General features: G+C 38.2%; 1 long non-coding RNA gene across 1 annotated transcript; it reads left to right on the forward strand.

Moving 5' to 3' along the window:
- Nucleotides 1-78,145: 78,145 nt before the first annotated feature.
- LOC149199242 (uncharacterized) lies at nucleotides 78,146-79,404 on the forward strand. The gene is made up of 3 exons (XR_016253259.1): nucleotides 78,146-78,858; nucleotides 78,977-79,021; nucleotides 79,186-79,404. It is a non-coding gene; the product is annotated as an uncharacterized LOC149199242 (long non-coding RNA).
- The last annotated feature ends 64,775 nt before the right edge of the window (nucleotides 79,405-144,179 follow it).

Raw genomic sequence — 144,179 nt, forward strand, 5'->3', positions numbered from 1 at the left:
CAGGTGATGCATGCTCATCCGAGGTGTGAGCTGTATGTGCTTGTACAACTCTGTGCTACGACTCATCAAAGGTTATGATGTACATCTTTGTTCCTGGATGGTCCTTAAGGAGGATGATATCCCCTTGTTCACTCAGAACTTGCTTTGCTGTTGGAGCTGGTGAAGCCTGTGGAGTGACCTCGACTGTTGTTGGCATGAGGTCGGTATCCTAATCTTGTTCTGGATGCTCCATGTCCATATCCATCTATTCTATTATATGTTCATATTGTAGAGCAAGTTCCTGTTCCAGTGACTACTCACCCCATTCCTCATCTATTGTTGGTTCAGAGTCTTCAACTTGTATTGGTGCAGTTTGTGATGTCTACTCGCCTTGCACTCCCTCCTGTTCTAGTTCCTATTATTGTTCATGTTCATTCTCATGCTGCACTTCCTTCTCTCTTCTACACAACTCTTGTTCTTCTCTGATCTTCTATTGAACTTCCTGCAACATCGCCTTAGTATCTTCCATCCTTTTCTTTTCTCTCTTTCTTTGCGCAATCCTCCTGTCGTGTTGTTGCCTCTTCGTGTCTATATTCAAATCTACCTTTTGCACAACAGGGTCTTCCTTGAACTTGTAGCTTTTCTCCACCTCTGTGCCTTCGGCAATTTTTCTCTTGCCTTTGTCTTGCATAGGTTTTCTGCTTACTACTTTTGTTGTTGCTGCTCCCTACGGTGTTGTTGCCTTAAGTGCTACTAGCCACTCAACTACAATGATGACCGGTTCATTGAGCCTAGAGGAGTTGTAACAATATCTCCATGGGTCTTCCTCTGGCCAATGACACACCCCGTGGATCCAAGGGTAGTACACTCTCGCATAGTGGTCTCTACATAAACCATGTGGGTCATATGGGTTGAAACTTCGGGAACCGAACTTAAACTTCTTGAAGTCTTCCACTACGACATTTGCTTCTTTCAAACTCCCAACCGCATACAACCCAATTCACACAGGAAATGTGGGCCATGGTGCCTTCTTCTTCCTATGCAATCTAGCTAACAACCCTGTCAAAATGTGGTATGCAACCTCCTGCATGACCAACTTGTTTGTGGCAAACCTTGGCAACACATGCATAGCTTTCTCTGCATTGTACATTCTGATGAATTTTCCCTCTGGTGAAGCCTACCAATATGCAATGTTTATAAACATCTCCATTACTATGTGGGACATACATGGTGGATCCTGTTCAAAGATGATCGTGTATAGAGGGGAAATGAACTGGTCACATATCCTGGCTATGACTCCTCGGTAGCTGCAATCTGAGAGCAGCTTTCAATATATGTTCACAGAACTTTCTGAAGTGGTGTCCATGCCCAACCCATGCTAGGGAATTTTTGACGAGCACAGATTTCATCAAGAAAGTATGCAAACATGAAAAACTCCACTTGTTGATCCTTGGGCAGACTCCGAGCATTAGACAAATGGACTTTGAACTAGAGAGGTAACATGTCGAACTAGTTGAATGGTTTTCCTTCATTTTCCAGTTGATCCAACATAGCAACCCAACTCTGTGGGAAGGTATCTATACTTCCTTGGCCATACAAGCAACATGTGAATATGACCAAGAACTGATATGCCTTCATGAGTGTCTTTGTCTTGTATATCTGGTTGGGTGTTGTCTTGAATTTTGTTGGCTACTTTACCCAACGCTTCAAGATATCCCTTGTGTTCGTGTTGCCATTGGGAGTGTAAAATGGTGCATCCATCCTGCTCAATGGGAACGAAAAATGATATATCTCCTAATAATCCTTCGTCCTAAAGGAAGTAATACTTGTTCCACTAAAAATACTCATTGTCATTGTGTCGCGATCAATATGTGAGACAATCCAATGGATCACATATGTGCAAGGGAACACTGGAAACCTACATGCAACCTTGTATAATCTTACCTTATGGATGTTCACATAGACATGTCTAGCCTCCAGATTCTCCTCAAAGCTACCTGAAAATATAGTGTTGATGTCCTGCCATGTTATCTTGATATCCATCTCAATGCACAAGTGTGTGTCTATGTACATGGGCAAGCTCATTGACCCCTATTCAACCACGTCTGTGGTACTGCTCTAGACTGTGTTTTGATCCTTCTTTCTTGGAAGCCATTGTACTTGTACTGATGAACACTTATGATGCTTGGAGATAGAGAAACACTCATGGCAAGCAAAAATCAATTGAAAACCAAAACCAACTTGAGGACTGACATGCAACACACCTGGTTGACTACTTGGAAAAATTTCGTAGTTTTGTCGCGGAGAGGATGGGAGACTGGTAGCTAAAACTACGCAAAGCACAATCTAGGCTGCCAGTGAGCTCACTGTCTTCTGAAATTGCGCAAAGCACAGTCCCACTTGGCCTACTGAGGAGTGGAACTGCGTAATGTGCAGTTTTAGTCAGCATGACTGCTACTCAGGAAAAATGCATTGACAATCACAGTAGCCAACTTAGCAGTGCCTCCCAAAACAATGCAAAGCATAGCTTGGGTAGCCAGTGGGAGGCAAGCTCTACATAATTTCTGGTAACATGGTAGAGCCTTCCTTCCCATAAATGCGCGGTGCAAGCTAGGAAAGGCAAGGTTCTGGCCAACGCAGCTCAAACCTGCTGACAGATGACTGAAAATCACTAAGGACTAAATGCATGTGAAAAACTAGTATAGATTTGAGTGAAATAAACATGAATGTGATTCAAGAAAGTGCAGAAATTAATCAATCAAAAAAACCAAGAGGCTCAAGAAGCAAGCCGTCTACTGTGAGTGCAAAAACAATGTTATGCATGCGACACTAAGGAAAGGTAGTGAAAAAATTGAAACAACACTTCTACAAGCTAAAATGTATTGAAACACCAATGGTCATTCAGTAAAACCAAGGAAACACCACTCATCCAAGCCTAAAACTAAAAAGAGACAAAAAAAAGCAGCAAAAGGCATGAAAAGCAAAACTTACCTAGAAAAGTTACATCGACCATGCCGAAGGTTCCTAGATGCCTTGGGAATGCCAGAGCTCTAAGATCGAATGGGATCTAAGGCTTCAATTAAATAGATTTCAAAAAATTAGGGTTTATGACGCGCATGCCACAAATATAGGAGAAAGCGGCACTTGGTGAAAAGCTTCTAAAAATGGTTTTGCATGTAACTCTTACTGCTAAAAATAGATCCCTAAAATATAGGGATGCCTTTTCACTTTTTTTTTTCCTTTTGCTCTTTTGGGAAAAGCTTCTCGGCATGGAAGGAAGGATTGCGTAGTTCTGGAGGGAACCGACCAACCTGTCGACACATGTGACGGTCAGTCAATGAGGGAGAGCTTCTAAATTGTTTTTGGACAGAAGGACCTCGGCTGTCTGGCCAACTCTGCGCATTATTCCAAAGTAGTGATGTTGGGATGCACTACGAATTTCCATAGAGCAGAGCAACTGGCAAGTTCTGTGCAATTCCGGGGAACAGTGCAACTGGCCTGGCTACTTTGTGTATTTTTGGAAGGTAGTGAAGCTAGGCTAGTTTCTGTGCAATTCCTGGAGGCAATACAACTGGCTGAAACTGTGCAAATTTCTAGAGCAGTGTCAGATGGCCTGCTCTATTCAATTTCCATAGCAAGGCTTCCTGGTCTACTCTATAAAATTTCTAAGTGCAACGCAGTTCCTGGGATGCTCTGTGAATTTCTAGAGAGGAAGACATGATGCTCTCTAGATTTGCACAATTTTTTCCGAACAACCAGTTGACCTAATGTGGACCAAGTTTTAGGTGTGCTTGTGGTTGACCGACATAACAAGTGATTTTTACACTAATGAAATGACTGATGAACTCTAATAAGTACATGTACCTTATCAATTCAGGATAGCTATGATCATTTCAAGGAGGGAGGCTCTAAAATGAAGTGAAGGGAAAATTTTGGAGGCAGGTTGTAGCCGCTACAACAGAAGGAGAAGGAGACAGTGCACTAGAAAATCCCACTTATGACAAGGAGCTTTCCATTTGGGAAATGAGAACAACAAGGCCTATGCCTTGATTGTAGTGTTAATAAATGAAGAGGTGAGTCATCATATTTCACCATTTTCAAATGCTTTTGAAGCTTTAAAGAAGTTAAAGGAATTATATGACTCTTACTTTGAGCTTGAGGTTGTTCAATTGATGATCACATTGTTCAATATTGAGCTGAAAAATGATGACACTCTTGCCTTAGCATAAAAAATAAGATCTATTATGCATAACATAAAAGCTATTGGTGTTGAAATAGATGTTCCTCTCACAACCTATGTCAAGGAACTATATCCCAGTTATTCACATTATCTTGAGCCATTGCAAGCAAGTGGAAAACTTAAGGAGATTTCCTTTGACTCCCTTGAGAAAAAAAAATTGAAAGAGAGAAGGATTTTGGGAAGAAGATAGCTCCTCAGTCTTCTGAATAAGTTGTGTGCTTTACACAAAAATATAAGAATCATGTACAAGATTCTCCTAGAGGAAGAGGAAGGAACAATTTTAGAGGTAGGGGGGCATAAATATCTAGGTAGAAAGGTTTGATATTTATTTCATATGGTGTAACATAAATGGACATGATGCTTACACATGTAAGTTTCCTTGGGACAAAATTAAGCAGGAAAGAAATGAAGAAAAATGTAAAACACACGATAAAGAGAAAGGAAAATAACATTGGAGTAATTGAAGACTTATTCAATGCTTCACTTGCTTCATGGAAATATGCTTGGTTGGTTGATTCATGAGAAACTTGCCACATGAATTTTAGAAGAGATTTACTTGAATAATTCATTGACAATTTTTGTGGAGCATTATACTTTGCAGATAGGTCAAAACTCAAGCCATCAGGGCTTGGCACCATCAGGCTCATACTACCTAGTCTTCCATACTTTCTTCTACATGATGTTCTATACCGCTCTAAGTTGAGGATAAACTTGTTTCTTTGCTCCACATCCGCCAACAAGGACACTCCATTCACATATTTGATGGCAAGGTTGAGGTCACAAAAGCATTAGATCCGATCATGACTGGGATAGAAGAAGAAAGACTTCTGAAGTTGCAAGAAACCTATGCTTATGTACACAAAATTTCATACAATTATTACTATTATTAAGGCACAATTCCATCGATTCTTTTATGGCATGCTATATTTGGACATATGAACTATGAAAACCTTCGTTTGTTGAATAAAATGGTGTTATTGGTTTGCTAACTATTCCTAGGAAACTTAGTAATGTGATGCTTGTATCTTAGGAAAGCACAGCAAACAATCATTTCATGATTATCATTCCATACCACATAGAAAACTTGAACTCATTCATTCTAATTTATGTGGCCCAATGTGTGTTCCTTCGGCAAATGGTAATAAATAAATGATGACATTTATTGATGACTACACCAGAATGTGTTGGGCTTATTTATTGAAGAACATATCTGAGGATTTTGAAACATTCAATAACTTTTGTGCATGGATTGAAAATGATGCACAATCTCATATTGGCTCTATTCGTACTAATAATGGAAAATAATATACTTCAAATGAATTTAAAAACTATCTTCGCCTCCACCGCAAGCCTGGTATGAGAAATTCACTAAGCATCTTCTAGAACTCAATTTCAAACATTATGATCTTGATGATCTAACTTTGTTTGTTAAGAAAGTTGGGAAACTAGTTGTATATATTGCGGTGTATGTAGATGATCTTCTGATGAGAGGGAACAATGAGAAATACATTGCATCCATAAAGAAAAAACTAAGGAAAGGTTTTGAAATGACATATTTGGGCTATGTTCACTACTATCTTGGTATGTTCACTACTATGTTCACTACTATCTTGGGAACAATGAGAAATACATTGCATCCATAAAGAAAAAACTAAGGAAAGGTTTTGAAATGACATATTTGGGCTATGTTCACTACTATCTTGGTATTGAAGTAACCCAACATCCAAAGTTTATATTCCTCTCTCGAAAGAAGTATATTGGAGATATTTTGAACATGTTTTGCATGGATGAGTGCAATCCTTTGACTAATCCAGTGGAACATAATTGAAAGCTCACATTCACTTAAGGAAAAGAATACGAGGATTCAACAAAGTATAAACAACTCATAAGAAGTCTCAAGTACATGAATACTACTAGACCAGACATTACATTTGATGTTGGAATCCTCTCCAGGTTTATGAAAAAGCCTTGTGAGGGTCATTGTTCTACGACAAAAAGAGAGATAAATTACTTGACCCACTTGTATTTATTTTTTCTTCCCTCATTTTTTAATTTCAACATTAATCGTATATCATTGTTGGGATAGTGCATTATATCGATGATCAATGCATTTCTTTAATTTTAAGGGGATTGATTCAATGAATTTTTCATGGGTTTTTGTGAAAAATGTGACCTGACTTCTAGTATTAATGGCGATTTCTTCGAGCATAGTACTTCAAGTAGTTATTAATTTTTATTTACCACTAATCTTGTATCTTTTCCAAACTCATCATTTAAATATACATATTTGATGCACTTGGTTCCAATAAATGCCAAGAACATAACCAATGTTATAGTCTAGGAGAAAGTATGCATAAGTTACTAGAAGTTTGTACACCAATCAATCTTATAAAATATACATAATGAGAAAATAGGGAAAGAAATAATAGAAGTATTGGAGAACCAACAAAAGCACCTTTATATTATATTATATATCAACAATAAATAACAACCTTTCATTTCAAGTTCATACATATTTATAATTCCACTAGATAGTTACAACATTTATAGTAACTAACTGACTCGATTGATCGACTAGATAAGAAGTCGATCAAATTACAATATAGACCAAGATTCAGTTAGTTGTGTTGAATCAACGAGGCTAGTTGACTAAATCAACTAGCCCCTCCAACAACACCTTTTTAAAATTGTTAATTTTCTTCTATTTATATAGTGATGATTTTTCATTTTTCTACCATGTAATGATGTTGAGAAATGGGATTCCTCATATTTGATATTAGTTGAACCTATAAGTAGAGTAATGGAATGAAATAAAATAGATTTTCTTTTCCTCGTAATAAATAACTATAGGTTGTAGCAAACTACAAAATGACAAGGAAATTATATGTTAGTTGGCACAAGTGTAAGTAATGGCTACCATACCACGCTAGCCCATGTTATCCTTTATCTTAGCACAACACTTCAAGTGATACCTTCCCCTCCTCATGGATTTAATATACCAATCCTTAGATTATAATAGACCCTTTCGATTGGACACCCATGCAACCTTAATTTGAACTCAAATAAACAATATGTACTTTTCCCTACTATCAATAAGAAGTTAATGAACACGTGCAAAGGAAGAGATAGATGAATTAGTTAATAGATTCATATAAATGGAATTCACATTTCACTCCCATCACATTCATGCATCCATTCTTAAGACCTTTTACTTAGAATTGAAATAAGATTTGAAAATTCATTCTTTTACCTGTTTATGAAGGGGAGAGAAGATAAGCTTATGAATTATAAGCCTTAAAACCAGAGCAATATAGTTATATTGATTTAGATTACTTTACAAAGTTTCTGATTCAAATGGAAAATGACATCCACCCATGGAATTTACCCATGGTATTGTAAGTGGCATCCATCCATGGTATTTATCCACCCATGGTATTCATTCACCCATGGTATTTACCCATCCATGGTGTTTACTCACCCATGGTGTTTACCCACCCATGGAATTTACCTGTGGTATTGTAACAAAAAAAGACTATAAGTAACAAGTCACATTTTGTAAAAGGACAGATTTTCTACCACAATGAAGCATTTATAGTTATTATTTGTTTTAATAAGAAAAATTTCTTTGTGGTTTTGTTTATCAGGTGTTCTCCTGTTTTTCTTTTGGCATTTCAATTTTTTTGATCTTGGGGGCCTCCCCCAAAGATCCAGATCAACAGTATCAGATTCAGGTTATGATTCCATGTGAATAAGGGTTTGATGAATATTTCAATTTCAAAATTTTGCAACAATATTCAACAAACTTTAGGCACATGCTATGACCTCCACCCTTTACTTTCTTGGGCAAAGTGAGAATAATTTTCTTTTTTCATTTTTTTGCGGGTTTTTTTTTGGCGGCGAGTTTGGAGATCAAATATGAAGCTTTTGGTGTAAAATTTACAAAAATAAATAATAGATCTGGATTCCTTGTGAAAATATACCCAAATTCAAAAAAACATTCTCCGAATCATAGTTTGGATGAGGGAGATATCGTTAATTTAAAATCAACTATATTGCAGAAATTTTTCTGACAACAATTCGTGGACGGTAGATCTCCTATCATTTTTTGCAGTTTTTGTATATAATTTCAAAAACATTATTATATATCTGAGCTCCTTTCGAAAAATCACCCACTTTGAAAAAAAAATTGGTTGAATCGGAGTTCAAATGAGGGAGATATCACTGATTTAAAATCAACTAATTTTTTCAAAACTTTTGTGATGGAAGAACAACTGCAACGCGAATTTGAGTTTCCAGAGTGTTTAGATAGGGACTTCAAACACATGGGAAGATGCAGAATGGTCATTTTGTTTCAAAAAATAGGTTATAATAAAGGTTCTGAGTTATATTAACCGAGTTATGTCCATTTTAAATCTGGAGCAACATTTAGAGCGGGTTCCCTTTGGAGACGTGCCCTCCCACCCCGCTTTAGTAGGCACCTGCTTCACATTCATCAGTTTCAGCATAGCAACATCTGCTTTGGTTCCTTAGAGATGTGCCCTCCCATCCCAGGCTATGTAAGCACTCGCTACTTTATCAACAATCAACATCATGGTTATGGGTCATCCACACAAAATCCTTGTCATCGAAGTCCATTTGCTAGGTTGCACATTGTTAGTATCACAGTTGGTCAAAAGCATTTCAGGGTATCTCTATACTCAGATATCTGTTTGTCATGGTTATGGGTCATCCACAAAGCCACACTTCATCGAAGTCCATTTGTTAGGCCGCACACTGCTAGTATCACAGTTGGTCACAAGCATTACATGGTATCTCTATCCTTAGAGCTTCGTTCATCAGGGTTATTATGGGTTAACCACATAAAACCCTTCTCTTCAATGGCTCTTCATATTTAGCAAAGGCTTCGCAGGAGGGAACTTCACGCAATGAGTACCATTGCTTCTTAAGGAGAGAGGAATGATCCGAATGGAAAATGGCATCCACCCATGGTATCATCCACCCATGGAATTGTAAGCGACATTCACCCGTGCTATTCATCCACCCATGGTATTGTAAGTGGCATCCACCCATGGTATTCATTCACCCATGGTATTGTGACATCCACCCATGGTATTCATTCACCCATGGTATTTACCCACCCATGGAATTTACATGTGGTATTGTAACCAAAAAAGACTATAAGTAACAAGTTGCATTTTGTAAAAGGACATATTGTTTGCCACAATGTAGTCTTTATAGTAATTATCTATTTTAATAAGAAAATTTCTTTGTGGTTTTGTTTATTGGGTGTTCTCTTCTTTTTCCATTTCAATTTTTCAACCAAGATCCATTTCAATTTTTCAGATCTTGGGGGGCTCCCCCCCAAGATCTGGATCAATTTCATAATATTGTATAAATAAATTTGATAGTAATTTTTTTTATTAAAGTTAGACACTTTATATTACATCAAATGAGGATTACATAGACCAAAAAATTATGTCACTGGTTCACTCAAAGGGAAACCATACCACAAACATAAGTTCAAAGTCTTAACGTTGCTAAGACCTTGTCTAACTAGAGCATCTTGCAAATAGAAAATTATAAAAATACCATGGTTGTGTCTGACCTTGACATACATCGACATGAGAAGCAAAAAAAGACTATTAGTGTTGCAAGTAAAAAACCACTGAGTCATATCAATTATTGCACAAAATCTTTGGGCAACGACGTTGATTGGTCACTACCCTCATCTGAGAAGGAGATGTTGGCTCATGTCTTGGCTAGAATGGTCATGTTGCAGTCAATATTGTCCTCTAGCTTTGCCAACCTGATAGAATTCTCTTGTTGAGTCCTTTTCTACCTCCCCATACCATTTGCAATATTCAAATAATGTTTAAACTTTGTGTCTATTTTGTGTCATAATCAATAAATGTTGAGAGTAAATATAATACACTAAATATTATATAAACCACAATCCCTTTTCGTAGATATTAACATCATAGTTCATAAAAATTAACATCATATACCCATATTTATTAAAATTACATATTCAATCCAAATAAATGTAAATTATATATTAACATAATTAAATAACAATATTAACATAATTAAATAACAAAACTAATATGTAATAACCATCTACTGTTTGCAAATAAAAATACTTATACACCCATTTAAGATACTGTAACTATTATAATTATTATACAATTAATTTAAAGAAATAAAGCATTTTTGTTATTGTTAAGCATCCTAACCGTTGATGTTACAGCAACGTGGACGTAAAATATGCTTCTGAATTAACCAATCACGTGAAACACTCGGTCTGAGATGAAATGATTACACTTGGGTACGGTGGCTGATGAAGTGAAGGGAATTTATTGGTAATTGGATCGTGAGGGAAGGTGAAAGTTGAGTGTCAACCACTCTATCCACCTGGAAGTTAAAGGATAACTCCTTGGGATCTCACTTTGACTTAGAGGAATTAGTGGTGTTTTTTGTTTTAAATTTCAGAAGTTTAGTGGTTGATTGTTACTGGTCAAAGTTTTCCACTTGCCCAACCATTTGTACCTTAGGTTCCCTCTTGTAATCATACAACCATGTTAAATTCAATTCCAATAAAATAATTTTAAATTTATTAATAAATAAATGTATAAATAATGGATTTATTTAAATAGATAATGATTTTGTTTTTTAAGAATGGAATGTTTTAATGGTTTATTTTTTATTTTTAAAATGTAAAATTGATAAATTAAATTTTTTTTGGTGGAAATGTATTCAGAATTTTTGGAGTACTTGTAGTTTTGAAAATTTAGTCGGGATTTCCAATAATTTCCGCCGATTTCATGAATTTTTTTATTTTATTTTATTTTTATTTTTATTTTTATTTTTATTATTATTTTTTTTTTCAATTTTTTTTTTTGAAAAATCATTATTTTCTTGATAAATGTCATTTTTTTAAACTATGATATAAAGAATTAAGGTGTAGTGTAACTTAGAGACAAAATAACATTTTTCTTGAGAATTCACCAAAATTTGGCAATACAATTTCAAGATTTTTTGTGGGGCATTTGAAGTATGCAGATTAAACAATTTAAACTCAAATTTTTAATTTGAATAAAAGTAATAAAAAAATGTCGTGAAAAAAAGTCATTTCGTCTATACTACACCAGGGATTAATATATATAATTTTAAAATTATATATGGTAATTTAATTGATAAAATTATGAAATTTAATGTATTTGTTAATTTTATATAATTTGAATGCTTAAAAAATGATGTGAAAAGTTAAATCAATTTATACATTAAAAAAAGTGTAACAAAAAATTTACAATCTCATCAAAATTTTATATATCAATTTTTAATAACAAGAAACTAAAATATTGAAAGTACATTTTAATAAATATAATTTGGATAACATACAATGGAATCTCTGCGCTTGGGCGCACTGCTCACGTGGTCGGGATGGATGACTTTCCCTCTCCCCACCCGTGTTCGAATCTTATTGTATGATGGCGCTGCTCGACAGCGATTGTGACTCATGTTTGTGCTGCACGGCAGCCTATTGAGACCATTACGCTTCTGTATATATTGTAAATATTGTGAAATTGTGAATCTCGGCTATATATAACATATATATGTTATATAATGAGGGACTCGCCCCCCACTTCTAAAAAGAAAAAAACATACAATGAAATTTGTCCATAAATAATTTAATTAGCAATTATCTTGTTATAAAATATTATGTAAATTATAAGATTCAAGGTTCAACTCTCTAGTAAATGTTTACCCAAAAATACATACAATAAAATCCATAATATTTACAAAATAAAAACAACAACAAAATAAAACAAAATAACTTTATTTTATTATAAATATACAAAATAACTTTATTTTTATTACGAATATATAAATTTAAATTTTATTCACATAATCAAATCATAACCTATTAAAAATAAATGTTATAAACTCCTCTTTCTTTATAATTTTTTATTTTTTATTTTTAATTATGCCACATAATAAGCAACGGGGAAGCTTGATTGTGGCTAGTAACGTAAGTTACTTATAAAATTTACAATATTGTCTTAGCTTCCAGTTTTCCATCATTTCCGTTTTTCATCATTATATATAACTTTTTGTATATTTTTTTTTAAATTCTTTTTTATTTATTATAATTTTCAAAATTTTCACTTTTAGAAAATATTACTAAAATGTTAATCATTATAATGATTCAATATAGTTCATTATCTTATTTTTAGTCCTTGTTATCTGGCAATGCCCAGGGACTATAGTAATCAAAAACCACGATGTTAATATTAATTGAATTGTTTGTGAGTTTCTTGTTACCATCAGTTCATGGATTATAATGAAATTTTTTAGATACATAATCATTTACTATCTTATTTGACCTCTTCCCGAGGCGGGGAGGCAAAAACTTAGGTTATATATATTTATGTTTTTCTTATCATTGATAGATCAACTATAGATCAGCGTAATGCTAGCATTAATGCTAGGCATTTAATGCTTTGGATTGGGATGTTCTCTGATATCATGCATGCCTAATGCTTGGGATGTTCAATTGTCTTATTTTAGACAGACAGGTGGTCTGTGTGGCTTGCATGAAGATGAGCGTGGCGAGAGGAAGATGCACGTGGCGAGAGGGGAGTTTCTTTGCAACATCTATGGGTACCGAAACTGCTACCATTACCTTTCTCTTTGCAACAACTATGGATACAGAATTCAAATGTCTCTTCGACAGCTATGGATACTGATTTGTTGTGCAACAACTATGGATACTGAATTGTTGTGGATATAGAATTCAAATGTAAGGATAAATATAATTACCTTTCTTTGTGTCTTCTGTAGCATACTACAGTCACACCAGCAGCATAGGCAGTTGACCAAAATGGTGACCCGACAAACTTGTAGAAGCACAGATGCACCTAAAGGCTTAGTTCGGTTGGTATGTATCCGAAGGTAAGCTTCTTGTTGTCTACCCTTTCCTCTTCTTCATTCTTATTATGTGCTTTTGATATGGGTTGTCCTTACTACTGCCCTTTCCTCTTCTTCATTCTTATTATGTGCTTCTGATATGGGTTGTCGTTGCTCAACAGTAGGAGTGGTAAAGAAACCCTATCGAAGATGAGATACAATGGATAGAGTCGACTGTGTTTCTGCGGTGAGATACAATGAACAAGGTGAGATAAAACTGGAACGATTACTAGCTATGGATACAAAATCAAGGCGGTGGAAGCTAGCCTCACCTCTTCGAAGAAGTTTACTGCCGGTGGTCGATCTAACTTTGAATGTCGTTGGTATTTCTCTTTCTCGTATCGAACTCCACCGCAACTAATCTGTTATTCGAATCCCCAACTCCATTGCAACCAATCTATTATTTGAATCCCCATTCGTGGTAGAGTTGACACCAATCTGTTTTTTGAATTCCCATTCATAGTAGAGTTCAACAGTCCCAAGTACAGCCCATAACTCTTCTCAGGGAAATCATTTTTCTCATTTGTTACAATGAACGCCTGAAATTTTTCTCTTTACATCTTTGATACCTTACGCTTTCCCTAAGAATGTAAAGTCATTTGGAGTGCATTCCAGAAGTGAATTGGCCTCCTAATTAGAATCAACTTGCGGCTTCCAAGCTTTGCAGATGAGGTAATAATATAATGTGAAATATGTATGGAAGTTAGGCCGTATTTAGCTCCAAAACTACCCTCTGAATCGCAAAATACCGATGCAACTAAGAATAAGCGAAGCACTTAGTTTCAGGCAATGCATTTTTTCATCAATTTGCATGCGAATTCGACAGAATTCCAAGTTCCCCTGCTCTGCTGCACCCTGAAGAAGGTGAACATGGCCATGAAAAACCCTCTGATGAGAGTAATAGAAGGAGCTGAGTCGACTAAGCTACTGCGATAGAGCACCTTTCACTGCATACACAGAAGAAAGAAAATGCTCTAAAGGGGAGCTCGAATTTCCAGTGTTCGGGTGGGAGTCACAAACCGCCATGTATAAATGTAAAACTGACCTCAATCCCATGCTAGAAACCAGCCCTAAAAGCTTGTTAATCAAAATAGAGATGCCATTGAAAATTCAGGCACACTCTTAGCTTAACACAACCTACTTGACCTTTTTGAACTGAAGCTCTTACTCTTAATTAACCATAAATTGTTCACCCAAATTCAATCTGTAGAACCCAAAACTCAGAAAAACACCAGTCTACTTCCCGCACAATGCCCCAAAATCTATCTTGGCTTTGAACAACTCCAACTCCTGTCTGCGAGTATCATTGAAGAAAGGGAACTTGTATGCATGTTCATTTTCGTCTCTTCGTCTATCCATTGCCTCTTTTTCCCATTTGTTTCGTCTCTTCATTTACCCATTGTCTCTGTTTTCCCACCCTGTTGGGAAAGGGATCATAATACCAGTCACATTGTCGTGTGCTTCTGCATGTGTCATTGTGGGCATATGTCGGTGTTCTTCTGCGTGTGTCAATATGTTCTTCATTTTGTTAGAATTATGGCATTTGTAATTAAAAGTGAGATGAATAATTAACTTGTGACTATAAAGCTTGATTACAGCTTATTGGTGTTCCTCTAGAGCATATGGGTCCACAATAGGCTTAATCGGGACTTTTTTATTCTCTTGTATAATATTTATATTGTTTCCAATTCGTGGTAATGGAGCAAATAGATTGAGATGACCGTCCACATACAATTTAAGTGAGATGCCCAAAAAAAGGCATTAAGCTTAAACGCCAATAAGTAAGTTTTCTGTGTAGCTAAGGTAATGGATGCAAGGAGAGCAAGCTAAAAAAGTATGTACTTGCATGCATGATTCCCTACATTGAACTTACTTAGCATATATGCCTTAGTTTACCAGTATCAGATTTTTGTATGACCACTATATGGGAATAAAAGCAAGCAGGTATTCAATCTCTGTGAATAGACTGTACACTGTGTGGAGTAAGCACGTATTCAATGTATCCAATCTCTAAATAGTTAGTAGCTCCTCATTACCTTGCTTAGGACTACTACTTTCTCTGTCTAAATGTGGCTTCCTTCCAGAACACTTCTAATTCGCTTCAAGGCCCGCGAACATACTCAGAGAACCTCAATCTGGCTGGATCAGAGCTTTGCATGGCCAAAAATGTTGTACAACAACACGATTTGATCACCCTTGTCCTCAAAGTTTACCAGCATATAAAACCTCAGAAAACCATCCGTCTCAACTTGTCATGAATTGAATGACTTGCTCAGAGAACCTCGATCTGGCTAGATCAGAACTTCGCATGGGCACAAACTCTGTATTGGAGCACAATTGGACTTCAAAGTTTACCAGCGAATAAAACCTCAAAAAGCCATCAGTCTCAACTTGTCATGAATTGAATGATTCTATGGGTAATTGTGGATCTAGATGTGAGTCAAAGGTAGCCACCCAAATGATTTCAGAACGGAGGAAAGGGATGACGTCCAACTTCAGAAAGGGCTACCTTTGACTCAGAGTTATTAGTTTGATACAAAGTCCTCCCAGAACTTCGGCTTTTCCCATGATTTAACAACATTACCAACGCTATGAACTTGAGACGCTTCCTAAATTTTCTAACAAAATCCCCAAGGTAGGGACTAGCTGCCATGCAACCTCCCTTGTTTTAATTATACTGAACTTTTACATTATACATCTAAACGAGTGCGCAATTAAATACCCATTTCATCTTCAACAAATTCATTCCAAAAATATCTAAAAAACTTTTAAATAAGTCATTATTTCAATCTATTGGAGAAAGATACCTTTATATATTAAATAAAAGAAGATATTAGTAACTATGATGGGGAAGGTGTTATCGTTAATTTCACCATATCTCTATTAATTATTAATAATTTCTTTCTCTTTATCATCCTCTAACATTAATAATGTTAATTGATGAGTCCCATAAATGGATAACTATATGGGTTCATTTTTCCTCCTAACTAAGTTTAATCCACCATTCTCATTAGTTTATTGCATGTTTTTTATTATATTTGTGCTAATAGAGTGAGTTGGGTTGATCATTATGTCTTGAATTCTAATGTGTGCTTAATCCATATTTTTGGTCAATTTTGGAGACAAAGTCAAAGATTTAATGAAAATTTGGCAGCAACTATTTGAAGAAGACAAGGGAGAGGATTTATAGGAGGGTGTCCCCCTCATTTATGACTCCCTACTTCAAATTATCCTTCAGAAAGCTCGGAGCACAAGTAGCCACATCAATGCACTAAAGAGGCAGCCGAGAAAGTGAAGGATAATTGTTGCCTATCTCAAGTTTTGGGAGCCAAGCCTCCCTGATTTTAAGGGAGTTGTTGGGAGCTCCAATTGTATAATTAGATAGGCCTATGGCTTCATTAGGTTGTTGGATGTTAGTCAAATTTTTGCACTTCTGTTGCAACTTTGCTATGCTCAACTTCGAGCTTACTTTTGTAGACAGTTTCATGTAATCTTACTATTATTTTGATAATGAATATGAGATTGTTTCTGAGCTAGCACTGAGTTACCTCAAAGGGCTGAAGCTCTTGGGTTAGGGTCCAATCCAAGCAGCCAAGCACCTCTTGTTTTGTATTTATATGCTTTGTTTCAGTTTATGAATGAGTTGCTGATAGATAGATTTCTTTCTTAGTTAAGAATAGGTTTCTTTTGGTAATTTAAAAGGTTGTTTCCATTTCAGTTTGCTATAGCAGGTTGAATAGTGATAGAAGAAGATACAAAAATGCCATCAACAGAGCCTTGGCCTCCTTTCTCCCCTTTGGGACCATGAACTGAGGCCAAGACCCTCTTGCTGCCACAAAAAACACAGATTTGCCTTTGCCATAGGGTTTCTAGTGTTGCAACTTGTTAGAAGGTTAATGCTTTGCTGTAGATTTATTTCATCGTGCTCATTTCTATCTATAAAATAAATTTCTTTCCATGTAGCATCTTTCAACATTTACTTTCCTAGATCATAATTTAGACTAGCTTGATGAACAGTTTTATCTTTTAGTGTAGCTAGTTTCTTTGCTTACTTAGTCTCGGTGTTTGATTTTCAGTTCTCTTGCAATACATCTCTGCTCATAATAAGTCAACCAATCAACCATCACCATCTCTCTTTGATCCATGTTCCACAGGTCATCCAAAGTCCCTCACAAATCTGCCTTAATTTTCTGCACTTTTCTCATGAACCTTCGTCTCTTTCCTTAAACAATTCCAACCATCTTTCTCTCCCCTAATCCTCCTTGATGAAACTTAGACACCTTAACACATCCTCCTAGCTATCAGCTACCCTTTCCACCCGTTTTACCACCTTCAAAACCTCTAAAACAGCTCTTGGCATCCTCCTGTAGACCTCTTGTAGATCCCCTACAGCCTCCTGTAGATTTTCTTGTAGGTGTCTTTTTGAAGTCCAATTACATGGAAAGCCTCTAGAAGGCCAACTAGGACCTCCCAAGACCCCTCAACACCTTCCTACACCTCTACAAACTCCAAAGTCACCCTCCATCGCCACCTAATCGCTGCCACATTCACAAATAAATAAATTACATGCATGGCAATTTCACCTAAAAATACATAAAAATCCAAAAAGATGTGTTTTTCTCATTTCCTTCTAGAAATCACTTGAGTAGATGTTTTTTACTTCCTAAGTAGGTAATGTCATTCATTTTATGGTTTTTCATCTCTCTTTCTGCAAAAGTAGGATTAGCTGGTTAATTAGGGTTTGTTAGGTTTACTTCACATTTCAGTCTTCTTTCTCTTTCTGCAAGTAGAGTAACCTCTGTAGAGTAAGATTTCATTTCTCTCATCAAATATAAAGCTTCTTCTGGAATTCATAGAAGTTGGCTTAAGCTCCTAGCGATCTTGCGCCAGCTGACCAAGTGACAGCTTGCAGTAAGAACTAGTACTTTTGCATACAACACCGTCGCTTCCAAGTTTGTTGCGAGCTACCAGGTTGATAAAAGTAAAGTAGGAAGCCCAGGAGTTGCAGCATTATTGTTGCAATACTAGTGCTCACCAATCTTTTGCACCGTTGCCAAGGAAGCGTCAGAGTGTTTTGTGATTACTGCTTTTCTTTTATTTCCTACTGCAACATTCTGCTAAGTATTTTATTTTAGCAAAAGTAGAGTAGTCGTTTCTTTCAATTTCTGCATTTCCTTGCTTTCATTTCAATTTTGCAATTTCCATTCTGGAAAAAGTAGATTAGCCATTTCCTTGCTTTCATTTCAATTCTGCAATTTCCATTCCAGCAAAAGTAGATTAGTCATTTCCTTGCCTTCACTTCAATTCTGCAATTTCCCATTTCAGCAAAAGTAGATTAGTCATTTCCTTTCTGCATTTCATTTTCTTTCCTTTTTTAGTTTTGCAATTTCATTTCAGCAAGTTCATTTCAATTAGTTGCAATTTGTTTGTTCAATCAATTTCAGTTTTGTAGGTACAAGCAGTGAAAAAAAACAAAAACCAAAAAAAAAAAGACTTCCTTTCATGCCTCGTATGAACAGAGCTAATTCAGGAAAATTCTTACTCAACACCCCCACCACATCACATACCCACCCCTCTCTTCTTCGGTGGAAGTGATCAAGAAGAACCTTTAGGTGAACAACCAGAGATATTTAAAGAACCTATAGGGGAAGAAGAAGAAGAAAACATCCCTCCTGAGACAATGGCTGAAAACAAAAATGCTAGGGTGAATGGAGAAAGAGTAGAGGGTACCTTTCCCATCCGAGAGACCAATGGAGACACTAAAATGAAAGACATAAGCCCTTCAACCCTACCTCACTTCCATGGATTGACTACAGAAGATCCTTGATGAGCCACAGAAATGGGTAATTATATGGGCTCATTTAGTCTCCTAATTCGACTTAATCCACCATTCTCATTAGTTTATTGCATGTTTTTTATTATATTTATGCTAATAGAGTGAATTGGGTTGGTCATTATGCCAAAAAGTCTAATGTGTGCTTTATGCAGATTTTTTGTCAATTATTGGGACAAAATCAAAGGTTTAATGTGCACTTGGCAGCCAAATTCATGGAGGAACAAGGGAGAGGATTTGTAGGAAGGTGTCCCCTTCATTTATGAGCCCTTACCTCGAATTCTCCACCAGCAACTCAGAGTTCAAAGGCCACCACATCGATGATCACAAGGGCAGCCGAGCAGGGCTAGTAAAGTTGTTGTTAACTGCAAGTTTTGGCAGCCAAGTTCCTAAAGTTTAGGAGGACTCTTGGGGTTCTCAATTTGTATAAATAAGAAGGATTAGGGCCTCAATTTGGTTAGTCAGATGTTAGTTATATTTTAGTCATTTTTTAGTCTATTTTTGCACTCTAGTGCAGCCCTGTATCAGCACATTATCGAGCTTTTTCTTGTAGACAGTTTTTGGGATGTAACTATTATTTCTTGATCAATAAAGATGAATCCAGCTTTGCACCAGCTCTAATCTTTCCTAGGAGGCTGTAGCTCTTGGGGTTGGGCCCAAGCCATGTGCCCAGTACCTCCTTTGTGTACTTTTATGTGTCTTCGCTGCATTCATAGAATAATTTCTGTTATTTAGGTTAAGATTTTGCTTTGTTACTTAGGTTGTTTTTGATGATTAAGATAGTTTTTCATGCTTCAGGTTGATTTGAAAGTTTGGTAACAAAAAAGAGCTGCAAAAAGGCCATCAAACAATCCTTGATCTCATCTCTCCCTCCTTGGGACCATGAGCTGAGACTAAGGCATACTTTCTACCACAAAAAACATTGTTTTTGCCTCTCCATGCAATTGCTAGAGTTGGATTTTTTTAGTTAGAAAAGTTGATACCAGTTGTACGTGCATGTTTAGATCTATTCTTGCTTAGTTTCTGTAGTTATCCTGCATGATTTCCTATCTATAAACTTCTGTTCATCATGTTTCTGGTTTGTAGGTCAGATTAGGTCAAAATAGATAGATCTCTGGTTTTTCTAGTTTTTGTTCAATCAGTTTTGGAAAATAGTGTGTAGAGCACCTGTAATACATCCCTCCCTATCCTTCCTCCATCATACAACCTGCTCCAAATCCTAATCCAAGATCCCTTCCCTTCATTTGCCACACTTTTCCAATTTTCCCTATTTTCTACATTCTTGTGCAACATTGCTCCCTCCATCCTTGAACAAATCCAACCACCTTCATCACTCCTTAGCTTCATTTACCAGGTCCTAGACCCCTTCACATCCTCATCCATCCTCCATTTCCACTTTCCCACCATCTTTCCTCCATCAACCCTCTAAAATTCTCTTTCAGCTCTTCCTATAGAACTTCCTATAAAACATCCTGTAGAACCCCTGCAGACTTCCTGTAGAAGCTCAAGTGGGTAGTTTTTCGAGATCTGATCACTGTGAAACTCTCTGGAAGGGTGTTAGGGACCCCTTAAGCCCTCTTCTCACCTTCCCAGCCTCCTGCAAGCTCTCACTCCATTTCCTTTTGCCAATCAACCTCTGCACAATAAAAAACATTTAAAGCACATGTATAATAATTCTGCAAGATTACTCAAAAATACAAAAAGATGTTTTTTCCATATTTTCCTTCAGAAGTAGCTTAGTCACATGCATTTTACCTTTCCAAGAGTCAATGGCATCCATTTCAATAGATTTCATCTCTTTTTTTGCACCAATAAGGTTAGTCGGTAACACTAGGGTTTGCATTTCCTTTTAGCTTTCAGCTTCTTTCTGCAAGTAGATTAGCCTCTTTTGAGTTAGCTTTCGTCCATCACAGTTAAAAGATTCTTCTAAAAAATCATATAAGTTGGCTTAAGCTCCTAGTGAACTTGTGCCAGCTAATCAAGTGACAGCCTGCAGTAAGAGCTACTACTTCTGCATATAACACCATTTCTTCCAAGTTTGTTACGAACTATCGGGTTGATAAAAGTAAAGAAGGGAGTCCCAGGAGTTGCAGCATCATTGCTACAATACTGGAGCCCACCATACTTTTGGCATCGTTGCCAGGGAAGCGTCAGAGTATTAGTGATTACTGCTTTTCTTCTATTTTCTACTACAACCTTCTGCTAAGTAGTTTATTTCAGCAAGAGTAGAGTAATTGTTTCATTTCCATTATGCAATTTCATTTCCACAAAAGTAGATTAGACATTTCATGCTTTCATTTCATTTCAGTAAGCGTAGATTAGATATTTCCCACTTTCAGAGATTAGCATTTCAATTCTGCAAGCGTAGCTTAGCATTTCATTTCTGCAATTTCAATTCTTCAAGCGTAGATTAGCATTTCAATTCTACAATTTCATTTCAGCAACATAGATTAATCATTTCCTGCTTTCATTTCAATTCTGCATTTTCATTTCAGCAAGGTTTATTTTAGTTAGTTGCAATTTGTTATTCAATCTATTTTAGTTTTGCAGGTACAAGTAGAAAAAAACAAAAATCAACCAAAAATATTTCCTTTCATGCCTTGTAGGAATAGAGATAAGTCAGAAAAATGTTTGCACAACACCCCCACTACTTCACACATCCAACCTTCTCTCTTCTTCGATCGCTTGATTAAGAAGAACCCTTAGGTGGAAAAAAAGACATATTTGAAGAAACTTTAGGGGAGAAGAAGAAGAAAACATTCCTCTTGAGAAAATGGTTGAAAACAAAAATGTTGGGAGCAACACCTTTTCTTCCAACTCATCCCTTTATGTTGGAAAAGGTGAAGGTGAAAATATGCTGGAAGATTTCAAGAGCCAGATGAGGTAGTTTCTTGCCATGCAACTGGATACCTTGCAGATCCAAAGAAAGCAAGAAGAAGTTGAGAGGGCTTTGGCCATCTTTTGTCCCAGGTGCACTAGAAAGCGTCCTAGGAATGAATGTCCATTGCACTCCATAGAAGTGTGTTTTGTCTGTGAAAAAGACCATCCTACGAACTAGTGCCCTTGCTTGCTCGGAATTAAAGTTGCATATCAGAGGGCCAAAGGAGCCATTAAACCACTCTATTTCATGAACCAAAGGAGGCAACATGGATCTAGACCTTACTAGCAGGGACTGCAAGGGACATCCCAGACCTATTACAACCCCTATCAAGCCACTTCCATGCCTTCTTGGGGTCCCCCTGCTCATCCTTCTTGGTCCACACCTCCTCCTTGGTCCTTCACATCTCCATATTATGCTCCACCAGCTACTCATCTATTTCACCCCTATGCTCAGCCACAGCCTCAGTGGAATGCACCTCATCAGGGGTGGAGGCCCCAGTACAACTCTCCTCCCACTCCTTTGCCTCCACCACTTGCGCAACCGCAAGCATCGCCTCCTGCTCCACCAAGGCAGCCCCAAATGCCTACTAAATGAAACCTGAACCCAAATAACAGGCAGGCTCAACAAGTATATAGTGGGAAACCACCTGCCCAACCACAACCCCATTCACATCCATCTCAAATATACACCCCCACTCAACTTCCCTTCCCACCATTTCCAAACCCGCACATTGGGGTAGCTCAACCCAATTACAATGCTGAGGCACAACATGTCCAAACAACTCCTCTTGAGCTCAATGATATTCACCATAGCTCAGGGAGAGTATTGCAAGAAAGAGATTATATTGATATCATTGAAGGGCCACTTCCAGCAAAAGAAGATGTAAAAAAGAAGAGTAAAGAACCCTGGGCTGCACTTGACAAAGAGAAGACATTAGAATCAGAGATCAAGAGAGCTCCCTCATGGTTACCATCAAATCCTCCATGTATTCAAGAGAAAAATCAGCAAAAAGAGGAAGATGAGAAGGTAATGGTAGAAGGTGACATGAAGAATGATCCATATCAGCAAAAGGACCAAGGATATCAGAGCTATATTGAGATATGGTTCCAAACGGTCACTAAGTTGCAGCAGTACTCTCTTCCTTAGCTATGTTGAATCCCTTCAAAGTCAAATCATTTGGTCTCTGAAATTTGGATACCTATCAAAGCATGCATTTCAAGCCTCCACATCATTTTGTCTATCATCTAGATGTGCACATGGCTCCATTGGAAGTATTCTTGTACTTGAAAATGATTTTGTTTTTCAAGTAGGGTAGGGTAGAAAAAAAAGAAAAAAGGAAAAGAAAAAAATGAAAAATAAGGGAAAAAAATAAAAATTTAAGGTGAAAACCTCCTTAGAGGCGCCTCAGATTGGCTCATTGATTGAAAACCTCCATGAGGCGGCCACTGGGTTAGAAAGAAGAGAAAATAAAAAGGGAATAAGATCCCTGGGTGAAAACCTCCCTTGAAGGTGCCTAGGGCAGGAAATTAGGGTAAAAACCTCCTTGAGGTGCCCTAGTTGTTTAAAAAAAAAACAAAGAGAAATAGAAAAATAGACCTAATTTCTGGTGAATAAATTGCAGGTTGCAGGAAGGACATTGCAGGTTAGGAGGATCGCAACAGAGGTCAGCACCAGGCTGCAAGCATCCCTCATAATCCATTCCTCCATGACCACTACCCTTTCCTAAGATTTGGTTTCATTCGGGCTAAGATTTCACCTTCTACAGGAAGTTTTGTGTCTTCTACAGGAAGATCTTGTAGAACCTATAGACAAGACAAAATCAATCTTAGAAGAAGACCTGAAGGTTGAGAATCTGTCTATGAGGCCTGTAAACATCTCTGTTTCCATCCATCACCATATGTCACCCTTCTCCATCATTCTTGACATTCTTTCCACCTCACTATGCTTCTTTTCTGAAAACTGTGTTTTCTACAGGAAGTTCCTGTAGAAATTACAGAGAGCTAGAAATGGACTTCAAAAGCAATTTGAGGAACAGGGAAGCTTCATGAAGCGTTTATAAATCCTCCTACAGTCTTCAAACCCCTCTTCCATCGATTCCAAGTCTGCATTACAGCCCAAGTTCACTTTTTCAAAAACTGCAGAATGCTCTGATACAAAAATACATAGAGCAAAAATTTGTTTTTCCCTAACTTGAAAATCGTGCATTCATTTAAAAAACTGTTATATGGGGAGTTGTATAGGGATGATAGCAACGTCCATCACCTTCAGCCATTTTTGCATTTTCTCCATATCCGTCCATCCATTTAAAAACCTGTTTCACGGGGTGATGCATATAGGTGATAGTAACCTGCCCAAGTAGTTTCAGCCAATTCCAGTGCACGGTTTCCGAGAAATTGACCTCTGTCACCTTCAACCATTTTCAGTTTTTCTTGAAATCCGTGCATCCATTGATCACAATTTCCCTATGGGAGGTGCATAATGATGATAGAAACATGCTCAGAAAGTTTCAGGTCAATCCGGTCTATCGTTTGGGAGCTATGGACAAAACAAGTTGTTGTCTTGCAAAAATCCAACATCAATAGCATGAGGGTGCAAATCTGAACATTGAAACGGACTCCTGCAGCTTAGATCCAACCACAGGATATCTAAACAAGAACAATAGCCACATATTAGCAACCAAGCCAACATGCATCCATAGAAACAAAGGCGTGCAGCAGAAGGAAAGGCCACAACACCTCACAACAAACGCATTCGACTTCCAGGTACGTGACTAAACCCGTTCCTCTGTTGCATGAATGTAATTTAAGAACTGCATGGATAGTGAGATGGTTGTGATTAAACAAGATCGGTGGCCAGCTAATTTGCCACCCTCATCCAATTCAGATAGTGCCTCGTCTAGTTCAAATAACACTCAGTGGGTGCAATCGGCACGTGTGCTCAGCCATCTCGGGAAGAAAACTGAAAACATGTAGTGGTGGCTATTCAAACTCCAACGTAATTGATGGAAGTGATTACGGGCAAGCAACGTGAAGTTTCATAACAGCACTGCAGTCTGCATGGGGCCAACATACATTCGGCCACCTCATCTCCTCACCACGAATCATGTCAGTAGTCAAAATACAGCTTAGTTAACGCATTCACCACTCTTTGTTCACTATGCCTTCACGATGTCCTCGACTAGAGTACGCATCTACCACTTCCAGAGCAGCTAAATAGTCATCCTCCACAAGATTTTTGCTTGTTTTTTTGAAAATCTCCTGCCTATCAGGCTCTACAGGAAGCACAGTTTCATTCTACAGAAGTCGGGTGACTTCTACAGGAAAGCTTCTACGGGAAAGGCAGAAAACAACCTTGCAGAAAGAAAACCCAAGATTTTCATCGAATTTCAAGCTCAAAACGAGGTAGGATCGGGAACACTTCTCTATGCATGATTTGTTGGTGCAAACTAGTGAATTGAAAATGACATTAAATTGAAAAATGAGAGTAAAAATTCTGCCTGTGCATTGAGAAAAGTGGAAGTCTGCCTGCATATTTCACTAAGTTTACCCAGTCTTTTCCTCTGCATTCGAAATCTCCTCATCATCATTTTTAAAATTCTCCTGTAAGGAATATATGCAGTAGTAGAGGCTAACCTGTGTGTGTGAAAAAACCCCAATTTACATATCTATCTATGTGCTGAGAAAAAAACTTGTGTCCTTATGCTCTATTCTGTAAAAAAAAAAAAAAAAATTCCTTTCATAAACAGACAGACCAAATTCTGGGTGAGCAGTTTTCAAACAGGGGAATTATTTCCATTTGATGTTGTAAGGAGCACACGAGAAATTCCTTCTTTGATCTTAGAAAAAAATCGAATTCAACTATCCTCTGTTTCAGTGATTGATTATTTTTTTTTCCACCTGAGCAATTTATTTTCTGGTTAAAACACAAAAAGAAGCACTCAACATCATGCCAGGAGGATTTAGGAGGAGCAAACTGAAGAAATTGAGAAGAACATTGATGAGGGAGCACAAGACATTCAAACAGAGGGCAAAACAGAGGAAGAATAGAAGGAAAAAGAGGAATTTGACAAGACTACTGAGCCTAAGACAGAAAAGGAGAAAATAGCAAAAACAGAGAAGGTGAAAAAGACAAAGATTGGAAAAAAAAGGCCAAGAAAGCCCAAAAGAAGGCTGCCACAGCCAAGGCAAGCACCCAGCAAGAGAAAAAACAGACACACCCTGAGATATCAGTGACACAAGCAGAAACAATGGGCATAGAGATTTCTACAGGAAGTGAAGAAAAAGAACAACAGAAAGAGAAATCCCCTGAAATGTTGGCAAGGGAAGCAACAACTATGCTTGCTGCCTTAAGCACACCTACAAAACAAAAAGGAAAAAGAAAAAGGCAAACCTCCATGTATTTCAAGGCCAGGAAAAGCACAAGAATTCAAACAAGCAGAATAAGAGGAACAGTGGAAGGACATGGACAAGAAGGCAGAATTTTATGGTACATATGAGCAGACCACATCAGAAGCTTGGGATGATAAGGAGGCCACCAAGGCCATCAAAGATAAAGAGATAGATTAGTTGCTCAGAGGATGAGCAACACTTTCAGTAGGGGGGTGATTATGAGCACCAGAAATGGGTAATTATATGGGCTCATTTAGCCTCTTAATTTGACTTAATAAACCATTCTCATTAGTTTATTGCATGTTTTTTATTATATTTATGCTAATAGAGTGAATTGGGTTAGTCATTATGCCAAAAAGTCTAATGTGTGCGTTATGTATGTTATAGCTCCAAATCTCACTCCTGAGGTTTGTGATTCTGCACCCATGGCCCAGGGCAACCCCTCCTTCCAGACCTGGTCCAAAATTAAAAAAAAAGTGTTTTATTCCTTATACGCGACATTGCCTTGAGCTAAACACGTGTATACAAGGGGTCTATGTATACCCAACCCACGTATATGTCTTAAAACACTTAAAAAAAATTAAGTCTCCTTAATTTCAAGTGGAGATCATGGGTTTTACCTGCTGATCACCCGTTAGTGCCCATGGCCCAACTGTTCCCAATGAATTCCCAACTAAAAAAATAATTTGGGAGAAGTATAAAAAGGCTTCAATGGGAAGGCCTAAGGGAGGAGAGAAGAGAGGGAAATGTTATTATGCTGAGATTTCCCTGACCAGGTCTGAAGATCCTAGTGCCTCCTGCACTTCCCCCATTTACAAGAAACCCTTGTTTCCTTGTGTGATGATGTCTATCTACCATTTGAGATATCATGGAGTAAGTCATGGAAGGATTTTTTTAAAGGCTTGAGACTGGACGAATCCGGAGGATGGTTCAGCTTGGAGCCTGCGAAAGGATGAATCAGGTGAAATTATTCCTTTCTGTACTTTATTTGTCTATAATAAAAGAAACACTTGTCTTTGTTCCTGACACAAATCTTCTTCATGTTTATGATATCCATGTTATGATTCATATATGAATGGTTGTTTAATTGCATAACTAACTACCTTTCAATGTACTATGAAGATGATTTCTTTATGATGTTTAGTCCATATATTGTTGTACTTTCTTGAATTGATTGTTTTGCAGGTTGAAGGAGCAAAAGGAACTCCAAGAGGGTTTGAACCCTGGAAGGATATTCTCGAACGTAGGACCCCCAGGTACGCCCCTTATCATATAGATTGCTTATCTTAGCATTATGGCTGTATGGAATGTGTGTTTCTCTGTATAGACAACCTCTGATCTGCTAGGGTTTCAACCCAAAGACCCTAGGGGAATTTGTCCTTAATAGAATTGGTGACTCCTCTGGGGACAATAGTATTGTTGTTCCTAGTTTGGGTTTATTCAAGCCAATCAGGGCTCAGCTGTTTGTTTGCTTGCTGTTGTTGTGTAGTCTGTTCCTGTAGGAACTTGAATTGTAAGTTTGGTTAGTTTCTTCAGACTGTTTTTTGTTTTTTCTTGAAATCTTTTATATACGTTGTTTTTATTGTTTACGGAAGCGTATATATCCATGTTTCCTTAAGTAAACCTGCGTATACACAGGTTTCGTTAGGCTCAGTCGTGTATACACGCAGTTGTACATCAATATAGTCGCGTATATCTTGCAATTTTCAAGATTTTTTTAAATCTTTTTGTTTCTGAAGGTTTGTCTACTGGTTTGATTCAGTCCTGAACAGTTACTTTTTTGTGTCATTTTTTAGTTTTACAGCAAGTATCTGATTTCAAATTCTCTCTGATTTTGGAAAGTGTTGGTCTTATTGGTTTTATTGCAAGCATCATCGTTTTTTTAAGCACACAAGATTTCTTGTTAGGAGTCTTGGCTGCTCTGTTGCAAGAGCAGAAAGGCTGATCTCAGTCTTCGTGTCAAATCTTGTTTTGGTGACCTTTTGTGTTTGCTTGTTAAAACTACATTTTTGTGACCATCTACTTTTCTTGCTTTCAAAAGTTGTTGATTGACACTTTCTTGAAAATTGTCTTTTCAATCTTTTGGTCTTTATTGCCAAACTCGTGTTGCTGCTTTTTGATTGTTAAGAGCATTTTGAAACACATTTTGTTGAGTTCTCACTTGTTTTGTGTTGCAAACTCGCAAAGAGTTTCATTGCCTATTCTTCGATCATAAAGTTCCAACCTTGTTGAGAGGACTTTTGAAAAGATGTTTTTTCTCTGGCTTTTGAAGAACACTTTTTAAAAAACCTGGTTTTGCTTTCTTGAACTTTGTTTTGATTTTAGTTTCCTTTTAGTGAATGAAAGTGCATTTTTATTTGTCTTGAAACTTATTTTTTGTGTTTAGACGAAATGAACAGTAGCAACTCATATTCCATCTAAACATTTTAAGTGGCAAAATAAAAATTGATAAACAAGTAACTTTCATTTCTTGATTTAGAGTAGTCTTAAGTCTTGCATTAGCATGTACTTATTGCATTAGGATAGAGCTGCACATCTCTTTAGGCATCTATAGTTTTGTTAACTTTTGTGAGTGTGGAGAGTGAGCAAAAGAAAATAAAAGAAGAATTTGTTGTTTTTTTTTTGAAGTTCCTCTGAACTGAGTAGAAGTTTCTTTCATCGAAAATCGAAAAAAGTGCATTTGCATGTAGTTTTGTTTTTATTAATTTCTTTTGCATCAAAACACCACCAGTTTCACTTTCGCTTATCCCTTGACTTAAAGAACAGCCCATTTAAAAACAAGCACTAATTAAAATATACTATAACTTTTTATAATTGTCAAGTTAGACACACCAACAAGTTTTAGGATATTTTAGGGCCTTGGATTAGGCGAGTGGAGAGATAACTCTCCAAAGCCATTTAAACTGTCAAACATAGGAGTCTGAATAGTGAGTGAAAATCCAATAGCGTTAGGGAGACCAGGAAAGCTCTGGATCTGGGAGTTAGGCACGAGGGTTTTTGAAGACAGGGAAGAGAGATACCCTCTCCTACTTGTCGGATCTAACCTCAAGACTGTTCCGCCTGGCTTTTGATACGAGTTGGTAACCTTAGTTGCTACTCCTAGGGATCTACATAGGTGGCTGCAGAGGGGAATCCCGTGGCACTTGAGGTCGACATTGCATCATTATCAACGGTACTACTAGAGGGTACCCTTGCGAAGCTTGGGGGCTTGCACCGCAGACTGTTGTTAGGTGGTCAGTGTAACTTCCTCTGTTACCTTTGCTGATAGGACTGGGCCGTCATTATCCCAGACTATCTTCGGAAGGCCCCTTACTTCACTTTCTTGTATTGTGGTTTCCGGTCCTCTCAACTGGAGCGGAAATACTCGAAAGTTGTTTGACTGGCTGATATCTTTTAGGGACTTTTTAGTGTGTGCTCTATGCTCCTAGTTGGCTTAGCTTTCAATTTTTTGAGTCTTTAGCTAGATCTTAATAAAAATTCAAAGTGGCTGACCGATCACCTAGACGGTCTCGAAGACTTCATGGTCTTTCACCACCAAATTTAGAGCCTTCTCCTAGAAGGCACAGAGGTAATACTGCCAGTGGGTCTCGTCCCGTGGCAACTGATGCATTGGGGATTGATCCTCCTCACAGAGACATTAGTGTTCCGAATAGGCCTGGTACTTCCAAATAATAAGAGGGGAACACTCCAGTTCTTTCTCGAGTTCTCTTTCAGGCAGAAGATAACATAGAAGTAGAAGAATTTCAAGAGTCGTTAGCGGATCCGAATTCTCCCTCACCTTCTAGCTATCCAGAAGTATTACGATATGTTGGGACTCTGACGCATAGACCGTCAAGTCCAGGTCACACTACGCACTTACCATCGATGACCACTACTGGAAGCATGGCTTCTACTACAAGTACTACAACTATGTAGACTCCAACATCAGTACAAGGGGGAGGAACCATTTCCATCCCCTCTGCATCATTATTTGGGTCTTTTTCTAGCACATCTTTTGTTGGGTCTACCTCCATTCCTTCTACAAGTGGAAATTCCCAAGTCAATTCTTTTAGTACTAGATTCTTCCCATTTGGCACCCATTCACAAGGTATTCCATCAGTTCCGTTTAGTGCCTCCACATCCATGATGGGTGGATCAGCTTCATTCCAGGGTTTTCCTTTCGGAAGTGGTCATATACCATATTCCAACCCGACAGTAGGATCTATGCCTTTTTCTTCTATAGGACAAAGCAACAATCCTTTCCAAGGTTAGACTAACCCTGCAGTTAGTGGCATGGGAACTGGGAATCCGCTTTTCGGCCAACAAGGGAATGGGCTGTACTCCACAGTTGGTTCGTTTCGAAGTATTCCTCCCTTAGCTACTGCTTGGAATCCTTATCAAGGGTTATCCACTCCTTATAATCCTTTAGGAGGAAGCTTCACCGGTCATGGAGGTTTTGCGGCTAGAGTTCGTCAAACTCTGAGTTTTGCTGGATCAGAAGGCTCGCCTTTTGGTTCAACTGGTTCTGCTGGATACTTCGGGTAGCCCGGTGCCTTTCAATATCGAGGCCAATCTTTTCAGAACTTTGGGAGCTCCGCCCAGTTAGGGTGGAACCCCCAAGGTCCTCCTAGGCTTCCTTTTTTGGCAACTTTGAACTTGCCAGATCTCATGAAATTAACAAATGATCCAATCAAATACAACCCGGCCTAGCCTCCGGTCCCAACAAAACTCCCTTCGGACATTCCAAAATTTCAAGGGAAGGGCGGTGAAAGACCCAGGTGACCATGTAACCACATTCCATTTGTGGTGCTCATCAAACTCCCTTATTTATGACTCGATTAGGTTGAGACTTTTTCAACGCACCCTGACTGGTAATGCGGCCAAGTGGTATATAGAGTTTCCAGGGGGAAACTTTACATCTTTCACTGACTTAGCTAATATTTTCATAAATCATTTCCGGTTGCCCGTCCGTTATGATGCCGGAACAGAACTTCTGGCCAATTTCCGTCAGGACACGACAACTCACATTTCTAACCATATTCAGGAATGGAGACAGAGAAAGAGGCTCATTAAAGCCAAAATCCCTCCGGAATACCATCTTGAATGGTTTTTGAAATCTTTACAACCTAAATCTCTAAGGATGTCTCCATGTCTGGAATTTATTCTGAAGAGAAAGCTATTTTTAGGGCCCAACAATTAGAATTGATTTACTCTCAGTTTGGGATCCTTCAAAAAATCTTGCCGGATGCTCTTGGGTCTGAGGTTGATATAGCCAAGTCAAAGCTAGGTCCCCATGTGGATGTTATTGTTAGATTGGTAGACACGAATGTGGTGAACTTGTTGAACCAACTACAGTAGGTGTCTTTACAAACTGCCTCTAGCAACCAAGTCACATTGTCTAACCCTTTGTCCTCCCAACCCTCTTTGATTAATGCCATCTAATATGATAACCCAAAGGAAATAAAAATTCCAATGGGAAGAAGAAAGGACGAGGTAAGAAAAAGAGTCAAGATGGGAAGACTGATGCAAGTAATCCTGGCAATAATGCAGGTGGTGGTAGAAATGAGTTTAAAAAGAAATTCAAGTTTCCATGCAAGTTATGCGGTGGAGACCATTTAACTCACCTCTACCCCAAGATTGAAGATGCTCAGCGCTTGTTAGGGAAGCAAGGGACTTCTAGCTCTCAAGCTATGTTAACCAACCCTTTTCCCCAAGGGCAGCAACTTCTTGTTGGCACGAGTTCAAACCCTGGAACCTCCGCAGGGGGCAACCAGGAAGGGGAAAAGTCATCAAATGTTTTCATGATGGGTTCCAATGTCCATGTGGCCACATGGTCATGCGATTATGGTGAAGTTGAAACTTCCAAGGATAAAATTGTTCCCAAAACTAACAACCCACTTCATATTAAGCGACCCTTTGTCGAGACTATACCACGGGTACCAAAAGGTTCCGCTAAATGCACGATTATCAACCCTAGTATTAGGGCAGCTCAGAATTACTCCATTGTTGAGGATCTGGCGTAGAGTCCATGTGCTATGTCCGCTTTAGAGGTGCTCCAGTCGTGTCCTACTCAAAGAAGTGCCTTGCTGTAGGCAATGGGGCAGTGGATCCAAATAATTCTTTAGCTCTCACTTTTGATATGCATAATGTCAAAAGGAGACTTCCTCATCATATGGCTTTCCAAATAAAGTCTACCTACCAGAAAACTAATATTTTTCGGACGGTTATAGATGAGGGAGCTTCCACATGTGTCATGTCTATATCATGTTGGAAGGCCATTGGATCGCCTTCGCTTGTTTCTTCACCTACCCTCTTGACAACGTTTGATGGTCATTCTCATAGGCCATACGGGATTATCCCGACCTTTCCTATATGTGTTGGGGAGAAGGTCGTTAATATTGAAGTAGAAGTCATCGATGCTAACCTAGACTACAATCTCCTCTTAGGAAGGAACTGGGTATATGAAATGGAGGTCGTTGTTTTGACCATGTTTCGTGTCATTTGATTTCCTCATGAGGGGAAAATTATTAAGGTTGATCAATTGGACTGTTTTCTAGTTGATCCTCAAGAAATGTCGGACTCTACTATTCCCTTAGTGGATAACCCCCGTCCACCTACTGAGAATCTAGGAGACAGGAAGAACTCTTCATTGATGGGTACGTTTGATCTTCCCCCTTCTACGGCTAGAATAGATACAATTTCATCCTCCAAGGACCCCTTACGGAAAGAGTTTGTTCAAGCTCATTGTTTTTCGGATCCTGGAACCTTATCTTCATCTGTGACCACATCAGATGACGACAAGGCAAGTGGAATAGAATCTCTTATGTCTGCAGTAGAGCCTAGATGTGAATCTATCGATAACTTTGCAGATAACCATTCTACTCCTTCCTCTGAGAAAGAGATAGATGGTGATGTGGCTCATTCTCGACCCTTGATTCCACTTCTTCATTGGATTTCTCGGAATTTTTTTTCCATCTAACAAAGCAATATTCGAAGCAATGACGGCTGTAGATCGATCTTCAGAAGATTTACATCGTCAGTCATGTTTTCATTCCCCTTTGAAAGAAGTCGAATCCAGGTTCCCCAGTTTGACTAGCGATGTTTGTACGGTTCCTTTGGCTCCAACATAGTTATTCACCGAAGGAAGTATATTGATTGGTTCAATAATAGTACCGATAAAAATCCCTAGGAGAAAGTGGGCAGAGCCCCCAGACGGGCTCTACCTTAAGAAGTACTTTTCTTAGCGGCTAGGCAATGGCTTCTTTGTACATTGTGTATATTTGTACATATCTCATCGAGAGTTTTTGATATCAACACTTTTTGGTCTGCTGTGGCAGGTGTTGATGGATGACTTGGTCTATTTTGGATTCACCGATGGTGCTAGTCAGCACACTCGGAATCTTGCTTCCGCAGCTTGGGTACTCTACTATCCAACTGGTCAGTTGATGGTATCAAGGGGAGTTTGCATTGGTCCCGCTTCAAATAATATGGCTGAATATACTGCCGTTATTAATTTACTATCCGAGGCAATTTCTCACGGAATTGACTCATTGGTAGTTTATCTTGATTCACAATTGATAGTGTCGCAATTGAATAAAATTTATCGGGTAAGGGATCCATGTTTATATTGCCATTATTTTAAGGTGAGGTTGTTGCAAAGATCATTTACTTATATTAATTATTTTCACATTCCAAGATCTCGTAATTGGTTAGCTGATTCTATCGCTAATCAAGCATTAGACTGGCACATCAATCATTCATCACAATAAAATCAAACATCAAAAAGTCAAACTGTATATATATATATATATATATATATATATATATATATATATATATATATATATATATATATATATATATATCATAAAACATCTCGAGTGTACATAAGTCTGTCCAAAAAAGATACAAAATTGGGTCTCAAATGCCCATAATCATGTCTAGTACATCTAATGCCCCAGCTCAGGATAAGCAGCTAAGTAGGAAGCTATCGCATTGGCCACACGCCTAAAAGTGTGGACCCAGTCACGTGGCATGCCAACAACATGACGCTGCATATCCTCAAGCAGATCCTTTGCCGCCGCCATCGGTACTCCGTGAGTGAGTCTAACTAAGTGCCTTTGGACTGTGTGAAGTAATCGCTATGTATCTGCAGCTGCCTCTTCGGCCCCTCGGCCGTGATGTCTGTGTCGTGGGAAATCATCTGGTCGTACCGGACCAATATTTGGAACTTGATCATCATATTAGTCATTTGAATCCTATCAATTTTTTTTTTAAAATTCATTATTATATTTGAAAAATCCAAAAAAATCATAAAATCAAAAAATACTTACCAATGTCGCCCCATGCTGCGGTCGGTGGTAATACTAGATCGGGATCTCCTCGGAAATCCAACCCAGCATAGGGGTAGTCATCTATGGCGATGATCTACTGATCCCACTAGGAAAAGAAGTCATCATCAAATGCAGTCCATGGGATGTCCCCACCTCCTAGACGTTTCATCAGGTCAGCCCACTTGCCCATGCGTGGATCTCATGGGGTGCTGATGGAAACTGCTACCCTAGGGCGGAGTGCAGGGACCCTCTCAAAAAAGAAAGAACACAAAATAGTCCCATATCCGAAGTTTTTAGTTTGCCCTCTCTTGATGGAAGTGAGCTGGCTTTGCAAGCTGGCCAGAAGAGGAGTACACCAGTCAAACATGGTGGTGAGACAGTCTACTTCCAAGCTCATGGTTAGTTGTGACGCCTGGTGCAGACAAGCTGATCCGTTCACTCTAGCTATGGTGAACAGGATTATCCTCAGAAATAAACTCTCCACATGTGTGATTGAAATCTAACTTCCAACCTTTTTTGGATGTCCCAGGAAATAAATATGTATGTAGTCCTCGATCGAGAGACTACCTCATGTCTTGCCCCTGGAATATACTACCTATCCCCTTCAGGAAAGGCCTGTGATGAAATAAATGTCGTCCACTTCTATCCTGAGTGGCATCTGGTCAATCATAAACGAATCATCATCGATACTCTAGTAATAAATGAGCATCTCAAGCAGAAGTGTGTTTGCTTTCATATTTGGCAATTTGAACTATTTTAGAAAACCACATCCCTGTAAGGCATCCAAAGCATCAGGATCGTTCATGACCTCATCATCCACTACGGTATCCTCTCTTTCTTGCCAAGTGACCGACATCCTAAAGAAAAAATTATTTTAAACTGTTAGTTTTTTTGTTTCAAATGTTCATGGCATATACGCGGGTTCATTTGCACACAGTCACGTGTAGGGCCCGCGTGTACGCGGGTTTCATATACTCAACCCGTGTATACGCCGCGGTGAAATTTTTGACAAAGAATTCAACGGTAAAACATAAATTAAAAATTCTAAAACTAGTCACAATTGATTGCAAGACAAATATAAGAGTTACTTGGTGCTTTTGGAAGAATCTGAACAGTTGAATTTGGCGTATGGAAAAGTTGCTTCTTTTTCTCCTCTTCTCTGCTCTCAAGCTCAAATGGTGAAAATGGTGAGTCCAAAAACTCTTTTATAGATCTTGAAAATGGTTTTTTTTTTCAAAACCTAATTTTGTTTGGTCTCATGTAACTTTTAACTTGGGAGCTTGGAATGTCGAGAATGGTTTGATTTTCAGGACATTTTGGACGCTTTTTCGATGGTTTTGAGACGGTTCCATGACTGTTGACTCGTCATGGCAGGTATCATTTTCTCACTGGCATATAGGTTAGGGAAGCCATTTTTCCGTTGCATTATGGATACTAGCCTCCATTTGTCAATACATTTGCCATAGGGTCGATCCCATCGTGTTATGGTTCATAAACCATTTTCACTCGCCGATTCTTTAAATCATGACACGATGGTAGAAGCCATCCTTTACATGGGCATCGTAGTTAGCACCTCTCTGAAATTTGTTGCCCATGCTGCTCTAATTTGAGTAGGCTCGGGAGTCCTCTGTAGTCTTGCCATGACTTATGCAATGAAGACTCATTCCTCTTTGCTTCTTCACTTTCGTTTTGGCCTTATACCCTAGATGCTCCTTTGTGTTGAGTTGCACTACTCCATTGCATTTTGACTATTTGCGCCTTTTGGCCTGTAGCCAGCTTCACTTGGACTCGTGTTTAAGCCAACTTTGACCATGATGACTGCAAAATCAAACTTGCATACCTTTAACTTCTGCAACTTGAAACACCTTGACCTGTGGAAGGAACACACCTTGGAGTGTCATTAACCAGTTTTCACCTCCCTGCATTGAGCATAGGAGCGTTCCAATCCCAGGAACTAGATCATCCATTTCACCGACACTTGTTTTTTCCACTATACTATAGCATTCTTTTATTCTTTTTCCAGCTTAAAAGAAAAAGATAAAAAAATTACATATTCCAAAAAAGAGCGGGAATGGGACAATATTTCCATTTATTGTTGGTAGCTAGAGTTAGTCGTGTCACCCTTGAACAAAGCAGTCAAAACAAAGTCTCCTCCATTTGGGCGGGATTTAGTTTGACTTAGGGACGCCTTAACCTTGTTATTGAGTCAGTTCTCCCTCGATTGGTTAGCTCTTCCAATCATATGGAGGGTTCGTTCGTGCCTCCTGCATGACGAACTTAAACAGAGTCATCATATGCTGCCACATAGTCACATTGAGTCATGCTTTTGTTCAAGGGAAGTTAGCGTGAGTCGGCCTCTCTCGTTGTCTCTTGACTCATTTTTTAGTCATCCATCCCTGATTGTCAGTCTCATTTCTATCATCGCATCTGCTATATTTGTCCTTTACTCGTGCCGGTTTGAGAAGGTCTCCATTGACTTCTTGCTGGTGGGTCTTGTCCTTATCGACGATGACATCTTGCTTTGAGGACAGGCCTAGAGCTGCACCTTGGCCCTATTTTCATTATTGTTAGGTTAGCTTGTGCTCAACATCGATCAGTATCATGGGTCTTTGACTGAGTGGTTTCCCTTGTGTTCGACATCAGCTTACATTATCACACATTGGGATTCATGCAGTACCTTTGTTTCCATTTGAACCTATTGGTGGACACCTCACCTCTGTGTCAGCTTTCATTATTGGTTGGTTCAGAGGGTTTCTGTTGTGCGCTAGCCACATCTTGTGTACGCCGAAAACGTACTTCGATTGGGTTACTACATCTTTTTTGTCCAATTCCTTCCACATTACTGGCCTACGGGTTACACTCATGCTAGATTGATGAAGTATGCCTTAATGTCTTCCTTCTAGCGGATCTTTCCCTATCGACTCTGATTCATTGCTCTGGGGCAAAGATCTAGAGTCCATTTGGCAGTACCTTGGGGTTTGTAGTCATTAGTGGCAGATCCTTCGTTATCGACAGTGGGAAACCATTATTGTCTCCTGATTGATAAATTCTTATAGGTGTTCGACTCCAGCTCATCTATTCACACTTATTAGATTGTACTGGGTACCTTGATGCTCATTATCATTATCAGTGAATAGTCTCGCGTTTGTTAATGGTATACATCAATGACCGGTAATCAAACGATTTCTTACATGGTTGACTCCAGATCATTTATTCCCATAGTGCAGAAATGTACCATGGTAGTCGGTGAAGACCTCAGGTTGCATCAACATTCATTGGTTCACTTGACAGTTTCTCCTGTTGCTGCTAGTTGATACCATCCCACCTTATAAGTTGCAGTCATTCATGGCGAAATTCTATATGCTGGAACCTGAGTTTATAGTGTAGTACCATCCTATTCCATCATGTTCAGTTGGTACCTTTTGTGATCAGTCTTTGATATCAGTGATCCGGTTTATTCTTCAACATCATTGACATTCTTATATGTGATATTCAGACATGTACTTTTTCGATCATGATCAGATGATCCATTATGCATTTTCTAGTTCTTTATACTTGTATATCTATGACCTAGCTCAGGATGAGCAGCCAAGTATGTGACTATAGTGTTAGCCACACACCTAAGAATCCAAACCCAATCCTGTGGCATTCCAACCACGCGACGCTGCATGTCTATAGGGAGATCCTCTATTGCTGCCATCGGTACTCGGTGAGTTAATCTCACCAAGTTCTGCTAAAGTGTGTATAGGAACCGCTCTATATCAGCAGCCGCCTCTTCGGCACGTCGGCTGCTACATCCATGCTGTGGGAAACCATCTAGTCATACTGGCCCAATATCTGGAATATGATCATTACATTAGTCATCTGAATCCCATCAAGAATATTTTTCATGTTCATTTTCATATTTTAAAAACCATAAAAATCATAAAATCAAAAACATTTGTTACCTATATCTCCCCATGCCGTGCCTGGTGGTAATGGTAGATCAGGATATCCCTGGAAGTCCAAGCTGGCATAGGGGTAATCATCCACTACGATGATTTGTTGCTCCCACCAGGAGAAGAAATCATCATCAAAAGATGTTCGCAATATGTCCCCACCTTCTAGTCATTTCATCAGATTAGCCCACCTGCCCATCCGTGGATCTCACGGGCTATTGATCAGAATTGGTACTCTAGGGCGTAGCGCTAGGACCTTCTAGAAAAAGAAGGAGCACAGAATAGTCCCATACCCAAAGTTTTTGGTCTGGCCCTTTTTTGATAGATGATAGCTGGATTTTCAAGTTGGTGAGAATATGTGTACACCAATCAAATACTATGGTGAGACAGTCTACAGCCAAGCTTATGGCAAGTCGTGAAGCCTAGTGTAAGAACGTTGATCCATTCACTCTAGCTATAGTTAACAGGATGATCCTCAATGACAAACTCTCTACGTGCTTGATTGGAATTTGGCTTCCAATCTTTTCTAGATGGCTCGAGCAGTATATATGCACATAGTCTTTGATAGAAAGGCTACCTTGTGATTGGCCCGTAGAATGTACTACCTCTCCCCTCCGGGAAAGGCCTGTGATAAAATAGATATCCTCAATCTCTATCCTTAGTGGCATTTGATCAATCATGAATGAGTCATCCTCGACGCTCCAGTAGTGAATGAGCATTTCGAGCAAGCAAGTATTTGCCTTCATATTTGGCATTTTGAAAAATTTTAGCAAACCACATCCTCTTAAGGCATCCAAGGCCTGTTGATCATTCATAACCTCATCATCAATAGTGGCATGCTCCCTTTCCCTCCAGGTGATTTTCATCCTGAGAAAAAAACAAGTTTGGACCGTTATTTTTTTGTTTTGAAATCAAAACAGTGTATACGCAAAACTGTTTTATACACAATCGCATCTAGGGCTTGCGTATACGCAGGTTGCATATAGCCAACCCGCCAATACGCAACGACGAAATTTTTGACATAAACTCAACCATGAAACTTTAATTAAAATTCTTAAAAACAATCACAAATTGATGCAAGACAATTTTGGGGGTTACTTGGTGATTTTGGGAAGATTTGAAAGATCGGATTCGGCAAAAGGAAAGCTTGCTTCTTTTTCTCCACTCCTTATGCTCTCAACTCAAACGGTAACAATGGTGAGTAAAAAGTCATTTTATAGACTTTGAAAATGTCAAAAAAAATTCAAAATTTTATTTTTTCCCTCTCATGTATATTTTAACTTGGGAGCTTGAATTGTCGAGAATGGATTGGTTTTCAAGACATTTTGGACGCTTTTTGACAGTTTCGAGTTGGTTCCATGACTGCTGATCTGTCATGGTAAGTATCGTTTTCTTACTAGCATATATGTTAGGGAAGCCATTTTTCCATTGCATTTTGCATACTAGCCTCCATTTGTCGATACACTTGCCATAGGGTCGATCCCATCATGTTATGGTTCGTAAACCGCCCTCACTCACTGATCTTTTAAATCATATCACGATAGGAATCCTCTATAGTCCTGCCATGACTTATGTGTTGAAGACTCATTCCTCTTTGCTTCTTCGCTTCATTCTGGCCTTATACCCAAGAGGCTCCTTTGTGTTGAGTTGTACTACTGCATTACATTTTGACCATTTACACCTTTTAGCCTTGAGCCGGCTTCACTTGGACTCGTGTTTATGCCATTTTTTGACCATTTCTTATGCACAAATAAAACTTGCAATCCCTTAACTTCTGCAGCTTGACACACTATGACCCATGGAAGGAACATACCTTTGAGTGTCTTTGACCAGTTTTCGCCTACCTGCATTGAGCATGGGATTGTTCCAATCACAGGAACTAGATCATCTGCTTCATCGACACTCGTTTTTTCCACTGTACTATAGCATTCTTTTATTCTTTTTCTAGCTTAAAGAAAAAGACAAAAGAATTATATATTCCAAAAAGAGTAGAAACGGGACAATATTTCCATTTATTGTTGGCAGCTAGAGTCAGTCGTGTCGCCCTTGAACAAAGCACTCAAAATAAAGTCTCTCCTCCATTTGGGTGGGATTTAGTTTGACTTAGGTATGCCTTAACCTTGTTATTGAGTCAATTCTCCTCCGATTGGTTATCTCTTCCAATCATATGGAGAGTTAGTTCATGCCTCCTGCGTGATGAACTTATACAGAGTCATCATATGCTGTGACATGGTCATCATTGAGTCATGCTTTTGTTCAAGGGAAGTAAGCCTGAGTCGGCCTCTCTGCAGTGTCTCTTGACTCATTTTTCAGTCGGCCATCTCTTGTCAGTGTCTTGTCTATCATCACATCAGTTATATTGGTCCTTTACTCGTGCTGGTTTGAGAAGGTCTCCATTGACTTCTTTCTAGCGGGTCTTGTCCTTATCGACGACGACATCTTGCTCTAAGGATAGGCCTAGAGCCTCACCCTGGCCCTATTTTCATTATTGATAGGTCACCTTGTGCTCAAAATCGAACAGTATCATGGGTCTTTGACTGAGTGGTTGTTATAGACATATTTGGGCACTTCAACCCCAATCTTATATGTCGATAAAGTAGGTCTCTTTAACCCCTAAAAGAGTTGTTTCATATCCTAAAAGAACATGGTCATCTGATTACATCATTCCCCAAAAGTTCCACCTGAAAAACCATCCAGAATTGGCCTAAACTGGACCATACTGACTGCTCCACTATCATGGTGTGATGCATACTGACTTCTACACTAGTCGAGTGCGATGCTTACTGATGAGGCCTTCTATAGGGTGCGATGAGTGGGTATGGACAAATGTCTAGGATAGTTTGCTAAGTGGATGCTCATAGAAACTTCTAGAAACTTCCCCTTTGACACTTGCCTCTCTAAATTTGCCCCAAAGATGAGTAAGAGATCTAAACTTCAGTTATCTCCCCTCTTGTCGAACCAAATGTAACAAGTGGAATGACACTAATCAAACCCTAGAGATGACTCACACCCTTGCACACATCTATAAATGGATCCCTCATCTAAGAGATCCATAGGCTAGAATATCGTGAATTGAAAGTAAGTGCTGATAGTTTGAGGAAAGAGCATTGTATCGTTGGTGTGATCTTCCTATTTCATGAGGTGAAGAGGGCTTTATGCTAGGAGGATGATGCTGGATTAGACAACTGGGTTGTAATTCTCCCTTCTCTTTAATAAAGTTTTTCGAGTTTCTTCCATATAACTGTGTAATTGTGAATGTAATTATCTATGAATGTCATTATATGTTCATTATATTACTGATTCCATAATGATTATGATATAATAGATCAAGATTCTTTGACGATTCTTTGTTATTGTGTTTCTACAGGTACTCTCCAAGCAACTATGGAGAGAAGTTGCAAGTTCTATCAAGGGGAAGAGAGATTAAGCAAGGAGTCAAGTGGAAGATCCAGGTTGGTTCCTTTGTCTTTCTCTTATCTATTATACATAGAATAAATCACGAATTGCTTTAAACTGTTGTTTCTAGGATAGCTGCCAAACCTAGAGGTCTAGTCGATCGAAAAGACACTAGTTTTCCCAGAAACAAATTGGTGACTCGAGGACATTTACTTTCTGATGGGTTTGTCGAGGCATGGTACCCCTATTTCACTATCAGGATTTGGCTGTGGAGGTGAATCCGTGAAAGACTATATTCATCAATTCTACAGAGATTGATCTTAGCCCATCAGAGATGGCAAGATCAATATCTGGGATGTCACTGATTGGTCCTTAAGGACCATTTTATTTACCTTTGATAAATTGGCTGGCATCACGGCTTTTCATTTGGCAAACAGATCTTACATGCGGTATGCCCTGGAATGCCTGGTCAATTGGATCCCAAGCATCGAGAAAATACTACAACAAACTGATCTATTGCCTCATGCTGGATATGCGGAAGAACTTCAACAAGCCACAGTTTCGTAATGCAGCAACTATGCCCTGATCATGTAAAGCAATCATGTCCTCCTCTTCATGTTCTCGTTCACGCCATGTGACGACCATCTTGATCCAAAAAATGTCTAAAATGAAGACAAAAGATGAGCTAGGATCCAAATTTGAGCAAAAAACAGGCAAAAATTTGATGAAAAATCATTGTGTAAAGTTGCCTTTCTGCGCCCATCACACGCTGCCTTTGAGCAAGGTGGGATGCATACTAACTGGCCTATTGGAAGCTCAGTATGAATCGCACCTTTCGATACAGGCTAGGTGTGATGATTAGGGAACAAGATCTTTGAACCCCAATGGCCCAGAAAAGTGGAAAAACTAGCTTAGAATCAAGAAAAGATGGAATAAAAATGAAGAGCTCAGGGTTAACTCCTACCTAGTCCTAACAGTGTAGAAAATAGTCCACTGGATCTCTTGAAATCGATTGGTGAAATTTGAGGGGGAAAACCACTCCAGAGCTCCAAAATCCCAAATTTGAAATGAAATGATGAAAATGAAAGGTAAAACTACTTTTTGTATTTACTATTCACGTACTTGAAGTAAAATGTTAGTTTTAGTTCAATTTTCCTACATATATGTGTATTTCTATTCAATTTGATGGAGAGATTGAGTAGGTTAAACAATTGTTGAAAGAAACTCATGCGCTAAACAATGAATTGAACATCTTTGACCAACTTAACCAAGTGTATGTTTTTTCGTTTCAAGCTTGTAAAAACAATTAAACCCACACTGAGCATAGTTCCCCTAGGATTCAAGCTCGTTAAAAAATGGATCTTCAAGTAAATAACTTTGTGATTTCCATCAGCCTTTTGAGCCTTGGTTTTGTACCTCTCATCACCTCCATTATTTTGGCCGATCATACACTTCCACTTGGTTGTTTACCCTTTTGAGGAACAACTGCGACGAGTGGTCTTGTTAACCAACATCTTCCGAGAAATCACCATTTTTGAGAAGTTCCAGTTTACCCGGAACTAGTTGCTACCCCAAACACCACTCGTTCCTAAAAAACGAGCCTTCTTTAAACCCTTTTCAGACTCGTCAAATATGAAAATATTGTCGAGCAATTGGCCTTTCCAGCTCGTTAAAGTGATTGGAAGTGTCAACCCTCCTGTATATTTTAATCTTTTTCGGACCTAGGGGATTATCTCATGAAAAAGTTCGAGCGCTTGTCTTTTTCGGCTCGTTAAAGTGATCAAAAACTCATCCCTTTTGTATTATTTTAATCGTTTTTGAACTTAAGGGATTATCCTATGAAAAAGAACTATTGGAGTTTCCTTTTCGTCCCTTTTCAAACTCTCTAAACATGAAAAGGACTGAGTTATCCTTGTTGTTAAACTCGTTAAAACAATAGCGACAAACTCGTCAGACAAGACAAGCTTTCATTTTAGTCCCTTTTCAAACTCTCTAAACATGAAAAGGACTGAGTTATCCTTGTCATTAAACTCATTAAAACAATAGTGAAAAACTTGTCCACCTAGACAAGAACGAGTTTCACTGTCGCTAGACTCGTTAAAACATAGCGACAGGTTTGCCTGAAGGGAAAATTATAAAACAAGCATATGTTATCCTCCTCAAGCTTGACAAAAATAAAGAGGTACTAGTCAGCAATGACTAGGGAAAAAGGGAAGAAAACTTGAAAACTTTATGGTAGTAGGTCGCTCTTCAACATGACACTTTCACCCCATCACCATGATTGAGTCAGGTTGGGTTATTCCGTTCACCAGTCACTTCACCATTGATCTTTCACACCATCCATTTTTAGGTTTAACGCTACCAATCCATCTCAGTGTCGCCGATATGTTCAAGAGAAGTCATTTAGTTGAGAATTCACCATCTAGTTAATGCCTCTCCACTGAATATCTTCAACCTCCATTTTTCATGATCGCCTTTCCTAAACCTTGTGTCGTCAGATCGTTTTCACCTCCAGAAAATCATTTGCTTCATTTCATGTCGTAGATGTGGGATACATCAAGGCCCTCCTACGATGAGTCACTTCTTGTCGACATCAGCTCATTATCCAATAAGTTGACTTAGAAACAACCCTTTCAGTGCTTTGAAGCTTGCATGCCTCAATGGCAAGTTTCTCACTTCTAGCGATAGGTTAACATCAATGGCCTTCGACCAAAAGATTTTGTAGGGTGTTCGACATCAGATCATATATTCACACCATGTGAATTTTACTGTAGTACCTTGAGGGTCATTATCATTATCGGTGATTCCTCTCGCGTCTGTTAACAACTTACATTATTGGCTAGTAATCAGGCGATGTCTTTCCATGTTCGACTTCAGAACATCTTTTCACATGGATCGACTTGTACATCGGGCGAAGATTGAATGAGTTTGAAGACCCCAGATCTAGTTTCATCCATCCGGGATTCGATATATTCAAGGATATAAAGACATCAAATGTACACAGAAGTTGCAGAGATAGTCATCCAAGCCAGGGATGATGACTCTACATATGAAGAATCACCAGTCTGCAACTACAAACGATTATCTGTTCTATGTACATGAAATGAACTTATAAAGCTGAGCATGGGAATTCTTGCCTCAGCTAGATCATGAAAATTATATTATGATGATGTGTTGTATTGTATCTTATACAGGTCACCTTCCAGTTTCGAAACCTCGGATCCTCATGATAAAGCATTTCACCCCACATCAAAGATTTACAACTTCATGCTTTAGGGGGCAACTGTTATAGACATATTTGGGCACTTCAACCCCAATCTTATACGTCGATAAACTAGGGCTCTTTAACCCCTAAAAGAGTTGTTTCATACCCTAAAATAACATGATCATCTGATTACATCATTCCCCAAAAGTTCCACCTGAAAAACCATCCAAAATTGGCCTAAACTGGACCATATTGACTGCTCCACTATCAGGGTGCAATGCATATTGACTTCTACACTAGCCAGGTGTGATGCATACTGATGAGGCCTTCTATAGGGTGCAATGAGCGAGGATGGACAAATGTCCAGGATAGTTTTCTAAGTGGATGCTCATAGAATCTTCTAGAAACTTCCCCTCTGACACTTGCCTCTCTAAATTCACCCCAAAGATGAGTAAGAGATCTAAACTTTAGTTATCTCCCATCTTGTGGAACCAAATGTAACAAGTGGAATGACGCTAATCAAACCCCAAAGATGAATCACACCCTTGCACACATCTATAAATGGATCCCTCATCTAAGAGATCTAGAGGTTGGAATATTGTGAATTGCAAGTAAGTGTTGATAGTTTGAGGAAAGAGCATTGTATCATTGATGTGATCTTGCTATTTCATGAGGTGAAGAGGGCTTGATGCTGGGAGGATGATGTTGGATTAGACAACTGGGTTGTAATTCTTCCTTCTATTTAATAAAGTTCTTCGAGTTTCTTCCATATAACTATGCAATTGTGAATGTTATTATTTGTGAATGCCATTATATGTTCATTATATTTCTGATTCCATAATGATTATGATATAATAGATCAAGATGATTTGACAGTTCTTTGTTACTGTGTTTCTATAGGTACTCTCCAAGCGGGATAAGTATGGAGAGGAGTTGCAAGTTCTATCAAGGGGAAGAGAGATTAAGCAAGGAGTCAAGCGGAAGATCTAGGTTGGTTCCTTTGTCTTTCGACTTGGCCATATCAACCTTAGTCCCAGGAGCATCATGAAAGATTTCTTGTAGAATCCCCGACTGAGAATAAATCAACTCTAATTGCTGGGCTCTAAAAATATCTTGCTCCTTAGAATAGCCTCCGGATAAGGAGACATCCTTAGATATTTCAGGTTGTAAAGATTTCAAAAACCATTCGAGATGGTATTCCGGAGGAATATTGGCTTTAATGAGCCTCTTTCTCTATCTCCATTCCTGAATGTGATCATAAATGTGAGTTGTCGTATCCTGACAGAAATTGGCTAGAAGTTCAATTCCGACATCATAACGGATGGGCAACTAGAAATGATTTAAGAAAATATTAGCTAAGTCGGTGAAAGATGTAAAGCTGCCCTGTGGCAACTCTATATACCACTTGGTTGCATTACCATTCAAGGTGCATTGAAAAAGTCTCAACCTAATTGAGTCATCGATAAAGGAGTTTGATGAGCACCACAAATGGAATGTGGTTACGTGGTCGCCCGGGCCTTCACCGCTCTTTCCCTTGAACTTTGGAATGTCTGAAGGGAGTTTGGTTGGGACCGGAGGCTAGGTCGGATTGTATTTGATTGGATCGCTTGTTAATTTCGTGAGATCTGGCAAATTCAATGTTGCCAGAAAAGGAAGCTTGGGAGGACCTTGGGGATTCCACCCAGACTGGGCGGAGTTCCCAAAGTTCTGAAAAGATTGGCCTAGATTTTGGAAGGCACTAGGCTGCCCGAAGTAACCCGCAGAACTAGCTGAACCAAAAGGTAGACCTTTTGATCCAGCAAAACTCGGAGTTTGACCAACTCTGGCTGAGAAACCTCCATAACCGGCGAAGCTCCCTCCTAAAGGATTATAAGGAGTCGATAACCCCAAATAAGGATTCCAAGAAAAATCTAAGGGAGGAATACTTCGAAGTGAGCTAACTATGGAGTATGGCATATTCTCTTATTGGCCAAAAAGCGGATTCCCAGTTCCCATGCCACTAACCACAGGGTTAGTCCAACCTTGAAAGGGATTACTGCTTTGTCCTGTGGCGGAAAAAGGCATAGATCCTATCATTGGGTTGGAATGTGGTATATGACCACTCCCAAAAGGAAAACCCTGAAATGAAGCTGATCCACCCATCATGGATGTGGAGACACTAAATGGAACTAACGGAATACCCTGTGAATGGGTGCCAAATGGGAAGAATCCAGTACTAAAAGCATTGGCTTGGGAATTTTCACTCATAGAAGGAATGGAGGTAGACACAACTAAAGATGTGCTAGCAAAAGACCCAAATAAAGATGTAGAGAGGATGGAGATAGTTCCTCCCCCTTGTATAGATGTTGGAGTCTGCATAGTTGTAGCACTTGAGGTAGAATCAATGCTTCTAGTAGTAGCCATCGATGGTAAGTGTGTAATATGAACTGGACTTGACGGTCTATGCATTGGAGACCCAACGTATTGTAATACTTCTGGATAGCTAGAAGGTAGGGAAGAATTCGGAGCCACTAACGACTCTTGAAATTCTTCTATTTCTATGTTATCTTTCGATTGAAAGAGTACTCGAGAAAGAATTGGAGTGTTCCTTTCTTGTTCTACGGAAGTTCCAGACTTGTCTTGAACACTAATGTCCTTGTGAGGAGGATCAATCCCCGATGTGTCAGCTGCCGCAGGATGAAACCCACCAGCAGTATTACCTTTGTGCCTTCTAGGCTCTAAACTTGGTGGTGAAATACCACGAAGTCTTCGAGACCGCCTAGGTGATTGGTTAACCACTTTGAATTTTTTATTAAGTTCTAGCTAAAAACTCAAGAAAAAATGAAATCTAGGCCAACTAAGAGCATAGAGCACACACTAGAAGTCCCTAAAATATATTAGTCAGTCAAACAACTTTTGAGTATTTCCACTCCAGGTGATGAGGACCGGACACCAAAATACAAGAAAGTGAAGTAAGGGGCTTTTCGAAGATAGTCTGGGATAATGACGGCCCAGTCCTACCAGCGAAGGTAATAGAGGAAGTTACGCTGACCTCCTAACAATAGCCTGCGCCAGTGCAAGCCCCCAAGCTTCACAAGGGTTCCCTCTAGTAGTACCATTGAGAGTGATAAAACGTCGACCTCAGATGCCACGAGATTCCCCTCCGCAGCCACCTATGTAGATCCCTAGGAGTAGCAACTAAGGTTACCAACTCGTATCAGAATCCAGGAGGAATAGTCTTGAGGTTAGATCCGACAAGTAGGAGAGGGGGTATCTCTCTTCCTTATCTTCAAAAACCCTCGTGCTTAACTCCCAGATCCGGATCTTTCCTGGTCTTCCTAACGCTATTGGATTTTCACTCACTATTCAGAGTCCTATGTTTGACAGTTTAAATGGCCTTGGAGATTTTTCTCTCTACTCGCCTAAACCAAGGCCCGAAAATATCCTAAAACTTGTTGGTGTGCCTAACTTGACAGTTATGAAAAGCTCTAGTATATTTAATTAGTGCTTGTTTTTAAATGGGTTATTCCTAAGTCAAGGGATAAGCAGAAATGAAACTTGTGGTGTTTTGACACAAAAGAAATTAATAAAAACCAAACTATATGCAAATGCACTCGTTTTGTTGAAAAATAATATTCTATGGAAAGTATTTTTTAAGGGTTTTCCCATTAACAGGTAAAGATTCTCTTTTTCCTGCTAAATCCTGCAACATAAAAGTGGATGGGCCTATGATTTCTGCAATTTGGAATGGGCCAAGCCACATTCATTGGAACTTCGTATGTTTTCCTTTTTCTTCATGAGCCTTATCCCATTTTAAAACTAAATCTCCAATTTGAAAGTCCTTTCTGGATACCATGTTTGAATCAAAAGAAGCTTTTACTAATGCTTGATGGTGAGCATGAGTTATTTTAGCCTTTTCTCATTGTTCTTCTAGATGAAGAATTTGCAGTTGTCTTAGTTGTAAGGATGAAGTTGGTGTTTCATCAATAAATTGAACTAAGGCCAAAGAGGGAATTTCTAGATGAGTTGGGAGAACCACTTCTTTCCCATAAACTAAATTAAAGGGAGAAGTGCCAATGGAGGCTTTCTGTGTTATTCAGTCTGCCCATAAAGAATACATCAAAGATTTGTGCCAATTCTTATAATTTTGGTCAATGGTTCGCTTAATGATTCTGATTAAGTTTTTATTTGTTGATTCAGCTAGCATGTTCCCTTGTGGGTAATAATTGGCAGAGTATTTAAGTTTAAAACCTCTTTTGGGCGCAAATTCAGTCATAACATTGCCAAAAATGTACGATGCGTTATCAAACATTAAAGCAGAGGGTAAACCAAACCTGGTAATTATAAATTGATCAATGAAATCAATTATGTGTTCAACATTAGCTGTCTTGAGAGGAACGGCTTCTACCCATATAGTAAAATAATATGTAGTTGTAAGGATATATTTATGCTGTATGGAAGAGTGAGAAATGATCTCAACTATTATATCCAATCCCCATGATCAAAGGGTTGATCAATATTGACTGGTTGCAAAGGCAATGACGGTTTCTTTTGTCTTCCAACAACAATTTGACAAACTTGTCATTTCCTTACATAACTATGTGCATCTTTAAATAGTGTAGGAAAATAGTACCCTATGCGAAAGATCTTATGTGTTGTAGCATCTCTAGCATAATGTCCACCTGCCGGTCCATCATGGAGTTCCTGCAACACTTTTTCAACTTCATATTTCTCAAAACATTGAAGGAGAACGAAATCATAATTCATCCTAAAAAGTACATCATTCACGAGTTGATATTGCTTAGCCTTCAATCTTAGAGCTCTTTTCTTTGTATAATCCAGGTTTGAAGGAGCATTTCCGTTCTTTAGATAAAATATGATATCAGCATATAATGATTCAATATCGTTTAGACTTACCTCATACATTTGTACTTCTAAAGATGGTATTTCGGAAATAAGCGATTCTCCAGCCAACATTTTCAAAAGCCTTGACCTTTTACAATATTTGCTAGTTTAATTTTAGCATCGCATTCTTGTAAGGCAGTAACCCAATTTGCTCTTTTCTCACCCACGTCTTTCTTTACTAACAGATTTCTTACCGCTGGAAATGGTACTATGATCTTTGTATGGGTTTTAAGCAGGAAGGGTCTGAAGTGCTTAATCGCTTTGAAAACAACATAAGCTTGTTTCTCAATGTCAGAATAATTTAATTCGGCCCTTGTAGATTTGAACTGAAAAAGGAAATTGGGGCTTCCGCCTTATCTTGATTTTCTTGAGTGAGTATCACAACATATGATCTATCGGAGGCAAATGTATACAAAATTAAAGGATCGAAAAAATTTGGAGTTGCTAAGGATGGGGCGTTTACAATCGCTTGCTTAATCAGATTGAATGCTTCATATTCCTCTTGGTCCCATTTGAAGATTGAATTCTTTTTTATCATTGCTTGTAACAGAGATACAATCCTTTAGAAGTCTGGAACAAATATCTTAACAAAGTTAATTTGGCCAAGGAAGGATTGCATGGCTTTCTTATTGTGAGGCAAGGGTATTTCAGAAATCTCCTTAATTTTATCGGGATCAATATGGATTCTAGATTTTGACACTAAAAATCCAAGTTTTCCTTCACTTAATGCAAAGAATACTTTTTTGTATTAAGTGAAATCCCATACCTTTGGCAACGTTGAAATATTTGCTTTAAGTCTCTGAGATGATTACCACATTTCTTAGAGTACATAGTTATATCATCCAAATAGATTACTACTGATTTGTTTACTAATCCCTTAAATGCGATGTCCATGACCCTTTGAAATGTGGCGCCAGCATTGATCAAACCAAAAGGCATCTTTTGATATGCATAAGTACCCCATTTGGTTCTGAACGTCGTTTTTAATTGATCGTCAGGATGAACCAAAACTTGGTTGTAACTGGAGAAACCATCCAAAAAGGACATTAATTCTAATCCTGCGACTACTTGCAAAATTTGCTCCATGGGAGGCGGGGGAAAGTTATCCTTTTGGCAGGCTTTGTTCAAGTTTCTAAAGTCAATACAAGTTCTAATGTCTCAGTTTTTCTTTATGACGGGAACTAAGTTAGAAACCCATCTAGAATGTCGAATGGGAAAAATAATTTTGGCTTTCAATAATTTTTTGAGCTCAAACTTAATCTGGTTTTCCAGATTAGGATGGATCTTCCTCAGCTTTCGTTGGATGGGTTTTTCATCGGTTATCATTGGGATAGTATGTTGAATGATAGAAGTGTTGTAGGTCTTTAGATCATCATAGTTCCATGCAAAGACACTTCTATATTGTTTCAGGAGATGAACATAAGCTAATCTTTCTTCTTTGGTTAGGCCAAGACCTAGGTTGATATTTTGCAGCTTGGTATCAGTTCCTAAATTTACTAATTCATAGTTCAGAGTTGAACTCTGAAGTTTTGAATTGGTAGATCTCTTGAATCGGTCTTTCAAATCATATAGGTCTTCCAACTTGACTACCAATTTTGGCATAGCATTATTAGTGCTTTCTTGTTGCAACTATTTGTCATGTTGGTCCTCGTCAATTATCTGATTAGTGTAAGATCCTTCTGATGTGAGGAAGCTTACAATATCAGGATCGTCATTGAAAATTCTCCAGTTTGTAACATTATTAGGAATTGAGGGTCTAAAGATTAATTCGATTGAAAATCTGTCTGGACTATAGTCTTCTGAGGGAATGAGCTTGGAAGCTACGTTTGCCAAGAGGTCAACACTAGCGTTTTGGATCTCGGAATTGATGAAATATTGAATGCTATAAAATGTTCAGTCAGATCTTGCACTAAAGATTTATAATGCTTTAAATGACCTGATAGGCAATGTATAGTATTTCGTACCTATCTAATTACAATTTCAGAATCTCTGAAGACTTGTAGATACTTGATATCTAATCTGATTTCCTTATATAATCCTTGGACTAAAGCCTCGTACTCTGCAGTGTTATTGGTGCAATCGAACTCGAGTCTACAAGTTAGCATAGTTTTGTTTCCCTCTAGACTAACTAATACGCATCCTGCTCCTGCTCCATCATTAGACTTGAGCCGTCAAAAAATAACTTCCAAAATAAAGATTTATTTACAGGACTATCTATAAAATTAATACATTTAGAATTATCTGTTTTGGAAAAAATTTCTATTTGAGATAAAACAGAATGTTCTAAGTAAGGGGAAGTATGAGCATTAAAATTTCCCAAGAAAGAATCAATAGAATAGTTTCCAATTATATTGTTGTTGTATGTGATAGGTTCATTTTCCCCTTCCAGTTCTGTTACTATGTATTTTTGATGTATTTCTCGCTCATTTATCTGATTCATTTTACCATTGTAAGGGAGCCACATATGTGACTAATCGGTAGCAAAGTATACATGAAGCTTTTTAGAACAATCCCTACTAAGAATTAATCCATAAAATTCTAGAATGTCTGCAACTAGAATATCAATAACTTGGCATACCTTTGGATTCGATGACAGCCTTATGGTAACTTGATTTAGTTCGCCGATCACTTCAACCTACGACTGGTCCAGTTGAACTATATGTACTACAAACTTTTGCGGCTAAACATTCAACTTTTCACATATTGATTTAGGCAAGATATTAGATGAAGCTCCTGAATCCACTAAACAATTTTTGTTGAAAACTTCATAAGTAAGAAGAAATGGGAGAGTATGAGATCTGGACCTTCCTCCAATTAAAGCGATATTCTTTGGATCAAGTTTATTAGTCACATTAGTTGGAGGTCTTCCCATATCATGGGAAGCTTGTGAGATTACAGTTGCGGGCAGAGGTGCAACAGGTATCGCGTGTAATTCTTTCAAAAGGAGACTTTGTTGATGTTTTAATTTGCTCAATTCATGAAGGGTAATGTTAGCCCTAGTGTTCTTCATGTCTTCTATGATATTATACTCCATCTCATCAGAAACGATCAATGTTTTGGATGGAGTTGGTGAATCGGATTGGACTGGGCTTGTTTGAGTCATTTTAAGTGACGTTTTCTTACCTGCTACTTTATCTTTAGATATCAAGCTTGCGCTCTTCTGTTTAGGAGTTTTTTTAGAAGGATCGAGTTGATTTCTACTTCTTGTACTGACCGGTGATGCCTCTTGATCCTCCTCGTTAAGGAGAATGAAGTCCCACATTCCCTGCACTTCTCCAAATTCTTCTTCATCAATGGGTTCTTCATTGGAAACTTCCTCTTCTTCTTCTTCTGATCTTGCATTTGTAATAGCATTGGGAGGCTTTGAATCAATTAAAGGATTTCTTCTATAAGGCCTATAAGGATTTTTAGAAGAAGTCTCTGCTACTTGTTTCTTAATATCGACCATCTCATTAGACATGGTTTTCAAAAATTTCTGCAATCCTTCTAACTCAAATGGGTCTTTGGGTTGTTTTTTCTTGGGATGTTCTTTGAACGTGACCTTCTTTGATTTTCGTTCATCAACAATGTTTTTCTTCTCTAAGGCTATGATACATTTTTCTACCGCTATTTCTTCTTTCATATTATCAGCCCAAGTTGTTTTGGCAGCCCTATTGACAAAGATCGCTATGTTTGATGGTAGAGCTGATATGTACCATTTACTTCGAACTTCTTCGCTAAGCTTGGAGGCGGCAAGAATTTTATTCAAAAGTTTGTTGAAACGCGAGTTAAAATCTTTGATAGGTTCTCCTATTTCGGTCTTAAGATTATACAGGTCATTGATCAATGTCGTAGTAGACCTATCTTCACCAAACTTAGTCAAGGATTGTTCTTGGAAAATATCCCAACTAGTAATAGATCCAGATGGTAATGAAAAATACCAGGATCCGGCTGCTCCTTGCAAAGTGTAAGGAAAGATACAGACAACATCATATTCATTAGTAACTCCATTGAGATTTATAGATAACACGTGTTCTTCTGCTAGCATGTCTAATTCAGGATTAAACTTAGGCAACCATTTTTCAGGATGGGCTGGTAATTGACTCAAGGGCACGACATTAAGACTGCCCCTAGGTTATTCCATGGATTTTGGGCCATCATTGAATTACTAATAGAAGAAAGCGCAGAAGATGTTCCTTGCGATTGGGAAGATAAGGATATTACAGTTCCAGACGATTGTGAAGGAGATGTTGAAGTTCCAGTAGTGTGTTGGACAATAATTTGAAGTGGAAGAGTGGATGGTTGACTTCGCAATGGAGAGGTTGAGATGGATGACGATGATGAAAGAGTCTCACCATCAGACCCTTTAGGTGATTTCCTTGCTCTTTTCCTTTTAGGTAGAGGTAATTCAGTTGGTTCAATACCAAACTTTTCACTCTGCAATCTGGTAAGAGGATGAGAAGGGTTATAATGCGATGTCACACTACCTTGAGATATTTCAAATTTCTGGGGTGATATAGAAAATCGCTGGAGTTTATGGATCAAAGATTCAACTTCAGGAGGTTCAATAGTCGATTTCTCTAAAATGTTCAGGTTTGTAGTAGTGGGCGTTGTTTTATCGACTTCTCGCTCAATATTTATAGATTCTAAGTGTGATGGAGAATTTGGGGGAGATGTTGAGGGCGATTTACTCTCAGAATGGTATTTGGATTTAGATTTACTAGCCATTCATAGTTTGGGCCCTCCTTCTAGCGCAAAATATGTTGATGCCCCAAAAATTGGGTCTACAACAAGGGGGATACCCACTCAGTCTAGAACTTGGCTAGCAGCGCTTTTTCCGCTTGGGATGGTGGGTCCGACTAGGGATAATGGGACCTATTTCCCAATTTATGTGTGTGTGTTGAGAATTGTTATTTCCTTTCTAATAATTCCTAAATAAAATGCTTTTATTCTAAATCTAATCTAACAACATGCAATTGTATTCTAATAAATAGAAATATATAATTCTAAAACTAACCCGGGATTTAATCTTTCAATTATGCGATCTAAAATAGTTTCTAACAGCAATTGGTAATAAAGATCATTCAATCGCTATAAGGAAAGAATTCAATAAAGACGAACTGTTTCGTATAAAAATTTAGTTGAATAGTTGTGAAAAACATATCACATAATAAGTCATTAATATATTAAGAATAAATAGAATAGCTATCGCCGTACAAAAGTTCCAAATGATAACTCAAACATTCAAGCATTCATATATAAATAACTGAATATAAATATCACTTAAACACATAGGCAGAAATATTTAAGAGATAAAAGTACCATTGATAACAAGTTCTACTCATGATCTTCAGCAATAATGATCTATCTCTTCTTAGTTCAACATCTACTAAGAGTACAAAAGTGCAATTTCAGTAGCAGATATTAACATAGATATCAATAAACCTTGTTCCATTCATTCATCAAAACCTCCTCTGAGGGTGCAAAAGTGCATGCTCTGAGGAAACGTTTTTGACAAATTTCAGGACCCTTCTCTAAATGCATGAGAAGGGTTAAAATACTACTAGTTAAATCCTAAAAATAGTCTATTACAAAAATATAAGAGGTGTTTTAAATGACCGTACTCATCTAAGGAAAAATGAAATTAAAACTAAAACTAAAACTGAATCTGGAAATTACTATCTATGTATCTGTTATATGTGGTCGCAAGCATTCAGCATCGGCTTCAAGAGAGTTGGTTGGCCGACCTCCGACTTTAGTTGTCCTACAAAAACAAAATCGGCAAGCATTGGCGCTATCTTCTCGGCAAAGTTAGTGAGGCATTTGAGAGTCATGCATTGACTATGTGGTTTAACCAAGTATTGCCAGTAAGAATCCCAATTCAACTTGGTTAACCTCTTGATGGAATCTTCTCTTTCTTCAGCCTTTTGCCTCCAGCTATTCTGTATATGTTGTGCATTTGGGAGAAATTTACATACCATTTTAAGGATATCCTTGATAAATACCACTGTTTTTAGAGCTCGATTTTTTCTTTTAGCCTTTAGCACTTTTTCCTGCAATTTTCCAGACTTTCAGGTAACTAAGCAATCAGAGGCTTTCCTTCTCAAGGGGTTTTTCCTGGCGATGCGTGATTAGCACAACTGCCTCCGTTTCTTGATCTGGGCTTCCCTGGTGCTAGTTTTCGCCTCTTGCTCATTTTTGTTAGATGACTTCGGAAATCGGAATTTCTCCTTCTTTTCCCATTACATTCTGAACATTGCTACGTATATATTTCTGCTTTCTACTCCTGCAATTTACAAAATCAAGAAAAAGTAATGATATGAATAAGGTGACGGGAAAGCTTTAAATGTTAAAATCATATAAAAATATACCACCCTACATGGACTGACTTCTTGATCAGATCGAAACCTTATGTCATTGATGATCATCAACTAACTTATTAAATTAACATTAATGTGCATGACATGACATCGGATTATGAAAAACTTTTTGGAACGATGTGCCCGGTCGATCTACAATAAAGCGATTTTGCGATTTGCTTCGCAATATTGCTAATCCGTTATGTTTTTGCAATCATTCATTACCATGTGTTTCTGCGAAATGCGATTTGTGAGACGTGTTATCGCATATCGCCGGTTTTGAAGTATTTCACCTTAAGTGATATTTGAAGTATATGAAAACTGCAACGCGATGAGTTCCTTCAGTGTGCGATCTCACATCGTGATTTCACATTTGTAGGATTTTGCTTATATGATGTCTTTATTACCTTTTTGCGATGTGATGCTTTTTTAGAGAAATATTTTATTCGAACTCATCATAAACTTAAGTCTTTTTGGATTTTGCGGGTATTCTCCTAATTTCATGATAGTAAGATTTATTCAAAAAGGAAATAAAAATTCTAATTTATTGTTATTTTCTGGATGAAGGGTCCCAACTTATTTAGTATTGATATCAAAACTAAAATAAGAAGGAGGGTTGTTGCTGGCCACAACAAGTTACTGCAGGAAACAAAAATACATAGAGCAGAAAATTATTTTTGTCATATCTTGAAAACCATGCATTCGTTTGCCAAGTTGTTTCAGACGGTCCAAGCAATGTCAGCAAATTCTAGTTGACACTTTTCGAGAAATTGACCTCCATCTCCTACAGTCATTTTTTAATTTTCTTGATATTCATGCATCCATTTGAAAAATTTGTTTCATGAGGAGATGCACATGGATGATGGTAACATGACCAAGCAACTTTAGAAAATTCCAGTGCACAGTTTTCGAGAAATCAACCTCCATGATCTACAACCATTTTTAATTTTTCTTGAGATCCATGCATCCATTGGCCAAGAATTTTTATGGGGAGGTGCATAAGGATGATGGAAACATACTTAGAAAATTTTAGGTCAATCCATTCTACCGGTTGGGAGAAAGATTTTATTCGAACTCAGCATAAACTTAAGTCTTTTTGTATTTTGCGAGTATTCTCTAAGTTTATGATAGTAAGATTTATTCAAAAAGGAAATACAAATTCTAATTTATTGTTACATTCTAGATGAAGGGTCCCCACTTATTTAGTATTGATATCAAAACTAAAATAAGAAGGGGGGTTGTTGCTGGCCACAACAAGTTACTGCAAGAAACAAAAATACATAGAGAAGAAAATTATTTTTGTCATATCTTGAAAACCATGCATTTTTTTGCCAAGTTGTTTCAGAGGGAGATGCATATGGATGATAGTAACATGCCCAAGCAATGTTAGCAAATTCCGATTGACACTTTTCGAGAAATTGACCTCCATCACCTACAGTCAATTTTTAATTTTCTCAATATTCGTGCATCCATTTGAAAATTTGTTTCATGGGGAGATGCATATGGATGATGGTAACATGACCAAGCAATTTCAGAAAATTCCAGTGCACAGTTTTCGAGAAATCAACCTCCATAACCTACAACCATTTTTAATTTTTCTTGAGATCCATGCATCCATTGGACAAGAATTTTTATGGGGAGGTGCATAAGGATCATGGCAACATCCTTAGAAAAGTTTAGGTCAATCCATTCTACCGGTTGGGAGATATGGACAAAAAAATTCTACTATAGGAGGTTGTCCTGAATTACTACAAAAAGATCCTGTAGTATTATAGGATGGTCGAGAAGAAGCTACAAGAGGAAATCTGATTATAGAAAGGTGTCAAAAGGTCATGTATTCTTTAGGGAAGGTTTATATAGATCCCTTAATGCCACTTTAATCACTCATCCACTCCATCTAACCAATATCCATCTTTAAATTCCACCCTGCCTTACATGAAAAAAATCATAAAAAACTTTGTCATCAACTTTTCCACCACCTCTTCATGATTTGAACCATGTCCTTATACCTCCTATGACTTTCCATCAATCCCACTTGCATCAATGAGGTCTCGAAGAGGGATTAAATGACTGCTAAGGGAAGAGGATTCCTCATGTAAGCAGCCTACACAGTTACAACAGAACTTGACATCAATTCATTTTTCACTCACACAAGAGAAGATCTAGCCACCTTGAGTAGCATGAAGCCATTCCTGAAGATTTAAAAGGGGGAACGCCCTCCTTAGCAAGTAGTCCATCCACTCCACCAGCAAAAGATTGAACACTAGAAATAAAATTGCACACAACAACATTATTAGTCAAAGAATCAACAAGCTTTGAAGATTTTTGCAGAAGCAAGCAAAGAAAATTAACACCTCCAGGGAAGCATGGATCAATCATCAACTCAGTAGTAGGATGCATTGCTCTCCAACAACCATTAGATATGTAAAGGTATGCAATATTCTTGACCTCTTCTCTTGAGCATATTATAGTTAGAAATTTGTTGTCAATGCATGAGAGGTGAGGTTTATAAAGCTAAGGATGGGTCAGCAATCTCAGCCACCCTCAACTAGTTAATTGCAGCTAAATAGCCCACTCATGCGATGTGGAAAAGCCAAATTAGGAAGGGTGATGATTTTGAGGAGTGGGGACAAAAATTAAAAGAGAAAAATTTTGCAAAGGCCAAGTCACCAAAGCACTCCAAGCCCTCCATCCACTTCATATCCACTATCTATCCATCATTCATACATCCCATTTCATAAGAAAAAATTAACATTTTTCAAGCACTCCAACCCCTCCATCCACTTCATATCCACTATCTATCCATCATTCATCCATCCCATTTCATAAGAAAAAATTAACATTCTTTAAGAACAAACCCTACAGTATGTCTCGTCTTGAAATTTTCTTGAAAAAAAACACACAGAACACATCCTCTCCATTTTCACAAACCTACACTACTCCCTCTGAGCCCTAGCATCATCCTCCAACCCTCTACATCATTTCTCATCACTCCCATATAGTTAGAAGACCCTGAAAGAGAATGAATGACTGCTACAGGAAGGTATAATGCTGCTACAAGAAGGAAGAAAGGAACAAATTATGCTAAAAACCAAAATGGCAGTGCCTAAGAGAGACCTAATCAAAACAAAGAACTTCAAATCCCATTAGGCAATCATCTAGGCCACAAAAGAGAAGAGTAAGGCAAAAAAAGGCAAGAAGGCATTCACCATCAAAATAGAACTCAAACTACAGTGATGAAAGGAGGTTTTCCAAGGGGTCTCTTATCTGTTTCTAGCTTTTGTCCTAGGCCTAACAGATGTTATAGAAAGGGGAGAAAGGCATGGAAAAATTGGTCCAAAATGGTGTTGAGGGGCATGGAAGTCAATTTGAGGACCTACCTTAGGCTTAGACTATCATTTATGCTCGGAACAAGTTTAAACAGACTGCTACAGGGTTTCCTTTAGTTACTACAGGAATTACTACACGATGTCCTAGTTTTCTACAGGATCTCATCTAAGGGAATTTTGAGGGTTCCAGAGGTGTCCAAATCGTGGAAAAAGGTAGCATAATATTGGAAAAGTGTGGAATACCTTGCCAAACTGAAAAATATTAAATAAACCATCTTGCATAAGGGGAAAAAGGCAAGAATGTACAAATCAGGGAGGCACCAAGGCCATGAATGAGGCACAATGAAGTCACTAAGTTGCTCAGAGGATGAGCAACACTTTCAGCTGAGGGATATGATGGGCCTCCAAATTAGACATAAATTAAGGCCCATCTGACCATCCTTCATCACATTAAACCTCTTTTTTTGCATTAGATAATGTATTTTTAACTTTAATATGTTCATTAGGAAGGTTTATGGATAATTGCATATTTGTGCCTAATATTATTTATTTTCTGGAATATTGTGAGAATATTGGGCAAACTATGAAGATTTGGAGGGGGAGATAATTTAGGGACTTGCTCCATACTACAGGAGAATCAATATTAAATAATAAATCAAGAAGATATTCTAAAATTATTGCACAGATTTTGGAGCTCCAATGATTGAGAAAATCTAGGAATCTATTCCCTGCCATTTAATGCAGATTCCTAGTATTGGGATCCAGATCCACTATTTGAGGGATTTTGGTGGGAAAAGATTCCTCCTTTCATGGGGAATTCTTCCTAATCATTTTGTATAAGTACCAAGTCAAATTTTCCTCTAGGGGTTGATTTTTCTTAATCTTCTTGTGGAGAGAACTCGTATTTTTGCAGCTCCACTATCATTTCTTGCAGGGATGTAATTGTATTGATGGAAATAATGAAGATTGGTTTCATTTTCAGCTTCTAAATCTTGGTCTCCTCCATAGGAATCTGATTTTCCTTGGGTCGGGCCATCCCAGGAGCTTCAGAGCCCTTTTGTATCATTTACTTTTCTTCCTTTCACTTCTTATTCACATGCATCTCTTGTTCTTGTTTTTTTCTATTTTTTCATTTAGTATAAATGATTTCTTGTTGTAGGATTGGGTTAAATGGTTGAAATAAGTTATTTTGCAGGATCACAAGCATCATTTCATCATTATAACAACTTTGGAAGGTCATATTAATCATTGAGCTACTTGGATTAGTTTTCTTATTCCCAAATCTAGATTTCTAGAAGTCCCTTGTGGAAAATAACAGTAAATTTATGATATTTTTTAGAGCATTCTAACGAGCTTAAATTGAGTTAATTCCACTTGCATTAGATCGAAAAAAATTCTAGTTAATAAAAAAAATTACCCCATTGCATTTTCACTTGATTAGGTTAGACATTTGATAGATTTACTAGCTCACTAGTTCTTGAATTTCTAGATTTTAGACTAGTAATTTTTTGCTATTTTTTAGCATGGGTTAACAGAGGTATTTTTTATTGATTCCACTTGGAATGGAGACCTAATACATCCTAGTCAATAAAAAATTTGTCCCATCCAAATTGGATTTCAATTTCTTGGTCACTCGATGAATTATAACTTCCTGTAGTAAATATGTAACATCATGTAGTTTCCTGTAGTACTCTTCTAGCGTGCATATACTTGCCCAGCTTTTCTCCAAAATATTAGTTTTGGTCCCTTAGGGTTGAATCATGACCCTTATGCTCTAAATAAATGGTTGAGGAGGGATAAACACCACTTAGGACTTGCCTTTTTACCCATGCAAAGCATCTCAATGATTTAGGTTAATGGACAAATTTATGAATTGGATAATACAATGATGATTTTCTTGATTGCCACATCCAATGAACTTTGTTAATGGATCTAAACTCTTTTAAATGTAATGGTTGAAATTTAGTTCATTATATTTACTTTATGCAATTATAATAGGTTTCTTTCCTCGTATTTTCTTTCTTGAAAAAGGTTAAGGTTTCCATTTCGAGCATTTCATTTTCTGCAATTAGTTTAGGATTTGATATAATTACATGCACTCCATTACATCATGACAGCAAAGGAAGGACACATTATATGTTGCACATATAGTGTCGATACCTCTTAATCTTGTACAAAGCCTGGGTAAATAATTAAAGTTGGTAGCCTTAGGAGTTGCAACATTCTTGTTGCAATACTAAGGCTCATTAGGAAGCACACCAAAGCTTCCTTTCATGATAAAGGCACTCGAGCACAAGAGATCCTTGATAGAGTTCACTCAGATGTGTGTGCACCACTCTTGACAACATCCACGACCAAGCACAGGTATAATGTAATATTTGTTAATGATTTTTCTTGTAAGTGTTGGATTTTCTTCATGTAGAAGAAAGATCAAGTGTTCGCTAATTTTTTTGAATTTAAAGCAATTTTCAAGAAAGATACTGACAGGAAAGTTAAAGCTCTCATAAGTAATAACAGTGGAGAGTATGTGTCGAATGAATTCAAGAACTTATGTGCATCAGAAGGCATTCAAAAAGAGCTAATAGCACCTCATAAACTTACAGCAGAATGGGGTGTCTAAAAGGAAGAACAAAAGTATTGTGGGAGTTGCACAAGAGATGTAACATGATCAAGGCCTACCATTGTACTTGTGGGCTGAATCATGGAACACAACTGTTTATTTGCAAAATAGAAGCCCTCATCGAATTTGCGATATGAGTACACTAGAAGAAGATTTTTTAGGTAAGAAACCGGATGTGGCACACTTTAGGATGTTTGGTTCATCAGTCTACTACCATGTTACCAAGGATGCAAGGAAAAAGCTAGATCCAATAGCTAAGTTGGGTATATTTTTGGGGTACACTGATACACCTCACAACTATTGGGTGTACCTTCCATCCAATAGGATGACAGTGGTTCGTAGAGATGTGAAGTTCAATGAAGAGAAGGCCATGAGATGTTCCCTTGAGAGGGATATTCAGTTACATGCAGATGAGGAGCTTTTAGCTCCAAAGTAGGAACCTCAGGATGACGTGGAGCAACCACATGTAGAGGAGTAGAGAGTGGAAGCACCCACTCATGCAAAAACTTCCAGATATGGAAGGAAACACACCAGAGAGGTTGACAAATTGATGCATGATGCTAGACAGAATGTGGGAGGACCCACATCACAGTGCAAGCAGAGGATGTCACAAGATTGGTACATGGATACATGGCTCTAATGAGCTAGATTCTAGTGATTGAGCCATCCTCATTCGAGGAAGTAGTGCAGAAACCAATACGAGTTGATGCCATGGTTGAGGAGTATGACTCCATTATCAAAAACAGTATTTGGGAAGTGGTCCCAAGACCAACAGACAAGTTAGTGGTGAGTTCCAGATGGTTTTACAAGGTAAAGCAAGCACAATATGGGAGTTTGGAGAAACACAAGGCCATATTTGTGACCATAGGATTCTCTCAGGTGAAGGGAATTTATTACGATGATGCGTTTTCTCCAGTAGCAAGGTACTCTTTAATAAGATCTATTCTAGCACTGTCAGCGTAGATGGGATGGAAGATACATCAGATGGATGTGAATAAATCATTCCTAAATGGTATGATTGAGGAAGAGGTGTATGGAAGACAGCTTGTGGGTTCACTTATTTATTTGGTGAACACATGACCGAACATGTGTTTTGCAGTTAACCAACTTAGTCAAGCCATGGTTAAGGCAACAAAACTCTATTGGAAGGAAGCTAAGCATATGTTGAGATACCTCAAAGGCACCACTCATTTTGGTATTTGGTACAAACAGAAAAAGGGAGTGAAGCTTCAATTCTTTACAAATTCAGATTGGGCAAGGAGTCCACCTGACAGAAAGAGCACATCACAGGGAATCTTTACTGTTGGGTCAGTAGCAGTTTCTTGGTACAACAAGAAGTAGAGTTCAGTTGCACTCAGTTCAGCAGAAGCATAGTACATGGCTGCTAGTCAAGCAGCTTATGAGGCTATCTGGATGAGGAAGTTGGGTTATTTGGTCAACAAATGGATCCTATAGTGATTTGCTATGACAATCATAGTTTTATCAAACTCTCTGAGAATCCAATTTTTCATGATAGGTCCAATCATATCGACATCCGGTATCACCATCTACGATATTGTGTGTAGAGGAGAATCATGTTGTTAGGAGATGTAGATATTTTTATGAAGGTATTGTCAAGATAAAAAAATTGAGTTTCATATAAGCAGGATCGGGGTAGCAGATAATCCCTTTCTTGCTGAGAGGGAGAGTTAAAAATGCAAAAAAAATAATCCTAATTTAATTTGTCCCTGAATTAAATTAGGAATTAAATTGTAATTCAACATCTCATGACAACTTGTAGTAGTTAACTAAGTTAATTTGACTTATTTGGGTCAGTTAATTCGAGTTGAGAGTCTAACTAGAGTCATGAAGAGTGTCTCCTACTTTTTAGGATCACTGGTTGAGTTTATTTTGAGTTATAATTATTTAATTCAATTTAACTGAGTTAAATTCAGTTAAATTAGTTCCAACTGATGGATGAATTAGTGGGAGATCTAGTAGTGGGGTGTAACCTGTAGTGGTGGGGTGTAACCAGCACTAATCAACCAGTAAACTGAAGATTCACTCATAATTAACTCATGCATGTCAGATCAGAGAAAGACCTAGTTGAGATTGGAGTTCAGGGACAATGTACTATCAGTTGTATAATCATCTAAATTGTACAAGTGGTGCATGCAATCAGAGGAAGGCCTATGAGGATTGCGAAATTCATATTTGTGGAATTTCCCAATTAAATATGGGCTAATTCCCTAAGAAAATGTGCAAGAAAATATGAGCTTGGTAGGCAACAGAATTGGCCAAGTATTGGCTTGAACTTATTTGGGAGGTAGTGAGATAGATTGAGATAGTGCAAAGGTTGCTTGGACTTGAGCAAAGCATTTTAATCTTCTCATATTTTCTTATTAATGCAATACATAGATAGCAGAGGTTTTTAGCTATGGCTTTCCCCAGAAACTTATCTTGTTACATGTGATTAAATTCTTTCTCTTTTATGCTTCATGATTTCATCGATCGTTTATTGTTTCCACTGATGAGTAGAGTATATTCAAGTCAATTATTTTAGCATATTATAATCTGAAGTTTGAATCTATAAGGAATTTATACATTAATCACTCCAACAATCTTCGATGGTTCCATGATAGGGGTATCCAAAGTATTGAAGCATATAGAAGGTGGTTGCCTTATCTCTCATTTTGTTTTGGATCCCTAAATAAAAAATGGAAAATGGGATAGTAAATTAATTAGAAACCAACAATCAAATAGATGGAACATGAGATTACCTAAAATAATCTAACTAAAAAGGGAATTTTCAACTAAGAAATAATGCTTGATGGGTTAAAGTACCTCCAATGTATCTAGTTGAAAAGCCATTGATATATCTAGTTGAAAAGCCATTATATATTTCCAAGATTTATTCTACCTTTGCTAAATATAAATAAGGTTCATATTATTAAATAACTCTATTGAAATCACAATGACATACAAGCTCCATTAATTCCTAGTTTGTTTGGCTTTAACAAGGGTTATAATTTTATGACCTAGATTTAGGAGTTATTTTTCTACTTTATCTTTGAAAAAAATTCTCTTTGTAAACATGGGAAGGATATAGTTCAAGGTTTTGCATGTGGTTGTAAGTAATTGACAATCTAAATTCTTAAAATTAGGTTTGTACTTTTTATCCCAAATGCTTAATAAATTCTTTTGTTTGTATTTTGAGTATAGCATGGTCTGATGAGATTCACAATGTCTTCCCTTAATTGTGTTTGTTTAGTCCTAAATCGTTTGATTTTTTCATTCATATAATTTATGTGATATTATGCATTTCATCTTTAATTGATAATTTAGAGTTGAAATTACTCTTTACCTACTTAAGGTTGACATATTTTCCTAGATAAATTAAAATGCTAATTAAAACTAAATTTATTAGATTTTAATTCCTCTTTCACTTTTTTTACTTCTTTTAATAAATATTTATATAAATATTTATATTATTTATTTTACAATTATTTGATATTTATATTTTAATAATTAAATTAAAACCTATTTATATTTAATAATATATAATGTTAGTAGTGGAAAAAATCAAATTTTCATATTTCTATTAATAATAATAATAATTTTTTAATTAAAATTTTATTAAATTTATTTTTAAATTATATAAATTAAAATTAAATACAAATTTCAAATAAAATTAAAATATCTTCAGGGGTTGAAATTTCATTTTCTGTTCAACCAAGGCTCAAAATCTCTTTATATTGAAACTTATAAAAATATACTGTTAAATTATATTGAAACTTATAAAAATATACTCTTAAAAACATTATTTTAGTGATTCCTTATTTTATGAGAAATCCAACTTAAATGAGTAACTATTAACTCTTATATATTTATTATTAAATTATATTTAAAATAACATATTATTATATAAATCTAAATTTATATAAATTAAAATTATAAAACTACACAATTTAAATAATTCCTTATTTTATTGAAAATCAAACATGATAATAAACTTCTATATATTATTACTAAACCAAACCACATTTAAAATGACATGTTATTATTTATATAAAAAACTAAAATAAATACAAATTCAAAAAAAATATAAAATCTTCCAAATTTAATATTTTAAAAAACCATATTATAAAATTCATAAGTCAACAAATATGAATCATTACATTTTTTAATATTGATAACTTATTTAAAATTATGTTTTATAATTCATATTGGTTATTATTGTTTATGAATTTCTTAATAAGTCAAAAATAAAATACAAGATCTTCCAAATCTAGTCTTTTAGAAATTCATATTATAAAATTAATAAATCAACAAATATGAATCATTATAAACTTTTTAATATTGATAATTTATTTAAAAATTATGTTCCATAATTCATATTGTTTATGAATTATTTAATAAGTCAACAAAATATAATTTTTTTAATATTGATAATTTATTTAAAATTATGTTACATAATTCATATTGTTTATGAATTATTTAATAAGTCAACAAAAATATAACTATTACATTTCTTTTAACAATCATAGTTTATATAAAATCATAAACTAAAATTTTAGTCCAAATGCTATTTTCTACACTTTTCTTGCAATATCTTTATTAAAATCCCTGTGAAAGTAAATGTGAGATGCACATAATTGCCTGTTGGAATAGTTTTTAAAGTATGCTGAAAGTCATTTTCTGCAGAACAAATGGTTGGTAGATTCCGGTTCAAACTCTGAGAAGCTTTGATAACATCATACGGGTGCCCTGTACCTCAGAAAAACTTTGCCTCCAACTAAATGAAACTATAAGTAAAACAAAGCAAATGGGAATTTTCTTGCTGTGGTCTTGAAAGTATGCACCTTTTTAAAAAGCAAGTTGCAAATTGCCTACCCTTTAAAGAGCAAATTACTCCATCACAGAAGCAAATTACACTGTAGTATCAGACAGCCTCTGGGAAACAGGGAGAGAGAGGTATCAATAGAGAAAATTAGAATGTTTCATATAATCTTACTAACAGTGAGTAATGTTTCCTGAGTTTATAAAAAACAGAAAGAATAGGGTTAAAAATACAAATTACAATTTTTATATATTAAAGGATATTTTTTAGATAGTGAGAAACTTATTATAATTTTATTTGTCAAATTAGTGGTAAGAAAAATTGGTATTGGCTACTATCTTCTAATGCAAGTTGATTCGTTATAGTTATTTAAGGAAAATCATGCCACTTAGAATTATTGACTGGTGGTCCATAAGGGGCAGACTTTCACTCTTGCCATATGCCTCTAGGTCTTGTGCCATTAACCTATTTCCTTACATCTGAAGAAGAAGATGAACTCTTAGCAAGCAAGAAACAGTTTTAAGACATACTCTAAACCCAAAATGTCTCACACACATACATATTAATTTAATTAGATGATTTTTTGGTTTTTTTTTTTAAATTTCTTTGGTCGATTTGGCTCGAAATTTGATTAACCTATTTCCTTACCTGAAGACAAACTCTTACCGAGTAGAAACAGTTTTACGATATACTCTAAACCTAATAATAAAGGATATCTCACATACATACATATTAATTTAATTAGATGATTTTTTGGCTTTTCTTTTTAAATTTCTTTGGTAGATTTGGCTCAAAATTTGATTAACCTATTTCGTTACATGAAGACGAACTCTTAGCTAGCAGAAGCAGTTTTAGTACATACTATGAACCCAATAATAAAAGATATCTCACACATACATATTAATTTATTTAATTTTCACGTGTGGTTTATGGATACCCATGGTCACTAGGTAGTCGCCTAAGAACTAGGTAGATCGACCCTGAAGGGGATCACACCCTTCGGCATCCCTCGACCTATACCTAGACCTGCTGGGTAGATCGACCCCGAAGAGGATCACACCCCTTGGCCTATATCTAGACTTGACCCCAAGAGCTTTCAGGAATTAACCCTCTGACCTCCAGATTGAGCTAACTCTTGGGGCTACATATACATATTAATTTAATTAGATGATTTTTGGTTTTTCTTTTTAAATTCCTTAAGTAAATTTGGCCCAAAATTTGATTAGAAATTAGAGAAACCATCATTTTAAATGATTAACTTTATATAATTTTAAAGTTCCATAGATTTTTTAAAATGCTAAATTCATTTATACATTACCATAAAAAAAATTCAATTTAAATAATAAAGCATTACAATCTCACCATAGTGATATCACACCAAACCCAAAAATCATCTAAATATGTGTATATATATGAAAGTTAAATTTTGCATTTCTAAAAACAAAAGCTTTATTCGGAACAAGTAACATTTTCACACTGTTCATAACTTTTTAGTCTCCTTGTCTTCAGGTGCATGAATTTTTACAGATACTTGAAGTGAATGATATGAAAGTTAAATTTTGCATTTCTAAAAACAAAAGCTTTATTCGGAACAAGTAACATTTTCACACTGTTCATAACTTTTTAGTCTCCTTGTCTTCAGGTGCATGAATTTTTACAGATACTTGAAGTGAAGGACATTCAGTATTGTGTCTCCGAATCAACCCACATGGCGCATGCAATATTCCCAATATGGGGCCTTACAACCAAGATATGACAAGAAGGCAGATGAGATCCTATCACAGCTTCCCCTTGCCCATGAAACTTGACACCTCAAAAGGAATAATTATTCCCATGGTCCTCTGGAAAATTGGGCAGGTGCTCAACAGAACTGTTGTTGGTCAAATTATTGATGATAAGGTTGGTTGTGTTTATTCGCTTTCAAAATATAGAAAGCAAGAGAAAGATAGACAGGACATTGCAAGAGAAGGGTGGTCCCCCAATGCTTTTGGTGGTTTTGTTTTCTAGCCCTCACTGATGAGTCATGTGATTCCTTCAAAGGATTCCCACATTGTACGTGTTTTTGTCCCACCAAATAATGGAATAATATTATTGATCTTCGGAATTTTTTGATCCGTTTTCCCCTCTCCTCCCCGTCCCCTCTGTACTGGAACTCAGAATTCTCAACAGCTTTTTCACGTGCTATCACTGCTTTCTCTGCTGTGCCTTATCCATCAATGGAATTTTGTTGAACCGTGTTGTTTAAATCGAGGTCCCTTGAAGAATTTTGGTTTTACAGATATGTCTCAGATGAGGCTTTCATCTCATCTCATCTGAACTTACCTGAATAATGGCAGTCTAGGAATGCAGTTTAATTTGGTTGCACGCAGCTCAAGTGTTCATGGAGGAGATCTGGCGTTGTAAGAATGGAATGGCATGGCAGGGTATGGCAGAAGAAAAAGAATGACATCATGATGATTGTGCAGAAAGTGTGATAGTGGCACGGTTCAATCGGATCAGTTTTGTTGGTTTCTGCGTCCAACACTGTGATCGAATTGAGCCGTGCCAATATCACACCTTCACATTCCAATTACAATGGATTCTAGAGAAGCCAGGTGCATTCTAATTTATCAACTCTCTACTAAAATTGAATTTCAAAATAGAAATATGCAACTCCTAGGTTGACCAGGTAGAGGCGGATCTCCACATCATGGTTTATACTCAAAACTCATGGGTTTATATTAATAAGTTCATACTAATATTGTTCAAGAATATGAGTTGGGCTAGAACTATTACAGATTTTGAGAATATCAAAAAATGTGACAATCAATATAAATAAATAAACAATAGATATTTAATTTATCAACCCTCAGTACAGCACTAGGAGATATATCTAGACAACCGTTTGAATATATGAGTTTCACGGAGCCTTTCTAAGCTCAGGTTTGATGTGCAGAAAGCTTACAAATGTCTTATAAATTGAAGCCAATATTAGTCACTATAAACAACATAATAGTAGAAAATAGTGCGTTTATTTGGCTTTTCCTTCAGTGTCGTTTTGCAGGTTGGGTTCGAATTTTATGGCATGATGGGTAACAAATTTTTTGGTTTTTCTCTGTTCATAATTAGCATTACACATTCTATGCAATAATTTGCTGTCATATCATCTAAATCACTTCTTTTTTTCTCTGTTCATAATTAGCATTACACATTCTATGCAATAATTTGCTGTCATATCATCTAAATCACTTCTTTTTCAGAGATAGCAAATGCTGGTTAGGAATTTTGCAGGTTTGGTTTTTGTAGTACTCCACATGATCCAAAGGAAGGAAGAAAGCAACATCCACATCTCATCTAAGTTATGACATAGAAGCTGGAAGAGACAAACTTCAGGCAGAGCTGGTTATTTCGGGTAACAAAAAGTTATTATAAAATCAAGTAACGCCAGAACAAGCACCTTAGTGCCCGTTGAGAACCTATGGTCAAGCTAGTTGTAGATGCAAGGCCTTCATTGACCTTGCAAGGCCTTCATTGACCAACCAAATCAATCTTCATGCTAAAGAATGCCACATGAAGATGACATTTGAGCTGAGATTTAGAATCGAACAGTCACTGGATATCACATTCTAAAAGTCTGGGTATCCATCTTTGATTCAACTAAGGGATGGGCCAGTTTTTGATAGTGTAATGCTATGTTGATGTGGATTTGTCATTTAATATGAAATTGATTAGGCTATTCTCCGTTGGACCTTAATTGTAAATTATTATTTTTTATATACTAAGCTGTAAAATATTTTGTAGTCAAATTTTCTACACTTTAAAAGCTTGTTTAATGCAGCATATTTGTGGTAGTACGTTTCAACCTCTCCTTGTCAATGAAGCTGATCTTTGCCATGATATGGTTGATGAAACTTTTTACTAGATCCACTTGCATGGAATTTGAATATTGTATTAACCATATACAAATTTTACTGGTATGGATTTTTGTACCATTCATTAACTAGGATGATCACTTATACATATTCATATGGTGAATTCATAAGCATGAAGTCTCTCCCCTTGAATGCCTTTCTTAAGGAAGGACTACAATCTAGTCTTAGGGATTCACTTGATTATTGTTGGGTCCTTAGGAGATCTTTTATTATTTTTAGCCACAAATTCTCATTTTGATTTTTTCTCTATATTGTTATTCAAGTTAATTAGGATTGTTTTGTAAAAAACATAGGTGCTACTCATTTTTGGCAAGCATTCTAGATTATGAGTCAAACTTACTGAACTTCCCTAGCTTTCCTTTATGACCTTCTTACCACGATCAATTTTGTCCTTATTTTACTTTTTCCTAGCTTAATTTCTAACTACCCATATTTCTTACGATACTATTGGCTCGTTTCTATCTTAGCATACGCAATTGGCTCCATTTTCTTCTTGGGTTAGGTACTCAACACCCATAGCTTGACTAGCACGTAGAATATTTTGTATCATAGATTAATGGATTATATTGGCATGGATCTCTTATAGATAAATGTAACTCTTACAAAGAAATGTATGTAAATAGGTCATACATCTTGATTTTGCCTTTTTGAACAATCTCTTCTAACTCTTTATTAGGTTAACTTGCAATTTTATATAATGTTTTTTTGTTTTTTTTGTTTTCTTGGAAATATTTGTATAAAAAAAAGTTGTCATAGTTGTACAATAAAATAATACAAAATGGAGTCTAAGCATGAGTTTGAACACCACATTTCCACCGTATAAAGGTGTTTTATAAAATGACTTGAATCATTCACTGAGGATTTCATGGTGTTGCTAAAATCGATAAAAGATATCAAAAATAAGAATTGCTTTATAAAGTATAATAGTTGAAATTAATAAAGGATGTGTTTGCTTTGAACTTCAGCCAAGTCATCATTCGCCTACTGCAATTCTAGATTATCTAATTCCATGTCTTCAAACAACTAATAGTCTATCTTTTTCTTTGAATTTTGCTAGAATTGAACTTAAAGAAATTTTGTGAGTTGAAGCTATAGATTAAGAGTCTTTCAAGATGTTCTTTATTGTGGTACTAAGATACAACATTTAGCTTTAAATGCTTGGATTTCGCTCTTCTATTGCACTATAGTATCCATTATCAGAAAATTCTAACAACTACATTATTGTTCATGACTACAAGTTGAAATTGTGAAAGGGAGTATTGAGGTCTTATTGCATTAATATACTCTTCCCACCTTCAAAGGATTCTCTGAATTTTATAAATGTCCCATTAACATTTCCCATGACACCCTAGGAAGTCCATTGAGACTTGGAATGCCCAAAGCTACTGGCAAGCCCCAACATTGTCATGCTATTTATACAATTTTGGCATTTTCGACACTTTCTATTTATCCTTTCTAACACATTTCCACCTTTTTGTGAGGCAATAAGTATTTATTAGGCCATACATTTTCATATTTTTTATCTGTATTCGATCAATATATTATTTTTTATCCATCTCAATGCTTTTAGAGTGGAAATTTTGGAGGAATTAGCTTGCAGGGTTATTTTTATCAACGGTCCTAGTTTAGAAATTTTCAAGTGAAAAACCTCAGGTTCCATTTTGAGAACTTAAATGACCACTTTTTTTGGTCCTAATCTTATTGTGTACCTATATACTATAATTTACACACTGATACAAAAAATGCAAGAATCACCTAAATCAAATCTTGTATGAGAAAGTTATGCAAACGGAAGTTGAACTATTGAAATTGGCCCCCATAATTTGAGAGGATGCCACATCAACCCTAATTACTCATGTAAAATTTTCTATCCACATGGGCACAATGAACGAGACTCTAGAAGGATTGAGTTGTAACTCCTATTGAGGGTTGAATGGGTTAAATTTAACCTTAGTTGGCTATCAAACTATGTTATAATTGGGCCACTAGGAGGAAAAGGGTTCCATTCTATTCAAGTGCATTTTATTCCATGGATTAGCAGAGTAGCTGAGAGTGGATAAAGAGAAAGAAAATAGAGAGGTTTTCTATCGCTCTCACTCCTTTGTACTTGCATCCATTTCCATTTAGAGAAACAGAGAGCAAAGCAACCTCAGCTTCCTACTAGGTTTTCTCTCATAAGGATTTCTCAAATAATATCTTGTGTTCATTATGGTTTGTGTTTTTTATTTCATTGTTTTCTATTTTCCATTTTTTATCTATTTCATGCATAAGAATAACACATTAATTGAGGAATCCAAAAGTCTAAGGAGAAATTAACCCTCATAGTGTAGATTGTGGATTTTCAGTATAATTTTATCAGGTTTGTTGTGATGAGTTGTCTAGTGGAATATCCACAATAGTTTATAGATAATTTTTGTTAGCTATTAGATGATAAGATAGGGTGGATTATGTACTCATAGTTGTTGGCAGGATGTCACGATCTTATGTCGTAGGAAACCTACAAGAAACCCACAACTAGACTGTTGATAGGATGCAAGAAATGTACAAGAAACTCATAGAAAAACTATTGTTATGTTATAGGAAACATACAGAAAGACTATTGATGGGATATAAGAAATATATAGGAAACCCATAGCCCAAATATTGTTGAGTTATGGGATAGTAGGGACTATGATAGAACACAATTTTGAAGCTATGGAACTGGAGCAAAGTGATAAGGACCATGAAACACCGTTTGGAAAATATGTTGCCAAATTAGAATGAGGACATGGAACATAACTATGGTGCACCTTGGACACCATGTATTTTTAAAGACTAGACAAGGTTATGTCCAAATATGATTAAAAAGATAGTTGTGAGTTATATAACGTTTTCCTTAAATGTAAAACAAGACAAGTGTTATCCCAATAATTATTGTTAAGATAGCTATAGAATTGTTGGTTCTGAAGCATGCCTAGATATGGATTTTCTTAGTATAGAACCTAGGGGGTCACTATAAAGTTAAACCTCCTACAACTATAGACATAAGGGAGGAATTACTTTGAAGTTTCTATTTCCCATGTTAATTTGTTTTTCAATTAATACTAGTTCAAACATTTATTCATGCCCTCCATAATTGTGTGTGTCTAAATCTAAATAAGTAATTGATGTATCCTTTTCCAACACATTATCTAAGAAGGAAGGGCCCACTCCAATATGACATATGTGCTATAGGGTCCAATTAATTTTGTAGGTTTACTTATCTTATTCATAGCATTGTGATAGATTATTTCCTCGCAACGTATTATTGTGCATTACAACTACCATTTACATTGGATTACATCTAATTGATTATCAACACTTTGTAAAATTAGAATGTCTCTATTTTGAGTTTAATTCTAGTGCCTTTCTCTTGAAGATTCCAAATTTATATTTTCTATGTTACAATTGGTTTGTGAGTGATCTATTCATTTATAGTATTCTGGGTTTAAGAAAAAAATAGTTTTATTTTCTTCACACACTGTTTTGGAATTTTTATGATTATATCAATTTTCTTACTTAAAAGTACTTTCATATTGGTTTTAGAAGAGAGATTAAACTATTAGTAAAATGCTCTAAGAAAGTTTGCTTAAGGCAATAGTTACCATTGCAACAAATTATGAGCATTTTGTAAGGTTTATGTTAATTTCATTTTATAAGTAAATAGGTTTCCTTTTATGTAAGTGTGATTTCCTTTCTTGTAAAGTGTGATTCTCGTTTATGCAAGAATGATTTCATTTTGTGCACGTGTGATTTCCTTTCCTATAAAGTGTGATTTCTTTTTATGCAAGAGGGATTTTTTTTATGCAAGGTTGACTTCCTTTCTTGCAATGTGTGATTTCCTTTTATGTAAAGTGCCATTTCCTTTCATGCAAGAGAGATTTATGTTTCTTATAAAGTATGTGTTTCAATTATATCAAGGGTGATTTCCCTATTTCCTGACATTTAATCAAAATCTTGTAGGAGTAGTGACAATATTTTGAGAATAATATTTTGTCACCAAAAGGACGGTTGAACATCAAGGGAGAAGGAGATATCGCTAGGGTTTCTGAATCTACCCTCTGCAATGCCGCCACACACCAGACCAGAGGTAGGGGGAGCATAGGAGTAATCAGGATGGGGATTCGAGGTCCACACAGCATAGCAATGGTTAGGTTCCTCCACAAACCTAAATATGCTTCCCCTGAGGCAGATCGACCACTATTTAGGTCATGGCTGAACTCGCCCCTCCAGATCCGATACGGTTTATCCAGAAAGAGACAAGGGATCATAGGAACGGGTTTTTTGAAGATAGTCAGGCACCTGATTCGATCAGATCAATCAACCAGCAAAGGAATAGAGGATGCCTTTTGGAAGGGCTGGGTAGCGCAGGATGGGTGTCGGGTCAGCAGTACAGGCGAAGTTAACGTAGATCTGCCCGTGACAGATCTCATGGTGATCCCCAACATCTATGCCAAGGTCAAAACATTGGATGCGTATTTTCTATAAGAAATGACACGGGCACCAGAGCCGAAGGCTGTTGTAACAGGACATCAGAGCCGAAGCAGAGAAAACAAGACCCCAACTCTGGAACCAGGGACTATTTATGGAGGAAATCACATGAGGAATAGGATCTATGGTGACAAGAAGCCCTATTATGAGAGATCCGACCCGTTTCCCTTCACAGCAAACCTAATTCGGTTCTAGGCGAAAGAGATGTACTAGACAAGGTTTTCTGCCAGGAACAAGAAAAGAATAGGGGAATACGAGACCATAGAGGACGGATCCGAGCATAGCAAGTACAATTGCTCGAAGGGAAGCAATGTCCACAGCACAAGGAACGCAGAGCACACTCTGCGGCGAGGAGAATCTATAGATCCATGGACAAGCCATTCTCAGTTGCCAACAAAATATGGATCCCCGGTAAGTTCCCAAAGCTTCCAAGTTTTTGTCAAAACCCCTGCCGGAAAAACAAAATTACTTTGGGTAAAAGAGACCGAATCTGTAAAGAAATTGCAAAATCTTATATTACAACAAATTGGATAGCTACCATATCACAAAATCTGATACATGGGGGCAGAGTACTCCAGGACACAAAGTCCATCAGGGACTACAAAATCGCACCCTTGTCAACAATAATTCTCAATCTGAGAATAAGAGGAGGTGTGGCAGACAACAACATAAATCCTTATAGGGGTGAGGGAAGTGGGATTGGTTCAACAAAAATTACAGGAACACATCAGGGGAAGAAAATCGGAAGTATATCCTTTAAAAACATTCTCAAAGGGAAAAATACAGTCAAAGTAGCACCAAATCAAACAAGTATGGATGCAAGGCCATATATCGTGGAACAGCTAAATCATACCCTAGAATATAGCATAGATATACTAGAAACAGATGAGCACTACACTATATATGAAAGACAATCAATAATATGTAGATTTAATTGTTTTTGGCCCAAACCGGTTGATCTATTTCATTGGATCTTCACAAACTGGACTACACAATGTGAAATACATCTCTGTTCTAAGGGGTTCTTCATAGTAAACTTTCCTACAGTAGAGGCTAGAGATTTTGTAATACAGGAAGGACCTTGGTTCTGGGGGTCCACAGGACTCTTCATCACACCATGGTTCCCAGACTTTGATGCAAATTCAATGGTTGTCTCTAAGATGCTAGTTTGAGTTCGACTGCACAATCTCCCAATACACCTCTGGAGTCAACAAGTACTTGTAGGAATCGGTAATACTATCAGGTGTTACATCAAAATGGACACCCAAAGACTGGAGGAAAGAATCTACACTTTTGCACAAATATGTGTGGAAGTAGACCTCAACAAAGGATTGTCAGACCAAATTCAACTGAAGCATAGATAGAGGTGCTAGACACAAGTTTTAGATTATGAAAATACAACATTCAGATGCAAAACCTGCCAACAAACAGGACACCTACAAAGCACGTGTCCAACGGCCAAAAAAGACACTCATAGGAAGAAGAAAACAAGGAAACAATCCAAGGGATGGAAATTTCCTCCATGACTCTCGGATGACGAGGAGGAAGAAGAGGTGGAACATGTCACACCCAACGAGACTAATTATATGAACAAAGGACCAAAAGTAGAAGACATAAATCCACAAGAACCTATAGACGCACAGTCGGCAAGGATACCAGAAACAATGGATATGAGCAGATCCAAACGTCAACACATATCAGACACATCAGATTCTGATAAAGAAAACCCCCAACCTGTGGCTGATACAATGCTAGCACTTATATCTCCAACAGAGTCTCGGGGGGGTGGAGAAAGGTTGAGAAGAAAAAAAGGGCGAAAAGCTTGACTTTTCCCCCCATCTATACATTATTTCTTGTTTCTTTTCATGATCTTTGATCAGCAGCCACACTGCTGATGCAATGCACCATAGCATCTGCAATATGTAATTTTGTTTTAATTAATAAAATTATGATTTTTCCTTGGAAAAAAAATATTTTGAGACTTTGTAACTATTGAAACTACAATTTTCAAACCAACCTACGAAAGAAGAATGTGTGACCTACTGTCATGTACCTTCATTCTTCACAAAAAAAAAATGTTTCCTTGCTCAATTGTGATGAAGATATTCATTTTATGTCTATTGTTCTAATACATGTATATCCATACATTCATCCTCCTATACACCGAACCCTGGGATCTCACATATGTAGCTAGGTAGGTTTCACAATATATATATATATAAGATCGCCACCCTTTTTCAACTTCTTATTTACATATGGTTAAGGTAGCATATATAATGGCCATTTAAGATTTACAACACCTAAGGGAAATATAGGGTATGCATACTTTTCATAGTTTCTTTGGGTTCTAGTAAGTTATGCAAGGTTTGTGCCTAACATCATATTCATTATATCCATGTAATACAGGGTGGGGTTATTTTCTTGCTTGCGAGAGTATGTTATTAAAGGCTATCACCTCGTTACTCTAATCACCATGATTGTCACCTGAATACAATGAGTAAAGGTGTTCGCTACATACCACAGATATTAATGAGTTTCATTAAAGTATTTACTATGATGCTCTTCGCATATTTTATCTCATTCTTGGCATGCATCTTTCATTCTTGGGGATTCTCTCCAGTAATGAAAATTATCCATGTCGGCGATCCTCACACGGAGACCACTCCCTTCACCTACATTCTTCTTCCCTTGGGAAACTCACCTGGTAATGAGGGTCTTCCACGTATCAGTTCCTCTCATGGAGGCCATGTGATGACTCTGGTATTCTAACCCTACTCTCCGCCAAACTCTAATTCTAGGTTATTGTGTCATTATTGTGTGGCTTCTCTCCGGTGGCGTCAACACAGAGTTCTCTGTATCGATACGGCATATGGAATTTTTTGTGTGTTCATGTAGGGTATGGCTTCTACTTGTCTCCATGCTCATCTCTATTCGTCTCCCTGAGATCATTCTGGTCAGGTTCTACTGTACCACGATTGAATAATGTGTTTACCGCTCTAGCTTCTTCCATCCCTATAATAGTTATCCTAATCTATCTGTGCTACAACTCAACTGAGGGAGACTAGAGTAATTACCTCGACAGTGGGGGTCACCTGTTCCCAAAACATTCCCTTTCTCAGGTGATAGCTCACACCTTAATTTTTGTTTACTTGGTTTTCACATTTCATTTGTTATTTACGCCCTCTGGGTTAGATTGATTAACTCCTTCATGTTTACTTCTATTCCCGTACAATTTTTTTCCCGAGTGAATGGATATTTCACCCATTTACTTGCTAATCATTCGCAATGAGGGAAGGGTTGGCATACCAGGTAATTTCTTTTTCATTTTTCCTCTATCCCTAAGCTCTCTTCAACTCAATGATACCGGTTTTTTTTGTTTTCCTTTTTTTATTGATCCTTGACACCCTTGTTTCACAAACTTGTGCAGAGAGGCGATTTGTGCCACCGGTTACAGACTTGGAACGAGTTCAAGGTTTCATCCCCTACCCCAATTATGTCGTTAACTAAGTTATCATTCATTTTGAAGGTCTTTATAGTATTGATTCCTGAAAACGTAGTTCTTATAATTTGTCATTCCCTTGAACTAAATAGATTTCTAATCTTTTTTTGTTGACATTATTTGACTGACATTCCCAGTCAAAGGCGTGAGAGGTTACTCCTTCCTTGTCCGTGCCCACTACCGCACAGGAAAACGTTTTGGCTCGTCAACCAGGTAGCCATATTAGGGTTTATTATCCACTTCTCTCAATGGTTAATTTTAGTTCTTTTTTGTCCCTTCGGGAGATTAACCCCCAATCCATGGTATTCTTGTCTTTTACCTGCATTCCTCCCATATTATTTGGGTAATGGTTTGAAATACCCCCTGTCAGTTTACATTCCCCTCTAATTTCCCTAATTGTTTTTCCTTCTTTCCTTTTTTTTTTGCTTACAGGTGCAGGGGAAACCCAACTCCACAATTTGCTAGTATATTCTATTTATGTTTGTGGCCTCCTATATTTATATCATTTTTAAAGAAAACCTAGTCTCCATCTGATTCTCATGCTTTACTATTTATGCTATGCAGGTATTATTGTTGTGCCTTCTTTGCTCCCGTTAATTGAGCTCCAGCTTAAATTTGGCATTGATTAACAATGTTTCCCTTCTTTCCAGGTGGGTATTCCGGGCACCTCCCTACAAGGGTTATTCTCGATTATATGCTCGGTGACACTAAGTGTCGGGGTTTCAAATCTGAACTGATTAATGTACTAGAAGAGGATCTATGTTTTAAATTTACCACAGGATTTTTCCTGTGTTTGATATTCGGTGTGAAGACATAAAAATTGTGTATTTTATTTTCTATGGATCATAGCCTTGATTTGCATAGGGGTGTGCAGCCTTGCTTGGAAAACTGGTTTTGTATTTGGATATTTTTGCTAGAAAATCGTATTACTCTTGTCTGTAACGTAGTCCTCCTGGCGACACATTGTAGTATAATTTATTGGATGTCTATCTCTCTAGTTTGTTCTACACTTTAGTCCACATTCATGTTTCATTGTCTTGGTCTATCCATGGAAAAGAATTTTTTATATTTGTTGGCATGTAAAATGATTGTTCTGGCTCGTTTCTGGTTCATTATCCTATTGCTTCCTATCAGGCATGGCATGATTACACTAGTATTCATGGTTCAGTTGTCCCAAAATATTTGTAAATAAGACTTGTGTGTCTAATTATGTGCCTACTATAAGTATTCCTAACACATATGCCTAGTGTAGATAATAAAACATGATTATCTTTGTGAATATTCTCTTAATTTTTCCTTCTCCGAAAAGGATGGATAAACTCCAGAAAATTAAATTGTAGGGATTGTATGATTTTTGTAGTGCATTGTATATCTTATGTAATTACAATTTGTATTATATTTTGATCCTTATGACTTTTATAAGAACATATTGTTACACATAAGTTTTACGTTAATTGGGTCTCTACTAATTGTAGATGACTCCTTTCTGACATAGGAGTCTCTAAGGGTACTACTTACAACAAATGCTTTAATTTACATACTAATCTCAACTAGTATGTCTGTGAATTTTTGTTGGTTTAATCTTAAATTTTTGTGGAAAAGAGCTCGTTACTTTTGGTGTGGTTGATTTGGCTGTAGCACTTTTCCTTTCCATTTCTAGTTATCACATAGGTAGTGTTATCCGTATACTTGACATTCTTTCGTTTTTTGTCAATAACACTGCCAGGGTCTCTACTGTGTAATCCCTCTACTCATGTGTCCATATCGGGTTTATATCCTAAGACTTGGGAATTGACTTTAAGTTCCAATGTTTCCCTCGATAGTTAATCATAGCCTATATCGTGATTGAGTGGAGACTTACAAAGGATGACCCCTCTGCTTACTCTATCCACCTTTACCTTACTACAAGGATCTCGACTATGCAAGTTCCACCAGAATTAGTGTATCTATTCCACATGGTCTGTAAGAATCAATTAGTGTGCCTTACTCCAACCCCAAGAGTTGTGGTGTACTTTTCCCCTTCCCGAAAAGAGGTTTTTCCCTGCCTTCCTAGGATCAGTAGAACTCATAAGTCTCTTATCACAATATAGTAATTGCACAGAAAATCAAGCAAATATTATAGATAATGTAAATAATCAATAATTTTACCACATAATACCCACGCAAACTTATCCCTACAACAACTATTAAATCGACTCATGAAGAAAATAAATCAATCTACATATCTATCATGTATTTAAATTCCCATACAAGAATTCACTTATCTATTTCACATCTATGGTTAGATTCCAAACTTCAGATTGTGCTTAGTATATACAGCGTAAATTCACAACATACCAAATTGTTATTCAATTTTTCCAGAAGTATTAACAAAAGAACTAGGAAATGATAGAGATGGAAACCCCTAACTGAATCCTAGCTGGAAACTTCACTTGGGAAAGAACTTCTCCTCCCAACCTTGAACCAAATTCCTCTGGTTCACCCCTGTGCTAAGATTTTCTTTCCTGGGTATCAACCACCCCCTTGTTGATCCTTTCAATGGGTATTTAATACCTTTCTTTCATGATAAAGTTTCTGTTAGTGGTGTCTCGCTTTTGTGGACTTTTTGTCCACTTGCCTAGGCTTTTCCATAAGAGCTTGTCTTTCTCTCCCATGGTGCTTTTAGGATTTTCTAAGCATAGCATCTTTCTCCATATAAGAAACTCAGTGGATATTTCTCTCCCATCCATTAAGCTTATCTATAATTTTATCTAGAATTCTTATCATGAAATAATTATCCAATCTCATTTATCTATGAGATTGTAATTTTTTTTGGCAAGAACCTCGTATCTAGGTGTTTCATTCCCAAATATTTCTGGCCCCTACTACTTGTATTTTTATTCAAATTATTTATTTACATAACATATCCATGTCTTAAATAATTCATTACATCCACAGAGGGATATTGCATTCTCCCCCCTGCCAGTAAATTCACACCATCCCCGGTGTGTATATTTCCAACCACTGCTTTTGTACTTAGTGTTGGATAAGCATTTTACAGTTTACTTTCTCATACCTAGGTGGTTGCATCAAAAGTACAATTTTTCTTTCAGTACTTCAACCCAAATTAGATCTAAGTGTTATAGACATTTTTGGGCACTGCAACCACAATCATAAATGTCCATAAACCAAGGGCTCCTAAGTCCCTAAAGGTGTTGTTCCAACCCCTAAAAGAACAAGGTCAACTGATTACAGCATCTCCCAGAAGTTCTCCATGAAAAACTACTCATAACTGGTCAAAATTGGACCATTTCACCTGCTCCATGGTCAAATTGCGTTGCATCCCACCTGAATACACACAGTAGGTGCGATGCATGTTGAAAATCCCTTCTATGGGGTGCGATGGGCGAGAGTGCAAAAATGGCAGGGTCAATCCGCAAGGTGGAGGAGCATGGAATCTTCCATAAACTTCTCCTGTGACACTTGCCTCTCTGCATTCGCCCAGGGATGAGTAAGGGATCATCAATCTCCAAGTGGAATCAAGCACTATCAGAGAGAGGACACTAATCAAATCTCAAAAGCTAACTCACCTCCCTTGCAAACATCTATATATGGATCCCTCATCCTAGAGATCTAGGTGCTAGAATTTTGTATCTTGTAAGGAAGTGTTGTTGGTTTCTTGGTGCAATATCATAGTATTGGGTGATCTAAGCTTTTCATGAGGTGAAGAAGGGCTTTCTTGCTGAGAGGATGATGCTGGGTCAGAACAATTGGTTGTAATCCTCTTTGCTCTTTCTTGATTATCAATAAAGCTATTCAAGTTTTCCTCCACATTATTGTATGATTGATGTTATATGCATTTGTGTGGTCAATATATATCTGGTCCTATATTGTTTATGATAATATATCGATGTTCTTGGATAGTGTTATGTTGCTTTGATTCTACAGGTGCTCTTTGAAGCTAGGTAGACGAGGAAGCAAGTGGCGAAGACCTATCAGAAGGGAGAGGAATCGAGTAAGGAACCAAGCGCAAGACAGAGGTTGGTCTCCTTATTCCCCTCTTATCTATTTCTCATAAAGGAAAACGAAAGTAGTTTTTAGTTTTTTTGTTTCTAAGGTAGCTACCAGCCTTAGTGGGACTAGCAGCTTTGCATAGACACTAGTTTTCCCCATAAAAAAATGGCGACTCCACTGGGGAGCGAATAGATTGTTTGTTTATCCACATTTGTTTACTTTATAAACTTACAGACGGAGCCTGAAGTCAAGCCAACTAGCCTTCGAACTGCATTTGCTATGCAAGTGCAAAGTAGATCAATGCTACTTCAGTCTATCTCCGGGTTTTGTTTATGAATTAAACAATTGATTTACAAGCTCTCTAATTGCCCTTGTGGTGGCTCTAGTAACCTCTTTAGATCTACCCCTGTGATTGATTTACTGATTACCACTTGCTTGGCCTAAATCCCTGAACTGAGCTGCAAACTGTGACCCGAAACCCAGCTAAAGTCTCGTCCCTGGTCCATCGCACTGTGTCTTCTTTGAAACCTGAATGCATCGCACTTCCCAAGTGTAGTAGGTGCGTTTAATTTTAGTTTCCCTGTGCTATAGGTGCGTTGATCAGACCTCTTCTTCTCTTAGATTTTGGCTTCTGTGTTCATGCGTTTCAGTCCTATTCAGGATTTTTGTTGCCTGTAGTCAGTACACCTCTGTTGGAAACCCCTTTCCTTGCCATTATTTCGCCTCCATTGTGCAAAGAATTGTAAATGTTTTTATGTATTTTGAGTCATTTTCAGTTCTCTTTTACAAAGAAGTAGCATAATTGTATTGTCGTTTCTTGATTTGAAAGTGATGCAAGTGTCGTTTTCAGTCATAGAAGAGAATTTGATTGTTCTTGATAGTCGATTACACTGTTACTCTTGTATTTGATTTGAATTAGTAGTTTTTCAAGTGTCGAAAGAAAGTTTTGAATTCCAAATAACAAAGTGTCGTCATTGTCCGCATTTTGTTTTGAAAAGAAGCTTGTTAGTAATTGTCGCTTTGAAAAATAATTCAAATTTGCGCTTAGCTTTCTTTTTATCATTCACACATTAAGAAGGCTGAAAACAAATACATGCATGTGCATTTGCATTTAGACTGTTTATTGGTTTGATTTAGGACAGTGCATATAGTGTGTGCTCTCTGCTCTATGTTGAAAGAAAACCATCTCTCTTTCCTTAGTAGCTAGGATTTTCATTGCAAAAAGAAGACTAAACGACTGTTTATCATCTTAGATTGCATTTTAGGAATTGTACATCTACATCACACGGTGAACCTGAAAGGCAAATTTCTTAAGCAAGATCAACTATAGAATAAATTCAATGAATCTAAAAATGCTTTGGAACCTAACGCACAACATCTAGAAGTCTAGGCTAGAGACGTATTCTGGCGTCGTAAATCCTGGTAACTGTTGTTTTCACTGTTGGTTGGCGATTCCTCCACTTTGAGACGACAAGTGCCAGTACGGACTTTTGCTCCCACGTACCGTCGAGTATATTTTGGGAGACCACAATAGGCTTTATCCTTTATCCATAGGAAGTCGTGTCTACCGCCCTATCGATCGCAATGCACTGAACACAGCATTCGGGAAGATTGACTGCCATACCGTAAAAAGTATTCTGCAGTTTTGCGATTGGTTTGGTAATCCCTCTGTCTAGATTTCCAAAGCAGTCCCTTGCATTCCTTTTCAGACGCCTTAACGGAAAAGGTCCATCTGAGCACTTGTCACTTCAGGCTCATTAAAAATCGAAGGCAACTAGAGTCATCTTTTGTTTTTTCTCGACTCTTAAAAATTGAAAAAACAAGTTGTGTCAAAGCGTCTAAAATTTATTTTAAATGGAATAAACATCACCTTTCCTACGTTGGTCTTAGGTTGAGAAAAATGGAGTCCACCAACCAAGGAGTTCCCCTTGGAGGAAATCCTAGTCCCTTCTCCTCTTGGGGAGATGTTGATGCACCCCATATGGCCACATTGTCTCTCCCAGGATTGACGATCGGCTTGCTCGTATGGCTCTTCTCAACTTCTGTCGTTCAGAACACCGTGATTCCTGAACAATCAAGTCAGCAACTAAACAATACCAGAGTTACCCCCCAACCATCTACTTTGTCCAATTCTTCTTCTCCTCCTTCCTCTTCACTTGATGAAGCTGGTAAAGCCCAAAATCAAGTAACTGAGAAGAAGAAGAAGGATCCAAAGGCAAAAAGGGGCAGCCAAGCATCGTCTAGCGAAAATCCACACACTACACCGACCAGGCCTAAATCGCCATGTGTCATTTGCAAAGGAGACCACTATCATCGAGATTGTCCTTGCATCCCTCGGATCTTAAGGGACTGGTCTCCTCGTTTGCAAAATCCGGTGTCATCAACCTCTGACGATCATGTTGAGCATACACCGTCAACTAGTGAAAGTGAAGCCCCTGGACAAAAAGGAAAATATAAATTTCCTTGTAAATTGTGTGAAGGCGATCACACTGTCCACCATTGTCCCTTCTTAGACGAAGCTAAAAGAGTTTTGGACGACCGTCCGGTTTCACCGTTATGGCTTCCTCCTGGATATAAGAAACTCTTGCCGAGTCCGTCACTAGTTGAAAATCGGCTGACATGCCCTTGTGGTCGGCCGAAGCGTCTATCATTGAAGATAAACCATCTGAATCCACACCAGATGAAAGTCAAAAGGTCGAGGCGGCAGTTGACCCGGTCTTGCCTTCAGAGGATCAATCTTCAGATGATATAGCCACCGAAGAGAACAAGAACGATACCGTTCAAATTCTCTTCGTAAGCACAAACTCTGATGAACATGGGGGCAGTCTACCAGTTCCTTTACCGTGGGAAGGAAGTTCGTCAGAGTCATATCCGGCCGTCTATTCGGTCCCACCTCCAAGCAACCTGGTTGTTTCCTTTGACTGGAATCTACTAGGCAGACCCCGTTTACTGACTAGTGTACCATTTCGAATCATTGCTCAAATATATAGAATGGTCATGGTCGGTACCATCATAGATGAAGGGGCTTCTATGAGTATCCTTTCCTCAACTGCTTGGAAAGCGCTTGGTTCGCCATCGCTTTTGCCTGAGATGAGAAATCTAACAGGCTTTGACAAAGGAACCAGTCGACCGTTAGGGATCCTTCCCGATCTGCCGATAACGTTGAGAAGGAAAATCGTTCACATGAACGTAATGGTAGTCCAAGGACCCCTGGATTATAATCTACTCCTTGGATGGGACTATATTTATTGCATGGGAGCTATCGTCTCCTCACTCTTTAGAGTAATGTTTTTTCCGCATGAAGGAAGAGTGGTCAAGCTCGTAGACCAGCTTTCATTTCCCAGTTCACACATAGCAAATAGCCATATACCAACCCTGAATGGTCTTCTCATGCAAGAAATGTCTCATCAATCCCCAGTCTGTCCTCTTGATGAGCGCGAGTGATTCGGAGGACATGACTGAAACCCAGGGGGCATGCACCCTAGCCTGTTTCGACAGGAAAACATTGGGTATAAGGTAGGTTTCCGCAGAGGATATATGACTAGTCTAACACACCCGTCCGTTTAGGAAAATGGGATTAGGCTGGAATAAGATTCCCTCGTCAAATTTATGTGAGTGGAGGTGTCTGTGCCACTCACCTTTGTCTATTTCGGTAGACATCACCGAGGAAGTGTTTTGTCTGTGACACAGATGGAACAATATTTGGTAACCTGGAAATTTAATGCTATACCTGGGGGCATGCAAACCTTTGGCATGCAAGCGAAGAGCGATCATTTATTTTTTAAATTTTTAGGTCCTCTAACCCTTTAAACTCGTAGGATTGGTCGTTTCCTAACTTGCATAAAGAAAGGATTCGGAGCAAAGCTTTGTAAGGTGCAAGCTCCATAAAATGGCATCTTAGATGAGACATCCTTATTATACGACTGGATCGAGCAGTTTTAACGCGGAATTCAAGCTCGTTAAAAAATAAACATAAGCAATGAGCAAGTGTTCCCCAGCATTTAAGCTCATTAAAAAATGAACCATCCCCGGTAAATAACCATCGTGAATGTATTATCATTAGCCTTTGAAGCCTTGTTCGTTTTCTCATCATCACCTCCAATCTATATTGACCGATCATTCACCTCCACTTGATTGTTTACCCCTTTTGAGGAACAGCTGCGAAGAGTGATCCTGTTAGCCATCCTTGTGACACTGTCATGATTGGAAAATTCCAAACTTTACCTGGAATTAGCTGCTACCGAATCTATCACTCGTTCCTCAAAAAATGAGTCTCCTTTAAGCTCTTTTAAACTGACTCGTAAAATATGAAAAGATTGCCGAGCCATTGGCCTCTCCAGCTCGTTAAAGTGACCGGAAGTGCTATCCCTCCTTTATATTTTAATATTTTTGGACCTGAGGAATTATTACACGAAAAGATCGAGCACTTGTTTTGTTCGGCTCGTTAAAATTACTGAAAATTCATCCCTTTTGTATTATTTTATACTTTTTCGGACTTAAGGGATTAGATGACGAAAAAGGATTTTTGGAGTTTCCTTTATGTCCCTTTTCAGACTCTCTAAAATTGAAAAGGATCGAGTTATCTTTGTCGTTAAACTCGTTACAACCGAATAGCGACAAACTTGTCCATAATAGACAAGAACGAGTTTCACTATCGCTAGGCTCGTTAAAACATAGCGATGGGTTTGCCTGAAGGGAAAATTATAGAACAAGCATATGTGATCCTCCTCAAGCTTGAAAAAAATAAAGAGGTACTAGTCAGCAATGAGTGGGGAAAATTTGGGAAGAAAACTTGAAGAAACTTTGTTGGTAGCAAGTCGCTCTTGAACGTGACACTTTCACTCCGCATCCTAGTCAGGTTGGGTTGTTCCATTCACTGGTCACATCACCATGGTTCCATCACACCATCCATATTTTGGGTTAGTGCTACCAATCCTTCATGTCAATGTCGCCGATATGTTCAAGAGAAGTCGCTCAGAGAATTCACCTATGTCTCACCCACTGCAATACATTTACGCTCCATTCTTTCATGACTGCAACCCTGAAACGTATAACACCAGATCGTTTTCACCTCCATTAAAATAATTTGCTCCGTTCCGTGTCATTGATGTGGGATTCACTAAGGCCCTCCTATGACGTATCGCTTCTTGTTGACATCAGCTCATTATCCAAGAAGTCGATCTAGGAACAACCCTTTCAGTACGTTAAAGCTTGCATGCCTCAATGGCAAGTTTCTCACTTCCGACGATAGGTTTACATCAATGGCCTTCGACCGAAAGATTTTGCATGGTGTTTGACGCCAAGTACCTTATTCACAACCACGTGAATTGTACTGTATTACCTAGAGGGTCATCATCATTTGTTACAGGGAAATGTGTCTACTCAGGACTGCTTATCCCACTAAGGTGTGATAGCTGCCTTAGAAACAAACAAAGTAAAGCTACTTTCATTTTTCCTTTATGAAGTATAGATAGAGAAGAACAAAGAAGACCAACCTCTGTCTTGTGTTAATCTCCTGGTTCGATTCCTCTCTTTCTTGATAGTCTTTTGCTACTTGTTCCCTTGCACGCCCAACTTCACAAAGTACCTGTAAGATCACAGTAGCATAGAACTATACAAGAACATGGATCTATAATCATAAACAATCTAGGATCAGATGTAAATTGACCATACAAATGCAACAAACATAAATTACACAAGAGTATGGAGGAAAACTTGAATAGCTTTTATTGATAAACAAGAAAGAGCCAAGGGGATTTACAACTAGTTGTTCTGACCCAGCATCATCCTCTCAGCAAGGAAGCCCCTCTTCACCTCATACAAAGCTTAGATCACCCAACAATCTGATGTTTTATCTCAAGAAACCAACAGCAATTCCTTATAATATGCAAAATTCCAGCCTCTGGATCTCTGGGATGAGGGATCCATATATAGATATCTGTAAGGGAGATGAGTCAGCTTGTGATTTGATTAGTGTCTTCCCTCTGATAGTTCTTGCTTCCACTTGGAGATTGATGATCTCTTACTCATCCTTGGTCGAATTTAGAGAGGAAAGTGTCACAGGAGAAGTTTCTGGAAGCTTCCATTGCCTCTCCACCTCGCGGAATGACACTACCATTTGTCATTTCTCGCCCATCGCACCCCATAGAGGGGATTTTTGAAATGAAATGCACCCACACAGTGTATTTAGGTGAGATGCAACGCACTTTGCCTATGGAGCAGCTGAAATGATCCTATTTTGACCAATTCTGAACAGTTTTTCATGGAGAACTTCTGGGAGAAGTTGTAATCAGCTGACCTTGTTCCTGTAGGGGTTAGAACAACACTTTTAGGGACTTAGGAGCCCTTGGTTTATGGACATTTCATGCTTGGGGTTGTAGTGCCCAAAAATGTCTATAACAGTTTCCCCCTAAAGCATGAGGTCGTTAATATTTTGAGTTCGGGTGAAATGCTTTATTATGAGGATCCGAAGTTCTTTCAAGCTGGGAGGAGACCTGTAATAAGATACAATACAATACATTATCTTCATAATATTTTCATGATCTAGCTGAGGCGGGCATTCCCATGCTCAGCTTTATAAATTCATTTTCATGTACATAGGACAGACAATCATCTGAGTGTAGACTGATGATTCTGGTAGAGCCATCATCCCTTTGATTGGATGATTATCTGTGCAGCAATGATGTACATTTGATGTCTTTATTTCCCTGAATATATATCGCAGCCCAGATGGATGAAACTAGATCCGGGGTCTTCAATCTCGTTCGATCTTCACTCGAAGTACAAGTCTATCCATGCGAGAGATTTTCTGGAGTCGAACATGGAAAGACATCGCTTGATTACCAGCCAATGATGTAAGCTGTTAACAAGCGCGAGAGGAATCACCGATAATGATAATGACCCTCAAGGTACTGCAGTACAATTTACGTGGTGTGAATAAAGGACTTGGTGTTGAACACCATGCAAAATCTTTCGGTCAAAGGTCATCGATGTAAACCTGTCGCCGGAAGTGAGAAACTTGCCAATGAGGCATGCAAGCTTCAAAGTACTGAATGGGGTGTTCCTAGATCAACTTCTTGGATAATGAGCTGATGTCGACAAGAAGCGATCCGTCATAGGAGGGCCTTAATGAATCCCACATCAATGACACGAAATGGAGCAAATGATTTTAATGGAGGTGAAAATGATCTGGTGATATAAGGTTCAGGGTGGCGGTCATGAAAGAATGGAGTGTAAATGTATGGTAGCGGGTGAGACATAGGTGAATTCTCTGAATGACTTCTCTTGAACATATCGGCGACACTGACATGATGGATTGGTAGCACTAACCCCAAATGTGGATGGTGTGATGGGACCATGGTGATGTGATTGGTGAATGAAACAACCCAACCCGACTTGGATGCGGAGTGAAAGTGTCATGTTCAAGAGCGACTTGCTACCAACAAAGTTTCTTCAAGTTTTCTTCCCAATTTTTCCCCAGTCATTGCTGACCAGTACCCCTTTATTTTTGTCAAGCTTGAGGAGGATAACATATGCTTGTTCTATAATATGCCCTTCGGGCAAACCCATCGCTATGTTTTAACGAGCCTAGCGATAGTGAAACTCGTTCTTGTCTATAGACAAGTTTGTCGCTATTAAATTTTTAACGAGTTTAACGACAAAGATAACTCGGTCCTTTTCAATTTTAGAGAGTCTGAAAAGGAACGTAAAGGAAACTCCAAAATTCCTTTTTCGTCATCTAATCCCTTAAGTCCAAAAACGTATAAAACAATACAAAAGGGATGAATTTTCGATCCTTTTAACGAGCCGAACAAAACAAGCGCTCGATCTTTTTGTGTAATAATCCCTCAGGTCCAAAAAGATTACAATTTAGAGGAGGGATAGCACTTCTGGTCCCTTTAACGAGCTGGAGAGGCCAATGGCTCGGCAATCTTTTCATATTTTACGAGTCAATTGAAAAGAGCTTAAAGGAGACTCGTCTTTTGAGGAACGAGTGATAAAATGGGTAGCAGCTGATTGCAGGTAAAGTTTGGAATTTCCCAATCATGTGAGTGTTACATGGATGGCTAGCGGGATCACTCTTCGCAGCTGTTCCTCAAAAGGGGTAAATAATCAAATGGAGGTGAATGATTAGCCAATACAGAGTGGAGGTGATGATGAGAACACAACCAAGGCTTTAAAGGCTGAAGTACTACATTCACGATGGTTATTTACCGGGAAATAGTTCATTTTTTAATGAGATTAAACGCAGGGAGAAACATTTGCTCATGACTTATGTTTATTTTTTAACGAGCTTGAACTATGTCTTAAAACTGCTCGATTAATCCAATCATATAATAAGAATGTCTCATATATAAAAACGGCAATTTTTAGAGTTTTTCCCCACATCCTTCCTTTATGCAAGTTAGGAAACGACCAATCCTACGAGTTTAAAGGGTTAGAGGACCTACAAATTTAAAAAATAAATAGTCGCTCTTCGCTTGCACGCCAAAAGGTTTGCATGCCCCCAGGTATAAAACAGAATTTCAAGGTTACCCCTTCTTCTTTCCGTTAAAACATTTGTTTTACCGAGAGAGGTCTACCTCTTACAGGTTACCAAAGATTGTTCTATTCACGACGTAAACAAAACACTTCTTCGGCGATGTTTATCGAAATAAACAAAGGTGAGTGGCAATGCCTGCCAACCCACATAACTTTGACAAGAGAATCTTATTCTTGAATAACCCCCTCTTCCAATCACGGACGGGAGTACAGACTAGTCATATTCTCTTGCGGAAACCTACCCTATACCCGAAGTTTTCCTACCGAAGCAGACCAGGGTGCATGCCCCCTGGGTTTCAGTCATGTCCCTCGAATCACTCGCGCTCATCAGGCGGACGAACTGGAGATTGATGAGACATTCCTTGTGTGAAAAGACCATTCAGGGATGGTATATGACTATTTGCTCTGTGTGATCTGGGAAATGAAAGCTGGTCCACGATCTTGACCACTCTTCCTTCGTGCGGAAAACACATTACTCTAAAGAGTGAGGAGACAATCGCTCCCATGCAATAAATATAGTCTCGTCCAAGGAGTAGATTATAATCCAGGGTTCCTTGAACTACCATTACGTTCATTTGAATGGTTTTCCCTCTCAATGCTATGGGCACATTGGGAAGGATCCCTAACGGTCGACTGGTTCCTTTGTCAAAGCCTGTTAGATTTCTCATCTCAGGCAAAAGCGATGGTGAACCAAGCGCTTTCCAAGCAGTCGAGGAAAGGATACTCACAGAATCCCCTTCATCTATGATGGTACCGGCCATAACCATCCTATATATTTGAACAATGATGCGGAATGGTACACTAGCCGGTAAACGGGGTCTGCCTAGTTGGTTCCAATCGAAGGAGACAACTAGGTTGCTTGGAGGTGGGACCGAATAGACGGCCGGGTATGACTCTGACGAACTTCCTTCCTGCGGTAAAGGAACAGGTAAATTGCCCCCATGTTCATCGGAGTCTGTGCTTACGAAAAGAATTTGGACAGTGTCATCCTTGTTCTCTTCGGTGACTGTATCATCTGAAGATGGAACCTCTGAAGGCAAGACCGAGTCAACTGTCGCCTCGACCTTTTGACTTTCATCTGGTATGGGTTCAGATGTTTTGTCTTCAATGATAGATGCTTCAGCCGACCATCTGGGTGGGTCAGCCGGTTTTTCAACTAGTGACGGACTCGGCAAGAGTTTTTTATATCCAGGAGGAAGTCGTAACGGTGAAACCAGACGATTGTCCAAAACTCTTTTCGCCTCGTCTAAGAAGGGACAACAGTGGACGACATGGTTGCCTTCGCACAATTTACAAGGAAATCTATATTTTCCTTTTTGTCCTTGGGCTTGACTTTCACTAGTCGACGGTGTGTTTTCAACATGATCATCAGAGGTTGACGACACCGGGTTGTGCAAATGTGGATACCAGTCCCTTAAGATCCGAGGGATGCAAGGACAATCTCTATGATAGTGGTCTCCTTTGCAAATGACACATGGCGATTTAGGCCTGGTCGGTGTAGTGTGTGGATTTTCGGTAGACGACGCTCGGTTGCCCCCTTTCGCTTTTGGCTCCTTCTTCTTCTTCTTCTCTTTCTTCTTCTTTTCCTTCTTCTTCTCAGGTACTTGATTTTTGGCTTTACCAACCCCATCAAGCGAAGAAGAAGGAGGAGAGGAAGAATTGGAGGAAGTAGAAGGTTGGTGGGTAACTCTGGATTCGTCTAGTTGCTGACTCGACTGTTCAGGAATTGTGGTGTTCTGAACGACAAAGGTTGAGAAGAGCCATACGGGCAAGCCAATTGTCAGTCCTGGAAGCGACAATGTGGCCATATGGGGTGCACCAACATCTCCCCAAGAGGAGAAGGGACTAGGATTTCCTCCAAGGGGAACTCCTTGGTTGGTGGACTCCATTTTCTTCAACCTAAGATCAACATAGGAAAAGGTGATGATTATTCCGTTTAAAACAAATTTTAGACGCTTTGACACAACTTGTTTTTTCAATTTTTAAGAGTCAAGAAAAAATAAAAGATGACTCTATTCGCTTTGATTTTTGATGAGCCTGAAGTGACAAGTGCTCAGATGGACCTTTTCCGTTAAAGAGTATGAAAAGGAATGAAAGGGAATGCTCTGGAAATCTAGGTAGAGGGATTACCAAAGCAATCGCAAAACTGCAGAATACTTTTTACGATACGACAGTCAATCTTCCCGAATGATGTGTTTAGTGCATTGCGATCGATAGGGTGGCAGACACGGCTTCCTATGGATAAAGGATTAAGCCTATTGTGGTCTCCCAAAATATACTCGACGGTACGTGGGAGCACAAGTTCGTACTGGCACTTATCGTCTCAAAGTGGAGGAATCACCCAACCATCAGTGAGAACAACAGTTACCAGGCTTTACGACGCCGAAATACGTCTCTAGCCTAGACTTCTAAATGTTGTGCGTTAGGTTCCAAAGCGTTGTTAGATTCATTGAATTTATTTTATAGTTGATCTTGTTTATGAAGTTTGCCTTTCAGGTTCACCGCAAGATGTAGTATAATTCCTAAAATGCAATCTAAGATGATAAACAATCTTTTTATCTTCTTTGTGCAATGAAAATCCTAGCTACTAAGGAAAGAAAGACAGAATTCTTTCACAAAGAGCAAAGAGCACACTCTAAATGCACTTTCCTAAATCAAACCAATCAGACTGTCTAAATGCAAATGCACATGCATGTATTTGTTTTCGACTTTCTTAGTATGTAAATGATAAAAATAAAGTTGATGCACAAATCTGAATTACTTTTCAAGCGACAGTTATCAACAAGTTTCTTTTCAAAATAAAAAATGGAGACAATCACAACACCTTACGATTTGGAAATGAATACTTGTTTTCGACACTAGAAAAATTACAAATTCAGACCAAAAGCAATAGTAACAGGATAATCGACTATCTACAGCAATCAAACTCTTCCATATGATTGAAAATGACACTTGCGACACTTTCAAATCAAAGGATGACAGTGCGATTATGTTATTTTTTGTAAAGGAGAACTGAAAATGACTCAACAAACACACAAAAACATTTACAGTTCTTTTGTACAAAGGAGGCGGAATAACAGTAAGGAAAATGGGTTTCAAACAGAGATATACTGATCACATGCAGCAAAATTCATGAATAGAACTGGAAAGAATGAATCACAGAAACCAAAACTGCACAATGCCTAGTCTGATCAACGCACATGTAACACAGGGAATTTGAAATGTAGCACACCTACTACACTCGGGAAGTGCGCTGAATTTCAGATTCTCAGAATAGTACTTGCGCTGGGCCAGATACGAGACTTTGCTTGGGTTCTAGGTCACAGTTTGCAGTTCAGTTGATGGGTTTTGGCCAAGCAAATGATAATCAGTAATGCAACAATCAGGGGTAGATCTAAGGAGGATCTAAGAGCTACCACAAGGGGCAATCAGAGGGTTTGTGAATCGGTTGTTTAAATCATAAACAAATACCGGAGATTGACTGAAGTGGCATTTATCTACTTTGCATTTGCATAGAAAATGCAGTTAGAAAGCTACCTGGCACGACTTCAGGCTCCGTCTGTAAGTTTATGAAATAGACAACAAGGAAGATAAACAAACAAACTAATTCGTCCCCAACAGAGTCGCCATTTTGTTACAGAGAAATGTGTCTACTCAGAAATGCTTATCCCACTAAGGTGTGATAGCTTCCTTAGAAACAAAAAAAGTAAAGCTACTTTCGTTTTTCCTTTATGAAGTATAGATAGAGAAGAACAAAGAAGACCAACCTCTGTCTTGCGTTAATCTCCTGGTTCGATTCCTCTCTTTCTTGATAGTCTTTCGCTACTTGTTCCCTTGCACGCCCAGCTTCACAAAGTACCTGTAAGATCACAGTAGCATAGCACTATACAAGAACATGGATCTATAATCATAAACAATCTAGGATCAGATGTAAATTGACCATACAAATGCAACAAACATAAATTACACAAGAGTATGGAGGAAAACTTGAATAGCTTTTATTGATAAACAAGAAAGAGCCAAGGGGAGTTACAACCAGTTGTTCTGACCCAGCATCATCCTCTCAGCAAGGAAGCCCCTCTTCACCTCATACAAAGCTTAGATCACCCAACAATCTGATGTTTTATCTCAAGAAACCAACAGCAATTCCTTACAATATGCAAAATTCCAGCCTCTGGATCTCTGGGATGAGGGATCCATATATAGATATATGTAAGGGATGATTTGATTAGTGTCTTCCCTCTAATATTTCTTGCTTCCACTTGGAGATTGATGATCTCTTACTCATCCTTGGTCGAATTCAGAGAGGCAAGTGTCACAGGAGAAGTTTCTGGAAGCTTCCATTGCCTCTCCACCTTGCGGAATGACACTGCCATTTGTCATTTCTCGCCCATCGCACCCCATAGAAGGGCTTTTTGAAATGCAATGCACCCACACAGTGTATGTAGGTGAGATGCAATGCACTTTTCCTATGGAGCAGCTGAAATGATCCTGTTTTGACCAATTCTGAGCATTTTTTCATGGAGAACTTCTGGGAGAAGTTGTAATCAGCTGACCTTGTTCCTTTAGGGGTTAGAACAACACTTTAGGGACTTAGGAGCCCTTGGTTTATGGAAATTTCATGCTTGGGGTTCTAGTGCCCAAAAATGTCTATAACATCATTATCGGTGATTCCTCTCGCGCCTGTTAACAACTTACATCATTGGCTGGTAATCAGGCGATGTCTTTCCATGTTCGACTCCAGAACATCTCTCACATGGATCAACTTGTACTTTGAGTGAAGATCGAACGAGATTGAAGACCCCGGATCTAGTTTCATCCATCCGAGCTGCGATATATATTCAGGAAAATAAGGACATCCAATGTACATCATTGCTGGACAAATAATCATCCAATTTAAGGGATGATGGCTCTACCAGAATCATCAGTCTAAACTCAAACGATTGTCTGTCCTATGTACATGAAAATGAATTTATAAAGCTGAGAATGGGAAATGCCCGCCTCAGCTAGATCATGAAAATATTATGAAGATAATGTATTGTATTGTATCTTATTACAGGTCGCCTTCCAGCTTGAAAAAACTTCGGATCCTCATGATAAAGCATTTCACCTGACATCAAAAGATTAACGACCTCATGCTTTAGGGGGCAACTCTTATAGACATTTTTGGGCACTACAACCCCAATCATAAATTTCCATAAACCAAGGGCTCCTAAATCCCTAAAGGTTTTGTTCCAACCCCTAAAAGAACAAGGTAAACTGATTATAGCATCTCCCAAAAGTTCTCCATGAAAAACTACTCAGAACTGGTCAAAACTGGACCATTTCACCTGCTCCATGGTCAAAGTGCATTGCATCCCACCTAAATACACACAGTAGGTGTGATGCATGTTGAAAATCCCTTCTATGGGGTGAAATGGGCGAGAGTGGACAAATGGCAGGGTCAATCCACAAGGTGGAGGAGCATGGAATCTTCTAGAAACTTCTCCTGTGACACTTGCCTCTCTGCATTCGCCCAGGGATGAGTAAGAGATCATCAATCTCCAAGTTGAATCAAGAACTATCAGAGAGAGGACACTAATCAAATCTTAGAAGCTGACTCACCTCCCTTGCAAACATCTATATATGGATCCCTCATCCCAGAGATCCAAGGGCTGGAATTTTGTATCTTGTAAGGAAGTGATGTTGGTTTCTTGGTGCAATATCATAGTATTGGGTGATCTAAGCTTTTCATGAGGTGAAGAAGGGATTTCTTGCTGAGAGGATGATGTTGGGTCAGAACAATTGGTTGTAATCCTCTTTGCTCTTTCTTGATTATTAATAAAGCTATTCAAGTTTTCCTCCACATTATTGTATGATTGATGTTATATGCATTTGTGTGGTCAATATATATCTGGTCCTATATTTTTTATGATAATAGATCGATGTCGTTGGATAGTGTTATGCTACTTTGATTCTACAGGTGCTCTTTGAAGCTGGGTAGATGAGGAAGCAAGTGGCGAAGACCTTTCAAAAGGGAGAGGAATCGAGCAAGGAACCAAGCGAAAGACAGAGGTTGGTCTCCTTATTCCCCTCTTATCTATTTCTCATAAAGGAAAACGAAAGTATTTTTTAGTTTGTTTGTTTCTAAGGTAGCTACCAGCCTTAGTGGGACTAGCAGCTCTGCATTGACACTAGTTTTCCTGATAACACTAAGATCCGAAGGCGTTCGACCAACAATTCTCCTTTGAGTGCTACATGCCACATTTTTTATAATCAATGGTGTGAGAGTTATCAATTACATATTCTTGAAGTATTACTAAAAAATAACATCATAAGCTTCAGTATGACTGGGAATTGATAAATTCTTCTTTTTTCCGTAGTTGACCCCATTTACCCCATTTTTCACTGCCTTGTGTTTCAATATCAGCAAGGTGAATGCATTCTTTGTCATTTTGTGTGTTTTCATGTTATCACTTGCCTCTTGCAGTCCACCTACATTTGCAATCTCTATATACATGCATTTGACAATGTCAGTAACCTTAATGTAATATTATGACAATGTCCTAGATTTCTTTTCACTCATTCATTCACTGCTAGCTTCAGCAATATGAGTGTAATCTACTATAGAATATATCACTTATAAAAACAAAATAAAATACCAGGCTATTTGCATCATGTCATTTTATGCCATTAGCTCGATATCTTTGTATCAAATATGCATCCATCAAGCGCATTCCAATGTGAGATAATAATTTAGTATTACTAACCCCATTTTCTGCCTTAATCTTAGCAAGTTTATGGCCATCCTTTGATGTATGTTTTCATTATATTCCATAAACCAATCAAGGTATAGTGTTATTTCCATCCTTGACACTTAAGAAGTTTCTTGATACCCTAGATTCTCATGAAATTTATTTACCTTTTGTATAACCTTGAACCTTTATACTTTTGCATTCATTCCATGCCCTTTTCTAGCATATATGCTTTATAACTTCCACTTGCATTCAACATACTATTTACATGCAGCCAATAAGTTCAACATCATTAATATATATTACTTCGATGGACCCGAGGCCATGTACATTATCATAACCATTGCCCATTTATAACTTGAAGACACAGAATAGTGTCTTGCTTTACCCATTGCTCATAGGAAAATCTCAATTAACAAGGATTGTTTATAATAGGGCATAATTTAGATCTGATTTTCTCACTTATGCAACTATATATCTATATATATATATATATATATATATATATATATATACTACTAGGTTATGATTAAAATCATCTACAAGTGAACTCAACTATGCCCATTCTTAATTGATCCCTGTTACAAAGACTGGTAGTTAATCAGTATCTCATTTATTCCATTCCAAGGTTGGTTTCTGTCTCTTCATATACTACTACCACTCTCTTCCTAGCATAGGCCTAGTCCTTATTTTCATTATATATCTTTCCAATGGAAAATCAAGAAGATCACTTACTCCAACCATCTGCTTTCTTGGTAGAAAATCGCATTTTCCCTTAATTTTATCAATTATCCTAGTAATCACATTCAACCCTCCTTGGTAATTTTATTCTAAACCTGAGAAGAGCACTATTGAGAATATAGATACCATCATCATTTGTTTTCTGGATAGTTGTATTTCAGTTGTATTATTGTCAATACTAGCTATGCTCAAGAAATTTACCTTACTTGTTGTATATTGTTAATGAGCTTAATACTTCTTCATCTTTCCTTTTCCTATTCTATGTATGTTGATATTGGTCACATTCACTTATGTTTTATCATCGCATTGTATGCTTATTTATTACTTAAGCAATTTGCTCAGCAAGATACTAAATTTTCTCAATTTCCAAATTACATTCTTTCTTACCTTACTGTGTGAACCTTTAATAGATTTTGTGTGTTACCCAAAATTAGGTAGCATTAATTATATAAGATTACTATTTCCCATTGTCACTTATTAATGATTCCTACATCTAGTAGTTTTATTATGCATTTCCAACATATTCCAACCCTCATTTCTTCTGTCGAAATGTGTCCAACACACCTATCTTGTTAAGATACACATTTTTCGTAACATACTTTATGGATTTGAGTGACTCTCCTCACTCTCTAGCATTTCGTGCCTTTTATTCTTGACCTTTCAGCCTTACTCAAGATTGTAGGTATAATGAATTTAACATGGTTCATCCACTTTTGCTCAAAATTCCAGCCAATTTTTTCTAATTACCTTTATTTATGTGATGCAGGAAATTGTTCCCTCTTTGGACAGAGGCAACCCCTCTAGCCCTAGAGTGGGTCTAGTCACAGCAATGACAAAACAACGATTGATTCCCTTAAATAGTCATCGTTGGAGACCTACCTCAAACCGGTGGTTGATGAAGTTCTGTTGCACTGCTCCAGCTTTCGTTTCCTTCTCCTTAATGAATGATCAACCTGAAACAATGCAAAGGAAATACAACAAAGCACGTAACTGGAAAACAACAATGATATATTTACTCACAAAGTTAAGAAGTGATGAGTTGTCAAGTAAATTACATACAAGACATAGGAAAACATCATTGATTGTATTAATAATGAAATAAGATCAATCTTACAACCAAATTCTTGACATCGCAAGCCTTCTCAGAGAATCCAGCCAGAATTCTCCTCAAGCATTCACTCTTTAAAGATGGATCTCCCAACATACAAAATCTATCTCTCACTCATAAGCTCTTACACAAATTTAAGGGAAATTCACAACCTTCCACAAGGTATCAACAATCCCACACTTGTCACACCCACACTGTTGTAGGGAAAAGTATCCGATTCGGATGACCCTATCCCACTCTAAGGGTGATAGTACCTCAGCAACAACTGTAAAGCAAACTACTTAAGGTTTACTTCTTTATGAAAGCAAAAGAGAGTGGAGAAATGCACTAACCGTTGCCTTGCGCTTAATGTCGAATCCAAACTCTTTTCTTTGGCCGCTTGCTCCTAGCTCCTTGCTCTTTTGCTGGCCCAGCTACAATGAGATCCTGCAAAATAACAAAGAAGGAAACTACAAGAGGCATGCAATCATAACTGGTTCAAGGATTAGTATAAACCAAATATACAATTATCACAATATATCATTGAAACAAGAGCATATAGAAGAACCTCAATAGCTTTTATTAATGAAGAAGTAAAGGTTCTGAGAGTGTTACAACCATTGAAGGCCCCAATCCAGCAACACCTCCCAGCAGAAAGAATTTCTCCTCTTCACCTCTCTCAAGCAATCACCCAATAGCTCTATAGTGAAACCAACAACATATCATTACTTTGCACAAAATTCCAGCCTCCTGAGCTCATAGGAGAGAGCTCAATATATAGATGAATTGAGAAAGGATGAGTCAGCTTGCAACTGATGTGTAGCTGCCTTGTGTCCTCTCTCTCTTCAGTTGATCTTCAGTTCTTGAGTCCACTTGGAGAACCTTGCTTCCACTTGGAGAAACAGAGCCTCTGACTCATCACAAGGCGAAATCCCTGATCCAAGTGTCATTTTTGGAGCGATGACTCAGTGTGCCACTTGTCCAATCTCGCTCAACGCAGGTGGCCTTAGTTCTACCTGCTTTGCAACGCAGGTACACCATGGAGGAGTTGTGTTTCAGCGCAGAAGCCTAGTGGAGCACCTGCTTTGATTTCAGGATTGCTTGTTTTTGAGTGTTTTCAGGTGGAGAACTGATCTGAGAGCTGTTGGTTTGCTGACCTTGTTCCTCTAGGGGTAAGAACATCATGTTTAGGGAACTTTGGATCCCTTGGATTATTGACAATTCATGCCTGTTGCTGTAAGGCACAAAATTGTCTATAACAGATGCCCCCTAAAGTATGAGGTCGTTTATCGGGTGAAATGCTTTATTAGGAGGATCCGAAGTTCATTCGATCTGCTGAGAAGTGTCCTGTAATAAGATACAATACAATACATTATTTTTCATACTTTTTCATGATCTAGCTGAGGCGGGCATTCCCATGCTCAGCTTTATAAATACATTTTGGTACATAGAACAGACGATCGTCTGATGGTAGACTGATAATTCTCTGCTGAAATTATCATCCTTTGAGAAGGATGATCATCTGCTGTAATGATGTACATATCAAATGTCTTTATATCTTGAATATATATCGCAGCCCGGATGGATGAAACTAGATCGGGGTCTTCAATCTCTTCCGATCTTCACTCGATGTATAAGTCGATCCATGTGAGAATTTCTTGAAGTCGAACATGGAAAGACATCGCTTGATTACCGGTCAATGATGTAAACCGTTAACAAGCGCGAGAGGAATCACCGATAAGGATGATGACCCTCAAGGTACGGCAGTACAATTCACATGGTGGGAATAAAGGACTTGGCGTCGACCACCATGCAAAATCTTCTGGTCGAAGGTCATTGATGTATACCTGTCGCCGGAAGTGAGAAACTTGCCATTGAGGCATGCAAACTTCAAAGTACTGAAGGGGGTGTTCCTAGATCAACTCCTTGGATAATGAGTTGATGTCGACAAGGAGCGATCCGTCAAAGGAGGGCCTTAATGAATACCACATCAGTGACATGGAACGGAGCTAGTGATTGTGATGAGGTGAAAACAAACTGTGATGTATGATTCAGGGTGGCGGTCATGAAATGGATGAAGGACAATGTATGGCAGTGGATGGGACACGGTTGACTCTTTGCAGAACAACATCTCTTGAACATATAACGACACTGATGTGATGGATTGGTAGCATTACCCCAAATGTGGATGGTGTGGCGAGGACCATGGTTATGAGACCGGTGAATGAAACAACCCAACCCGATGTGATACGGAGGACAAAGTGTCATGTTCAAGAGCGACTTGCTACCATTAAAGCTGTGAGGTTCTCCCAATTTTTCCCCAGTCATTGCTGACCAGTACCTCTTTATTTTTATCAAGCTTGAGGAGGATAACATATGCTTGTTCTATAACCTGCCCTTCGGGCAAGCCCATCGCTATGTTTTAACGAGCCTAGCGATAGGGAAACTCGTTCTCGTCTAAAGACAAGTTTGTCGCTATTTAATAATTTTAACGAGTCTAACGACAAGGATAACTCGGTCCTTTTCATTTTTAGAGAGTCTGAAAAGGTACATAAAGTCAACTCCAAAATTCCTTTTTTCTTCATCTAATCCCTTAAGTCCGAAAAAGTATAAAACAATACAGAAGGGATGAATTTTCGATTTCTTTAACGAGCCGAACAAAACAAGCGCTCGATCTTTTTGTGCAACAATCCCTCAGGTCCAAAAAGATTAAAATCTAGAGGAGGGATAGCTCTTCCGGTCCTTTTAACGAGCTGGAAGGCCAAAACTCGGCAAACTTTTCATATTTTACGAGTCAGTGAAAAGAGCTCAAAGAAGACTCGTCTTTTGAGGAACGAGTGATAAACAGGGATAGCAGCAGATTCCAGGTACAGGTTGGAATTTTCCAATCATGGCAGTGTCACAAGGATGGCTAAGTGAAATCACTCTTCGCAGCTGTTCCTCAAAATGGGTAAACAAACATATGGAGATGAACGATTGGCCAAATGAACGGATGGAGGTGAGACTGCAAGAACACGACCAAGGGCTTTAATATGGCTTTCAAAGGTTACATTTCTCAAGGTTATTTACCGGTTCATTTTTTCTGGGTGAGCTTGAACTATAGGGGAATATTTCTCACAACTTATGTTTATTTTTTAACGAGCATGAACTCTGTACAAAAAATGCTCGATTCTTGCGTTTATTTTTTAACGAGCATGAACATTGCTAAAACTGCTCGAATCTTGCATGCCCCCAGCATCATAATAACGCATGTCAAAGGAGCATCATAATAACGCATGTCAAAGGAGGGTGCCCCCCAAGCTTCATTGCATTCAACTTGGTGGTTGGAATGAAGGTTTACCTTTGAATTTTGAAAAGGGGATTTGTTTCATTTTTTAACGAGGTTGACATGAGATAAGAACCGTCCTCGGGGCCCACTGTATTTACAGTATTTCCATTAGGGCGACGATCCATGCTGACAAAATATTTAGGAATCTTCTGAATCCATTGGATATGGAAGATTTCATATTGTAGGTTTCCACTGTGGCTACTTCCGTCAGATTACTTGCTGGCGGTAGGGCAAAAGTACCCATTAAGGCAGGGTCTTTTAGGAGACCTACTCCGATATTTTGGAGTGATTGATTACTTTCATGGATCATTGTGCTGCTTCCCGTAACTTGAGAACTGTTGGGGAGAAATGTTTGTTGGTCGATGATTGTAATTTTTCCTTGAAAAGGAAATACAATCCTCCTGAAGTAGGTCGACACAACTGCAGCCATGGCATATATCCAAGGCCTTCCCAGTAGGATGTTGTAATCAAGGTTTTCATCGATTACTTCCACATCAACTTCTATTGTTTTGCCCCCTAGTTCAACTTGCAAGTTACTTAAAATCCCGTATGGAGTGTATGATCGTCCGTCAAATGCTTTTAATGTCGTTGACGATTTCGACAAGGGTGGTGAGCCTAAATTTTTCCAGCAACTCATCGACATAAGACATGTAGATGCCCCCTCATCAATAATTGTTCGATGAACAGTTTTGTTGAGGGCTTTCACTTTAATAAGGAAAGCTTGTTGAGCTGGTAACTTAGGGTCATATCCTTCATGATCAAAGGCCACAAGATTGGAATCCATTGGGCTAATCCCACCTATAGCTGATAATAAAGCTTGCTCTTGGGAGGTGCAATTTTTTGCTACCTCAAGTGTCGACATAGCGGACGACGATTGGGTCAGGTCCTCTATTATATTATAATCCTGTGTTATTTTTTCACGAGGATTAAATGTAGACTTGTGTACTACTCCCTTTGGCGAGTTTATTATTGGCTTAGGAACGATGGGTGGCATAACTTCGTTCAAAGTTGTTGTCGAACTACTAGGTTGTTTATCAGCCTTGTTATTCGACCGCTGTGGATTCCGATAACCTTTATTCCTTGTCAAAGCATTATTCTCTTGCTTTGAGGTGGACAACATAAGCACTTGGGATCGGGAAGCATTTTGATTGGCAACCAGATTTTGGCTTGGATTAGGGAACGGATCAGTCAATACTGCTGGGGTTTTTGAACTCTTGAAGAGTTTCTTAACTTCAGGTATATGTGGACAATCTTTCGTCCAATGATCCTCATCGCATATATGACACCCTGTCGGGGGTCTCCCTTTCCTTTTCTTTTTCTTCTTGCCCCCTGGTTGCTTCAGTTGTTTGCCCTTGTCGGTCGACATGGCATTTACTTCTGAGGCAAGAAGTTCCTCATTTGCATTTTGACTAGAAATTTTGCGTTTGCCAGTCACGCCATTACCGGCGTGAGAGTTAGTATTCGATTCAGGAGGGGGAGGAATTGAAAATTCAGGTCTAGGGGCATCAGGTATTTTGTCGTAGAGCGTGCCCGACTGAGTATATACTAAGTCTAAGTATTGAGCACGAGCAATGACTTGCTCCTCTGTTACGACTCCTCCCTTGGCCACATATTTCGTTATAGCCGGAAGTAATGACTTTATAAACCATTCAGCTAACAGCTGATCGGGAACATAAGTTTTCACCATCCTACGACGACGTTGCCACTCATGTATATGATCAGATATGTGAGTGGCCGTTGTCTGTTTAAAGTTGGTAAGGAGTTCTGTTCCTGTTTCATACCTTATCGGTAATTGAAAATGGGTTAAGAAAGTCGTGGCTAAGGAGCTGAAATTGTCAAAAGAGGCTCTTGGCAATTCAATGTACCATTTAGCCGCTGGACCTGTCAATGTCCTCTGGAAGAGGCGAAGTCTTATCGAATCATCATTCAGGGTGTTTGATGAACACCATAGGTGGAATGTCATCACATGATTCGACGGATCTTCACCTGGATTTCCATTAAATTTAGGAATGTCTGATGGAAGTTTATGCGGAATCGCTGGCCACCAAGGGGCATAAGCAATTGGATCATTCGTCAGCCGGTTTAGATCTGGTAATTCTAGAGTTGCTACAAAGGGCAACTGTTGATTCAGGTTAGGCGAAGCATATCCAGGATAAGATGGAATCGCCTGAGCAGTGGGTCTTTGCATACCAGCATAATGTTGGCAACTTTGACAAGGTTGATGGGCATAACCATTATAGTATGGTTGCCCATTACTTACAAAGACTTGTTGCTCAGGTCCTTGACATGATTGCTGGAATGGCGGTTGTTGAGTTTGAACCAACTCTGGTTGTTGGACCATTTGCTGATGCCCAATACTAGATGATTGACCAAGATGAGGAGTCACAGTACTTGTTTGATCCTGAGTCGCTCCGGATAAGGAGGCACTGACCTGAGGTTGCGATTGAGATGTTGAGACAAGAGGCTGTTGTATGGCAACCTGAGAAACTTGGGGTTGACATACAGTAGGCAGCGCTTGTACTTGCGACGCAATCACCATACCAGGTATAGTGGAAACATTCGACACAGGGTGGACTGGTTGCATTGAATATGCAACTCTTGGTTGCTGAGGCAGTATTGGTACCCAACCGCTGGATGTAATTCCAGTTTGACCTGAATTTTGTTGTAAACTCCCATATGGTTGTTCTCCAGGGGGGAACAATGAAAAGGCATACTGTCCTCCATATGGTGGCAATCCAGTACTTAAAGGGTAGATTGGCCTTTGAAGACACGTTGGATTGATTTGTTGAGTTTCAACATAAGAAATACCAGATGATAATCCGGACGAAGAAATAGGAACTAACCATGTCATCGTCCCTGATGGGACTCCGGCTTGTTGTTGACAATTTGTCGGGACAGATGGTATACCAGCGAACATCGTTGGAGTAGCAGCAGGAGGCTCTGCTGCTGCTGTGTCGGACGACACAGTCCTAGATGTCGACGGTTGTTCAGACATATCTAGTCTATCCAAAAGATTTCTTAGCGATTCTACAGGAACTTCCACTTGTGGTGGACTAACTTCGAAGATCAACGAGGGAAGGGCGATGATTATTCCGCTTAAAATAAATTTTATAACGACGCTTTAGACACAACTTGCTTTTTCAATTTTAAAGAGTCGAGAAAAAGCTAAAGATGACTCTAGTCTCCTTCGATGTATTAACGAGCCCGAAGTGACAAATGCTCGGTTGGACCTTTTCAGTTATATAGTTTGAAAAGGTCCAAAAGAAACTGCTCTGGAGATCTAGGCAGAGGGTGTGCCAAACCTTTCGCGAAACCACAAAATACGTTTTACGGTACGGGTGGTCGATCTTCGTGAATGTTGTGTTCACTGCATCGCGATCAGTAGGGCGGCCGACACGGCTTCCTAAGGATAAATGATAAATGCCTATAGGGGTCTCCCAATATATACGCGACGGTACGTGGGAGCACAAGTCCGTGTTAGTGCCACCCACTCTCAGGAGGAATCACCCACCTTCGTAGAGATCGACAGTCACTATGTTTAACGACGCCGGAACACGTCTCTAGCTTAGACCTCTATGTGTTTGCGTTATGTTTCAAATGCGTTGTTAGGTTCATTCAGTATATTTTAAGTTGATCTTTTTAAAGTTTGCCTTTCAAGGTTCACCACGAGATGTATATGACAAATTCCTAAATGCAGCCTAAGATGAGAAGCAAGCTTTTTCAAATCTTTTTGACTGATGAAAATCTTAACTACTGAGGGAGAAGAAAGGCAAATTCTTTTCACACAGTTCATACAGCACAAACTAATGCACTTTCTCCTAAATCATCATGCAAACTTTTTCAAATGAAAAATTCACAATGCATGTATTTTCTTTTCCCTTTCTTAATGTTGATGTATTACAGAAAGAAAGTTGTTATATAACTTTGATTTCGATTTAAAGCGAAAACAAACAAGTTTTTTCCAAAATCAAAAGACACCTTAAGATTCACTTGTTTAATCACTGGAAATACATGAAATCAAACCATAATGACGAAAGTAAAATGACTGATCAGCTATGGACAGCAAACAAGCTAACTCTTTAGACCAGCAAAATGCCTAACACAGGTTCAGATCTAAGAGGCCAAAGCAAGACTAGTTTACTCTTCATTATGGGAAATTGTAAATGAAATAAGAAATACAAAAGAACAAGTACAATTTCGTTATATAACAGAGGCGGAATGATGGCAAGTAATGTTGGTTTCAGAACAGGTACAAGACTGGTAACTGGCAGCCAAATCTATAGTGAAAACAGGTAAGAGAAAGGGAGGAAACCCCAACTGCACTAGGCAAAATTGGGCCAACACAGGTGCTGCTCAGCCAGTCTGGCTCTCAGCGCAAGTAGCCCCTTCAGGACCTGCGTTGCAAAGCAGGTAGCCTGTGTACTACCTGCTTTGGAAAACGAAAGTTGCGTTTTCACAGTTTTCGGGTCACAATTTTCTCAAAAATGCACAGTTTTTGCTCAAATCAGAAGCAATCAGTCAAGCACACTCAAAGGGATGATTAGGAAGATGAAAAGCTATCACTAAGAGCTTACAAGGATCTTTGTAGATCAGCTCTTCAAATCATGAACATGCTCAGAAATGAGCTAGAGTAGTTGCCCTCTACTTCGCTTTTGATATAGTCAAAAGCTTTTCGATTTGGTACTCTTTTGTTCAGGAAATGAATAGCAAAATACTACAAACAATCAAACAAATACGATCCCCAGCGGAGTCGCCAGTTTGTTGTAGGGAAAAGTATCCGATTCGGATGACCCTATCCCACTCTAAGGGTGATAGTACCTCAGCAACAACTGTAAAGCAAACTACTTAAGGTTTACTTCTTTATGAAAGCAAAAGAGAGTGGAGAAATGCACTAACCATTGCCTTGCGCTTAATGTCGAATCCAAACTCTTTTCTTTGGCCGCTTGCTCCTAGCTCTTTGCTCTTTTGCTGGCCCAGCTACAATGAGATCCTGCAAAATAACAAAGAAGGAAACTACAAGAGGCATGCAATCATAACTGGTTCAAGGATTAGTATAAACCAAATATACAATTATCACAATATATCATTGAAACAAGAGCATATAGAAGAACCTCAATAGCTTTTATTAATGAAGAAGTAAAGGTTCTGAGAGTGTTACAACCATTGAAGGCCCCAATCCAGCAACACCTCCCAGCAGAAAGAATTTCTCCTCTTCACCTCTCTCAAGCAATCACCCAATAGCTCTATAGTGAAACCAACAGCATATCATTACTTTGCACAAAATTCCAGCCTCCTGAGCTCATAGGAGAGAGCTCAATATATAGATGAATTGAGAAAGGATGAGTCAACTTGCAACTGATGTGTAGCTGCCTTGTGTCCTCTCTCTCTTCAGTTGATCTTCAGTTCTTGAGTCCACTTGGAGAACCTTGCTTCCACTTGGAGAAACAGAGCCTCTGACTCATCACAAGGCGAAATCCCTGATCCAAGTGTCATTTTTGTAGCAATGACTCAGTGTGCCACTTGTCCAATCTCGCTCAACGCAGGTGGCCTTAGTTCTACCTGCTTTGCAATGCAGGTACACCATGGAGGAGTTGTGTTTCAGCGCAGAAGCCTAGTGGAGCACCTGCTTTGATTTCAGGATTGCTTGTTTTTTAGTGTTTTCAGGTGGAGAACTGATCTGAGAGCTGTTGGTTTGTTGACCTTGTTCCTCTAGGGGTAAGAACATCATGTTTAGGGAACTTTGGATCCCTTGGATTATTGAAAATTCATGCCTGTTGCTGTAAGGCACAAAATTGTCTATAACACACACTCGCTATCTATCAAACTCAAAAAACACTAACAGCACTGCTCAAACCAAGAAATTACCAACTAGCTGATCATATCAAAAGTGAGTGTTTAAATAGGAGAAGGTGTCTCCATGAAAGGTGGAAGAGAGAGCTTATCCCCAAGGAAGGTAGCAAAAATGACAGAACTGCCATACCAGAGGAGGAAGGGTGGCACAAACTATGCCAACAACCAAGTCTGGAGACATCCATAAGGCCGACTATTGGAACGAATACGCCCAATCTGGATCATCGCGAGTTAATAACTAAGCTTTAGCGCTGACATCACTAGTAGGCAATGTAGCCAATCAGATCATCGCTAAAGATAGCAAGTAGCCTTGATTCGAAGCATGAAAACAGACCGTCACGAGAAACAGATGTACTTCTGCACTGGAAGCACGGCTGGACTATTTACGACCGTTGTCCATTGCGTATATTAAGTCCATTCTCGCGATGAGGAATAATACTTAGGAAAAGTGGGTAACTTGGAAACATTAGAGACCATTTGTTTAGTATGAGCGTGTTTTACTTGGACACATGACACAGTAGAAGGACTGGGGTGAAGGGAGTGATAAATTACTGTGTAACAGATGCCCCCTAAAGTATGAAACCCAAGAGAGTGGGAGGGGTGAAATGCTTTACGAAACTGACTGAGCTAGAAAACCATCTGAAATAACCTGCAGGTGCAAGTACAACTGATATCTCTAATAGTGAAATACATGTAGTCTAGGCATGGGCACAGTCATCCAAAAGACATACAAACTAGGTCTGTGGTATGGACATAGCCATCAAACTAGTAAGACCATGATAATGATAAAGGTATGGTCGCAGCCATCCATGAAGACTCAGGTATGGTCGCAACCATCCATCAATAATTCATGTAATCACGAACCAATCCACGCAACCCGAACATGTGTAATCTGAGTTCGGGGTCTTGAAACCCAACTGATCATAGAACAAATTCTAGCATGCAAATAGATGTGTTGAGGTCAAGCATGATAGAAAGTCGCTTGATTACTGGTCAATGAGTAAAACCGTTAACAAGCGCGAGAGAAACCATCAATAATGCTAATGGCTTTCAAGGTATTGTCTAGTACAATCCACGAAGTGTGAAGAATGAGCTAAAGTCGAACACTCGTGGAATCACCCGATCGACGACCAATGATGAAAGTCGATCGTCAAGCGTGAAGAGCTTTCCATTGAGGCATGCAAGCCCCAAGGTACCAACAAGGATCTCTAGATCAGTCTCCTGGATAATGAGCTGATGTTGATAGGAAATGATCCATCGCAGGAGGGTCATGATGTTTCCCCCATCAACAACACAAGATAAGGAACAAGCGGTAGATGGTGAAACAGAGTATCAGAGGAGGAGGCAAGGGTGTAAACTGCAGAAGGATTATACTCTTGAACATGTCGGCGACACGACTCCTGAGGGTGGTAGCATTCAGGTACCAAGGGATCATATGCTTGATGGGGACAGCATGGATCAGATGGAATGAGGTTGAATGGCAACAAAAACCTGTGGAAGGCCACATGGCGATGTCTGGATACCCCAACCTGACAAGAAGCAAAGGTGTCGATGTTCAAGAGTGACTAGCTGCCATAGATAATCAATGATGATTTTCAAATTTCCCCCACCATTGTTGCCGAGTACCCCAATTATTTTTGAAAACAAGCTTGAAGGGGATAGCATATGCTCGCGATATAAGTTCGACCTTTGGTCAAATCCAACCTAGTAATATTTTAACAAGCCCTAGGGAGGAGAAGCTTAAGTCTCGTCATGGTGACGAGTCCAATGCCATCAGGGTTTAACGAGTCCGACATAGGTGAAACTCAGAGTCTTTTTCATGTTTAGGGAGTTTGAAAAAGACATGGAAAAAACTCCAGGGGGGGTCCTTTTTCGTATATTTGTGTCCCTCGAGCCCGAAAAAGTATAAAAAAATACTCGAGAGAACCTCTTGACCGTTAGGATCAAGGAGTAATTTTCGTCATTAGTGGCCTCGATCCGAAAGAGTAGAAAAGCAATCGAAGGCACGTCGTTTCGTAGCCAATATCGAACCAGAAACAAAAAAAGTCTGGCAATATTTTCGTGTTTATACAGTCGAAAAAGAGCTCAAAGCGGACCACCTTTTAGTTCCATTTAATGAGTCAAAAGGGAAAAACTCGGCAATCTTTTCTCTTTTATGAGTCAGAAAAGAGCTTAAAGGTGACTCGTCCTCGAGGAACGAGTGGTATAAAGAGTAGCAACTGGTTCTGGAAATGGTGGAACTGCTCAAAACATGTAATGGTCAAGAGGTTGGCTAATAAAACTACTCATTGTTGTGGTTCCTAGAGAAAGGAAAAACAACCAAGTGAAAGCATATGATCGGCAATGGAATGAAACAACTAAGGCTCGTCTAGTAGAATTTAGCAAATAAACAGAAATCACGAGATGTAAATTGGCTATGGGTTCATTTTTACACAAGCTTGAACCATGGAGACCTCTGCTTGGATTCGGTTTCATGTTTACACAAGCTTGAGACGAAAAACCATGCTTGTTATGAGTTTTTGTGCCCCCAGCATAATGATGCAAATCGAGGTACATGCCCCCCAAGCTTCATTGCATTCAATGAGGTGGATGGAATGAAGGTTCACTTTCTAGATCTTGGAAAGAATCGACTTGGATTTTACGAGATCTTAAGCAAAGACTCGATTTGGAAAGGGAAGTTGTTTCATTTTTTTTAAATGAGGCTGACACAGTAACAGAACTATCCTCATAACCCTTGTTTCATTTTTTAACGAGGTTGACACAAGATCAAGAACTTCCTTCAAGACTCCTTGTTTCATTTTTTAACGAGCTTGACACAAGGTCAGGAACTATGCTCGACATTGATTCATTTTTTGACGAGGTTGACACAAGATCAAACTATCCTCGTACTCCTGTTCATGGGCAATGTAAGAACATGGCTCCCAAGAGATCTTTACAGGATGGAAGAACTACACTTTGGGAGGAACACATGTCATTAGACACCAATGAAAGATTAGGTTCCAATTCCCCCAGTACAAGATGTACGAGACCATCTGCATGATCATCAGTGGAGGCGGAGATAGAACAGGTAGCCACATAATTGACCTATGGCAAATAAGGTATTGCTTGCGAGCAAGAACCGAGAGGGGATGACAGCTGCGCAGGAGGCACCGAGGGACTAAAGAACGATAATTGATCAATAGTCACCATTCTTCCATCATGCGGAAAACAAACCACACAGAAAAGTGAAGAAATAAGAGCTCCCATGGCATAAACATAGTCACGACCAAGGAGGAGACTGAAATCTAAAACACCTTGGACAACCATGACATCTATATAGACGGTTTTGCCCCCCAAAGTAAGAGGAAACTTTGGGAGGATCCATAAAGGTTGACCGGTTCCTCCGTCAAATTCCAATAGATTCTGTGTGACTGGCACAAGCTATGGGGAGCCCAAAATTTTCCAAGTAGTGGAAGGCATGAGGCTAACCAATGCACCCTCATCCAAGATAGTGCCAGGTACTGCCTTATTATAGGCATGTACTATAATCTGGAAAGGCACATAGGATGGAATGAAGAAAGCAATCAAGTGACTCCAGTCGAAGGAAACGACCGAACTACTTGGTGGGGGAATCATATGATTGTCCCCCTGCTCTACAGGAACCGAAGAAGGACTCTCTTTATCAGTGGGGATAGAAGGGTCGTTTTCAGACTCTGGAGAACCTGACGAGACGAGAAGAACATGAGCATGATGCTCTTCTGAAGCAGAGTGATCAACAGGTGGTGAACCCAAGTTGACACTCTCCCCGACCAATGGTTGGTCTGGAACAGGCTTAGCACAGCCAGGCTAAAAAAGAGGAGGACGAACAAGAGAAGAATCTAAGTCAATCTCATTGTCGACAGGGAGAGGGTCTGAAGAGAGCCTCTGATAACCAATGGGAAGTTGGGGTGAAGAAGCTGTAAGACTTTCCAAAACAGCGGAAGCTTTATCCATGAGCGAACAAAGGTGAAGGGGATGGTTGCCTTTGCATAGCCTACAGGGGAATCGAATCTTCCCTTTCTTCTTACCATTTCCAGTTGATAGGGTAGCATCGCCATGAGCTTTAGAGGATGACGAGGGACGAGCCAGATTGTGAGACCATATGTCTAAGATCCTAGGAATACTAGGACAATCACGAAGAAGATGGTCACCCTTGCACAATTTACAAGGAAACTTAACCTTCCACGGAGGAGCAGAAGGTGGTCCGACCTGAGATGTACTCGGAGCAATAGCTGCATAGGTGGCCTCGCATTTATCAGACTTCTTCTTCTTCATCATCATCTTCTTCTTCTTCTTAGTCCCCTGGTTACTAGATGTGAAATTTTCACCAGACAAAGGAGGAGAGGAGGAAGAAACAGGGGAAGAAAGCATAGGCTCAACCTTGGAATCATCATGTTGTGGTTCGGACGAAGGAAATGGTGGAACAAGAGGCATGACACTTGGGACCACCGAGGTGGAAAACAACCACACGGGCAAACCGATGGTTAACCCAGGCAAAGACAATGTTGCCATATATGGAGCACTAGCATTTCCAAATGGAGTAAATGGACCAGGAGTTCCATCTACAGGAAGACCTTGGCTGGTAGACTCGGGGAAGGTTGCCATCAGGAACGAGCTTGAAAAACACTCTTATCGCAACCGAGAACTCAAACCATTACCAGGAATATTTTGTGGGTAGTAAATTTTATGACGTGGGAACAAAACTTGACCTTTTCATGTTTCAAGAGTCGAGAAAAGGACGAAAAGGTGACTCTATCTCTTTCGAGGTTTAATGAGCCTGAAAGGACAAGTGCTCAGATGGACCTTTTTTTTAAGGAGTCCAAAAAGGAACAAAAGTGACTACTCTGAAGAACTAGGCAAAAGGTTTACCAAACAACACGTAAAACTGCATATACACCTTGGCGATCATATGAAAACCAAGGACTTTCTATACGGCAGTCAATCTTCCCGAATGTTGTGTTTGGTGCGTTACGGTTTGCAAGGCGGCAAACATGGATTCCTAGGGATATAGAATGATAACCTAGTGGGGTCTCCCAACATATACTCGATGGTACATGGGAGTACAATTTCGTGCTAGACCACTATTGAGTCACAGAAGGAGGAATCACCCAACCTTGAGTGAAAACAATAGTGACTAGGTTTAACGACGTCGGAGCACGTCTCTAGCCTAGACCTCTAAATAGTGTACGTTATGTTCCAATGAGTTGTTAAGTTCATTCAATTCATTTTAGAGTTGATCTTGAATTATGTTTCAATTTCCAGGCCCTATCGTATGTATATCAAAAAACCTAGGATGCAACTAGAATGAGTAAAACATCTTTCACTTCAATGAACACCTACCTACAGGAGGGTAGAGAGATCATTCCCAAACCAAGAAAACCAAGACAAACAAATGCAAACAATAAGTAACACAATGCATCAATACACTAATCTCACGATGCATCGATACTACTAATGAAATATTTTATCATTCGCTTTCCAATATGCAACCTTGAAATGCAAATTCACTTTCACTTTCGTATACTAAATGAATGTAGTCTTTTGATTTCGATGTTTTAAATTTAAAAGAAACAAACAAGCAAGCGTGGAAAAACCGGTCGATCCAAACAATTGTGATCTATGTTTGGTAGTGAAAAGAAATCGAATCAATACCAAAGATTGATCCAATATTCGACACTAAAAATCAACCAGCAAGAAAACAAGCAGCGAAAAAGCTTCAAGCAAATCACAAGACGGTTGTGGATGAACCTTGAATAGACAAGTAACCCAAGCAAACGGTTTCTCGACGAAACTTCTAAAGGGCTAGGTCACATGGTCTAAAAACACAAGACTCACTCAATGAAATCAAAGAGACAGTACCCTAACCAAAAGCAATTAAAACAAGCTAATGAGAGACAAGAAACAACAGGGGATAAACAAGATTGATGAATTCAGGAGGTAAAGTTGTAAAAACAACTTTACAGGAATCATCACAAGTGTTACACTGACAACTAGAGACGAGTCGCTAGTGTTACACTGACAACTAGAGACCGTTGCAAGTGTTACACTGACAACTAGAGACGAGTCGCTAGTGTTACACTGACAACTAGAGACAGTCGCGAAAGTACACCTATTTTCCGCGACGGTCCGATTTCAAGAGTCGTCGCAGGAATTAAACTAGTAACCCGAGATCGTCGCGGGTACAAATCTATAACATCTACAACATCGTCGCGACTGTTAGGCTATCTTCAGCAACGATCTTAAAAACAAAGACAACGTCATCACCACTATTAGGCTATCTTCAATGACGATCTTAAAAACAAAGATAGATGAACAAGAAACTCCCAAACAAAAACCAGTCAATCCTACAGACAATAGAGGGATTTCCCAGATCGACCCAGGTAACCCAAAAGACTGATAGTTTATCCCCAAAATTCAAGAGACACTAAATCAAAACCAAAACAAGAGAAAACAAGAGAAGCAACATACAAAGGACTCCCTAGTGGAGTCGCCAACTTGTGATGCAGGAAAGTGTTCCCTCTGCGGACAGAGGCAACCCCTCTAGCCCTAGAGTGGGTCTAGTCATAGCAAGGACAAAACAACAATTGATTCCCTTAAATAGTCATCGTTGGAGGCCTACCTCAAACCGGTGGTTGATGAAGTTCCGTTGCACTGCTCCAGCTTACGTTTCCTTCTCCTTAATGAGTGATCAACCTGAAACAATGCAAAGGAAATACAACAAAGCACTTAACCAAAAAACAACAATGATCTATTTACTCACAAAATCAAGAAGTCATGAGCTATCAAGTAAATTACATACAAGAAATAGGAAAACATCATTGATTGTATTAATAATGAAATCAGAGCAAGCTTACAACCAAAGTCTTGACATCGCAAGCCTTCTCAGAGGATCCAGCCAGCATGTTCCTCAAGCATTCACTCTTTGAAGATGGATCTCCCAACATACAAAATCTCTCTCTCACTCATAAGCTCTTACACAAAGTTAAGAGCACTTCACAACCTTCCACAAGCTATCAACAATCCCACACAGCTATCTATCAAACTCAAAAAACACTAACAACACTTCTCAAACCAAGAAATTACCAACTAGCTGATCATATCAAAAGTGAGTGTTTAAATAGGAGAAGGAGTCTCCATGAAAGGTGGAAGAGATAGCTTATCCGCAAGGAAGGTAGCACAAATGAAGGAACTTCCATACCAGAGGAGGAGGGGCGACACAAACTATGCTAACAACTAGGTTTGGAGACATCTAGAAGGCCGACTATTGGAACGAATTCGCCCAATCTGGATCATCGCGAGTTAATAACTAAGATTTAGTGCTGACATCACTAGTAGGCAATGTATCCAGTCATACCGTCACTAAAGATAGCAAGTAGCCTCATGCTAGCGCACGAAAATGGACCGTCACGGAAACAGATGTACTTCCGTGCTGGAAGTGCGGCTAGACTATTTACGACCGTTGTCCATCGTGTATATTAAGCCCATTCTCGCAATGAGGCAGAAGACTTAGGAAAAATGGGTCACTTGGCAACATTAGAGAGAATTTGTTCAGTATGAGCATGTTTTACTTGGACACATGACACACTAGAAGGACTGGGGTGAAGGCAGTGATAAATTACTATGTAACAATTTATATCAAATAGTCACATACACTTCCCGAGTCCTAGTAGTCAAAAATAATGCTCTACTCACCTTATTCTTATAGAGAGTAGACCATATCATCTGATTAAACAAATCCTCCATCAGCTAGAAAAAAATAAGAATTATCACATCTAAGTTTTATATAAGAAATAAGAAGTGGTTCTTCCATAATTTGGCATAGATGTGAGTTAACTTCCTCTTAAATGTAGTATGTATCTTCTTTGTGATTGAAATCAAGCTCATGTATTTCCCAATTTATCTCTATGATCTTCTCAAACAACACAGATCCCCTCTGTAGGTTTTTATTTTAACCTTTGAGCTAATTTCAATTTATTGTCTCTAACATTCATTAACTCCTAGTTGCCTTGTTCTTATACCGATGTTATCACTCAGAATTTTTCCCTAGAAGTTTCCAGAAGAAGGAAAGGACCGAGGTAACCACAAACCAACTTTTAAGCATAGGCTCTAGCCAACCTATGTCTCAGAGAGGACTCTCTCTATATGATTTAGCTTTGTTTGTTGGGATTTTAGGCTAGTTCTAAAGGTTTAGGGGGTTTTTGATTTGTACTGAAGGTTAGATGGTGGAATCCTTAAAACAAATGGATAGAATGATTTCTTTGAACCATTGGGTTATGGATTCAAAGAAGGGCAGTAGAACTAGAATTAACTCACTAAAGGGAGTGTTCAAAGGGCAAGCTAGCAGAGTACAATGCAGGTCTTTGGGCCATATGGGTGAAATGGTATTAACCAGGGTGAGAGAGCAATTAAGAATTCTCAGACCGGGATCAAAATGAGGAATAGAGGATAATCAGAAAAAAAGGGCAATTAAGAATCCTTTGCTATAGATTACAGGGAGACAACCTAAACTAAGGAGAAATCAAGAATTCTTTAACTTAGATAATCAACAGAAAACATTTAAATGCATAATAGTTAAAACAAATTGCAATGAAGCAAATTCTGAGATATCATTCCATATTATAGCATTCAGATACAGAAATACAATAAAGATTGTGGAAAAACTTTAAGAAAGATAACAACACAAGAGAAAATACTTGTCTGCACTTCGCTCTACACATGAATCCTGTGAAATGTCTTGTCTTTATTCATTAATCCAGCTTGTTGGTCCAGTCAGTGATACAATAACTTACAGGCTTTTCATCAAAACGGTCTATAGAAATGTCTAAGAATCCACCCTACATACTTCGAATTGTGAAGTATTTATACAAAAATTACTACAAAATATCTCAAAAAAAACTTGAGATTTAATCAAGGAAATACAAAATATCTTCTAGCCGAAAGATAGAGACAGTTATTGAATTGTTTCATGTTGTCCCTTTTATTCTGGTACTGCTGGCTTTTATGGTTGGATTTGCAACCCTTTATGCTGGCTTGCTATTGTGGTCTTTTACATTGGAATATTCTTTAACTTTTACTTTTCACCTTATACTCTTTGGCACTGATACTCTTTAACCATGCTGACCTGTTTTCATCTGTTTACCTGGTTGTTCTACTTTTACTATGTAGTAACTTTTTTACTGTAAATTTCTTACAGTAAATCACTCATCTTTTCCCACCATTCTGCATCAGGTAACTTGAGATTCATCATTCACGTATATATTTCATCATCCCCAGTATACTTGGCAAAATTGGGCTTGGTAACGAACAAGCGTTTTATCTCATGTTGGAGAAAAAATAAGTTCTCAAATGTATTGTACAAAACGCTGCCTGTTGGCAGTGCTTTTATTGCTGAAGTGCCAGCTTATTCTTTAGCCAATTGTCTGAGTCTATTATCATATTCCAGCTGTTTCATAAGTTTTTCATTAATGACCAATGGACTGGGCAATCATTTCTCCCTCAAAATTTGGAACTTAGCCATGAATATATCAATGGCTACCTGCATGTTCTGGCACTTTTCTTCGAAGTTTAGCATTAGGTTTCTCTTGGAAAGGACCTTCCTTATTCCCAAAATGATTTGAGTGTTGTCTTCTATATCTAGCTCATACCTGTTTTTTCCGTTGAGAAAGTGGATGAGTCTATTGGCATCCTCAGGCATGTCTCCCAATTGCACCTTGACTTTCTGAATAGCTATTGTAGCTATCTTTATCAGTTCTGTCTACTCAAAAATAACTTGAATAGATGGCCAAATATCCTTGACATAGTCAATGATATTGGCCCATAACAGTTCCTTGGCTTGTCCAAGGGGTTTCTCCAATGTTAGGTCTTTCTCCATAGATTTGACTCTTTCACTCATTCTACTGGCCTTTTGTGCCTCTTCCTTTTGCATAATTTGGGCAAGTTTTTAGTTAGTTTATAAACTTGCCACCTTTTCTTTCAATTTGTTCATTTATGTAGCCTGAACAGACATCTCTTCCATGGCTCTAACCAACTCTGCTGCTTTTTCACCTGATGCGCCTATTGTTGTAGACTCTGTTGTGACTGGCAATGTTGTGGTAGGTGGAGCTGTAAGTGCTAGTGAAGCTGCCAATGTGGAAGGGACTGTTGTAGATATTGTAGGGATGACATTTCTGGAAGTTGTGGCTATGTCAATTTGTTTTAATTGGATCAAGTTATCCAATTCTTTCTATGTCTCCCTTAGTTGATCATTGAGTTTTAGGACCAAGTCCATCAACTCTTCATGTCTGGTTTGGCTCTCTATGACTTCAAGTGTTTGAGGATGTTGCAGTTGGGGTATTTTTAATTGCTTCTTAAATGCAGCAATATCATCGTTCTTCTTCTTTATGAGCTACTATGTAGCTTTAATATCTTTGGGATCATGTCCCAACTCAATAACTAAGTCTTCCAAAGACTTAATCCTGGTATCCTTGGCCTATGAGGAGGCCTTCTCCAACTGAAATTGTGTCGAGATGTTGTTCAATGAGTTTTGTAGCTGATGGGCAGCTATGGCTTTACCTGTAAGGGTGGAGTATATCATCTCTCCAGCCTGTTTATGTAGTTCTATCTAGTCTATGGGATGAATATCCCTTACCAATACTCTAAAGTCAACCCTCTTGAAATATGAAGATGTCTTGGGCTATTGTGTTGTAGTTTTGATAAAGGACATTTGAAGTTTTCCCTCCTTGATGTCAAAAGATGGCATCAATCTTGTTTGATTTGTGGGAGTGAGTTTTAGATAGTGTGCATAATCTGAGCTTTGAGCTTCTCATTCCTCATTTTGATTTCTTTATATATGTCCTTTATGTCTTGGTCCTTGTTAGCAAGCCTACTGAACGAAGACACTTCCACACTTAGTTGCCTTTCCAACATCTGAGTCTTTGAAGTGGATGGCTCTTGTATGTCTCCAGATGGATTTGTGGGCCTGCATCTGTCTACCTTTGTGTTGGTCACCTATGCTGATCCTTCTGTATCCTCCTATTCAGAAACAAGATTGAGCCTTTGCCTCTTGCTCTGACTTGTTTCCTGTTGCAGATTAGAGGTTTCCATTCCTGAAGTGGAAGCCCCCTCTGTGTTTCTTTTCAGATTTTTCTCCTCATTATGAGGAGTTTGCATGATTAGATGGGTGCTCATGGTGGCTTCTTGTTGTTCTGGTACATGTAGAAATGAGCTCTCATCAAGTTGCCTCTCTAAATCAATCAAGGTATTCTCAATATCTACCTTTGTACTATCTCTATCTATAAGAGTGTTCTCCAACCACTCAGATTGATTGGCATAAGCTTCTATTTCAGGTATGGGGTGATGAATGTAAAGCCCCACTTTTTCCTTTTTCCTAAGTCTGGTCATGAATTCCTGAGGGTCATATCTCCACATTAAACTCTTTTGGAATTTCATTTCTTGCAATATGTGATCTGCTTCCTCCCCTGCTTCTCTTGAATTACAGATAAAAGGGCCAATTGATCTTTGACTCTGAACTGGGTTTTCTTCTTGGCTGAAACAAAATTTACTTCATCTGAGTTCATTATTTTCCTATAATACTCCAAAGCAAATAACCTCATGGGGAGGTATTTGGGTAGTTTATATGGTGCAAGTTGGCACCTGTAGATCCTTATCTCTATGTTGTTTTGGTACAGGTACCAATCTCCCACTTTGGTTTTTTTGGATAGTTGGAGGACCCCTTTTATCTCTGGACTTATCCTAGGTGGAGGATTTCCTATAAACATAGTCATGATTGGATGTACAAAAGAGTCTATAAAATCTAAATAAGTGTATGGTGATCCAAATTTGTGGAATAATGGGGTCCAAAAAATGACAGACCTGGGTTGGCCTTTGGTATCAAGCTTCTGGAGAGTGAAAGGAAATATGTCTGGTTGGTAGTACAGGAACATATGATAGAGGACAGAGGAGTATTTAAACACTCTTTCATTTCTCATTCTAGTAAACTGCTCATGCATCCTATCAGCTATAAACTCAGCATAGTTGTACAAAACAGCAAGAGGTTGTCCTGGGGTATAAATGGACATGAAGGCAAGTATACACTTGTAGTGTAGCCCAAAATACATGATATCATGGTCACAATATGCTTGCCCCTTGTAGAGAAAATGGCTGACATATATGGAGGGGGATCTTTAGGAAGGTGTTTTTCTTCCACAATGAAAGTTTGGAGTAACTGGGCCAATCTAGATGGATTTAACTTGGTGTACTGGTCTATCAGATCCCCAATTGAGAGTGGGGTTAGATTGGGTCCTGGTTGAAAATGTAACATTTCATTTATGGATTCAGTTGTGATGGTAAACAAAACCTTTTGGTCATGAGACATGATAGTTCTATGGCTAGGGACGTAGCATGCATGGCACATGTGGACAATTTCTGGGAAGACATGTACTTGGGGGAACTGATATCTGGGTAAATTGGACTCCCAAAGGCCAATGTCATCTGAATGGTTCAGGTAGTTGTCTCTGCTCAAGCAATGAATTTTGAGCAGGAGCTCTGATGCACTGGTATCTTTTATTTGGAAGTCCCTGTCAGCCAAGGGAAGGTGGTCTAGGTCTAAATGTGGAGTCGTCACAGGTCAGACATCCATGGCAATAGGGGCAGCCATTATTCAGTTCTTGTGGATTTGAATTAGGTGTTGGGGGTTTATTCAAAGGTTTTCAATGGAAAGTGGAAACTTATCAGAGGATTTGGCTGCAGGTTTCTTTAAATTTAAGGTAATTTTCAATTAATTTGACTTAATGAAAATACTTAACAGGCTGAATTTTTCCAAATGTGAACAGGGAGTGGTATTCTATGGTGAAATACCTGGAATTGGGCGAATTGGCTTCAAATTCATGGTTCACAGTAGCTGCAGAGGTTTGTACAGTTCTGGTACGAACTGGGAGGTCAATTGGGTTGTTTGCAACGTCTTTTGGTGTGAATTTGGAGGTTTGTTAGTCAATTCGGCATTTGCAGGAGTCACACAGGTTTTCACAGTTTTACAGAGAAAATGAGTGAAAAGGGCGAAAAGAGGGCTTTTCGGCCTTTTATAGAAAAACGATTTCTTCTGGCGGGTTCATTTACAAATGAACAGTTGGCGGTTTTTTTGGTTAAGCGGGGAAGAGGTATTGGAGGGCCGTCGCACCACTTTTATGGTGTGGGCAGTATTCGGGAGGGGTCACTTGATCTATCTTAAAGTGCGACACGTAGCATTCGGGGGGTTGGGGAAACCGCCTTATCGGGCAGGTAAAGATCGAAAATCGGGTTCAGCCGATATGGATGTAGGTCATCGGATGAGGGGGGCGATGATCAAACGAGAGTCGTGTGAGGGAATTGCACGGGGGATAAAAGAAAGCCTTTGGGGGGGCCCATAGGTTTAATCTTCGGTGGTATGGGATTAGTTTAGGAATTAATCCTGGGTTAAGTGATCGGGCAGGGCTTAATCACGGGGTTAGTGAATTGGGTGAGGTTAATGACAGGATTAATAACTTTTGTCTGGATATGGGGTAAAGTGTATAGTTTATAACTAAACTAGGGGTTGGGTTTTTTACATAAAGGAATTAATTAATACGGGAAAAAGGTAATTATAGGGGATTTATATAATAAAATTAGAAATTAATATGAAATGAGCAGAGTGGGTAATATCATTTAAGCATAATGTAACATGTAACATTTGCATGCTTTACATACAATCAATACTTAGGATAAAATTCTTTTGTGAGTTTTTGGATGAAATATGTTTAATTGTGGGGGGTTTTACTTTTCCTAGGTAAATGAAGTTTAACCTTAGGAAAAGGGGTTTTATTAGACTAATGAGGGAAATGAAGGGAGATGAATTTTATGAAGGGGATTCTAACACTTTATGTCCATAAGTCATCAAGCTAAGGGTCCGGTCCCTCCAAAAGTCAAAGAAATGCTCTAAGCCTCTTTGACTTGTAGGATTTAAAGTGCTAGAACTTATTTGTGGGAAATTAGTAAGTAGAGGGGTGAAATGAATGAGGGGATGTTAAATAAACAAAGTTGTAAACCATTGTCCTTGCTTTGTTTACTGCTTATGCACATTTGAAAGATGTATTTAAACATGACATAAGTGCTTTTATGTTATCACTTGATATTTCTGCAACCTTTCTGTTACTTACCCATTTACTCACCCTACCATTTTTTCTTCATTTTATTTGGGTGCATTTAGGCTAGCAAACCCTTATTAGTTATTTTTCTTTTACGAAGTAGACTATCTAATTCGAACATTATATCATCTAAGGGCTCAGATTAAACTGATGAGCTCCTTTTATTTTCTCTACCTATCTAATGGTCTGCCAAGATTAAACTGTTTGGTCAGATTTTATTCTCTAACTTTAAACATAAAATTCAAAGCATGGTATAATCAAGATTAAACAATTTGATTACCATGGATTGTGGCATGAATAACAAGCTGCACACAATCATTATTATGCATAAAAGTAAATAGTAGTGGCATTTTGACTTGCACACTTTCATGGTCTCTTTTGTTTTTGGGGTTCATATATTTTCATTTTTTGACCTTCTTATTCTTTTTGTCCTTTGATTATTCTTTTAGGACATACCCTCTTTACATTTTTTAATTTTTTAATATGGAAAACATTTGCAGAAAGCAAAGGTATGTACAATATTACAAGGCTTAACCTTAGTCATTCAAAATTATGACTCCTATTGGTATAGGAACCTAACAGTGGCTCCACTTGGGGATGGCATTTTCTAGTGAAATGTCAAGAACTTTAAAGATCAGTGGCCTTTGAATTGTTGTTGATGTTACCTTGCAAAGTTTTCCTCTATGCATCTACATTATTGATACTTATGATAGTAAATCTTTCAAATCTTAGGGCCTTCTCTTCGGGCTTCAACTTCAAAAATCACCATCCAATCCAAACTAGACTTTTGAAAATAGAATATGTACAAATGGGAAATGACAATTAGTAACTAGGTTCAAAGTAGTGTTTTAGCATTCGACCATTCACTGGCCCACCTTCTGCTTCTGTACCATCAATTTCTCTCAGGAAGAAAGCATAAATGACATATGGACCTTTCCATAGGAAATCAAATTTCCCATGTTTACCTTTGTCTTCCCTCCTTGAATCCCACTTGAGCACCTTGTCACCAAGGTAGAAATATTCAGCCTTGGTTCTCTTATCAAAAATCTTTTTAACCCTTTACTGCACAACTTGAGACCTGATGTAGACCTCTTCTCTGGTTTTTTGTAGATGAATAGTTTGGTTGATTCTTCTTTGGATACTATTTGGTTCAACCTGCAATTCTTGAAGCATCTTCATTACTGGTACTCCCAAAGAGGATGGAAAGACAACTTCCATCCCATAAACTAGTTGATATGGAGAAGTAACGGTTGATTTCTTAGTAGTCAATCTGTCTACCCATAAGGCATTAACTAGCTTTTTATTCTAAGTTTTCTTATTGTCTTCTAGTAACTTCTTGATGATTTTTACCAGGCTTTTGTTTGAGGATTCTACCAGTCCATTTCCTTGAGGATAATAGGTTGTAGAATGGCCCAATGTGATATGATATTTATTGCAGAAATCTATCATCCTTTTGGATTTAAAGGTTGTTGCATTATCAGTAATGAGCTTATTTGGACATCCAAATCTTGATAGAATACTAGTTTCAAGGAAGGTTATGATAACAGTGTCTGTGGCTTGCCTTGAAGATATGGCCTCTATCCATTTTGTGAAGTAGTTTGTGGCTGTGAGGATCCATTTGTGTTGGGCAGAGGAGGGTGGGTGAATTTCACCAATGAAGTCTAAACCCCATTGTTGAAAAGGAATTTCAGTAGATGAGGGGTAAAGGTAAAATCTTTTTCTTTCCCTCAAAAATTTGACATTTGTGACAGGAGGTCACAGACTTTCTTACATAAGAAAACAAGGTAGGCCAGTAGAAACCAGCTCTAAGGATTTTATCTGTAGTGGTTTTCCAATAAAGGTGTCCTCCACAGTCACCTGCATGAAACTCTTGCAAAACTCTGTCAGATTCATTTTTTAATAAGAAATTAAGAAGAATATCTTCATGATCTCTCCAAAATAGAGCATTGTCTAATATACAAAATTTCAAGGATTTCATCTTCAAAAACCTTTGTTTAGTCCTAGATATTAGAGAGGAGCTTGTAAGTTCTGTAAAACATAAATAATATCAGCATACCAAGGTGATTCAATAAAGGCCTGGCTGATTAGTGGAGTCGCCATCTCCTCTTCATTATCTATTGCTGCAATAAAGTTTATATCCAAGGCCTAGCAGTTCGATTCAACCATGAGCTTGGCTAAACCTTGGCCCTTGATTAACTTAGTAGGTTTGATTTCTATATCATACTCTAAAATAGTAGCATTCCACTTTCCCCTCTTTCTATCTGGACCTTCCTGAGTTAGGATGTCTTTGAGATGTATACCCTGAAGTCCTTAATGGCTTTGACTAAAGCCAATGCTTGTTTTTCCATTATATTGTATTTCAAGGGGGCATCTTTCAGGGCTTTGCTAAAGAAAGAAATGGGTTGTTCATAGCCCTGGTCATTTTTCTGCAATAGAACTACAGCTATTGTGTGCTTAGAAGCAAAGGAAAACAAGATGAAATATTTGTCAAATTTTGGATTGATTAACATAGGCATTTTAGTTAAGGCCAGTTTAATGTCTTTAAAGGATTGTTTAGCCTCAACTGTCCATTTTATGGTCGAATCTTTTTTCAACATATTGTTTAGTGATCTAATTAATTCTGCCAGATTATATATAAATCTTCTAAGAAAATTAATTTTTCCTAAAAAATATTGAAACTGTCTTCAATTCTCGTAGGGCTTATTCTTATACCATATTTTGAAATTATGTGACCTAACAACTTTCCTTCTTCTAACCCAAACAAAGACTTTTTGGGGTTCAAGGAGATTCCAAATTTCCTGCACTTAATAAAAACTTGTCGTAGATGATCCAAATGTTGATTGTCAAACTTTGAAAATACAGTGATATCATCTAGATATATCACAAGGAAATCATGAATTTATTTTTCAAAGGCTATATCCATAGCCCTCTAGAAAGTGGCTCCTACATTCATTAGTCCAAAAGGCATTTTCACATACATAAAGGTGCCCCAAGAAGTAGTAAAGGCAGTCTTGGGTTGGTCATCTGATGAACCAAGATTTGATTGTAACCAGAAAACCCATCCAAAAATGAGATTCTGGTTGATCCAACTACCCTCTGTAAAATGTGATCCATTTTGGGGAGGGGGTAATTGTCTTTAGTGACACTTTGTTGAGGTTTCTGAGATCCACACAGAGTCTGATCTCATGAGTTTTCTTTGTAGTTGGCATCAAGTTTGAGACCCAATCAGAAAATCTGATTGGTGCAATTATTTTGGCATCATACATCCTCTGAATTTCTTTTTCAATTGCAGGTAATAAGACAAGATTGATTCTTCTAAGTTTTTGTTTGAAAGGATTTTGATTTTCTTTAATAGGAATTGTGTGTTGGATGATGTTGGTGTCATAGGATTTGAGGTCCTCATAACTCCAAGCAAAGACATCCTGAAATTCTTTCAGCAACTCAATGTATTTTACTCTTTCAGCTAGAGGTAATGATTTTGAAAGTTTAATCAGTTTAGGATTTTCATTGGTTCCTATATTACATTCCTCTATATCAGACCTTAATGGTTCCATTTTAAGTTTCCTACGAAAATCATTTGAATCAAATAACTCTTCCAGAGGGGTTAATCCCTTTGGTAAGAAGTTATCCTTGAGATTAATTACTTTAGTTTCTTCACTGATCATTTCATCAATCTCGATTTTCTCTAAGTTATCTACATCTAATTTAGTAAATTTAGTTGGGTTGACTTTATCTAGTTCATCACCTTCTATCTTGTTTATTTCTAGCTCATCCTTAGTGTCAGGATCTATTGATGTATCAGTATCTATATTGTTATTTACAAACTCTTCTTTTGAAAGTAAAAAGTTATTTATCTGTCTGTCATAGAAAATATTTTCAAATTCTTCAAATTGTTAGGAATTGCAGGTCTATGCCTAACTTCAGTAGTGTATTGATGGTTAGGTTGGAAGGGCAGTGCCCCGAGAAAAAAAAAATTGGACCCTATATTAGGTTGGGCAAACCTACCTATGGTTTTGGACACAATGGTTTTCGGTCCATGGTATTGGATGCTTCGGCATGTATAAATATGTATTGTAACATTGAAAGGAATATAATGAAAAATCAAGCTGGTAGTCCTGATTTTGGGATCCAAGGGAAAATATCTGTGTATATGTTTTTTATGTGTTATGCTCTCACATTGTTTATTTTCTGTGTTTTAGAATTCTTATGCAGGTAATTTTTGTACAAATTTAAAACCTACATTTGGTATCAGAGTTGTTTTGGCTTCAAGGGGATGCCTTTGTTGCTAAGGGGTTTCGCTCGGGCCTGTGGTAGACCCTGTTCAGTGGGAGATCTGTGAGATCGATTCTGGTGGTGAAAGAAGATGGCGAGCAGTGGAAAGATAGAGATCGAAAAATTTAATGGTCAGAGTTTTGAGTTGTGGAAACTCAAGATGGAGGATCTGTTGGTGGATAAAGATCAGTGGATCGCAGTAGATCCGGATACTAAACCAACGGGAGTGTCTGATGAAGAATGGAAGAATTTGGATCGGAAGGCAAAAAGCACAATACGATTGTGTGTCTCAGATTTAGTATTGCTGAATGTATCAGGGGAAGCTACGGCGAAGGCTTTGTGGGAAAAGTTAGGGACTTTGTACCAATCTAAGTCTCTGGTGAATAAACTGTTCCTGTGAAAAAAGTTGTATAACCTGAGGATGAAAGATGGAGACTCGGTGATAGAGCATATGAACGCATTTAATACTGTGGTAAGTCAGTTAGCATGTGTTGATATTAAAATTTCAGATGAAGATAAGTGCATCAGTTTGTTGTGTTCTCTACCAGATTCGTGGGATAGTCTAGTTATTGCAATAGGTAGCAATGAAACTGCCTTGCAATTTGATGAAATAGTCTCATCCATGCTGACGTAGGAGATGAGATGGAAAAATATGGAAAGCCAGAATGGTGATGCCTTATCTGTACGAGGACGGTCCCAGAATAGAAACAAAAATAAGTCATCGAGTGGGAGATCTAAATCTAGAGGGAGATCTAAATCTCCAGGAAAACCTGTAAAGGTGGTGTGATAGAAATGCGGAAAAGAAGGGCACTACAAAAGGGACTGTAAATCTAAAGCTCATGATAAAGGAAAGGGATCTGATGATGCTCCTTTTGCAGAGGTGAAAACCACCTCAGATGAAGGTGGGGATGTGTACTTGGCTTTTTCAAGTACACATGTAGATCATGAGGCATGGTTGATTGACTCAGGTGCATCCTTTCACTTCACTCCCCATATAGACTGGTTATGCGAGTATGAGAAATATGATGGTGGTGATTTCTTCTTGGGGGATGACAGGAAGGCTAGAATCGTTGGTCACAGAAAAGTAAAGTTGAAGTTGCAAGGTGGAAAGGTTAGAACACTTCCGGGTGTTCTGAATATTCCTGCATTGGCCAGAAATCTGATTTCTGTAAGCAAGTTGGTGATGCAGGTGTAAAAATAGTGTTCAAGAAGGATACCTACAAGATGGTTCGGGGAGTACTGGTATTGATGCGGGGAGTTCAAACTGGAACTCTATACAAGCTGCAAGGTAGCACTGTTGTTGATGGGTGAAACAGTTCTGTGGTTACTGAAAGTGGAGCAGAAAATCTAGTAGTCTCTAGAGAGAAGACCATGTTGTGGCATCAAAGGCTTAGACATATTGGAGAGAAGGGCCTTCGAATACTTCATGGTAAAGGTATGGTAGAAGGTATGAGTAATAGCTCTCTAGATTTTGATTTTTGTGAAAATTGTGTACATGGGACGCAGAATCGGGTGAGTTTCCCCTCTGGTGGTACGAGGGAAAAAGATATATTAGAGCTTGTGCACAGTGATGTGTTTGGACCTGTGAAGGTTCCATCACTGGGTAAGTCTGTGTACTATGTATCATTTATAGATGACTTATCAAGAAACACATGGATATATTTCCTTAAGAAGAAATCTGAAGTCTTTGACAGGTTTAAAGAATTTAATGCTCTAGTGGAAAACCAGACAGAGAAGAAGATAAAGGTGCTGAGGACAGATAACGGTGGAGATTTTTACAGTAAGGAATTTGAAGAATTCTGTAAGAAGTGTGGTATAGCACGGCAGAAGACTACTCCATATACACCTCAGTAAAATCGAGTTGCAGAAAGAATGAACAAGACGTTGATGGAAAGGGCAAGAAGCATGCTCAGTGATGCCGGGTTAGGACAAGAATTCTTGGCAGAGGCGGTGGAGACAGCATGTTACCTGGTCAACAGATCACCTTCATCAACGTTGGAGGATAAGACTCCACAAGAGGTATGGACTGGTAAGAAACCCTCTCTTTCACATCTGAGGGTATTTGGATGTGATGCATATGTACATGTTCCAAAGGAGAAACGAACCAAGTTGGATAGTAAATGTAAAAAGTGCATCTTTATTGGGTATAAGGATGGTTTAAAGGGTTATAAGCTTTGGAACCCAACAACAAGGAAGGTTGTGTACAGCTGAGATGTGGTGTTCAGAGAGGTGAAAGATGTTATTAAACATGAAGTCCAACCAAAGGAACCTGAGAAGATAGAGTTTGAGCTAAAGGAGGAAGAATCAGACTCTACAGCAGAGGAGGAATTAGAAGAAGAAGAAGAGCCACAAACTCCGGGTGTAAGAAGATCAGTTCGAGAAAGAAGGCAGCCAGAAAGGTATAGTCCATCTACTTTCTGTTCAAATTTTTCTTTATCTATTACTAATGATGATCCCAGAACTGTGAAGGAAGCAGTAGATTCAGAAGATGGAAAACTCTAGAAAGAGACCATGGTTGATGAAATGGCATCTTTGCACAAAAATGAGGCTTAGGATCTGGTGGAGTTGCCAGCAGGAAGGAAACCCATTGGTAACAAATGGGTGTTTAAGAAGAAAACAAATGCAAAAGGAAAGGTGGAGAAATATAAAGCTCAGTTGGTAGCAAAATATTATTCCCAGGTGTCGCGAATTTATTTTGGTGATATTTTTTCTCTTGTTGCTAAGGTAACTTCTATTAGGTTACTTTTATCTGTTGTTGTTGCTTTTGATTTTGAGGTAGAACAGATGGATGTGAAGACAGCATTTCTTCACAGGGATCTGGAAGAGGAGATCTACATGAAGCAACCTGAAGGCTTTGCGGTGAAGGGTAAGAAAGAATTGGTATGCAAGTTAAAAAAGTCGTTGTATGGGTTAAAACAGTCACCAAGGATGTGGTATCAGAAATTTGATACATTTATACAGGGACTTGGCTTCACCAGAAGCAAAGTAGATCACTGTGCGTATTTTAAATTAATTGGTGACCGTGTTATTTATCTGGTCTTGTATGTGGATGATATGTTGCTGGTTGGAAATAACAAAGAAATTATCCAGGATTTGAAGATCCAATTGTCCTCCAAATTCAACATGAAAGATCTTGGTGCTGCAAAATATATTTTAGGCATGGAAATTAAAAGAGATCAGGCAAAGAGGAAGCTCTGGTTAAACCAAAGGAAGTATGTCGAGACAATATTGCAGATGTTTAATATGCAGGATAGTAAACCAGTGAAGGTTCATATTCCTGTAGGTGTAAAGTTATTTGCAGAACAGTTTCCCAAGACACAAGAAGAGGAAGAGGATATGTCCCATGTTCCATATGCAAGTGCAGTAGGTATCCTGATGTATGCAATGGTCTGTACTAGACCAAACATTGCACATGTAGTGGGAGTATTGAGCAGGTTTATGTCAAAACCAGGGAAGGAGCATTGGACAACAGTGAAGCAGGTTTTCAGGTATTTTTGTGGCACTAGTGACTATGGTTTGTGCTACCATGGAAAACCAGGATTAGACAGAGTGTTGGATATTCATGGCTTTGTTGATGTAGACTGGGTTGGAGATCTGGATCAAAGAAGATCTACAAGTGGGTATGTGTTTAACCTATTTGGAGGTGCAGTCAGTTGGATGAGTAAGAAACAATTTGTAGTGGCACTATCAACTACAGAGGTAGAATACATGGCAGCCACTCATGCAAGCAAGAAATCATTTGGTTGCAGAGATTGTGTTCAAGTATGGGGTTAGTACAGGAAGCTATAAGGATAGAATGTGACAACCAAAGTGTAATTTTCTTGGCAAAGAACCCTGCATATAATTTAAAGACAAAGCACATCAATGTTCAGTATCACTTTGTGAGGGATATGGTAGAAGAAAAAAAGGAATTGTTGGTAAAGGTGGACACTTTGAAAAATACTACAGATGCATTAACAAAATATGTGAGCTCTAAGAAGTTCTCCTGGTGTAGAGAAACAATGGGAGTTTCAGGTCTGGAAAAATGTGTAAGCTCTCCTGTGGCCCCCTGTGGAAAGAAAACAACAAGTGGGAGAATGTTGGGTTGTGTTATATTCTTTCCACGACTAACCTATGTAGTGAACTGGGGGATTAGAGGGGGGTGGAGCCCCCCCTTCGTTGCGTTGATTGCGTAGCGGGTGTTAGAAAATTATATATTACGGAGCAATGGAACACATAAAATATTACAGAGATATAAACACAGAAAACACATAAAACAAGTGAGACACAGATATACGTGGTTCACCCAGTTTGAGCTACGTCCACCCCGAACAGCCAGTCCTTCCTTTCTATTATCCAACAAAATAAAGAGACACAACCTACAGCAGATCCGCTGTAATATCCTCCATTTTCTCTCACAATATCACCTCTCTACTTCTCGCTTGGAGAATACATATATATTACACAGACTCAATACAATGCCCACATACAAAGAGAGGGTTTGCCTTCTAGGGCAGAAAACCATAAACTAAACATAAGTTCTACCATCAGATCATCTGCCTAATGAACGGCCTAGATTGACTAGAAATTACTATACTTTTACAAGGCAATTTACATCTGTTTTTAGCTTCGGGGGCGCTGCCCCCGAAACCCCCCGCCAGCGGGGGGCTCCCCAAAGGTCGCATCCGCCCCTCCTAGACCCCCCTACAGCGAATATTTTACAAGCAACTAGGGTCCAATGTGGCGATACCTTTGAATACAGAAGGTAATCAGGCTCCACACCCAACAATCTCCCACCTGGAGACTGATTATAGCAACTCCACCGCTACTTCATTTGTTGGATAATGACTCCTCTTTGGACCTGGTTGTTTCTCATCTTCATCATCATCCTTGAAGACCAATTGAAACTGAGCATATTCTCAGTTTCTCCCTGGTTACAACTTTTATTAGCATATCTACAGGATTCTGGCTAGTGTGTATCTTTTCCAGCTTCAACTCTCCATCTTCCAACACTGATCGTATGAAATGGTACTTGAGTTGTATGTGTTTATTCTTGGAATGAAAGGTTGATTTCTTTGTAAGATGAATGGAACTTTGGCTATCACTGTATAACGTGCCCATATCATGCTTCTTACCCAATTCACCCATAAACCTTTGTAACCAAATCATTTCTTTACTAGCCTCTATAGCAGAAACATACTCTGCTTCTGTTGTTGAAAGTGCAACAACACTTTGGATTTTTGAAACCCAACTGATAATTGTTCCACCAATAGTAAATACATATCCTGCAGTGCTCCTCCTGTTATCTCTATCACCTGCCATATCTGCATCAACATATCCCTGTAGAGAAATGTTTGAACCACCAAAGCATAATGCTTGATTTGTGGTACCTTTCAAATATCTGAGAATCCATTTCACTGCCATCCAATGTTCCTTTCCTGGATTGTTCATGTACCTGCTTACAACTCCTACTGCATGTGCAATATCAGGCCTTGTGCAGACCATTTTATACATTAAGCTTCCAACTGCTGATGCATATGGAACTTTAGACATATAATCCATGTCTTCTTGGGTCTTTGGGCACATTTCCTTACTAAGTTTGAAATGGCTAGCAAAAGGTGTACTAACTGGTTTTGCATTGTGCATATTAAATCTTTTCAACACCTTTTGTATGTACTCACTCTGAGACAATGTTAATTTACGATTTTTCCTGTCTCTAGCTATTCTCATACCAAGGATTTGTTTTGCAGCTCCAAAATCCTTCATTGCAAATGAATTTGCCAATTTTCTTTTGAGCACATTTATTTCCTGCATGGTAGACCCTGCAACAAGCATGTCATCTACATACAATAACAACATAATATAGTTGCCATCATTTTGCTTTTTCAAATAAACACAATGATCAGAGTGACATCTAGTATAACCTTGTTCAGACATAAACTTGTCAAATTTTAGATACCACTGCCTTGGAGCCTGTTTTAAGCCATACAAGCTCTTCTTCAACCTGCACACTAGTTTCTCCTTCCCTTTCACTTCATATCCTTATGGATGTTGCATATATATCTCTTCCTCCAAATCCCCATGGAGAAAGGTTGTCTTTACATATAACTGCTCAAGATGCAAATCTTCAACTATTACTAGACTTAAAATAGTTCTGATTGAAGTCATTTTAATAACAGGAGAAAATATTTCATCAAAATCAATACCTTTCTTCTGTGGAAACCCCTTCACCACAAGTCTAGCTTTGTACCTCTGTTTTCCTCAATCTTCTTCCTTCGGCCTGTAAACCCATTTATTCTTCAATGTAGTTTTTCCTCCAGGCAACCTGAATAAATCCCAAGTCTGGTTATGCATTAAGGAGTCCAGCTCTTCTTCCATGGCTACCTCCCACTTCTTCCTCCTTTAAACCTGCATTGCTTCTTCATCATTCGGGTTCACCAGAATTAGTCAACAATAAATAATATAATGAAGGAGAGTATTGTTTAGGAGGTCTACTTATCCTGGTAGATCTTTTAACACCACTTTCAGGTGTTTGGGGTGTCTGTTGTTGTTGTGGTGGTTTTTGTTGTTGTGGTTGTTGATTATTATTATTTTCAGGCACCTTTTCTTTTTCAGTGATTTCATCAAGAACTGCGTATTCCTTGTTTTCTTTTTCCTGTTTCGTTTCCTGCAACTGGTTCTTATACAAGACCTTTTCATTGAATATTACATCTTTGCTCCTAATGATTTTGTGATTTTCGTAATAATATAAGTGATAACCAAAATCATTAACACCATATCCAATAAAGGTACATTTCTTTGACTTTGCCTCAAGCTTTGTTCTATTTTCTTTATCAATATGGGCAAAGGCCTCACAACCAAAAGGCTTTAAAAAAGAGTAGTTTACCTTTTTAACTGTCCATGCTTCCTCTGGAAAACCACCATCCAAGGAACTTGAAGGCCCTCTGTTTATTAGATAAACAACAGTATCTACAGCATCTGCCCAAAATTGTAAAGGCAATCATGCATGCAATCTCATGCACCTTGCACGCTCCATGATTGTTCTGTTCATCCTTTCTGACACACCATTTTCTTGTGGTGTTCTTGGAACTGTCCTCTCTCTGTGAATTCCTTGCTCTGAACAGTACCTATCAAACTCTTTGCTGCAATATTCACCTCCATTATCTGATCTGAGACACTTTAATTTCTTTCTTGTCTCAATCTCAACCAAAGCTTTCCATTTCTTGAAAGTATCAAATACATCAGATTTATTCTTAATACAATAAATCCAAGTTTTTCTAGTTGCATCATCAATAAAAGTAACATAATAATGAGAACCACTAAGAGATGATACCTGAGCATGTCCCCATACATCTATATGCACAAGCTCTAATTTTTTGCTCTTATTTTCTTTCCCAACTCTAAGAAATCTGACTTTCTTCGGTTTTCCATAAATGCAATTCTCACAGAAGACCAAATCAACATTCTTCAATCATCGCCTTTTCACTCATGTGTCTGAGCCTATGATGTCATAATGTTGCATCTTCTCCTTTGAAAGTTAAAGCATTAATAGGGTTAGAAATACCATTGCATAAATACAATGTACCAACCTCCTTTTGTTATTACCAAGGATCCTTTGGTAACCTTCCAAGCTTTATCTGTGAAAGTTGTCACACAACCTTCACCGCCTAACTGCCCTGTTGAAATCGGATTTTTCTTTAGATCTGGAACATGCCTTACATCCTTTAGTAGCCATTGGTTTCCATTCTGATGTTTTACAAGAAACTTACCCATTCCAAAAAATTTACAGGGTTTATCATCACCCAAACGAACTTGTCCAAAATCTCCTTGAACATAGTCATGAAAGTATTTCTTATCAGGTGTGGCATGGAATGAGGCCCTTGAATCTACCACCCAGAAATCAGTAATATTTTCGAAAGAAAGAATCAAAGAAACTTGTAACACCTCACCTGTCACATTTGCTTCATGATTGTTTTCTTGTTGTGCATCTCCTTCTTTTCCCTTCCGAGATCTACATTCTTTCTTTTAGTGTCCTTTCTTTCCGCATTTCCAGCACACTATCCCCGATCTAGACTTGGATCTGCCTTTCCTTGATTTACTACGATATTCTGAGCTCTTTCCTCTTTCCATCTTTCTTCCCCTAGATTCTGCACTCAAAGCATTACCCAATGTCTCACCGGAGCTTTTTCGTCGCATTTCCTCGCTAAGGATAGCACCGACAACATCATCAAACTTTAAAGTACTATATCCAGAAACAGAGTTACTAATGGCCATTACTAAACCATTCCAACTTTCTGGTAATGAGCACAAGAATAACAGAGCTCTAACTTCATCATCAAAGTTTACCCCTACAGAGCATAACTAACTTGTAATAGTATTAAAATCATTTAAATGGTCTGCAACAGATCCACCTTCTGACATCTTCATATTAAATAACCATTTCATAAGAAATACCTTGTTTGAGGCCGAGGGTTTTTCATATAGTTTCTCCAATGCCTTAATCAAACCCTCTGTCATTGTTTCCTTAGAAATGTTGAAGGCGACTGACACTACGAGGCACAACCATACTGTTCCGAGTGCCTTTCTATCGAGAAGGTCCCATTCTTCATTTTTCATTCCTGTCAGCATCTTTGTTTTTCCACCTAATGGTAGGTACAGATCTTTCTGATACATGTAATCTTCCATCTGCATCTTCCACATCAAGAAGTTTGGCCGTTAAATTTCTCGGCCCTAAAATTACCATCTTCCGCCATTGCTCCCACTCGAACGAGGAACCCTTCTTTCCTGCGCGTTTATCAGCCAAATAGACCTTCGGCTCTGATACCAATTGTTAGAAAATTATATATTACGGAGCAGTGGAACACATAAAATATTAAAGAGATATAAACACAGAAAACGCATAAAACAAGTGAGACACAGATATACGTGGTTCACCCAGTTTGGGCTACGTCCATCCCGAACAGCCAGTCCTTCCTTTCTATTATCCAGCAAAATGAAGAGACCCAACCTACAGTAGATCTGTTGTAATATCCTTTGTTTTCTCTCACAGTCTCAACTCTCTACTTATCGCTTGGAGAATACACATATATTACAAAGACTCAATACAATGCCCTCATACAAAGATAGGGGTTGCCTTCTAGGGCAAAAAACCCTAAACTAAACATAAGTTCTACTGTCAGATCATCTGCCTAATGAACGGTGCAGATTGACTAGAAATTATTATACTTTTAAAAGGAAATTTTACATCCTTTTTTAGCTTCGGGGGCGCTGCCCCCGAAACCCCTGCCACGGGGGGGCTCCCAAAAAGTTGCAGCCGCCCCCCCTGGACCCCCCTTGCAGTGAATATTTTACAGGCAGTGTTGTGGCCCCATTTCAAACTGGGGTCCAATGTGGTGATACCTTTGAATACAGAAGATAATCAGGCTCCACATCCAACAGCGGGGAGGTCATGGGGGGGGGGGGGGGGCGGCAATCCCCCCTATCCGAGGGGTTTCTGGGGGGCGGAAACCCTCCCTATCATGATCTTTTCCATGAGGCTTATCTTATCAAATTCGAATTTGATCATTCAAGGCCACATAAAGGTGTCTTGGAAGCTTCCTTTGTACCTACACATGTCAACAAACTCATTCTAATTGTTAGGTATAAGTATAAGCATATTATTTTCTAAAGTTTAGCCATAAATCCACTTAAAAATGTTAAGAATTAATAAACTTTAGAAAAACATTGTTATAACCCAATAATGAGGTAAATGTAATGATGTGGAGGTGGAATGGAGGTGACATGAAGGTAAAATGTGAAGATATTGGTGAATAATGGAGTGAAAATAGGGACCATTTTGAGGCCCAACATCTAAACATTTTGAGGCCCCCCATTATTCACCAATATCTTCACATTTTACCTTCATGTCACCTCCATTCCACCTCCACATCATTACATTTACCTCATTATTGGGTTATAACAATGTTTTTCCAAAGTTTATTAATTCTTAACATTTTTAAGTGGATTTATGGCTAAACTTTAGAAAATAATATGCTTATACTTATACCTAACAATTAGAATGAGTTTGTTGACATGTGTAGGTACAAAGGAAGCTTCCAAGACACCTTTATGTGGCCTTGAATGATCAAATTCGAATTTGATAAGATAAGCCTCATGGAAAAGATCATGATCTCATGGAGAAGATCATGGACCTCATGGAGGAAATCATGGAGGATAGGGTTATGTGTCTAGATGGTTGAGAAATGTATGGAACTAAAGAGAGATTAGTGGATCATCATTATGAGTTTGTTATCTCATCTCATTGTATAAATAGGAGTACCTCTTCCATTCCAAAGGGAGGACTCTTGGAGCATTGTATCCAACTTATGATGGAATAGAATAAAGCTTCATTTTGCATATATTTCCATTATGTAGTTTTAGATATAAGTTGCCTTAATGTAGTATATGGAATAGCTTGTCACTTTGTTCTTAGGAGAATTGAGCTCACTCTAGAAGGATCAAAGGAACATGTTATTTCATATTAGATCTTATTTCATTTAATTGCTTAGATGTTTGAGGATTTGTTTGTGATTGATGAATGAGTTTTAAATTAGAATCTTATCAGCATATGAGAGGATAACCAAGGGTCTAAGTTAGGCTCTCTCTCTCTATTTGATTTGCATGATAATTGAAATTCATTCTTTTGCTTTTAAGTTTCAAGTTATTTCATTTCTTATGCTTATGGATGAATCTTAGTTTAGTTTGGATTAGTACATGAGAGGACAATCAAGAGACTAAGTTAGTCTTTCTCTCTCTTTGAATCTGAACAACAATTAAAGTTCGTTCTCTTGTCTTCATTTCAAGTTTCGATTTCTCTATGATACTGTAGGGAAGGACAACCAGGACCTCCTTAGTTAGGAGCCTCTTCCCTTGCATATTATATTGAATCGTAAATAATTTAGCTAGACATAGAGTTAGTTGCCTACTCCTGCATATATTTTGCTGGCATCATCACAAGCTTACGAGTTTCCCTGGTCGATAATTTAATGCAGCAATTTAAGCCCAATAAATTGCCCAACATTTTGGTGCCGTTGCCGGGGATGGTGCTAAGGGATTAGGCATTAGGAATTTAATTCAGTACTATTATTTTCTTTAGACAAAATAATTTGTGAAACCTGGTGACAGCAGGATCTTCACAAAGGAGTTTAAGTTTGAGTTTTCTAATGTTTCAGTATTTAGCTAGTTTTAAATTCAATCCTTTTTGAAACCCCCCTGCATAAATAAACACAAATCAAGCGATTAGTATGCTCTCTTCCTGCGCTCCGTGCGATCAGGAAGACCAGAAAATCTATTGATTTATTTCAAATAAAAATACTCTCGCTGGAAAATTGATCTGCAATATGACAATAAAGAATTTTGTGAATGAGGAAAAAAACATCTTAAAATTTTTTAGATGAAATTTAGTTTTTTAAATTTTAGATTTAAAAACAATATAAAAATTTCCACATAATAATAATAATATATATATATCATATATATACATATTATTATTAAAAAAAATAAACAAATAAAAAAACTAACCATTTTTCTTATATATATATATATATATATATATAAATGCAAAAAAAAAAAAAAAAAATTATGGGTTTTACTGAATGATGGAGCTGATTCCATGAGAAATATCAGGTTTCAATTCATAAAATAAGGAGGAGATCGTGCCAAGATTCTCTAGCATGATCAAAGAATCCTGATTTTTCTGTGTTTGCCACTCTTCATTGGTTGTTTCGATTTGATCTAGGGTTTAAGATGCTCAGGGTGATGGGAACCGATGAGTCAGCGGAAAAGAGGCGTCTTCATGGTGACGCGTTGAGGAAGGCGGTGTACATGTCGCACAAACGTGCGGTGGGACGAGGGGCATAAATGCAATAAGATTTTGCGGCATACTGAGAGAGCTTGCCAAACTTCAAATTAGTTATTATCATGTCCGATCATAGCGATACGAAGGCGAGGCAAATCACTTTGACCATCTCCATTTTGAAACAAATTTAACAATCTCTCACGGTCCCGGAGCGAGGATTGGATATTTCTGTACCGTGCAGGATAACGTAGCTAATATAATATAATTTCAAGTACCTTCTACTACGTTTGGATCGACAAAACTCCTTTTCACTCCTGGAATCCATGGAATCGACCAGATTAGTGAAGATGATAATCATGGCGGAGAATTTTAGACATCAGGTTAAGTTTTGAGGGCCGAAGATGGTGTAGAGAGGTCCTTACCATTTCTGGTAATGGTTTCACTTGGACTCTAAAAACAAGCCTTTCAGGGAACAGCGTACTCATGGACTGGGATATGAAGGCATCTTCCTCTCCATGGGAGTGGGAGATATCTGTTAAAAAAAGCCACCACCTACATTCTCTTGCACACAATCGGTTGGATCCATTCCAAGCTCAACCGTTGAACTTTTGGAAAGCTTGTTCCCACTATGTTGATCTAAGGCATGAAGCAAGTTAATCAGATGCACAGAATTATCCCCAGACCGTGAAAGCAAAAGAGGGTCCTTTCCAATCGCTTGCCTCATAAGCTTGTCTAATGGCTCCTGTCCTTTCCTATCGGATTTATCCTGAGCCTGGACTTCATCTCAGTATTTGATGATGGTTCAAACAGACCTGTTCCTGTTAGTTTTCCAAATGGTCACATATTAAATAATAAGAATTGCAATATTTTAATCTCAGTTCCTTCTTCTGCTTCTTCATATCACACCTGCAATGATTAGTCGTCTCACCCGCAGATTTCACTTCAAGACCCATCGCGAACTCAGCAGAGCCTATTAGCGGCGATCAAAGGAGAATTTCTTTACAAGGAAGGGGAGTTCAATCCCATACAAATGAATTACTTCGCGATCAGGCTGGGCTTTGAAAAGAGGACTTATTTTGAAGATATCTCTGGAGGGGGTCAAATAAGAGCAACGCCTATAACGACTTTCCCTGGTTCCCTGCCTACTCATGTAAAAAAAACCGCACATGCAATTTGCACGTTGTCAAGTTGAAGGTTGCAATGCAGATCTTACGAGTTCAAAAGACTACCATCGCAGGCACAAAGTTTGCAAGATCCATTCCAAGTCTGCCAAAGTCATGGTGGCGGGTCTTGAGCAACGTTTCATGTTTTGTCGGAATTTGATGATGCAAAACGTAGCTGTCGAAGGCGTCTTGCTGGCCACAATGAGCGGAGAAGGAAGCCACAGCCTAATGCAATGGCTGTCAATTCTGCCAGATTTGCACCCAGTTTCTATGATAACAGGTGCAGAAATCAAGGCTTTGAGGATGACAGAGCACATGAAAGAAAAGGCAGTGGAAGAGCTAAAATCGATGATAAGAATAACGCGCAATATGGTCGAGCACCATCAGCCTTTTCGTGTGTATGGCACAGTTCAACCCATTCTCTGTTCTGCAGGCAGAGACGATGGATAGACACCTCGGCAGGCTCATTTGGAATCTTGATAATGCTAGGGCTCACATTATTTTTGCCAATCTATGACAAATTCATTGAGCCATTCTCCAGGGGTGTGACGAAGGAAGGCAGAGGCATAACACTTTTACAGAAAGTCGGTGTCGGATTGGCCCTTGCTGCTATCTTATCAATGGTCTTAGCGGCAGCTATGGATACATGGACAACTCCAGCACCAACGAACTGTATATGTTTTGATGGGAAGTGGACTGGACAACTAAGGCCAAACGGAGGTTGGCACAAAAGGCGTGCTAGGGTTAGGTCAAGGACCCAATTCTTTGGCAATACAAACGGCCAGGCAAAACAAATGCCTCCTCTATATTCAATTTAGTGATAAAAAAAATTGGATTTGACTTATTTGGAATTTGCATTATCTCCTCTTGATTTTCTAGATAAAAAGCCAGATTTTTTGGATTTGACTTATTTTGAGTTAGTTTATTTTTAGAAATTTTCTTTATTAGTTTTTAATAGAATTTGTTTTTGCTGATTTCTTAAAAAAAAAAAAATAACTAATTCAAATTAAATAACAAATTAAAAATAAAATAAAAACATTATTTTTTTTAATTTTAAAAAATTACAAAATAAAAAATATGAATTACATTTTATTTGTTTTTTTATATAAATAAAAAAAATATTCTAAAAAAGAAAAAAAAAAAAATTCTGCAAATTCATGCAGGTTTGAAAATAAATAATGGAACAATTGGGAACAAATTTTGAGGAACGATTTATTTGGAGAATTTTATAAATGATGATTATATTGTTTCGATAGCTTCATGTTGGCATTAAACTCATAATAGCTTTCTGTTGAATACTTTTATATGACATACTAATATGCAGAACACAACAGATCTTTCTAATGCCAATCTTTTTGCCGAACATATTTCATCTAACACCAACAGGGAGTATTACTTTTCATGGTTATTTTACGAATGGATTGATTTTAAAATCATGATTAAGTCAATTTTAACACTTTATATGTCCTTAATATGTTTTATTTGGTATGAAATTTTTGCATAAGAATCATGAAGAAACTGGCCATTTCTTCTAGAGCACACTTATGTTTTCTTTATACCAAGTTTTTTTACAGGTTATAGGACAATCAAGTATTCATTAAGGAGATTACATTGTGCGCACAATTGGTCTTCAAACGACTAATTTCATGAAAAATTCTAAAGACAAATCCATGTCCAGAACCATTATTTTGCACTCCCATTTTGCAAAAGATTTTCCACCAATTGTCCATGTCCATAAAGCATACCATCTCCATGTCCATTTTTCACAGCAAGAGTATTTATTCATACACCGTGCATTTCCTTACATCCATTCCTTACAAGCTTATTTTCATTTTCCATGTCATTACCATTCCCCTTCATTTCCACAATAAAACTCTGCTTGAGTCAAAGTCCTAGAGTCTAAGTATCATTGAAAAAACACCTAGAGGCTTGCATGCCTTAATGGCAAGTACTCTTGCCAATGAACAATGGGAGTACATTAATATCCCTTGTTCGTTGGATCTTGTAGGTGACTCGACCACGACAAATTTATTCGTACCTACAAAGATGTGTTAGGAATCCTGACTCCCATTGGAATCAATGGTGGGAGCTCTTGTGTTGGCTAGGGGCATTCATTAACGGCAACTAAGTCAACAACTTCTTGCTATGTTCGACATCGACACATTTAATCACATAGTAAGATTTGTGCCATCGAGCGTTGAAGACTTGAAGACCCATATTTTGTAGCAGATGAAGCCACTTTCCTTTCATTGTTTTTCAGTTTGTCATCACTTGAGGACAAGTCAATCAATAAGGCTGGGAGGGAAATGTAACTTCTATATTTTGTATACCTTCCAAGCCTTATAGATTTTCAGCCATATTTAGCAGACTCATCGGATTCATCATCCAGCAGTAGAGGATCCAGCAGCAGATATGACTTTCAGCCATGTTCAGCCGACTCCTCAGATTACGACAATACAGATCCATCTTTCATCCACAACTTGAAGAAGAATCTTTAGAGCAGAATTGTGGCCGCTGAACATGCATGATTCATCCACCATTTTCCCAACCAAGTAAAGAAGCCTATGAACAACAGTTTTTTCAGCCACACGTGCACGACCCTCATCTACTTTTGGAAGGGTAAGTTAAGGTATGATATTTTCTAACTTTTAACCATTAAATTCCTTGAAAATTTAGAATAATAATTTGGAAAAACTTCACTTCCTTTCCCCTTCCTTTCCCCATTTCAAACTGCCCAAACCATCTATTTAAGGGGAAGGATACATTTACATACATACTTTGTCACATTCATATAACATCCACATTCATATATCATATTCTAAACTCCACTTACCTTCAAAATATATTCACTATTACATGAGCATACAAATGGCTTTGTCAAAAGTATTTAAAAGTTAATTGGATGCCAAAACAATCATGGTTGTTACACAAGAACCAACCATGACGCATTCCAACAAAAATACTTTTCCACTATTACATGAGCATACAAATGGCTTTGTCAAAAGTATTTAAAAGTTAATTGGATGCCAACAGAATCATGGTTGTTACACGAGAACCAACCATGATGCATTCCAACAAAAATACTCTGCAATAAAAAGCACATTATCAATATGCAAAGATCATACATTGAATGCAACAAACAAAATATGGTTGAAACACAAGAACCAACCAAGTTGTAGTTCATCAAAATAACGCTTTGTAAAAGTTAAGTAAATGATATCATGCAGAGTTTAAGCCAAAGCTCAAGTACCAAAGAGTAATGTAATAGATTGCATGAGGACATGCAATACCTTCAGTTTGGGGGAGATGTTGGGCCTCAAAATGGTCCCTATTTTCACTCCATTATTCACCAATATCTTCACATTTTACCTTCATGTCACCTCCATTCTACCTCCACATCATTACATTTACCTCATTATTGGGTTATAACAATGTTTTTCCAAAGTTTATTAAT

Source organism: Pinus tabuliformis, chromosome 2_1 (genome assembly GCF_031772625.1).
Source record: "Pinus tabuliformis cultivar Carrire ecotype Pingquan chromosome 2_1, CPIR1, whole genome shotgun sequence".
In the NCBI taxonomy this organism is placed as follows: domain Eukaryota; kingdom Viridiplantae; phylum Streptophyta; class Pinopsida; order Pinales; family Pinaceae; genus Pinus; species Pinus tabuliformis.